At 41.1% G+C, this 118,204-nt stretch overlaps 1 protein-coding gene and 2 pseudogenes across 3 annotated transcripts; 2 read left to right on the forward strand and 1 right to left on the reverse strand.

Moving 5' to 3' along the window:
* Positions 1–52,788: 52,788 nt before the first annotated feature.
* FEM1C (fem-1 homolog C) lies at positions 52,789–79,819 on the reverse strand. 3 transcript variants are annotated; one of them, XM_065940304.1, is made up of 3 exons: positions 79,594–79,819; positions 78,003–78,735; positions 52,789–57,407 (listed from the first exon to the last, which is right to left on the reverse strand). In XM_065940304.1, exons 2-3 carry the CDS (start codon positions 78,544–78,546, stop codon positions 56,098–56,100), a joined length of 1,854 nt encoding a protein of 617 aa, XP_065796376.1. In that variant the 5' UTR covers positions 78,547–78,735; positions 79,594–79,819; the 3' UTR covers positions 52,789–56,097. The 3 variants fall into 3 exon arrangements, with proteins under 3 accessions (XP_065796376.1, XP_065796378.1, XP_065796377.1); XM_065940306.1 differs by lacking the exon at positions 79,594–79,819 and adding an exon at positions 79,377–79,396; XM_065940305.1 differs by lacking the exon at positions 79,594–79,819 and adding an exon at positions 78,925–79,304.
* Positions 79,820–102,560: 22,741 nt separating this feature from the next.
* LOC136172281 (sorting nexin-12-like) lies at positions 102,561–103,070 on the forward strand (annotated as a pseudogene).
* A 695-nt stretch (positions 103,071–103,765) lies between these two features.
* Positions 103,766–106,901, forward strand: LOC136172127 (exocyst complex component 6B-like; annotated as a pseudogene).
* The last annotated feature ends 11,303 nt before the right edge of the window (positions 106,902–118,204 follow it).

A 118,204-nucleotide genomic window follows, 5' to 3' on the forward strand; every position in this document is an offset into this window, starting at 1 on the left:
CTAGTATAGTAATAACCCATGAGGTAGGCAGGGGAGGCATTTTTATCCACACTTTTTGGGAGATGGTATGGCTTGTCCTGATCATTATTAGTAAATAAGGGTGGCGCCAGGACTTAAACTGAGACTCCTGACCCTAAATAATTTCAGACAATAGATTTAGGAGCTTTGTCTATGTTCCTCCCAAGCCATCTCAGACTAGAGAGGAAGGTGAATTTGAAAATGCTAAGAAGGATATATTTGGTTCCCAGTTACAGAAACCCAACCTGAACTCACTAAAGAAGAATTTATTGGCTCATAATAGAAAGCTTCTCCCTCCCCGCTGCAACCCAGCCTTCAGTTGCCTCTCGTCTGGGCTCCATTCCCAGGCACCACCACCCTCATGGAGGTGAGCTGGCCATGGGAAAGTCTTTGTTTACATTCATCCAGGTTAGCAATCTCAAAAGAAAAAAGAGAATCTTCTTTTGCAATGTTGAGCAAAACTACAAGGATTGAGTTTACCAAACTAACTTGTTTCATGTGTCCATTTTTGAAACAATTGTTATTATTTAAAAGGACGGACTCTGTTGACCGGCCACCATGGGCTGTGAACTACTCCTATACTGGGGATAGGGAGGGTCGACTCCTCCCATGACCTGAAAGAGCCGGAGGATGTGTTCTCCAGCAAAATGAATATCCTGTTGTCAGAGGAAAGGGGAAATGGATGAAGGAAGTTGGCAGCTAGTCAACAAACATATGTTTAACAAAACTACTGGGTCACCTGGATCAACTTATATTGTTGGAAGTGGGTCTGTCAGCACTTTGCTGGAACTCTCCAAGCCCAGGCTTTAGAGGTTTTCACGGAGGTTTCACTACATAGGCACAACTGGTCAAACCACAGGCCGTTGGTGACTGAACTCAATTTCTAACTCCTCTCTCTCTGCCCTGAAGACTGTGGGGGCAGGGGCTTAAAGTTCCAACCCGCGACTCACCTGTTCAGTCTTTCAGGTCACTGGCTCCATCCTGAAGCTGCCCAGGACCCCATCAACACTCCAGAGTCGCTGTCAGCATAAACTGGGGTAAGGCGGAAAGGGGCTTGTTGTGAATAGCAAGACAGTCCTGACACAAGGTCCAGCTGAAGCTCTGTCCCTAAGAAAATGCTCAACACCTTCCCACTCCATAATTTAATTCCATAGAGTTTACAGTCAAAAGGTCAATTCATTCGTGCACTGTCTTTTCTAGGAAATTCACCTAACTTCTCAGAGGAGTCTGCAGGTTAAGCCCAGGGCTCCAGCCTGTATGAGATCTACTCTAAACACTTCCCGGGAAGGTTCCCAAGCACCTGCGGTCCATCCCTCCTTCCCCGATTGTGTCCGCATCCACTGCAGCACTTCCCCACTTCCCTCAGGCATTTTCAGGCATCGGTGAAATTATTAAAAAAAAAAAAAAAAAGAAAAACTTTTCCCCTGGGAGGGGGAGAGGTTGGAGGGTATCTCCTCTTCCAAAGGAATCAGTACAATTGTAGCCACTTTGGCTGCCAAGCTTCAAAGGCAGTACTTCTGCTCACACAGCCTTCTCAGCATTGTCTTGCCTACCATGAGGCGACAGGAGAGGTAGGATGTGAAAAGTGACCTGCCCGCAGCAGCTCTCTTTCCAAGTGCAAATGGCAGTAAAAAATAAAAGTTGTGGCAAAAACTGGAAGAGGTCAGCAAAGCTCCTCTGGGCCCCAGCCTTCATTTGGCTCCCTCCCCTCCAGGCTTTCCTTTCTCCTTCACAGGTTTCCATCATCTTCCTCCTTCCTGCCCTGCAGGAAGGGGGCAGGGAAGATCCCCGCCGTGGAGGTGAGGAGTGAGAACCAGGACCGGAGACTTCTGAGTGAGCTGATGTTGATACTGATCAAACATGAAAATGGGGGAATTCCCTTGTGGTCCAGGGATGAGGACTTGGTGCTTTCACTGTGGTGGCCCAGGTTCAAACCCTGGCGAGGGAACTAAGATCCTGCAAGTCACACAGTGTGGCAAAACTGGAAAAACAAACATAAACATCATGACAATGGGATCAGAGACAATTTACTGAAAAGCAAATTACAGATTCTCCAAAACTAAGTGGGAAGAGAAGAACCCAAAATGCAGTTGGGCCAGATACGATTAATACTAATTAGAAAGTTATTCCATTCTCTAATCCCAGCATAGACTCAAACTGGCCTTGACGTCACTGTACCATCCCAACCACCATCACCTGGACACCTCACACCCTCTCTTCTTCCAACTCATTCAGTCTTTCTAGGACAGCCAGAGGGCACTTCTTAAAACACAAACTGAGTCATGTCATTCCCTTGCTTAAAGGTTTTACCTATTTCCAAGTCCACTCAGAATCAAATCCAAAATCCTTATCATGACTCCAAAAGCTCCACACATCTAGTCTCCATCAACTCTTGTGTCTTATCGCTCTCCCTCCTTCCACTGAGCACAAACCACAAAACTTAGTTTCTCAAGAAAACAGGAAACCACCCCAAGACCTGGACTCGGGGATTACTGCTTCCTAGAAAACTTTCTTGCTCTCCCCATATCACCTCCCATTCACAAATGAGACTTCAGATTTTTCTATTAATTGCACTCCTCTCAACCTCAATTAGGTTCCCCATGTTGTAGTGGCTATCAAATAAAGTCATAGTGTAAGCAGAGAATAGCTCTGTTAGTATATTCTGAAAAGATAAACCAGTTTGTAGGTGTGAAAGATTCAATGTGTAGATTCAACTGGTTGGCAGGAAAGACTAGTCCTAGGATAAGTAGTTTAGCTTGGACAGCATTAACTTACTTAAATTCTCCAAGTTCCACCAGACTTTTTTCCATTTTCCTATTCATTCACCTGGTCCCCCTGGGGGAGCTACAGCCTTAAAGAAGTGGAGAGTGGGAAGAATGGTATGTAACAAGAAGCATACTGAAGTGAAAGTTGCTCAGTTGTATCCGACTCTTTGCGACCCCAAGGACTATAGCCTGCCAGGCTCCTCTGTCCATGGGGTTTCCCAGGCAAGAATAAGGGAATGGGTTGCCATATCTTCTCCAGTGGAACTTTCCAATGCAGGGATCAAACCCATGCCTCCTGCATTGCAGGTGGATTCCTTACTGTCTGAGCCACTAGGGGAGCCCAAAGTATACTGAGATAGTGATTAGAAATTTGGACAGAAATTAGTGTGAACTGGGGCAAGTCAAACCTGCATTTTGGGTCTTAGTCTCCTAAACTTTGACAATAATCTCTAACATTCCTTCTAACTTTTACTTTTCAAGATACTAGACTATGGATTAAATCCCTCCTAATTCAGTAATTTTTCCTAAAGTGCTCTAATGTAAACTACTCCTCTTATTTTAGACACATGAGTGATACAGAACTCTACTTCCCAAGGCATTCACTTCTCCCCAGTCGACTTATGGTCTTAGGATCTGCCTCTCCATAATTTCCTCTCATTATCTCTGTGCATTAAAGATTATTTATAAATTCTCATAAGAGACTCTATCTAGCCACATGCCAGCTATTTACAATTTAAAGACATTACCCTGACCTCCATTTTCTAAGTTAAACATCTCTACTTCCTTTCACTCTGTATATAAATGCTTTCCAGACACCTCAGCAACCTTCTTGCCTACACTGGCCCTCTCCAGTTTATGAATGTCCATCTTAACATTTAGCTCCTGAAACTACATTGTATATCCTCTCTGTGGTCTCAGCAGATCAAAGAGAATCTTCAGTGATCCAGTAAGGATGCTGCTCTAAATATTTTGGTTTGCTTAGCAACAAAACAAAAGCAAGCACTGGCTATTGATATGGCTGTTGTCTTATCGTTTAAACCATCTACATTATACTGATGCTTTTCATAGGAGCGGTTCCAGCTGAGCCTGAACTGGGAGGATTCAGAGCCTGAGATTATCTGATGAATTGGTACTAATGGTAACCCATAGTCTCTGCATGAGATGATTTTCATAGAGGAAATAGTTTGTGGGGAGGACTTGGTGCCAGAGGGCCTGGATGAACTTGGGAAGTAAGGATACCAGGTGTCTATCTAAGGCCTCCCAGAGGTCTTAGATCTCTGGAGAGTCAGGCTGGCAATAATATTAGGGTATATACAAGATAGTGTCAGAGACTGGGCGAGGGGGCACTCCCCATTTCTGGTCATGACCTAGAGGAATCTGATGTGGTGAGTACTGAAGGAAACATGGTCTTTGCATGTGCCTGTCTCTGGGAGGGGACCCCTGGAACACCAGAGCAGGCAGTAAGCCACAGCCAACAGTGTGGAGTGGGGTGGGAGGGAAATCTGTTCCCCAGAAAGCAGGTGGTGACCTTCTAAGGGCTCCAAGAAAAGCTTAAGGACACTTTGAAGATGAACTGAAATCCTGTCTCAGGCACTGCCAGGAAAATCTGAGCTAGGACAGTTGAATTATTTCTAGTAATTAGAGCTCATTGGGACCAGTGAGTTGAAGCAAAGGAAATTTGGGTTTTCTATTAACAGCTGATGCAATCTACTTCATATTCATGTAAATCTAGAGCATCCAAATCTTTTCTGAAAAGTTCCCAAATAATGTCAGATCTGCTGGTTTACATACTGCACTTTAAGTAACAAAATAATTAGAATATATGACCACAGATCCTCTAAAAAAACAGTATGGGACAAAGAAGTCTCCTCAACTTGTAGTATAATAAGTTGGCTTTACTGCTCTTAGCTAGCATCTTAGTGTCCATCTTTCTAAAACTTCTGACACTTCTTCCTAGTTTCTAAAAACGAACTTCTACTCCCAACATTTTTGCTATCTTTGTGTGGTCCTTGAAAATAGAGAAAACACTTTTGCAAAGGAAATGGCTGGAAAGCGAAGCTCTCTGCTTTGGAGAAGGAAAAAAAATTAGCTATTTAAAAGGATATATTAAAATTAATCCTAGGAAACATACTTTGAACTTTTGTTATTTTTGAAGTGATACGCGATATTCCAGAAGGACTAGTAAATGAGAGAAAGGCGAAAAATAAGTTATTTTGATATGATTTCCTTACTTTGTAAATCCTAACATAAACTGCTTAGAGTTCTGTAGAGACTTTATCCCTGTAAAATCAGTAAAATCAAAGCATAAGCTTACAGGAGGCTCCCCAGTGATCTTGAGACCCTTTTGGCCCGAGGGTGGTGCAGAAGCTGGGGCGGGGGGAGGGAACAGGAAGTGACATCACCCTGAATGACAGGTCCTGCTCTCAGCCCTCAGCCCATCTCTCTTCCTTTAAATAGGGTCAGAGGACCTTTGCTATTGTCCTCAAGCATCACACTCCAAATCCCACACAGAAAACCCTTTGGAGCAACCAACCTAACACACAAGGCAGCCCCTCGGGGATGAGAACCCTGGAGGAAACTCGACGTTCCGCTGGGGTATGGAGGGATCTGCTGACACACCTGTTGCCCCTGGAAGATGGCGTCTCAGAGCCGCACAGCCCAGGCCAGGGTCGACCTCCAGGGCCGGCTTCTTGGACGCGCTCCTCCTCCCTGCTCCCGGCTGGAACGTCCTGGGGCCTCAGCTCTCCAGCAGCGGTAGTGGGTGACCCTGCCCGCTCAGGCTCGAGGAACCTTTCTGTTGACAGTGTGTGAGCAGCAGATGTACTTAGTACTTCTCCAACAGAGGCTCTCTGAGCAGAATAACAACTTCAGAAGCCAGCGTGGCGACCAGCTGGCTTCTTTCCATGGGTCAGGCCCAAGGAAGTCACAGATGAGGGAACAGACACCTTGCATGCCGCCGGCAGGAAGGCAGCTGCCTCAGGTAAGCAGGCAGGGGTCTAAACTTGGAAGGGTGACACATAAAGAAACTGACTCTGTCCTGTGATTTCAGCCTGCGAGGCAACTGGTGCTTTCACATCGCCTTCCGTTGTATTGATCTCTTAGTCCTCACCTACATTTTTTTACATGAGAAAGCTTACGACAAAAGCCAAAAGTCCAACAGATCCCTTAAAAAAAAGCAATAAAAAGGCCTGGATTGGAAAACCAGGAAAGTCCTGAATTATAAAGTCTAAGCTAATTTTTAAATTTTTTGTCTAATAAGAGGAAATATATTTGTTTATTAACAGACACAAAAATTCTCCTCTAAGATGACCCTTTCACATCTTGGGTTTTCCCAATTTGATTAAATCACAATCAGGACTGTCCTATGGCTCCTGGGAACTGGTTCTGCCAACACTGGAGAGTCAGAAATGCACCGTATTATTTCGGGACTTTATGCACACCTCTACACGGGGAATATGATGGTGTTATAATTTATAAATTATACTTCTGAAATAAAGATGAATTATTGGACTTCAGTACACAAGGCTGTATATTGTTAACCTGCTTACTTAACTTATACGCAGAGTACATCATGTGAAATCCTGGGCTGGATGAATCACAAGCTGGAATCAAGATTGCCAGGAGAAATGTCAACAACCTCAGATATGCAGATGATACCACTCTAATAGCAGAAAGCAAAGAGGAACTAAAGAGCCTCTAGATGAAGGTGAAAGAGGAGAGTGAAAAAGCTGGCTTAAAACTCAGCATTCAAAAAACTAAGATCATGACATCCAGTCCCATCACTTCATGGCAAATAGGAGGGGAAACAGTGGAAATAAGTGACAGATTTTATTTTCTTGGGCTCCAAAATCACTGTCCACAGTGACTGCAGCCACAAAATTAAAAGACACTTGCTCCCTGGAAGAAAGCTATGACAAACCTAGACAGCATATTAAAATCCGAGACATCACTTTTCCAACAAAGGTCCATTCAGTTAAGGGTATGGTTTTTCCAGTAGTCATGTATGGATGTGAGAAAGAAAGAAAGAGAGGTCGTTCAGTTGTGTCCAAGTCTTTGTGACTGCATGGACTGTAGCCTACCAGGCTCCTCTGTCCATGGGATTTTCAAGGCAAGAGTACTGGATGGGTTGCCATTTTAAGTTGGACCATAAAGAAGGCTGAGCATCAAAGAACTGATGTGTTTGAACTGTGGTGCTGGAGAAGGCTCTTAAGAGTCCCTTGGACTGCAAGAAGATCAAACCAGTCAATTCTGAAAAAAAAAAAAAAAATCAACCCTGAATATTCGTTGGAAGGACTGATGCTGAAGCTAAAGCTCCAATACTTTGGTCACCTGATGTGAAGAACTGACTCACTGGAAAAGACCCTGATGCTGGGAAAGATTGAAGGCAGGAGGAGAAGGGAGCAGCAGTGGATGAGATGATTGGATAGCATCCATGACTCAATGGACATGAATCTGAGCAAACTCCAGCAGACACTGAAGGACAGGGAAGCCTGGCATTCTGCTCTCCATGGGGGTCACAAAGAGTCAGAAACAACTCAGTGATTGAACAACATTGGACTTGAACTGTCAAATAACTTTAAAAACTGACATCTCTTAAAATAGAAATTATTTCAATATTAGAGTTCCAATAATTATGGTGAAAGTGCCCATGTATGCTAAATATGTAGTAGGCAATGCTCATATCCTGAAATGCTACCCTCCTGTTTGTTTTTTTAAACCCAACAGATGACAGCATCTGCTTCTCTATTTATTTGTTTATGGTGATTTTCAAAATTGGGTGTGACCACATATACATATATATACCTAACATTAAAATTACCATTTTTAAGTGTACAATTTAGCAGCATCGAATAGATTCATCTTCTTTGGAATTTCTGCAACTCAACCTCCACTCTTAGACATTCCCATCAAGAGAAACCTACAGACATTGCTGTTTTTCTTGGGGCTTTATGTCTATTTACCTCTTAACAAAAAGTACAGCTCAGGAGATAAGGTTTACCATAAAGAAGTTGCTCGAAGGATCTTCAGAGAAGAAAGACAATGAGACAAAGCACTCTGTGTTAGCAGGCCTTCCTACTTTCCATAAAATAATCCCTTCTTTCCCCTCTGCTCTCTTAGGGGTAGAACAGAAGGAGCATGAGATGCAGAGTAACTACTCTGTGTTGGTTCAGCTGGTTCAGCTGGTATCTTTTTGCCTTGATGTCTTCATCCATAAAATGGGGATAGTAATACTGGTATGAGTATTGCTATACGATCTAAAAGAGCCACTACCTATCAAGAGGAAATTTTAAGAATTACTGTGCACAAACTGGTTATTACTCATGTGAGATTCTGGTCCCAGCTACCACTATTAGGCTGCAAGTCCCGGGAGAGTAGCACCTGGGTCCTGCGTGCAGCTCTGCTGAGCCCCCAGCCTGAGCTCATAACTGGCACCTAGCAGATATTCCTTACACATATGGAGGGGCAAGATGTCTCCATTTTTCTGGAAGGTCTTACTGTATCCAGGACCATTACAAAGAAGAAATCACAAAGAAGATGGAAATACATGGGGAAAGAAAGGCATTCTGTATGGTTGGTGGCCCTTGGGGTGCAACCTGAGCAGAATTACCATCAATACCTGAAAACTGGTGTTCAAGTAATAGCACTTATAACCGGCCCAACTGGACAAAGGGCATAAAAACCTTAAAACAAGCATGATTTCACTCAAAATTCTGAGTCAAGGAAGTTATGTGAAAAATTCACATTAGTGCACAAATACAATACACACCTATAAGGATGTTACATACAAAAAAAAAAAAAAAAAAAACCAAACCAGAAACCACCTTCTTATCCAACAACAGGGACATGCAAATAAATATGTAAATCCAGACAATGTCACAGTGTTTGGGCTCAGAGAAGGTTGCCCTGAGATATGCCACAATGGCCTATTGATTATTTTGAATTAAAGTTACTTCAGAAACAGCCATTGGTGGGTGGAGGGGATGAATAAAAAAGATATTCTGACGCCTCTCCTTACCCCACCCCCAGAAAGGGGAAAATAAATCTCCCCTGTGAAAGTAACTTACCTGTACCAGGAGTATAGAAAGCATCCTTGTCACCAGAGTTGGGGAATTTAAGGCTAAGAACACTGTATAAACAAACTGTGTTGCTGTTCCATTAGTCTGGTACCCCAAGCACAAGCCTCTTGGTTAACTCTTCACAAATGATTTTTTCTTTGTCTGAAAGTGATATATAAACAGCTTGATTTCATCACTTTGTGGGGGGCATTTCTATAAGGGGCTTTCCAGGTCACTTGTGCATGCATGCCAAGTCGCTTCAGTTGTGTCTGACTCTTTGCAACCTTATGGACTATATCCCACCTGGCTCCTCTGTCCATGGTGGCTCAGTGGTAAAGAATTTGCCTACCAAGGCAAGAGACACAGGAGACGTGGGTTCGATCCTTGGGTCAGGCAGATACCCTGGAGTAGGAAATAGCAACACACTCCAGTATTCTTGCCTGGAAAATTCCATAGACAGAGAAGCCTGGTGGAATACAGTTCATGGGGTTGCAAAGAATGGGACACAACTGAGCTCACACGCATTTCTATGAGACCTTTGTGTGTATGAATGAAGTTGGTTTTTTCTCCCGTTCATCGGTCTTGTGTCAATTTAATTATTAGACCAACCCAAAGAACTCAAAGAACTGGTAGGCAGGAAATTTCTACCTCCTGGACAACACAATGCAGCCAACCTTTAAAATGACTGTATCAATGTATATATATTAACAAAGAAAGATGTCTAGATTATACTCACTTAAAAGAAAAAGACTACCAAGCAACACACACAAAAAGAAAAATACATGTAACAAAATACTAACAGAGATGATCTCTGGGCTTATTATTACTTCTTCAATTTGTTTTTCTGAATTTTGTCCTGTTTCTAGAATGAGTTCTTTGTGTAATTTTAAGAATAGAGTTAACAACAGAGAAAGAAAGAAAACATGGTCTCAAACATGCTTTAAGGAGTCTGGGAGGCATAATCAAAAGCCCCAGAGAACAAAGCCCTTATATTTAAATACCAGTGAGGTGACTTGCAGGGTGAGGCGGGGCCTAAAAGATGCCAATCTAACCGGTCAGTTGACAAGTCTTTGTCCAGTGAGTCATTTGGTTGAGAAAAATGCCAGCCATCTCTGCCTGCAGCGTCCTCCGCCTTGTCCACCACGGCAGCCTCCCGCCAGCCTCACCTAGAAACCCACTGTCGGCCTCAATGCCTTTCCTTCCGGATTCAAGGTCCAGGCACCTGCATGAAGGGAGGCGACGCCCAAGCTCTGGGTCACTCATCCAAGCCTTTTTCCTTCTTCCAGAGAAGTTGAGCCCAGAGACTTCAGGCGCCTACCCACAGTCCCTCCAATACAAGAACCCAAGGCAGAGGGGTCACTGGGAATCAACGCACAAATAATTTTCCTCCTGCTTGGTAAACCCTTGGAACAATCTGATGACTTGATTTTTTTAAGTTTGTTCTACAAAAAAAAAAAAAAAAAAAAAAAAAGTGCTTCTGCAGTAAGAGCAAGCAAGGAAGTATCAGTTCTGTTTTCTTTTGTTTTTTGGGGGTTTTTATGCAGTTGCTACATTTTCCGGTTGAATATTGCTTCACTATCTACAACGTCCTCTCTGCTTTGCTTCTCCAGCTTCCTTGCTTTACTGAAAGAGCCCTGGAACTTGCCATTCCTGTAGAGGATATAAACTTGTTCAAAAATCCCTGCCACTATAGTAGTGAGACTACTGAATATTCACCGTTCTTTCTCTGAAAATGCCTTCTTGTTGCTGCACCTCCAACAGCTGCCAAGCTGAAAGCACGCCCCGATCATCTCAGTCTGTGCAGAAGGTCTGGAATGTTGGGTGATTCCAGGAAAGACCTGCCACCAGCGTCCCCTGAGAGCAGAGGCCCTTTGGCACAAGCATCTCACTGGGCCCGGAGTGGCTGTATCAAGGTCTGGAGAACCAGCCTCGGTTTCCTCTAAGCCTGGAGTCACTGGTCCGAGGACAAGTCCAAAGCCAGGGTTTTCAAGACCACATGCTGGGCCCTGCCACCCTTTTCTGGACTGTGAGGGAGAAGGGAGGGAAACAAGGAAGAACTACAGCATTTGTTTTGGGGGATGGTAGTATTTTTTTTTTTCTCAAGCAGCTGTGAACTTAGAGCACAGGTTCAATAATGGCTTTAGGAAGCCCCACATGTTGGGTGGATGAATCTGCTGGGACTCTGAGTTCCAACTGAGAAAAACCCCTTGCTCAGCATGCATGTGCTAAACATTTCAGGGGTGGGTCTGGCTGGATACCTAACTCAGATCAAACGAGGCCAGGAATCAATCTTTCTCTTGCTAATTCTTCATTCAAATTCCTCTTTGCGGCCTTCATTCTCAGCACACCCTCATGTGAAGGCTCGAAGAATCCAGGCTTCCATTCAGCTCGGCTAAGGAAAGAGTGCTTCTCTTCTTCTGAATAGCTCCATGTTAGTCCCAGGACTGCTTCATCTCACTGACCTGCATAGCGTGTCCTGTCTGCTTAAACAAACCAGAAGGTCTGAAAAATGAAATGAGCAGATTGGTTGGGTCTGGCCCGCCTCCTGCTATTCCAAGGGCTTCCAAGGTGGCAATAGTAGTAAAGAATCTGCCTGGCAATGCAGGAGACAGAAGAGATGTAGGTTCAGTCCCTGGGCCAGGAAGATCCCCTGGAGTAGGAAATGCCAACTTGCTCCAGTATTCTTGCCTGGAAAAGTCCATGGACAGAGGAGCCTGGCGGGCTACAGTCTGTGGGGTTGCAAAGACTCAGACACGAGTGAGCGACTGAACACACGTACACTGCTGCCTCAAAGGGAAACTGAGGCAATGATACCAGAAGATGGAACGAACAGAGGTCAAACAACAGCAGGACATGCCCTCAGCAGGGGCGTGTGGTGGTCTGAGTAGACAAGATTGCTGAGGGTACAGGCAGGGACAGCTCACAGGTCAGCAGTTCTGGCCATGGCTCATAAGCTCCAAGGCTCTGGAGAGAGCAGAGAACAAATTTCATAAGCAATCTACACTTAGCAGCTGAATTGCCACAACTCCTAAATGGCAACCTGAATTCAGGGAAACCTAGAGACACCGGTGAGTCACTGTGTTTCGTGGAGAACAGGACTTACCCCGAGTCTTGAAAAATGGGTAGGACTAGATAAGAGAGAGGCGGCAGGAACCACGAAGTTCTGCAAGAGTCCTGGCTAGGAGACTGGCCACGGCTTCTGAGGGCCCTCAGCCTCTAGGAGAGGGGGTGACACATGGGCAAAAGTGGAAAGGAATTTGAGGGACCACACGAAGGCTCCATCACTAAGAGTAATGACTAACTCTTGTCTGCCCTCTTCCTTTTCTGATCTTCCTCTGATGTTTTAACTCTGTCCATATTTTCACTCTGCTTTGGGCTAAATACAGGTTTTTGTGTCTTGTGTTCTCATTGCTTGAGGAGCAGGGTTTAAGCCTCACACAGGAGAGCATTCTCAACGGGATGCCAGCACACAGTGCTCTGAAGCAGGCGGGGCCCTCACGCTTCACCCCGTCATGGGCCTGCCACACTCGGCATCCTTACAGTGAGATTTCAGGGCGGCCAAGAGACAGGTGCATGTTAGCAGATGTAAGTCATCCTGTTGCTAGGAAAGGCAGCAGATTAGGTAGATCACTTGTAAGCAGAGATTAGTGCCTATTCGCACCTGGGAGAAAGCAAGGGCAGACTGGGGCACAAGACGGGTAGGAGGTGGTGGAGGTGGGGTGGGAGGGGTGCTGAAGGGGGAGGGGACGTGTGTACACATGTAGCTGGTCCAGTTCTTCACACAGCAAACACGTGTTAACACAACACGGTGGAGCAATTATGCTCCAGTAAAAGTGTTAACTGGAAAAAATAAACAAAACACTCACAGCATGGTGCTCTTCAGTTTGGAAAGGGCAGTAAAAACACGCGTTTGCAGTCACAAAGACCTCACTTTAGTCACAGGGCACAGACTTTCAGCTATAAGATGAATACATTCTGGGGATCTAATGTACAGTGTGCTGAATATGGCTACTAATACTGTACCATATTTGCTGAAATTTGCGAAGGGAATAGATTGTAAGAGCTCTCACCACACACAAAAAGCAGCAACTATATGAAGTGATGGATTTATTAGTTAATTTGATTATGGTAATCATTTCGCTATGTACATGTATTAAATCATCAAATTATACATCATTTAAAATAATCAGGTTATACAACCTTAAGAAAAAAAAAAAGGACCTCAGTTTGAATCTGTGCTTAAAAGCTGGGAGGCAGAACTTAATCTCTTTAAACTGCAAGTTCCTTATCAATAAAACATGGACCATAAAACCTGTTTTTATTGCAAAGATTAATAAAGAAGAAGGAAGTAAACTCCGAGTTCTACACATTATTTATTTATTTTTTGTGCACTTCCTCACCAAGGTCTTGGGACAGATTAACCTCTTTAAGCTACTACTTCCTCATCTGTAAAAATAAAATGATAGAAGCATCTAGCTCCTAGGGTTGTAGTTCAGATTAGATAACACACCCACAAATTCAACAGCTTCTAACAACAGTAAGCAGTCAACATGTGTTAAAGATGATGGTGGTGATGCTGAGGATATTAACTGTACAGTGTGGATGCCTGCAACTGTACGTGACAGAAAACCCAAACAGAAGTGACTTTACCTGTAAGGAAATGCTATTACTCACATGACGAGAAGTTCCAAGGTCAAGAAGCTCCAGAATGAGTAATTCATTGACTCAAAAATGTCATCAAGGAGTCACACTCTTTCCTGCCTTCACTGTGAGTTTCTCAACACGTAGGCTGTGACCTACCCTGGGTTAAAGTTCGCCGGGGCAAGATGGTGGACAACACTCCAAATACCACATCCTCTTCTAACACTCTCCAAAGGTGGAAGAGATCACATCTTTCTTTTTTTTTTATTTTTCAGTGGGTTTTGTCATACATTGATATGAATCAGCCATAGAGTTACACGTATTCCCCATTCCGGTCCCCCATCCCACCTCCCTCTCCACCCGATTCCTCTGGGTCTTCCCAGCCCACCAGACCCGAGCACTTGACTCATGCATCCCACCTGGGCTGGTGGTCTGTTTCACCACAGATAATATACATGCTGTTCTTTCGAAACATCCCACCCTCACCTTCTCCCACAGAGTTCAAAAGTCTGTTCTGTACTTCGTCTCTTCTTCTGCCCTGCATATAGGGCCATCGTTAGCATCTTTCTAAATTCCGTATATATGTGTTAGTATACTGTAATGGTCTTTATCTTTCTGGCTTACTTCACTCTGTATAATGGGCTCCAGTTTCATCCATCTCATTAGAACTGATTCAAATGAATTCTTTTTAACGGCTGAGTAATATTCCATTGTGTATATGTACCACAGCTTCCTTATCCATTTGTCTGCTGATGGGCATCTAGGTTGCTTCCGTGTCCTGGCTATTATAAACAGTGCTGCGATGAACATTGGGGTGCACGTGTCTCTTTCAGATCTAGATTCCTCAGTGTGTATGCCCAGAAGTGGTATTGCTGGGTCATATGGCAGTTCTATTTCCAGTTTTTTAAGAAATCTCCACACTGTTTTCCATAGTGGCTGTACTAGTTTGCATTCCCACCAACAGTGTAAGAGGGTTCCCTTTTCTCCACACCCTCTCCAGCATTTATTGCTTGTAGACTTTTGGATAGCATCCATCCTGACTGGCGTGTAATGGTACCTCATTGTGGTTTTGATTTGCATTTCTCTGATAATGAGTGATGTTGAGCATCTTTTCATGTGTTTGTTAGCCATCTGTATGTCTTCTTTGGAGAAATGTCTGTTTAGTTCTTTGGCCCATTTTTTGATTGGGTCATTTATTTTTCTGGTATTGAGCTTCAGGAGTTGCTTGTATATTTTTGAGATTAATCCTTTGTCTGTTTCCTCATTTGCTATTATTTTCTCCCAATCTGAGGGCTGTCTTTTCACCTTACTTATAGTTTCCTTTGTTGTGCAAAAGCTTTTAAGTTTCATTAGGTCCCATTTGTTTATTTTTGCTTTTATTTCCAATATTCTGGGAGGTGGGTCATAGAAGATCTTGCTGTGATTTATGTCAGAGAGTGTTTTGCCTATGTTCTCCTCTAGGAGTTTTATAGTTTCTGGTCTTACATTTAGATCTTTAATCCATTTTGAGTTTATTTTTGTGTATGGTGTTAGAAGGTGTTCTAGTTTCATTCTTTTACAAATGGTTGACCAGTTTTCCCAGCACCACTTGTTAAAGAGATTGTCTTTTTTCCACTGTATATCCTTGCCTCCTTTGTCAAAGATAAGGTGTCCATAGGTTCATGGATTTATCTCTGGGCTTTCTATTCTGTTCCATTGATCTATATTTCTGTCTTTGTGCCAGTACCATACTGTCTTGATGACTGTGGCTTTTTGGTAGAGTCTGAAGTCAGGCAGGTTGATTCCTCCAGTTCCATTCTTCTTTCTCAAGATTACTTTGGCTATTCGAGGTTTTTTGTATTTCCATACAAATTGTGAAATTATTTGTTCTAGTTCTGTGAAAAATACCGTTGGTAACTTGATAGGGATTGCATTGAATCTATAGATTGCTTTGGGTAGAATAGCCATTTTGACAATATTGATTCTTCCAATCCATGAACACGGTATGTTTCTCCATCTGTTTGTGTCCTCTTTGATTTCTTTCATCAATGTTTTATAGTTTTCTATGTATAGGTCTTTTGTTTCTTTAGGTAGATATACTCCTAAGTATTTTATTCTTTTTGTTGCAATGGTGAATGGTATTGTTTCCTTAATTTCTCTTTCTGTTTTTTCATTGTTAGTATATAGGAATGCAAGGGATTTCTGTGTGTTAATTTTATATCCTGCAACTTTACTATATTCATTGATTAGCTCTAGTAATTTTCTGGAAGAGTCTTTAGGGTTTTCTATGTAGAGGACCATGTCATCTGCAAACAGCGAGAGTTTCACTTCTTCTTTTCCTATCTGGATTCCTTTTACGTCTTTTTCTGCTCTGATTGCTGTGGCCAAAACTTCCAACACTATGTTGAATAGCAGTGGTGAGAGTGGGCATCCTTGTCTTGTTCCTGATTTCAGAGGAAATGCTTTCAATTTTTCACCATTGAGGGTGATGCTTGCTGTGGGTTTTCATATATAGCTTTTATTATGTTGAGGTATGTTCCTTCTATTCCTGCTTTCTGGAGAGTTTTAATCGTAAATGAGTGTTGAATTTTGTCAAAGGCTTTCTCTGCATCTATTGAGATAATCATATGGTTTTTATCTTCCAATTTGTTAATGTGGTGTATTATGTTGATTGATTTGTGGTATTAAAGAATCCTTGCATTCCTGGGATAAAGCCCACTTGGTCATGGTGTATGATTTTTTTAATATGTTGTTGGATTCTGTTTGCTAGAATTTTGTTAAGGATTTTTGCATCTATGTTCATCAGTGATATTGGCCTGTAGTTTTCTTTTTTTGTGGCATCTTTATCTGGTTTTGGAATTAGGGTGATGGTGGCCTCATAGAATGAGTTTGGAAGTTTACCTTCATCTGCAGTTTTCTGGAAGAGTTTGAGTAAGATAGGTGTTAGCTCTTCTCTAAATTTGTGGTAAAATTCAGCTGTGAAGCCACCTCGTCCTGGGCTTTTGTTCACATCTTTCTTTTCCAAGGAAACAGAAACATTTTCTGGAAACTACCCTCTATCAGCAGACTTTCCCTCATAGTGTAACAAGGAAAAAGCTTTGTATTCTATTATAAATTAATCGGTATGCTTTGGACCTAACAGAAGCAGAAGAGATTAAGAAGAGGTGTCACGAATACACAGAAGAACTATACAAAAAAGATCTTCATGACCCAGATAACCACAATGGTGTGATCACTCACCTAGAGCCAGACATTCTAGAGTGTGAAGTCAAGCAGGCCTTAGGAAGCATCACTATGAACAAAACTAGTGGAGGTGATGGAATTCCAGTTGAGCTATTTCAAATCCTAAGAGATGATGCTGTGAAAGTGCTGCACTCAGTATGCCAGCAAATTTGGAAGCCTTAGCAGTGGCCACAAGACTGAAGAAGGTCAGTTTTCATTCGAAGCCCAAAGAAAGGCAATGCCAAAGAACATTCAAAGTACTACACAATTGCACTCATCTCACAAACTAGTAAAGTAATGCTCAAAATTCTCCAAGCCAGGCTTCAATAGTACATTAACCAAGAACTTCCAGATGTTCAAGCTGGATTGAGAAAAGGCAGAGGAACCAGAGATCAAATTGCCAACATCTGCTAGATCATAGAAAATGCAAGAGACTTCTAGAAAAACATCTATTTCTGCTTTATTAACTATACTAAAGCCTTTGACTGTGTAGATCACAATAAACTGTGGAAAATTCTGAAAGAGATGGGAATACCAGACCACCTTACCTGTCTCTTGAGAAACCTTTATGCAGGTCAGGAAGCAACAGTTAGAACTGGACATGGAACAAAGGACTGGTTCCAAATTCGGAAAGGAGTACATAAAGGCTGTATATTGTCACCCTGCTTATTTAACTTATATGCAGAGTACATCATGAGAAACACTGGGTTGGATGAAGTACAAGCTGGAATCAAGATTGCCGGGAGAAACATCAATAACCTCAGATATGCAGATGACACCATCCTTAGGCAAAAAGAGAAGAGGAACTAAAGAGCCTCTTGATGACGGTGAAAGAGGACAGTGAAAAAGCTGGCTTGAAACTTGACATTCAAAAAACTAAGATCATGGCATCTGGTCCCATCACTTCATGCCAAATAGATGAGGAAACAATGGAAACAGTGACAGACTTTATTTTCTTGGGCTCCAAAATCACTGCAGATGGTGACTGCGGCCATGAAATTAAAAGATGCTTGCTCCTTGGAAGAAAAGCTATGACCAACCTAGATAGCATATGAAAAAGCAGAGACATTACTTTGCCAACAAAGTTCAGTGTTGTCAAAGCTATGGTTTTTCCACTAGTCATGTGTGGATGTGAGAGTTGGACCTTAAAAAAGGCTGAGAACCTTCTCAGAATTGAAGCTTTTGAACTGTGGAGTTGGAGAAGACTCTTGAGAGTCCCTTGGGCTGCAAGGAGATCCAATCAGTCCATCCTAAAGGAAATCAGTCCTGATTATTCACTGGAAGGACCGATGCTGAAACTGAAACTCTGATACTGTGATCACCTGATGCAAACAGCTGTCTCATTAGAAAAGACCCTGATGCTGGGGAAAATTAAAGGCAGGAGGAGAAGGGGACAACAGAGTATGAGATGGTTGGATGGCATCAGCAACTTGATGGTCATGGGTTTGAGCAAGCTCTGGAAGATAGTGAAGGAAAGGGAAGCCTGGCGTGCTACAGTCCATGGGGTCGCAGAGTCGGACAGGACTGAGAGACTGAACAACAAAAATTGATCACTACAAGGATGTTGCCTATAAGCTCACATTATGTATATAGCCTATCTCTCAGAACCCTGCCTCCCAGGTAATGAGCTAAAATACCTTTGTTTAGCTCACAGGAAACATCCTGGCCAGGCCAAGCTGTGAATGACTGCAGGAAGGAAGAAATGAACACATCCCCTCCAGAGGCTGACCCTAACAGGAAATGTTTGGCTTTACTCTCCCTCTTTTAGGTATTGAAGAAGCCTGAATTCTAACTCAGGCAAGATGGTTCTTTGGGACATAAGTCCACCATCTTGATCTGCTCGCTTTCCAAAGAAGGTTGCTATTCCTTGCCCCAACAACTCACCTCTCAATTTACTGGCTGAAGGACACTGGACTCACTAGCCAGAACTGCATATGCATGCTAATGCCTAAAGCCATCACTGGCCTCTCGAGAGATAAACAACATCATGGTTCTGCTAGCAAGGAAGAAGCTGGGCACGACTGCTGAGAAGGCAACCATCAGTCACCACAGTAATGGTGATGAAAACTCCGGGCAGGGACTACAGAGAGGAGAGCTGTGTGTGGGAGAGAGTAGAGAGGCACCTCAGTTGTTTCCTGTAAATTTTAAGAGAGGAATCCTTGGGGTCACAAAGTTCTACCCCAAATCTTGGCTCTGCCACTTTCTCATTGTGTGAACCTGTACAATTATTCACCATTTATGCCTTTGTTTCTACAGCTTAGGTCAATATCTAAAGGATGTTTGAGATTAAAATTAAGCCACACAGAGTAATTAATAAATAAGTGAAACTATCCTTAGCACTTCTGGCCTAGCAATCAGCACAGAAGTCAGATCAGTGGCTATGCCCACAGGGACAGGAACGGTGGCGTCCGTGTCTGTATGTGCTACCACGGTGGACAACTCCTTCTCTGGGGCTGCAGAAGCACGTTCAGACTGAGGGAAGAGACTAGGAATGTGGCTATAGAACCAAACAGGATTCAATCTGCTTCCACTGCTACCATTTAGGAGCTATGTCACCTTGGAGAAGTTATTGAATCACCTCTTGCTTCAGTTTTTTCATAGGCATTAAGTCGTGGGATTAAACAAGTTAATACAAATGCCTGCCATGTAAACTGTCAACAAAGATCAGCTATCATTAGCGGGTTTTCTCCTTTTGAAATAAAGATGCCCTTAATCTAGTCTGTCTCTCACTCACTTGGCAAATTGTCACTATAAGAGCAGCAGAGGAAAAACCTGGCTTTCAATTCTTGTTCCTTTTCTTAAAAAACTTCATGGTGTCAGGACATCATCAGATGCTTCATCAGATATATGGTCAGCCCATCTACCTCTCTAGAGATGAAAGCCTCCAAATACAAAGTTCTGAAGACCGAAACTCAACATATAATGTCACCTTATTTATACTTCTGATAATTCTGATGCTTGTCTTTCTCTTCATCACCCATGCTCTTCTCTGGCTTCCTGCCTGGAACTTTCTTTCCTACTATGTCGTGACTTATCATCATCTTCAATCATTCCACTTTCCCTTCTACTCAAATCTTCACACATCACTACTAATAACCTTTCAAATGTGCCTTGAACTTGTTACTCTGGGATGGTGGTAAATACCTGTATATGTATTCTTTTTAATTTTTTAAAAATTCAATCTACTTCCCCCAGCCCACAGGAACTAGTGCTGAATCAGCATATGCAAAATGTTATTAATAGTAGGCACGTGGTAGCCCTTATTATAAATGCTAAGTAAAATATATGATGTCAATATATATATTGTTGAAGTCCTACTGTGTGCAGGGGACTAAGCTCCTGAGATCACTCAGAAACAGCTCCTGCCCTCAAAGAGATATGCTACTCCAGTCTGGGAGTAAAGACTTGTCACTAAGGAAAAGGTGGAAGTTGTGACAAATTTCCTTCTCCTGGGTTCCAAAATCACTGCGGATGGTGATTGCATCCATGAAATCAAAAGACGATTGATTCTCAACAGGAAAACAATGACAAACCTAGACACTGTGTTGAAAAGCAGACATTACTCTGTCAACAAAGGTCTGTATAGTCAAGGCTATGGTCTTCCCAGGGGTCACATACAGTTGTGAGACCTGGACCATAAAGAAGGCAGAATGCCTTTGAACTGTGGTGCTGGAGAAGACTCCTGAAAGTCCCTAGGACAGCTGCTGCTGCTGCTGCTGCTGCTGCTAAGTCGCTTCAGTCATGTCCAATTCTGTGCGACCCCATAGATGGCAGCCCACCAGACTCTGCCATCCCTGGGATTCTCCAGGCAAGAACACTGGAGTGGGTTGCCACTTCCTTCTCCAATGCATGAAAGTGAAAAGTGAAAGTGAAGTCTTTCAGTTGTGTCCGACTCTTCGCAACCCCATGGACTGCAGCCTACAAGGCTCCTCCGTCCATGGGAGTTTCCAGGCAAGAGTATTGGAGTGGGGTGCCATTGCCTTCTCTGCCCTTGGACAGCAAGGAGATCAAACCAGTCAATCTTAAGGGAGATCAACCCTGAATAGTCACTGGAAGGTGAAGCTCCAGTATTTTGCTTGTCTGATGCAAAGAGACAACTCATTGGAAAAGTCCCTGGTGCTGGGAAAGACTGAGGGCAGAAGGAAAAGAGGGCAACAGAGGATGAGATGGCTGGACAGCATCACCAATGCAATGAACATGAACTTGGGCAAACTCCGGGAGATGGTGAGGTACAGGGAAGCCTGGCTTGCTGCAGTCCATGGGGTCGCAAAGAGTCGGACACGACTGGGCGACTGAACAACAACAAACATTACCCATGAGCTACCCAGGTGGTGCTAGTAGTAGAGAATCCTCTGGCCAATGCAGGAGACACAGGAGACATCGGTTTGATCCTGGAGCAGGAAGATCCCCTGGAGGAGGAAATGGCAACCCACTTCAGTATGCCTGCCTGGAAAATTTCAGGGACAGAGGAGCCTGGTGGGCTGAGTACACACACACACACACAAATATTACACATATAACTACTCAAGTAAATACCTAAAGTAATAAAGGCCTTTTAGAAAGAATGATGAATTTCAATGGTTTTGAAATGAAAGTCATTGAAAATGCATGAGAAGGCAAATTTTCTCTAACAACCTTTAATATTCAACCTTTAATATTTCAAATGTTTGAGACTGTGTCATTTTTTTTCCAGAACAGTGAAACCCAGGTGATAACTTGTTACAAGTATAAATACTTACAGGTTTCATTTGTTTATCCTTTTCTGATCTGGCTTGAAGGTGAAGCAGAGGCTGGGTATGAGCATGGCAATGGTGACTTTGGCCTCTAACCCAGGTGTTCAGCCCCAGAAAAAAGGATGCTCCCCAGGGTGATGGGGAGAAAAAGTGTTTACTGGATGGAAAGTGGAATGAAATTCCCTTTCAGATTTCAGTTTCAGTCTGTGTTCTTTGTGGCTTTTGACATAGCAGAAACCAACTCAGACTGTCTCAAGCAAAACCATTCAAAAGGTTACGAGGAACTCACAGAATTCACAGGAGGCTGAAGTTCAGGCTCTGAAAACAGGCTGGAATCAAGGCTGCTCCAGAGAGTCTAAGGCATCAGGGTGTAGCCAGGCTCACTCTTAACATTCACGGGACCCATGACAAGCCTACAAATGGGGCCCAGGGCCTGTGCTCATGACCCTGTCTCATTCTAGTTCAGTTTACTCATTGTGTCTGACTCTTTGTGACCCCAAGGACTGCAGCACGCCAGGCTTCCCCATCCATCACCAACTCCGGGAGCTTACTCAAACTCATGTCCATCCAGTTGGTGATGCCATCCAACCATCTCATCCTTTGTTGTCCCCTTCTCCTCCTGCCTTCAATCTTTCCCAGCATCAGGGTCTTTTCCAATGAGTCAGTTCTTCACATCAGGTGGCCAAAGTATTGGAGTTTTAGCTTCAGCATCAGTCCTTCCAATGAATGTTCAGGACTGATTTTCTTTAGGATTGACCAGTTGGATATCACTGCAGTCCAAGGGACTCTCAAGAGTCTTCTCCAACACCACAGTTCAAAAGCATCAATTCTTCAGCGCTCAGCTTCCTTTATAGTCCAACTCTCACATCTATATATGGCTACTGGAAAAACCACAGCCTTGACTGGATGGACCTTTGTGGCCAGCTGCACCGCATTTCACTCCACAAGGGGCCTTTACACACTGGTGAGAAGCTCTCATCCAAGCTCCTTCTATACACCACTCCCCTTCCAAAACATGCTCTCAGCTACCCTTTGGACCTGGGAGTGTAAACACTGTGGCCTGATTTGACCTCACAGCTTGGGGCATGGTATACCCAGATAATGATCTAGAAAAGAGGATATGGGATCCCGGTGGACAGAGGGGAAGCCAGAGGAATAACAGTGGCGTCCTCTTGCCTAGGCCTAGGAAAGGGAGATACCAGCCAATGGCCAAACCTGCCACCTGTCCCCACCAAGGCTACTCCAAGGAAGAGGCATCACCTGCGTCCTTGGGCTTCCTCCCAAGACAATCAACAAAAGAAGAAAATCAGGGCACTGTGGGCACAGGCGATTGGCCAAACAGTCCTAAAGGAACAAAAACTTATGGCAGCACTTAAGACTTGTTTTCAATTTTTCACTCATTTTCACTCGTAAGCACTTCTCAATTCATAATAGCTGTGCACTCTGTGTTCTTGGAGCACGCCTATCACCAATCCCACACAAAAGAAAACAGATCTGTAGTCAATACTAAAAATTTTTAGTACACCCCAAGGTCAGAGGCCAAAGAGTGTTTATTTAATCACTGCTGACATCACATCAACCTACCTTTCTACTTCTTTCCACGTAACCCCAACTCCCCACCCCCAAAGTCTCCACTCCCTTGGAACTAATGTAAATAAACAAGAGAATGAGGAAAGGTATCCTAGACTATCAGTTTAAAAATCCCTCAGAGAGGCACAAGAATCCTTTGAATATGGCAACAAGGAGAAACACAGTTCTGGGACAAGACCGGGCTAGAATGGGGTCTACAACAGAAACATCCGCCGTGGCTCCCTCCTGACCAATATACTGTCCTGCACGTATACCCAAGACCCAAGGCAGGGAGGGAAACAGCATGCAGTAGGGAAAAACAAGTCTGACGTCATATTAGACCTGTTCCTTTTACTTCAACCTTTGCACTCTGTTGCCTGGGCTTAGTCATGCTGGCTCTGCATCTTTTGTAAAAAGAATGTTGCCTATAGCCTGAATTATGCAGTTAAGGCTATTCTTAAGGCTCTGACCTTTAAGAGTCCATTCACATGGCTGCTATCAACAATCACATGGCTGCTATCAAAAAGTCTACAAACAATAAATGCTGGAGAGGGTGCGGAGAAAAGGGAACCCTCTTACACTGTTGGTGGGAATGCAAACTAGTACAGCCACTATGGAGAACAATGTGGAGATTCCTTAAAAAACTAGAAATAGAACTGCCATAAGACCCAGCAATCCCACTGCTGGACATACACACCAAGGAAACCAGAATTGAAAGAGACACGTGTAGCCCAATGTTCATCGCAGCACTGTTTACAACAGTCAGGACATGGAAGCAACCTTGATGTCCATCGGCAGACGAATGGATAAGAAAGCTGTGGTACATATACACAATGGAATATTACTCAGCCATTAAAAAGAATGTATTTGAATCAGTTCTAATGAGGTGGATGTAACTGGAGCCTATTATAGAGAGTGAAGTAAGTCAGAAGGAAAAACACCAATACAGTATACTAACGCATATATAATAATGGTGATTGCAGCCATGAAATTAAAAGAGGCTTACTCCTTGGAAGGAAAGTTATGACCAACCTAGACAAAATATTAAAAAGCAGAGACATCACTTTGCCAACAAAGGTCTGTCTAGTCAAGGCTATGGTTTTTCCAGTGGTCATGTATGAATGTGAGAGTTGGACTGTGAAGAAAGCTGAGCCCCGAAGAATTGATGCTTTTGAACTGTGGTGTTGGAGAAGACTCCTGAGAGTCCCTTGGACTGCAAGGAGATCCAACCAGTCCATCCTAAAGGAGATCATTCCTGGTGTTCAGTGGAAGGACTGATGCTGAAGCTGAAACTCCAATACTTTGGCCACCTCATGCAAAGAGTTGACTCATTGGAAAAAACCCTGATGCTGGGAGGGATTGGGGGCAGGAGGAGAAGGGGACGACAGAGGATGAGATGGCTAGATGGCATCACTGACTCGATGGGCATGAGTTAGAGTAACCTCCAGGAGTTGGTGATGGACAGGGAAGCCTGGCATGGTGCGATTCATGGGGTCGCAAAGAGTCGGACATGACTGAGCGACTGAACTGAACTGAAAGCATATATATGGAATTTAGAAAGATGGTAATGATTACCCTATATGTGAGACAGCAAAAGAGATAAGATGTAAAGAACAGTCTTTTGGACTCTGTGGGAGAAGGCGAGGGTGGGATAATTTGAAAGAATAGCACTGAAACATGTATATTATCTTGTGAAATAGATCACCAGTCTAGGTTCAATGCATTTGACAGGGTGCTCAGGGCTGGTGCACTGGGATGACCCTGAGGGATGGGATGGGGAAGGAGGTGGGAGGGGGGTTCAGGACGGGGACACATGTACACCCATGGGTGATACATGTCAATGTATGGCAAAAACTACTACAATATTGTAAAGTAATTAGCCTCCAATTAAAATTTTTTTTTTTTTTTAAAGAGTCCATTCACATAGAGGCAAAAAGTTGCATAAGAGAGAATAACAGATTTTATTGGAGTTTTACAGGAACATCATGACCTGACCTCTGTGGACAACTGCAACAACAAAGGATTCCTACACCAAGAATTTTGCAGCAACCAACCATGTTCCTCCCTCACCTCGCCTTTGAAAATTCCTTGCTAAAACCCTTCTGGGAGGTTGAGGTTTTGGGGTCATGAGCCACCCACCTCCTTGCATGGCCCTGCAATAAACCAGCCTCTGCTCCAAACTCTGGAATTTCAGTCTGTCAGGCCTCACTGTGCATCATTGGGCATGCTAATTCACATACCACAACAAGCAGAGAAAGAGCTTAGAGCATCAGAGGATTCTCACTAAACAGTCAGACGCCTTAAGTTCCTATGTCCAGTCACCTACTTATAAAACAGAGAGACCTAGGTACTGAACGTGCAAAATAAACTATTCAATGAAAGCTTCACATGTATGCAGGTAACAAGGAGGGAAGGAAGTCATCTTCAGAAACACAGAAGCCTATGTGTACTGATTCGTTACACATATTGTTACCTGGAAAAGGCAAGCTGCCGAACACTGTGACAAGTATGGTGAGAACTATGTGGAAATAAGGAAGAATTACAAGTACATTCATACCTGCATGTGTTTAAAGTATCCTGGAAGGTATATAAGTAAATTAATGAAAGTGGTAGCAGGGACTGGTGGTGGGGGAACTGGGAATGGAGGGAAAGTGATGTGAATGCAAAGGAAACAAAAGCTGAGATGCCCTTGTCCATACTATTACCTCAGAGATTCATAAAAGAACAGAACATGTATATATATTATCTGTTCAAAACTATACAAGGAAAGTCAGCTGCATGACTGGACGTTAACAAGGATGCCCCAACCCCTGTCAGAGAATACATCCTCCAAGAAGCAAAGTCAAGCAAATGGAGTATTTTAAAAGAAACTGCTACCAAGTCCAAGCTCATTCTGCATGATAAGCCAATATATCCAACATGAGCTGTTGAGGCAAGGAATATGACTTTATTTTGAAAACTGGCAGACTGAAAAGATGGCAGACTAATGTCTCAAAATAATCATCTTATTGGGTCTGGATGCCAGGTTCTCTTAAAAAAACAGAGAAGGGTGGAAATGAGGAATTAAAGTTTAAAAGACCACTAATCTTACAAATACCTCCTGGAATGGCTAGCCCTCTGACCTACGGATCAAACCCATGTTTCTTACGGGTTGGCAGGCAGGCAGGTTCTTTACCACTAGGCCACCCTGGAAGCCCAAAGTTCTGAGCAAAGGCACTTTGGTTTAACATTCAAGCAGAGGGGCAGGGTTCTCTGAGGCATGCCATTATGTATAAACAGTATTCTTTTAGCAAAAAGCAATGGGAAGCAAAGATTAAAGAAACAGATCCAACATGGAGTCAAAATTGGCTCTTCCCTGCAGACAAAATCATTGGGAAATCCTGAGTTCCTTGACTGATGTATGATTAATTGAGACCTGGAATTTGCTTCCAGAATTTATTTCCTTTGTTTCTCTTGCTTCCTGTTTATTCCTTTTGTAGAGGAAGCAAAAAAAAAAAAAAAAAATCAGCAACATTATTTTCTAATATTTGGAGAAATAATTAAACACGGACAAAGGAAATTCTAAGAAGCCAAGAGGCACAAGAAAAAAGAAGAATTCAAATGCTTTAACCAATTACTCGGAAATTTCTTAAATGCGCTCAGAAATGTGGAAGGGCAGATCTGCCAAAGAGAAAGGAAATTTGAAGGCATGGCAAAGGTGAACAAAGAAATCATGAAAAAGAAATCAAAACCTACACTCTTTCCAAAGAGGAAAGAAACGAGGAATTCAAATTATTGATCTATTAACAGAATACTTATCCTACACTTGTAAAAAACAAAAAGAAGAGTTGCAGGTATGTTAAAGTTCTGAATATTCCTAAGTAAATAGAGTTTCAATTAGTAAAAGGGCAAGAAAGATGATACTGTTTGAAAGAACACGGCTTCAAAATTGTTTTAAAAGATTTATTCTTGTCTGTTAAAAATGTGAACTGAGGAGTAAGAGGACACTTGGTACTTCACTCCAAAATAAGTCCAGGGGTTAAGGAAACTTCCAGAATGCCACAGTGGTAGCAGAGAAGAATGTCCTGATTGCCATCACTGCAATGATCCTGAGGCACCCCCAGGATCCTTGATCGGCTCCAACTAGGATTTCTATCAACTGGTGCATTAAATAAGAACTACAGGGCTTTGCACCCAGTATTGGTACACAATCCCCTTCTCTCAAAAGAAACTTACCTAGCGCATCTGTCCTCATCATTGCACAGAAGGAAAATGTGGGTGTAGAGGAAGGTGGGAAGCAAAGGAAGAACAGGGCTAGGAGGTAACTCACTACAGAAGAAAGGCGAGAAGCCAGCAGTAACTTCTAATGACCCTCGTGGGAGCGGGGTGACTTTACAAACAGCATCTGATTTAATCCTTACAACCACTCAGGGAAGCAGGCACTGTTCCATTCAGTCCAGTTCAGTCGCTCAGTTGTGTCTGACTCTTTGCGACCCCATGGACTGCAGCACGCCAGGCCTCCCTGTCCATCACCACATCCCAGAGTTTACTCAAACTCATATCCGTTGAGTAGGTGATGCCATCTAACCATCTCATCCTCGGGTGCCCCCTTCTCATTTTGCCTTCAATCTTTCCCAGCATCAGGGTCTTTTCTAATGAGTCAGCTCTTTACGTCACGTGGCCAAAGTATTGGAGTTTCAGCTTCAGCATCAGTCCTTCCAATGAATATTCAGGACTGATTTCCTTTAGGATGGGCTGGTTGATCTCCTTGCAGTCCAAGGGACTGTTATTCTCTCTGTTTTTCAACTGAAGAAACAGGTGTCAGGAGGTTAGGTACTTGCCTGAAGTCACTCAGCTCCTGCAAGCTGCGACGCTTGGAGGGGACTGGGAAGGGGGGACGGATGGGGGTGGGGTAGCTCAGAATCTCCCCCCAAGTGCCTTAACCTCACTTCTATCAGGGTCAACCTAATTTCACACATGGCCTATATTCCCTTGTGCCCAAGTTAATTTGTAAGATTGTCCTACATTTCCCCTTAGAGAGTGATGCTATTTGAAGGCTCTTCGTCACCAGGGCACAAACATCTTTTCTAATGGGTACTGTTTCTGCTAATGAAAGCAGACTGAGAGCTGGACAGGGCAGGAGGGCAGTTTCTGACTCACCCTCTTTGGCTTCCTCTATGAAAATGGACCCTGGGGATTCAAAAGAAGCAAGATGATCAAACGCATGGCTAGAATACCACTCTTCAAATGGCTGAAAAACATTTGAACATGGCTTCTGTCTAACCCAGAAATCAGGTTTCTACAACTGAAATCTGTTCAGACATTCACCCAAAATATCTCTGCCTCTCCTTTCTCCCAAAGTGCCTCTGGAACCATAGAACATCTCCACTCAAGTATTCCGGAACACCTCCTCCCATTGGCAAAGGAGGACCAAAGTGATCTAATTTTAGGGTCTAACAGTTGGCATGCAATTAAGACTATATTTATTATGGGCTTCAGAGGAGAATAATTTATTTATGGGTAAATTAGGATCACTGTAATACAAACATGCTCCCACGGATTGGGAATTAGCTATGCTCAACCAGGGACTGTAAGAACTCTGCCATTTTTACAATATGGGGCTCTCTGTTTCAAAACAAGCAAGAGATCAGATGCTTCAAGTCCACTCTATACCATCACTTCCAAGCCCTGTGGCAGGGTGCTAGTCAAGACTGTATTTTAGCATTGGTTATGATCTGAGGAATTTGATCAAAGGAAACTATAAACAAGATGTGTTCCCCTTCCTGAAAAGGTATTATAGGTGTTAAAGTTCAGAAAAGCAGACTCAGACTATTTTGGTTTTGTTTTTTGCTTTCCAAAGTTGACCAACCAGAAATTCAGGCTGGAATAGATGAGTCTAATTAAGCTGATTTATTTTGTGTCATTGAATTAGGTAGAAGAGCATGCCTTATTATTTAAATAATGAGAAATACCAGCAGAATAAGTGAAATCACTTATAGTGTGCAACCACAGTTCTCCCGAGAACAAGGTTTCTATAATACTCCTGTCTGCCAGCTTAGTATCACCTTTTATTTTCTGTTTAGGAGATTCTCAACCTGGTCATAGAATGTCCCCACTTTCACCAGTGGCTTTACAAAAATACATAAAGTATAGAAAAATACCAGAAATTATGTGTCCCTCTCAACTCAAAAACTATACCACAATATTCTGTGCAGAGTAAAACATTTGGATTTTAAACTTGTTTTGTGTCCTGATACAGGAAAAAATCTAAAAAATAGAGCTAGGATCTAGTTGTATAGCTCCCTGTCATCTGATCTTTTTTCCCCAGGTTGAGGAACTTATATTATTGGTAACCAGTGTCTACATTCTCTGGATTACATGTTTCTGCATCTCCTTTTTCTGCCCCACTCACAAGTATGTACTGGCCCAGGCAGAAGTGCTTCTACATGATTTACAACTAGGACCTTTATGGTTTAACCCATTCAGCATAAGGAGACATGAGAGTTGATAATTACCCCCTCATTTCCCACCCAAACTGAATACACAGGCATCCTCCTCTTGGGTCAGTCGTCATCATCACTGAACCTATTTTATTTTCATGGAAACATTTATTACTAAATGAAATAGTCTTGTTCATTTTTTCATGTAATTGTTTAGCATCCATCTTTTCTTAGAACATGATTTCCATGACGTTAGAGAACTTGTCTTTGCAATTCATTCTCATGTCCCAGCATCTAGAAGACAGCCTGGCACATACAGATATTCAATCAAAGTTTGCTGAAGGAGTGAATTCCCCAATGATTCTGGGGAGTACAAAGGATTTGCTCTGAAAGAGAGTACTCAAGCTTCTGAGACTCTTCCAAATAGAAGGAGTCTTATAAGTCACTCAGAGTTGGCAAATTTTTACTAAAGGACTGGATAGTTGTATTTCAGACTTTGTAGGCCTTACAGTCACGGCCATGACTATTCACGTCTGCTGCCACCCATGAAAACAGCCCTAGGGAAGAAACATTTGTGAATGAGCCTGGTTGGGTTCCAAGAAATCTTCATGCACCAAAACAAACAAACAAAAAAAAAATCAGTGGTGCGACCTCCCTGGTGGTTCAGGGGCTAAGACTCCAGGAGCTCCCAATGCAGAAGGTCCTGGGTTTGATCCTTCGGCAGGGAACTAAGTAAAACCCATATGCTGCAACTGAGTTTGCATGCTACAAATAAAGATCCTGCAAGCCAGAGACAGAAGATGCCACGTGCTGCAAGTAAGACCTAGTGCAGCAAATAAATACTAAAAACCGAAACAGTCAGTGGTGGGGTTGACACGTGCTAACTCCTTCTAGACCACTGGTCTCCTGCCCAGTGACTTCCTAAGAATACCTTTCACCAAGGGCAATAAAAGAAAATATAAGGATGTTTCTGTGAGGCTTTTCATAATGCTAATTTTTTTCATCTTACAAGCTGTTCTTTCTTCTGCATCTATGTCCTTCCTTACTTTTACAGTCTTCAAAAGTATTTCTTCAGGTAAAATATGGTTTATAGCAAATTATTCACTTTGTATTGTCAATATCCCTTCTAGGAAAAAGAAAAGTTGGGCACACTAATGGAATTCCAAAATACTTCTTGGAAAATTTTTTCTATCCAAGAAATTCAAACAGCGGAGAACTACTACGGTTCAAGCCCAGAGATGTCATTCTACAACCCGATTCTTATTTAAGGTCAAGAGAGTCCTTTCTATTTAGGGTGAACAGAAGGGATTACTGAAAAGCTCCTATTCGTGGAATCTGGGAGTACAGAGAAGTAAGCGCTAGAAGAAAGCCACCCCGCGCCCTGACTGTGCTGGCAGAATACAGGCCTCTCTACCGCCTGAATCCACACCAGCAGGGGCTGGACGCTAGAAACACCGCCTCAGCTGCCCCAGAACAGCGGACGCCTCCAGCACCACACCGTTGAAAGGACCGCGCTCCAGCCCACTCCCAGGCTGAGCCGCAGCCTGCAGCTTGCACGCACTCCTCGGGTCACAGATCCCCGGATTGAGCTGAAGCAGCATCACATGCAGACAGCCCTCGGGGCCAGGCAGGTGGGAAAGAAATGCTCTGCGCTGCAGCCTCTCTGATCAGGAGTCAAGAGAAAAGGGCGGAATTGAGCTTCAGGAGTTGCTTGTATATTTTTGAGATTAATCCTTTGTCTATTGCTTCATTTGCTATTATTTTCTCCCAATCTGAGGCCTGTCTTTTCACCTTACTTATAGTTTCCTTTGTTGTGCAAAAGCTTTTAAGTTTCATTAGGTCCCATTTGTTTATTTTTCCTTTTATCTCCAATATTCTGGGAGGTGGATCATAGATCTTGCTGTGATTTATGTTGGAGAGTGTTTTGCCTATGTTCTCCTCTAGGAGTTTTATAGTTTTTGGTCTTACATTTAGATCTTTAATCCATTTTGAGTTTATTTTTGTGTATGGTGTTAGAAAGTGTTCTAGTTTCATTCTTTTACAAGTGGTTGACCAGTTTTCCCAGCACCACTTGTTAAAGAGGTTGTCTTTTTTCCACTGTATATCCTTGCCTCCTTTGTCAAAGATAAGGTGTCCATAGGTTCGTGGATTTATCTCTGGGCTTTCTATTCTGTTCCATTGATCTATATTTCTGTCTTTGTGCCAGTACTGTCTTGATGACTGTGGCTTTGTAGTAGAGTCTGAAGTCAGGCAGGTTGATTCCTCCAGTTCCATTCTTCTTTCTCAAGATTACTTTGGCTATTCGAGGTTTTTTGTATTTCCATACAAATTGTGAAACTATTTGTTCTAGTTCTGTGACAAATACCATTGATAGCTTGATAGGGATTGCATTGAATCTATAGATTGCTTTGGGTAGAATAGCCATTTTGACAATATTGATTCTTCCAATCCATGAACATGGTATGTTTCTCCATCTGTTTGTGTCCTCTTTGATTTCTTTCATCAGTGTTTTATAGTTTTCTATGTATAGGTCTTTTGTTTCTTTAGGTAGATATACTCCTAAGTATTTTATTCTTTTTGTTGCAATGGTGAAGAGAAAAATAAATGACCCAATCAAAAAATGGGCCAAAGAACTAAACAGACATTTCTCCAAAGAAGACATACAGATGGCTAACAAACACATGAAAAGATGCTCAACATCACTCATTATCAGAGAAATGCAAATCAAAACCACAATGAGGTACCATTACACGCCAGTCAGGATGGATGCTATCCAAAAGTCTACAAGCAATAAATGCTGGAGAGGGTGTGGAGAAAAGGGAACCCTCTTACACTGTTGGTGGGAATGTAAACTAATACAGCCACTATGGAGAACAGTGTGGAGATTTCTTTAAAAACTGGAAATAGAACTGCCATAAGACCCAGCAATCCCACTTCCGGGCATACCCACTGAGGAAACCAGATCTGAAAGGGACACGTGCACCCCAATGTTCATCGCAGCACTGTTTATAATAGCCAGGACATGGAAGCAACCTAGATGCCCATCAGCAGTTGAATGGATAAGGAAGCTGTGGTACATATACACCATGGAATATTACTCAGCTGTTAAAAAGAATTAATTTGAATCAGTTCTAATGAGATGGATGAAACTGGAGCCCATTATATAGAGTGAAGTAAGCCAGAAAGATAAAGACCATTACAGTATACTAACACATATATATGGAATTTAGAAAGATGGTAACGATAACCCTATATGCAAAACAGAAAAAGAGACACAGAAGTACAGAACAGACTCTTGAACTCTGTGGGAGAAGGTGAGGGTGGGATGTTTCAAAAGAACAGCATGTGTATTATCTATAGTGAAACAGATCACCAGCCCAGGTAGGATGCATGAGACAAGTGCTCGGGCCTGGTGCACTGGGAGGACCCAGAGGAGTCAGGTGGAGAGGGAGGTGGGAGGGGGGATCAGGATGGGGAATACGTGTAACTCTATGGCTGATTCATATCAATGTATGACAAAACCCACTGAAATGTTGTGAAGTAATTAGCCTCCAACTAATAAAAAAAATTAAAAAAAAAAAAAAAGAGAGAGAGAAAAGGGCATTGGAGTGTGTGCTGAGTAAACCAGTTTCCAGCACCTTCCCTGAGAATCGGGAGGCCCAGAGCTCTTCCCCTTTATCTATACACCTGTTACGACTGTTCCAGAGGACAAGGAAGCATTGGCCTCAGGATCTGTAGCATAACCACATTTGAAAAGTAGCATAAAAAAAAAAAAAAGAAGAAGAAGAAAAGTAGCATATCCAAGGGGTGCCTGGAGGGTTGACACCACCGGAACATTTCAACTGAATACTGAAGAACTTTTTACTCAGATAATTCAGACCTCAAAAAGTTCTACCTGATCATTAAGGCAAAAGGTAAGAAACAAATTAACAACCCCTACCCCCCACCCCAAAAAAACCCTTAAAATCTGAATAATCACCTCAGTCATTTTCTGTACATATCCTGAAACCCTGCAGTTCAATAGGGTGTGGTGAGGAGCTGCTTTTTCTAAACAATGCACATACCTCTCAGACCTGAAGGGCCATGTCAGTAAAGCTACCTGCCCCTGAACACAGAAGATTCTCTTAAACAAAGCAAACCAATGAAATCACATTAGCTTCTTTCCAACTATTAATAGTTCATTACTGTGAACTAAGAGCTGGAAACAGCACAATTACACAAGCAAAGTTTGACATATAATGAAAGTTGTTTGATGCGGTATTAATAATTCCACTAATCCGGGACTAAAGTAAACACAACAAAGTTTCAGTAATTGTTACACTTGGACAGTGGAACTATAATGACAGTCATTTTTTTTTTAATTTCATAAATATACATAGCTGTCCCTCAGTATCTTCAGATAAGTGGGTTCAGGACCCCTGAAGTGCAAAATCCACAGATACTCAGGTCCCTTATACTGTATTAAATGGCATACATAGCATTTGCCTATAACCTACGCACATCCCCTGTGTATCCTTTAAATCATCCCTAGGTTATTTACAATATGTAACACAATGTAAATGCCATGGAAGTAGTTACCAGGGCACAAGAAGCTCAAGTGCTGCTTTTTGATCCTTTCTGGAATTATTATTCTGAATACTTTCTATTCACAATTGGTTGGGTCTGTGAATGTGAACCTGTGAATACAGAAGGCCAACTGTATATACTATGTATATATCATCCTTTTTTAAACAAAGTGCAATTTACTACCAAGAGATATCAGTACATAGGAATCTCTTTATAATGCATTTATTATTTTTACCCCTTCACTAAATATGTATAGTTCATTAAGTTCAGGACTGTATTTAAAATACGTGAAAATGTTAGTCTGATGCTTTGCGAATATATGCACCTAAAAAGATATTTGAGATATCATCCTCTTCTCAAGGTTACAGCTGAATCAACAAAACCGAATAGCCAATGATGTCACTACAGACTCTACAAAAGGCATAAGTGTTCTTAGAGTATCTGTGTTAAGAGAAACTGTTTTTCAGGAAAGAGGTGTGAATGCTGATGTGCGCCTGTAATTACTGGGTGGACAGTTTATTATCCCGTGAGGGGAGGTGGGGCTGGGGAGGATTCGAACCGTGAACACTGCCTCGTAGTGAAGAAAATAAAAGACTCACACCCAGAGTGGTTCCTGTTTACCAGACCTCAGTTCAGCAGTGTCCTCAATTTACAGAACTCAATAATCAAACATATCATTGGTGATTATTTGTGTACCAAGCCCTCTTTTGACGTGTTACCCTTTTTTGACAACATGTCGAAAAAGTTATGGCCACTGCATTTTCCAAAAAAACAAAAGACAAAAGATGTTATATGCGTCGGTCTGTTTAGGTTGTTATAATAAAATACCAGAGACTGAGTGCTTATCAGCAACAGAAATTACCTCTCACAGTTCTGGAGGCTGGACGTCTGAGATCAAGGTCCTGGGAGACTCAGTGTTTAGGGCCTGTTTCCTGTACGAAGACTGGAGGTGGTCTTCTCACTGTGTCCTCCCGGGCTGGAGGGGGTGGAGAGCTCTCTGAGGTCTCTTTTCTGGGGACACCAATCCCATTTATGAGGGTTCTGCCTTACCACCTAACTGCCTCCCAAAAGTCTCACCTCCTGATACCATCACACTGGGGATAGGGTTTCAGTGGATGCATGTGGGGGTGGAAGACACAAACGTTCCTCCTGAGCATCACACCCAAGCGTTTGCAAAGAGCAGGCTGAAAAGACTGCCCAGCAGGGTTCCGAACACCAGAACCAGGCCCCTCCCGCGCTGCTTTTTTCTAAGAGCTTTCATTTACTCAGGTAGAAAGCAAGACTTTAAAGCAGTGGGACCTAATCCTGTCCTAATCCTCTTCCTTTGGCTTATGTGACAATTCTCTCCTGGGCTTGTGGTCAATTTTCCAATCCACGAGTCTTACTGGAGTGGCACCCTCACAGTTCCGAGGCCTGTGTCTCCACCAGCACTGGAAATCTGGCAGCCTCTGGAATGTGTTTACATTCCCGGGCTTCACTCACAAAGAAGCCGTCTTGTTTCATTGATGTCTAGGTTGCAACTTGCTCGCGTTTTTATAAAAATGGAGCTGGTATTAGGGCAAAGCTGAGTCTACTGGCTATAAAAAGGGTTGTGTCACCAAGGAACAAAACCAGAAGCAATGTGTGGTCCTCCCAACTACAGCATCTCCAGGGAGAATGGAGCTAATGTCTGCACAGGGATTTGGAAACCTGTGTCACCTAAACCACGTGTCTTCTTCTTCCAATCTATTCACTTCTACTGACCTAAACAGAGGCTGAGAAATTAAAAAAAAAAAAAAAAAAGCAGCATGTCCATAGTTGGCTCAGACTTATGCTTTGACAGATGTCAGCTGCTGGGGTCAGAGAGGCATCTGGAAACATGCTCACCGTTTGAAGCAGCCGGCAGATTTAGCAGTAAGGCCTGAGTGTCTGGTAAGTGGTTTCAGATAAACAATACTTTTATTGTATTGTTTATCCTGTATCCATTCTCTCCCCAGTCCCCCTCCCGTCCAGGCTGGCACATAACAATGAGTAGAGTTCCTTGTGCTGTGTGATAGGTCCTTGTTGGTGATCCATGGCCTTCCCAAACTCCCTAAGTATCCCATCACCACCCCCTACCACCCCACCAGCTACCTGGGTGGCATGTCGGTGTCCTGGGGAGAAAGAGCCTTGTGTTCCAGCACTGATAAAGCTCTCCAAACTCCACAAAGCTCCAGAACTGACACAAGCCTTGGCAGCGGTGATCTGGCAGCTTCGCATCCGTACTACCTGCCTGGAAGCTGACAGCTATGCAGGCTTCGTAAGGAAGACTTGTGCTCAACATGAGGATAACTTTTTTTTCCCTTAAGAAACAGAGAGTCAAATTAACAGAATTTTTAATCTTAGAAAGTAGTTAGCACCTTAACACTGCAAATGTTTTAGCGGAGATTAAAAAACTGGATGGAAAGTTGACCTTTATGGTCTCTTCCAGGGTCTTATGCTTCTTGCTGAAAAGTAGACTCAAACGTGCCATTTTCCTCTGCCATTTCTGTTCAGCTCATTTACATATGCATGAGAAACTGTTACGTATCAAGAGTCAAGAAACCCACTTTCTTACCTGACTGTACCACTGTGATGGTTAATTTCATGCATCAACTTGACTAGGCCACAGGATGCCTAGATATTTGGTCTGTGTATTTCTATATATTTTGGGGTGGAATTAACAATTATATCAACAGGTTTAACATTAGACTAACGTTTTAATCAGTAAGGAGAATTGCTCTCCCTAATGTGGGTGGGCCTCATGACCCTCCCTCAAGTGAAAGAGAATTCTCCAGCAGACAGCCTTGGGACTTGATCTGCACCAATAGCTGGCCCCAGTCTTGACCAGCCGGCCCCTCCTGCACACTTGGACCTGCCAACCTTTACAACTGTGTGAGCCAATTCCTTATAACAAATCTCTTTCTCCAGAGACTCACAGGCTTAGAAAGTGAACTTATGGTTGCTGGTGGGGTGGTAGGGGGTGGTGATGGGATACTTAGGGAGTTTGGGAAGGCCATGGATCACCAACAAGGACCTATCACACAGCACAAGGAACTCTACTCATTGTTATGTGCCAGCCTGGACGGGAGGGGGACTGGGGAGAGAATGGATACAGGTATCTGTATGGCTGAGTCCCTTCACTCTTCAACTGAAGATCACAACATGGCTAATTGGCTCAGTCGTGTCCAACTCTTGCAATTCCATGGACTGTAGCCCACCAGGCTCCTCTGTCCATGGAATTCTCTAGGCAAGAATACTGGAGTGGGTAGCCATTACCTTCTCCACTAGATCTTCCCGACCCAGGAATCAAACCTGGGTCTCCAGCACTGCTGGCAGATTCTTTACTGTCTGAACCACCAAGGAAGCCTAGTGAATTGGCTATACCCCAATACAAGATAAAAAGTTTACATTTTGAAATAAACAAATAAATATCTTTCTCTATACATTCATATCCTATCAATTCTATTTCTCTGGAAGATCCTAACAACTTACTCAGTCTCCTTTTCAGCCTCCATTTTCCAATCTAAATGCGGGCAGCATTCTAATGCTGAGTTCTCAAAAATCTTGCCTGTGTAAATCTCCCCATAGGTGAGATCAGCCAGACCCATGGCTTGAAATATCATCATCCCAACACTGATGGCTATATTCCAGCCCCAGTCTCTCCTCAGAGTTACAGACTGGACTATACTTCACATTTCTTCTTGGATGTCCAATAAGATCCCAAGTGTAACATCCCAGACAGAACTCTGCCCTCCACTCCCACCCTCTCCCCACTCCACTCACCCATCTTAATTAATGGTACCACCATATACCTAGTTGCTCAGGCTCAATACTTAGAAGGCATCCTTGATTCCCTCTTATTCCTTCGTATCTAGTATTCAAAACTTTAACAAGATGTATCAGTCATATCCAAAACATATGCCAGCTCTGCCCACTTATCACTTCCACCACCTTGTCTCCCTCTATCCTAGCTCCTCTCCATCTCTTCTCCCTAGAGCTGTCACTGGCACTTTCAAACATGAATCTGACTGCATCGCTCTGTACTCGACACCCTCCTGTGGTTTTCATCATGCTCAGAATATAATCCAAACTCCTAATCAGGGCCTAATTCATGGCAAATAGATGGGGAAACAATGGAAACAGTGACAAACTTTATTTTTTGGGGCTCCAAAATCACTGCAGATGGTGACTGCCACCATGAAATTAAAGGACGGTTGCTCCCTGGAAGGAAAGTTATGATTAACCTAGACAGCATATTAAAAAGCAGAGACATTACTTTGCCAGCAAAGGTCCATCTAGTCAAAGCTATGGTTTTCCCAGTGGTCATGTATGGATGTGAGAGTTGGACTATAAAGAAAGCTGAGCACTGAAGAACTGATGCTTTTGAACTGTGGTGTTGGAGAAGACTCTTGAGAGTCCCTTGGATTGCAACAAGATCCAACAAGTCCATCCTAAAGGAAATCAGTCCTGAGTGTTCATTGGAAGGACTGATGCTGAAGCTGAAACTCCAATACTTTTGCCACCTGATGCGAAGAACCAACTCGTTGGAAAAGACCCTGATGCTGGGAGGGATTGGGGGCAGGAGGAGAAGGGGACGACAGAGGATGGGATGGCTGGATGGCATTACTGACATGATGAACATAAATTTGAGTAGGCTCTGGCAGTTGGTGATGGACAGGGAAGCCTGGCGTGCTGCAGTCCATGGAGTCACAATGTGTCAGACACGACTGAGCAGCTGACCTGAAGTGACTGAACCAGGGCCTCAGAGGCATGAAACGCCCCCCTGCTCCTCTTTCTGAACTTCTGTCCTACCACTCACCTCCCCTGGTCTTCCTGCTACTTCTGGAACATTGGAGCTGATTTCCCATCAAGGACTTTACTTTTGCTGAGTCCTCTGCCCCAAAAATTCTGTCCACAAATCTTCACAATAGCTTCCTCCTTTCCCATATTCACGTGTCACCTTAAACCTCACGTCCTAAGAGGGGTCTCCCCTAACTACCCTATCTCCTTTACCCCCTGCCCTCTCACCCCTAGGACTGCTGGGATTTCTTCACAGCACGTGTGCTTGCCTTGAATCAGGGTGACCTCGAGACAGAATTTATACCACTTGCTTTCTGGGTCTGGATCTTAGGACCCACTTGCAGAAGAGGCTGGGCTTCCAGACTACTCCAAACTTACCAGTCAGTACCCCCAAACTTACCAGTCAGTACCAAAGGAAATTCCCGCCTTAGAACCAGTTAAATCCCGACAGCAAGGACAAAGAGACAAAGGTCTCCAGAAGTGCATGTAGAAGGTACATTCTGGGCCTGATCTGGGTGTACAGACCGCATGAGGGCAGGAATGAAAGAAAAGGCACTTAAAGCTTCAATTTAGAAAATCTCATCATCACTCACAAGTAGAGTCACTGCTGCTGGGTTTCAGAGAGTGGCAGAAAAGACTGAGTGTTCTGTTTTACAACTGTTAAGAAAGTGACAAGTTGCCAAGCACTTGTTTATAGAGTCCCTGACTCCTTGCCCTCATAATCATGACTCAGTCCATAAGCAGTCCTTCAAGAACTACCTCTAAGCGTTAGCCTGCGTCCTTCCATTTCCAGGCCCATTACCGGCAGCACCATCTTTCATCCAGACTAGAGTAAGAGCCTTCTACAGGTTTCCCAGTTTCCACTCAAACAACTGATTCTCACAACAGCGGCCAGACTTATTCAATAACAGGTCAGAAACCTCTAGTGACTTCCCGTCCATCAGACCCCAAAGAAGACCCAGATTCCTCCATGGGCCCATGCAGGCAGGCACCACGCACCTGCCAGCCCCTCCCACCTGGGTGCTATGTCCTTGCCACCCCTTATATAACCAGGCTGGAGCACCCATCTCAGGACCTTAAGCTGCTATTATCTCTGTCTCAAACACTCTGTCTCCTGAGGGTGGTACTACTCCCTCCCTCCTACCCCTCAGGTCTCAGCACAAACAGTGGACCCACCTGCAGACCAATCTTCTAAACCCGCTCCACATTCCCGTCCCTACTCACTGTCCATCCCTCCACATTGCCCTTATTTTTTTCCTGCAGAGCACATAAGAATATCTGAAATTATATGTGTATGTCTCTCTTCTATTGGAAGATAAGCCCTCTGAGAACAGGAAGTTTGTCTTTCCTGCTGATTCCCAGTTCCTACAACACTGCCGTTCACATGGCATGCTCTCCATCAATACCAGCTGGATGAATGAATTCTCCTACCATGTTTATTTCCATGAATGATTTATGACCCCAGGTATCATAACAGAGAAAGCTTGCCTGAGTGCCATAAAGGCGAGAACAGGTGCCTGAAAATGTGGTGGTATGTGAGACACAGAAGTGGGTGGGCCCTGAGAGGCCCCAGTCATTTCAGAGAGCCTCCTACATGGCACCAGATCACACGGCCACTGGTAGGCTGGCAGTACTTCCCTGACTTCTGTACCTTATTAAAGATCTTTGCCAAGAATTCCTATTCACTTGAGGGTACAGTAAGTCAGAGGATGAAATATGAGGAAGCACCTGTCCTTTAGCAGCCAAGGGAACCAGAAATGGAGGCCATCCGGAATATTCAGGCCTGTGTCCTGACATCACAGACGCTGTCTAATTTCTCCTGCAGTTGTGACCCTAGTTTAGCCTCTGAAAACGGAAGTCAGTAGATGGTAAGTGTAGTGGCAAGAACTCCGCACTTGGAGTGAGAAAACGTAAGTCTGAAGTTATAAGTAATGACACTCAGTGGCCTTGTGACTGGTCATTTCAGATGAACTCATCCCCTTATGTGTAAAGTGGAGACTATGGCCCCGACCTGACAGGTTACCATGGAGCGTCAGCAAGGTGTGACTGTGACCGAGTCCAGCCCAGTGCTTACACGGAAGTCCTCGGTGCATGCTTGCTTCCTTCAGCCTTCAAGCTGGAGGTCACTGTCTTTCGTCCTTCAGACACTCATACAAGAATGACTTGGCAGGCCATTTTCTGAGCCTTGTCTGGTCAGATGAGCTACATCTAACTGTCTAGAGATACAGTCTCCTCTGGATAGTAACAGCTTTAGATTTTGAATTTACATTGTCTTCAGTCTGTTTTACTCTCAGTGCATCACTGAAATGACAAACTGCCTTCCTCAGAATGTATCAGGAATTCTGTTTCTTAGCAACACCCCTCCCACAGGCAATAAAAGACAGAACATAATTCCCTTTGGACATTAGGAATCTGCTACAAAGTGAAGTCGCTCAGTCGTGTTCGACTCTTTGCAACCCCATGGACTTTAGCCTACCATGCTCCTCTGTCCATGGGGTTCTCCAGGCAAGAACACTGGAGTGGGTTGCCATTTCCTTCTCCACATAATACTGAAAATATGGCCAATTTCCTCTTATACGCAGAGTAGAAATCAGGCCTCCCTGTCTGAAAGACAATACAATTGGGATCCTTTGAAGCAAAGTTTTGAAAATTTAGGCACATTTCTCATTCCAGGACCTCCTACTGCAGGGTTCGATCTTACAGATATTACAGAATTTTGATGTATTAGGTCTCACAGCCTGGCCCTTCGTGATTCAAAATTAAGAAAGAAGCCTCTTTAATTCTAAGCTCTCTCCTCCTACTATACGTTCCAAGTTCATCTCTCAAGAAAGTACAACTTACTAGTCTCGAAAACCAGCTGCACGCTTCAGTTTTATATTCTGGATTTCAGAAAATAAAAAATTCACATTTTTGATCAAGTATAAAATAACCTCACTGTACTATTAAGTTTGTTTGAGGATTAAAATACAAAAAAATTCAGCATTTGTTATCTACTGTTCCACCAAAAAATAGTAACAGCTACTTGCATTTATTAAAAAAATTATTACGTGCCAGGTGTTCTACTTAGCACTTGAAATACTTTATTTACTCCTCAGAAAAACCTTGTGAGGCTGGCATCAACTCTCATGAACTATGGAATTGAAGCTCAAGGTCACAGAGCTAGTAACAGAGACCCATGTGTCAAGTAATATATTAATCTTTACACTCCAATAAATTATTTGTTTTAAATTTTGTGTTCTGCTCATCACCGCCATTGACCTGACTTGTTGAGTCTAACTGAATGAATAAATAAAATCACATGGAATTTTACATTTCTTGAGAAAGCAGTATTCAGTAGCTACCTAAGAAAACTGAACATCCATAATTAACACTTAATCCTTTAACACTGTAATGGTATGTTACAAAGAAGGTAGCTGAATGAATTCACTGCAGTGAAAAATCTCCAATGAGCTTTGATTTATTTTCTAAACCTAAGTTTCTCACTCACTACCAGAGCCAAACTATTTTCTCAGCTGTTTGATAGCCAGGTGATTTACCACCTCCTCCCTGTGGCTGCACGGCTGTCCTGGGCTTGTGTGACAGGAGACAAGCAAGCAACACAAACGTGGTCACAAGGATTTAAAGTGTGTTCCCATCCGATGGACCCAGTTTGGTCTGAGACACCTGACCTTTGAATGGCTCTCATTTTCTAGGGCTACAGACAGTGTTGCCATTATAACTAAATAAGTCACTCCTTGACTTGAGCACAAGCACTCTAACAAATACACTATCTGTGATGCTGTTGGTACAGTTCAACAAAGTGCATTACTTCTTAGTCATATATTTAATCATGTTTTGGGAAGGATCTTTCTCTCTTCTCTCTCTCTATATATACACATACACACACAAACACATATACACATTTATGTACAGTATGTGTGTATATATATATTTATATTTTTATATGTGCATATTAAATGGAGTGTCTTATGGGTCAACATATAACACACATGTAATGGAATGTTTATGATGAAAGGATGCGTTAAATACACATTTCTTCTTTCAGGTATCTTGAGATATTAGTTCATCGCTAGAGGCATACAATCATGAAACACTAAGTGCTTCGGATACATGTAAAGAGAAAGAAAAGATGTATTTTCTACTCTTAAATAACCCATGAGTGAATTTTTCTAGTAAATCAGAGAAAACACATTATACAAACTCTCATCTTCCTTCTTGCCCTGGAAATGGCAGCAGGGTTTAGTAGCTAAGCCCGCAGTCTCTGACTATGAAATGAAGACTGCTCTGTGGCTCAAAGGTTTTCAGCCCCAAGTCGTGGCCTGAGCACAGGCTGCTCTAAGCAACTTCGGTTTCTTCTGGCAGAGGAAAAACACCGTTCACATTCAGAGCAGAACTCTGTGGGCATACCCAGGGTCGCGATTCTAATCCTACGCTTCCCTGGTCCATTGACAAAGTGCAGCTGACTTCTAAGGAGAATGTCAACATAAAAATAACCTTGATTCAACCGTAATTTCTAAACCTGAAAATCCCTGAGTCGCCTCTGGCACTGGTGACCCAGCATAGTGCCAGAGACCAGGAGACAGGACGGCCGGGTGCGCGCAGGCAGGCCGCTCTCACCCTAACGCGCGCGGGCCGGGCGCTCTCACCCCGAGGAGCGCGCAGGCAGGCCGCTCTCACCCCAACGTGCGGTCAGGCAGGCCGCTCTCACCCCAACGCTCTCACCCCGAGGTGCCCACAGGCAGGCCGCTCTCACCCCGAGGGGCGCACGGGCCGGGCCGCTCTCACCCCAACGCTCTCACCCCGAGGAGCGCGCAGGCAGGCCGCTCTCACCCCGAGGTGCGCACGGGCCGGGCCGCTCTCACCCCAACGCTCTCACCCCGAGGAGCGCGCAGGCAGGCCGCTCTCACCCCGAGGTGCCCACAGGCAGGCCGCTCTCACCCCAACGTGCGCGCAGGCAGGCCGCTCTCACCCCGAGGGGCGCGCAGGCTGGGCCGCTCTCGCTCCCAACGCGTAAGCGCCAACAGAGAAACCTCCCCCGCTTCTAATGCAGAGTTGAGCTGAGAAGGGAGAGCGGTTCCATTTCAGAAGGAAGAGGGCAATTCACGGCCTAAGTGCATGAGCTGGTGCGACACTGATGGGGCAGGGATGTCTAACAACGAGGGGGTGAGGGCTTCGCACCCACAGAGGCATCTGCTTGAGTCCCAGTTAGACAGGGAGCTGGAACTGAACTCCACACGGAATGTAAGGAACCCAGGAGATACGCCCGCTGAGGAGACGGGCCCTTCCTCTAGGATGCCCAGGTTGAAGGTTTACTATAAAAACTTGTTCTGGAACCCCTGGGGCCCTGTTTCTCTATGGGCTACTCGCAAAACCCTGGACACACAGGCCTTCCTCCTGAAGAAACACTGCATGCTGAAGACCACAAAAACCACGTTACAACCTCCAGGAGGAGAGGAGCCATCCCGAAGAGAGCAGCACTGGAAACAGGGGAGCGGGCAGGCGTAACTGCAGGGGATGGTAAAGTGAAAACGTGCAAGATGACGAGGAGGTGGAAACTGAAAAAGGAATAGGAAATCATGAACGAAACAGAACTTCTAAAAATAAAAATACAAGCATTGAAATTTTAAAACTTCATTGTTGTGTTAGCAGATTAGACAGAAATGACAGGGTAAGTGAAGGGAAGAAAGGTTTCAGAAAACCAGAGTCTGGTACAGAGAGACTGAAGATTTGAGAAAAAGTAAAAGACAGGCCATCAGATAAGTCTAAGAATATGTCTGATAAGAGGTCCAGAAGGAAAGAAAAGAGAGACTGAGGAAGAGTCAATACACATAGATACATGTGTGTGTTAGTCATTTAGCTGTGTCAGACCCTTTGCGACCCCAGGGACTGTAGCCCACCAGGCTCCTCTGTCCATGGGATTCTCCGGGCAAGAATACTGGAGTGGGTTGCCATTCCCTTCTCCAGGGGATCTTCCTGACCCAGGATCGAACCCAGGTCTCCAGCATTGCAAGTGGATTCTTTACCAGCTGAGCCACCGGGGAAGCCCACTCATGGATAATTTTCCAGAACTGAAGTAAGACGCCAGCCCACAGCCTGAAGACTCATGCTGAGTCACAAGCAAGCTAAGCAAATAAATCCCAACCTAGTCGCTTAAGAAGGAAACAGCAAAATGCTGAACACAGAGACAATCTCAATGTAAATGAGATTTTTAAAAATAATTACCACAATGGAACAGAGAAGGACAGAACTTTGCAGCAACATTAGAGGCCAAAAGATAATGTAAGAGTATCTTCAAAATGCTGAGGGACAAGGTGTCAGAGTGAGACATAACACACAATACCCACTCCCACTAACAAAAGAATAAAATTAAAGGTATTTTAATATACATTTTTTAAATATCGGAAGTGCTTTACAAAGACAAATTTTCCCAAAAAGAAGAAACGGGGCTCAAGTAATGAGTAGTAGTATTTATAAAACTGGTATCCGGCTCTGCAACCCCGTGGACTATAGCCCACCAGGCTCCCCCATCCATGGTATTCTCCAGGTAGGAATACTGGAGTGGGTTTCCATTTAAAAAAAAAAGAGAAAAAAAAAAACCTGGTAAATAAGTATACATGAGTACAAACTAAAACAACACAATGATTCATTTGGATGGGAGGGAGGTTAAACCAAGGTGGACCATTATCTTAGATTTGTAACAACCTAGGAGGTATGAGATGGCTGGATGGCGTCACCAACGCAGTGGACAGGAGTTTGAGCAAACTTCAGGAGCTGGTGAAGGACAGGGCAGGCTGATGTGACGCAGTCCATGGGTTCACAAAGAGTCAGACACAACTCAGCAACTGGACAAGCAAAAAGAAGACGAGAGCGGCTTTTCAGGAGGTTCAGCACTGAACACCCTGCCTGCCTATGCAGGAGCTGTGGGTTCGATCCCAGGTCAGGAAGATCCCCTGGAGAGGGCAATGGCACCCCACTCCAGCTCCTGCCTGGAAAATCCCATGGATGGAGGAGCCTGGAAGGCTACAGTCCATGGGGTTGCAGAGAGTCCGACACGACTTAGAAACTAAGCAACAACAAGAAGAGAAAGGTGACAGGAGTTAAAACATCCGAAGGCCCTTACAGTATGCACAGCTCTGTGAGGCCAGGGCTCATGCTGGACTAGTTTTCTAGGACTGTCGTAACAGTTTACCACAAATGTAATTAAAACAACAGTAATACATTCTCTTTCAGTCGTGGAAGCCAAAGTGCTAAATCAAAGTGTCGAGTGGCCTAGCCCCTTCTGGGGTCTCAGAGAACCTGGCCCCAGCTTTCGAGGGCTGCCAACAACCCTTGGCGTGCCTTAACCTGGGGCCGCGCCACCCCATTCCCTGCCCCAGCCTCACACAGCCTTCCATCCCGTGCCCCTCTGACACTGCCTTCTCCACACTCCCCTGGATTTAGAGCGCAGTCTAATCCAGGATGATCTCATCTCAAGATCCTTAGTCGTATCTGCAACCCGTAAGCCAAAAAAGGTCACATTCCCAGGTACTGGGCGGACGTATCTTTAGAGACCACAATTTAACCCAGTGCACATGTTAAAAAGGTAGCCATTTAAAATGTGTTTTCCTAATGGAATGCAAAACTTCCAAACAGAGGGAAAAAGAAATATAGAAAACAATCTCCCTGAAGTAGGAAATGAGAAATAAAAGCTAAATAAAAGCATGGTAAAATAAGATGCTAGAAATTAAGTCCAAAGGAATTAGAAAGTAAGTGTAAATAAGTTAAACTGCAATTGTTAAAAGACAACTTCAGATTAAATTAAAAATAAAATAAAACCCACATGTTCTACTGTTGATCAGAATATTCACACTTGGGTCCCATTCTCTTTGATACCTTCCTCAGCAACTTAGTTTACCAAGGCAGACATTCTCATTTGATTAATATGCTGAAATCATTTTCACCTGCGATAACACTAAGACCAGACTATAAGCAAAGGCTACAAAATAGAAAAAAGGAAAAAAAAATTGTTTTCAAACCAAATTTCCCCCATTCTAGTGGTAATTGAGGAAGGAGTTAAGTTTTCTGGATCAGTTTTAAGATTAAAACATAGTTTCAGATGGCTTAAAAGATTAGCAAAAGGTTAAAACTGTGAGGTTTATTTTTGACCCCTCAAATTTTTTTCTTCTGCCAATTCTATGTCTTAATAAAATAAAATTTCTTTGAAATTCCAGACTTCAGAGAACAGATCTTGCTAAAGAAACTAGTAGGCTCTGACTGATTTTCAATCCTGGTGAGCACAAATTCTGAATGCACAGCACAGGCCAGACTTAACAAGTTCAGAATACAAAAGACGTTACTTGGAAACCCACACACACACTCTCTCACTCAGTCAAAGGACAGCTCCTACAACGTTATGTAAGGAAAAGGACAAACTTCAAAATAAAATACAAAGTACAAATTTTAACACAACAGTGATGTCAAAATGATGAGGAAAATTCAAGTCAGTGGACTATGCACTTTTCCTCTAAACCTCATTTTGATAAAAAGATGAAATAGCCAGTCTTAAAAATATGGATGGTTTTTTTTTAAAGTGTACAATGTAACGTATAAGAAATTTTAATTCAAGATCTTTCTCAATTCTTTTCTCACCTAAAGTCAGAAAAACCACCCTTCAGAATACAGTTGAAAGAGCTTCATTTGCTTCCCTAAAAATACTGCTCTTTTCAGTGGCAGACTTGTATCATTAGTCTTTATACTTAAAACTCACTGCATACACTCACTATACGGCCAACACATTTACTGAATGTGTGAATTTACATGATAAACTCCTCCCAAATTTATTTCCCTTGGGTCATAAGGACTCTTTTCCCTAAACTTTCAGTACGCTGGTAGGCTAGAGAAGTTTAAACTTGGCCTCATGTTGCTGCATGCAGATTAAGTAGATGGGGTCTAAGAAAAGCCAGTGCCTTCACTACAGATCCTATAAATTGTTATAGTGGTTACCAGCAACTCCCTTATTTTGGCTCTTAGCACAAATAATTAAAGTGTTTCAGTATTTAAACACAGAGAATAATTTCCTTTAATCTTTCTTAAAAAGATAAACGACTTTTCTCTAACCTTGCTCCCATCTACTTCAAACAATACTCAAACATCACTTCATTTTTTAAGGCCTATTCAAAATATCAGACAATGAATTTCACCAACTGACATTTTGATTCTATTTTAGTAATCACAATTTCTAAATTTAACATTTAAAAAAACTAGCAAATCGGCAAAAGTAGTGAAAAGATACTGGATTGAGCTTGGTTGAGCAATCAGCTGAGACAGGAAAAAGGGGACAATTTTAGTTAGAGGTTGAATATATATATTTTTACTTTAACATTTTATACATTATGTCCTTTATACACTTCCTTGTTTTACAGAGCTATAACTTGCAGTTAGAACATTAAAGTTACTCTCCTTGATTTCTGTTACAAAATAGGCATTAAAAAAGTCGTGGGGATAAAAGATGCTGCCTTAAGGTATCTTGGGATACGGAGTTTTGACTAAATACTATAAAGATAACAACAAAAGTAGAAAACAAAATGTACATGAGCACTGTACTCTAACAGGTAAATTTCTCACAAGGATACTGGGTTAGCCATTTTAAAAGTACTTCATGTGTGTACTGGAGCTGAAAAAAATAAGTAAACAAAGTGTAGATAATGGGACTTAGGTTTATCACTGACAGAAAAGAAGTTCAAAGCAGAGAAAGAAGGAAGCGGTAACAAACCCTGTGCTGTCAGACCAGGTGCAGGAGACGTCAGCCTGAACTCAGATTTATTTTACACACACACAGATGCAGAAACAACTAAAGATACGTGTGTTTACACGTGTTAATACACATTCAACAAGTACACCCAACAATCAAGGCTTCGGCTGTAAATACCATTCTCCAGTTAAGGCAACAGGGCTCTAGAGAAATGGATGATTCTAGGGCTAGGGCAGAAAAAATACATGAGTCTGGAGTATGCTTACAGAAAGGAAGAAAGGCTAAGGAGGAAAAGGGGGGTCATGTCAAAATGGCATGGCTCCCAATGGTCAAATCTGAGGAACAAAACAATCACAGCATTTAATTATAACACACAAAAGTAAAATATATACCCATGAGCCTATAACTGAAAAATGACTGAACGAGGGAAAAGAGACAAACTTCCTTTCCATTAGAATTAGAAATAACACACACACACAACCTCCGTCAAGAAAGAGGAGCTTCATTCCTCTCCTTCTCGAACAAGGGATGGATTTAGCAACTCAGTTCCAAAGAATAGCCTATGGAATAGAAAAATGCACCTCTCAAATAAAGAAAGGAACCCACCAGATACTATCTTAACCAAGTGATCAAGGTCAGTGTCATCAGTCTTGTCCTGTTGGTACCACATACTCCTGATGTGATGTAAGGATAGGGCACCTCATCTCTGGTCGTATTCCTCCCCAGAAAATCACAATCCCACTAACATCATGAGAAAATATCAGACAGATCCAATTTGAGGGGCATTCTACAAAATACCTGACCAGTAGTCCTCAAAAACTTCAAGGTCTAAACTGTTAACAGGCTAAGGAAACACAATGACTAAATCCAACTGTGGTGGCTTAAATTTCATCCAGGAACAGAAAAAGGACATGAGTGGAAAACTGGGAATTCCAAGTAAAGTCTATAGTTTGGTATAACATTAATTTAGTATACCGTTAGACCAATGTTAATTTCTTGGTTTTCACAAACAAAATTTTGCTGAACAGGTACCATGTATGTAGCATGTTAACAGTAGGCAAAGCTAGATGAAGGATATATACGAGCTCTTGGTACTATCTTTGCAACTTTTCTCTAAGTCTACTCCAAAACTGTTAAAAGCTTCGGTGTATTCATAGAAATAAAAATATTCTACAACTCTTACTAGTTTGTGTAATTCATCTGTAAAATAAAATTTTTGTAGTTCAAATATATCCTGTTCAAAGTCAGTCTGTGTAGGAAAAGAACTAAATACTAGAAATATCTTATTTTTAAAGATTATAGAAAAATCAGAAAGAATTAAATGAATTTTATAAGCTGTTTATGTAACTAAAGTTTCCATGTTTTCTTTAATAAGTTATATTTAGGTGTCTAGAAGCTGTCCTAACATCAGCTATTTCAGAGATAAACAGGAATGAATTGTTACCGACTGACAAAGAACGTATTCTCATTTTGCTAATTGATTTTTTTGTGATTAAGCTGAAAGGGCAAGGAGAATATGCCTACATTTCCCTTAACACTTGATTATAAACAGGTCACACTCATCCAAATTCATTGTGACCTAACTATTTTCAGAATTTTCCGAGTTTTAGCTACAATCCACTATTTTAAGAATTTGTCTTTAAAGAACTTAAGATTGAAAACAGAAAAATAAAAATACTTAAGCATTAACTGTATGTAACTGGGAGGTATGGGTTAATTGGTTTCTTTTTGATCATCTTTGAAAATCTTCCATAGTGAGTAAAACAATCATTTGACAACGTCTGTTACTGCAGGAATTCAATATTATTGACTGGGTACTGAACTGGTATTACTTTTGCTATTAAAGAATCAAGGTGACCGACGGGATCCAAGACCCCGCAGCCACTCCTTTAAAGGAATGGGACGTCCTCCAGCGGAGGCGGCGACGGCCCGTGGACAAGACGCCTCCAGTAGGAGCTGGTGACCCCCAGGAAGTCTGGAGACAAGGAAATTTTTGCCTACCCTGCATCAGAGCTTTCCAAATGGGTGGGGGACCATCCACAGCGCAGCGGGAACGGTCCGCAAAGACCCCAGGTCTGTCCCTGGGGTTCCCGGGCAGCTTCCATCGCAGCGCGTGCGCAGTGAAGCTCCTCAGCCCTGCCCCGGCGCCACGTGGACGCCAGGCTCACGTCGGGCTCAAGTGCTTGGAGGCCAAGTGGGTCCACCTGCGTGACGTCAGGTTCACCTGCTCTCCACGGAGAACCTGGTAGAACCCAACATCGACAGGCCTCAGAACACACACGCTGCTAAATTCTAGAAACACCCACCACCCTTAAGTACCTGCCGAGAAATTGCGGTTAGAGCAGGTCTCCCTCCACTTAAGAACCCCGGTTCCAGCTGTCCAGCCTCTTTCACTGTGTTGCCTTGGTTATTCCTTAGATGGTCTGTCCTTTCTTTGATTTGTTAAGCTGTGTGTCATTTTAGCTTTTTCAGTTGTCTTCAGCTGAGTCCTTGTAATAAGTATGTTAGATATTTTGTGTTTTAAAAGAAATATATAAAACAAACAGGTACCTTCTTTTATTTTTTTTCCTTCTAACTTTTAGAACCAAGTATTATCACAAGTATCCCTATAAAGCTATATAATCTACAAACCCATTCATTTATATGGATGAATGTACTTTAGAAGTATCAATCCTAGGATCAATTAATATGGCTATTATGTAAACAAAAAGGGAGACTGCTATTAACAAAATCTTCTTCTGGAAAAGGAAAAAAATAAATTAATAATAAGGCTCAAATGTCTAAAATAAATCAAGTAGACCTCACTTTAGAAAGACATTACTGGGAAGTTCTGTTAAGTAATTTTTCAGCGATAGACCATAACAACTTTTATTCATATTTTTGGCAATGTCAAATATCTTATACCATTCCATTCCTTGACTTACAACAAAATACATTCAAATTGTTTTACTGGGGCTTTGTTTTTAAGTCCCTCAGTCATGTCTGACTCTGCAACCCTGTGGACTGTAGCCCACCAGGCTACTCTGTTCATAGGATTCTCCAGGCAAGAAGACTGGAGTGAGTGTCATTCCATTCTCCAGGGGATCTTCCTGACCCAGGGATTGAACCCAGGTCTGCATTGCAGGCACATTCTTTACCATCTGAGCCACCAGGGAAATTACCTTTTCTTCTTATTTTTGGCGATGTCAAGTACTTTATACCACTCCACTTCTTGACTTACACCAAAATATAATGATTGATAAGCACACAAATTCTTTTAGCAGGACTAAGTTAAATCCTTTAATGTAAACATATGTCTGAAGTGTATTTCTTTTTAAAGTTTAAATTTTCAATTTTTTAAAGGCATGGAACCATATTTTTATTTTTTAAATCAGACATATTAAGAAACTAAATTGAGATAAGTATTTAAAAACTGAATTAATTTTAGGAAAAAATATTATTTAACAGAGTCTTATAATAGAATGTAAGATGACATGGCACACAGAAACTTCACAGTTCTCCCACAATCCCAATATTACTCAACAAAGAATTTTCTGACAAAGTGCAGAGATGGAGGGAAAAAAAGGATATAATAACTTTTCTTTGGCTCAAATCCTTAAAAATATGCTTATCCTTATAAGTTTGGTAAGACTTCCTTATAAGTGTCTCTGGCTGTAGTTGAGAACGACCATGTGACCAAGGGTAAAGAGTACTAACTCTGAAGAGTCCTGTCACAATGATGACAAAGACATATCCACATCTGTTATGGATAAATTCAAATTTTCAATAATATATTCAAAATATAACAAATTCAAATTTTCAAGAGGAAAGCCCATACAACTGAAGATTATAATTTATGCCTGGAGTTTAGAAAGTATGCATTTTCTGGATCTATGGAAACTTCTTATATGGGGGAACTTACACCTAAGGAAAAGATAATGACTATTTAAGATTTTTATAGAAGTGATGCAAATAAGTTTATAAAACTTAAATTTATAGTAATATATTTATGACATACTTCTGATACTTAATCTTAAACTCAGTTAAAAAATTGAGTTTAGTTAAAAAACAGGAGGAAAAAGCAGTCCCTCTCCCATTCATCTCACAAAAAAAATCTTACTGTATCTTTAGTTTCTGTGGTTACAAATGGAAAAAAAAAATTAGAAAAATCATCCCTGTTTTTCAAACAGAAGTATAATAATAAATGCTATCTCCTGAGTTCTAACTATACATTACCAGTGGGTGTTTTTGAGACAGGAGTTCACTAAGATAATATCAATCAAGTATTGAGTTAATAATAATACACTAGTATTTGGTGCAAATTTAATTTTATTAAACCTTACAATGAATATCATTTTCCATTGTGTGACAATTTATTGGCTGGCACCAGAATACAGTACTTTTTGGAAAAACACACAATGGGAATTGACAAAAGGGTAGGGGAACTAGTTGTTTAGTGATATGGGGTGGGGGGAACCATGACAACAATTTTACTTTCCTTAGTATCTAACTCTAAAATGGTTAAAGGTCCAAGTAGTAAAACTGCTGTTACAATGCACAAGAATATGGTTATTATTTCATCCAGGTCCCACAATTCTGGGAAAATTACAAGGATTATTATACCTGTAAAATTCAACCTAAGGTTTCTGCTGGGCTATATGATTTTAAAAAGCTACTTTTTCAAATATAACCTAAACAGTTTTCCCAAGTCACAGTAGATAGGGGTCTTGAAAACATTATACCTTAAGGTAGTCACTTTACAAATGAGCAATCACTTAACTGCAAAATCATCCTGGGCACCAAATTACCTTTTGCTGATATAGGCTTATGTCCCTGTCCAATTAATGGGAAAAAAAGGACTGTTTTTAAAATCTATAACCCGCTTGTCTTTACAAAGCAGACTGGTATCTAATCTGAGTAAAATTACCATTTCTTTTCTTTTACAGAAACGATCAAGAGTGGAACATCTAAAATTCATCAGGCCTTAACTGAGAACTTTCATGGAAATATAATCAATTTATACATTAGCTCCAGTCAACATTACCATGCTACAGTGTACAGTAGAGAATATAATTAGCTCATTAAGTATTAAGTTACTCATCTGAGGGTTTAAAAAATAACACAAATGTAAGTTTTTAAAAAATTCAGCCTCATAATTTTGAGATTACTTTCTGACAAAGGCCTTAAACAGTGTCTGAGGTCACATTTATGAAACAACTTTCTTTAAAATAAAATGGATAATTTTGACCTTTTAAACTAACTGATTTTTCAAGAGCTCCTAACAGCATTTGGGGAGATGGCAAACAGAACTGTATCCTAATTGAAATAATGCATTTCAGTTATCAAGATTGAGGAATAATTCTAAGTTATCTATAGTCAGTGGTGGGAAAATGCTATGTAAAGAAATCCTTGTTTTATACTCAAGTTGCACAATTCAAATTCACCTATAAAGGAGTGTGAGATGTGCCTTACTATAAGAGCATGTAAAGTCCTCCTACCCCATCCCCCAAAAGACTAATAAGTCACTTAAAATCCAATTGCTCACTTTTCATCCGTAAATTACTGAGATTAACTAATGCAAATTTATTATACTTACAAAGTTTTCATTTTTTTAAAAAAAGTAGTTTATGCATATATAATTCTTATACCACAGGGTTAGAGGAAAATGACTTCAAAAATTGATGTCTGATATTTCTAGAATATTTCTCTAAATCACAAATTAGTCATAACATATGGTGGCAGTTCAAATATTTCATCAAATTTGCCCACAGTAAACATGATATGCAAATCTCCTCATCAAAAGTTTGGAGAGTAACCATTTATATCCAAACCACTTTTTTCAATGGTGAAATGAAATGTACAACCTAGTAAAATGAGTAAGGGTTATCTCTTTTAAAAAATTAAACTTCAATTTTTTAACCAGAAAGTGAGTCTAAAGCTTTATTTATTTACGATTCTTCATTACAAGTTTTTTACTGAGTAAAGATGAAATAAACCTAACATGACTGTTTGCAATGACAACTCTTAATACCACTACATCCACCCTCAGAATAAAATGTCAACACAAAAACCCAAGTGATCCAGCTCATTAAACTCACAGGTAAACTGAGTTTTTCTCAAACCAATAAGGAGCTTTTTATTCAGAACAATTTCATTAAGACATTGGCAAGGCAAATATGCCATCATAAATTTTATTCTGAGTAACAATAAAGTGCTGAATGATAATTACCTGAACTTTTTTAGTACTTTTCACTTATTTTTTCTTAAGTTAAAAGAGCCCTTTCTGTGGCATTAGCAAAGCTGTTAAAAAAACAAAAGAAAGAAAGAAGGGAGGAAGCAAGGGGAAGAAAGGAAGAAAAAAAAGAAAGAAAAAAGTTAATTTTCAGCAAAGGAACAGGAAGCACTTCAACCTTGTGTTTAATTATGGTGACGAATATTGAGACCGAAGTAATCCATGCAGGTCATTGTCAAAGGCATACTTAAGCTTGAAGAAAGAAAGAGCACTGTTACTGACCTTTGATACTATGGCAGTAAATTGCATACTAAAATACCTTAATTATCCTAGATGCCTAGGTCTGGCTTGGCAAGCATCATGCCACTGACATGCTTCAGCTCTTTTAGTAACTAAAAGTGATTTGCAGTTCAATTATTGAGTATTTCAGTGTGACTCATTAAGCTGTGTGATAAACTCTGAGGTTAAATGTAAGCAAACTCTCTACACTTAATCACACCATCAGCACAAGCAGGACGATGCTGGCGTGAAAGGTGGGTTTCTTTATGAAGAGTCCTCTTACCGCATGATACATTAAGATGACAGACCTAGATCTCAACCAGGTTAATGAGTTAGAATAGATTTGCTCCCCAAATTTAGCACACAATAATTTCAGTGGATTAGAAAAAGAAATCTCAGATGTAAAGAAAAAAACAACAAAAAAGCTCAAGCTCTGGTAGCTAACCTGTAGCTCTACAAATTGTCATGCTACAAGAGTACTTTCATAAAATGAACTTTGTAACATATCTAACAGTGTTTCAGAGTTGAAGCTGACCAACTGCTGCATAGAAATATGCTAACATACAACAGTCAAGTTGAAGCCCGTGCATAGAGAAGATAAAGCACTTATGGTAAACTGCAAATGGTAACAAGTTCATAAAGTTTGTACAATTCAACATGGGTCCATGAGGGGAGAAAAATTGCTAAGTAGAAATGGTTAAGTTAAAAATAAAGTGGAAACAGGAGAGAAGTTTGGAGAAAAGAGGGAAGAAGCAAGAAAAAAGACCTTCAATTGTATAAAATTCACAAATCAGAAAAGTATAAAGACACCACTGAAAAATGGTTAATTCTGTCCCAAACATCCAACGCAAACAAAATCAGAATGGATAAGCCTTTGGCAGACAATTTTAGAAGTTGAATATGACATTTCATTTCTCAGTAATTCACAAACAATATATTATATGGTATATTTATATTAAATACTGGGAAACCAATCCTGTAAATTTGATGCTTACAACGCTTTAGCCAATGAGAGCACAATGGAATCAAGCTAAATGAATGCTGGTGTTATCACAAGAGTGCTCATTTATGCAACAACTGTGACCAATTCGTGCCTTAACAGTCAAACATCATCTGTGAAGTGAAACGAAGGCCTCTAGCTTTTCTGGGATGTGCCCTTTATAGTGCACTCTATGAGTCACTATAACACGGGCAGCAAGACACTGCAGCGTGGTGTGGTTTATAGGCTGGATCAAACTCTTGGCTATTTCCTTCTCGTCCAGCAAGTCACTAGCAGTTTGTTTGTGCAAGTTTGTGGCGTCAAAATGTGCACCTGATTTAATAAGGAGATTCATGATGTCTGGATGGTTGTTCAGAGCAGCGATGTGGAGGGGACTGTTGTCATCGGAGTCTCTGACATTCACATCAGCACCACACTCTATCAGTATTGCAGTAACTTGCAGAGATGGAAATTTACAAACAGGGTACCGCCCTACACAGGTAGTATTCTTGTCCACAGCCAGATGAAGAGGGCTGAAGTTATTCTTTCCCCTTGGATGCAGCTTAAGAAACCTGTATATAGTCTGCTTTTTGAAATGGTCCTGTTCTAGAGTACAAGGAACTTTTTCTAATAAGCAAATCAAGTGCAAAATGATGGAAAGAGCCTTATTTAACTGTAATGGGTCAGCTGGACACTGAGTTTGTTTGATAGCTCGCTCTATTTCAAGGACACTTTTGCACAGTATGCCCATAAGATCATCAAAGGTAACAGTGGTGCCCAGCAGGCCTTTAGCCCTATCCTGCAGCATGAAAGAGAACAGTTCTGCAAAAGATAATAGGCTGCTGGCGGTCATTGGGCTGAGAGGGTCCAAATTGTTCTGCTGCATATCCAAAGCATACTTCCATAGGTTGATGCATCGTTTGAAATTTCCGGAGTCTGCATAGACAGCACCTCTATATCTAATATAGTAAGAGGTGTCAGGATGAGAAGGACCAAGAATACGTTCTCTAATTAATAGTGCCTGCATTCTCATCTCATCAGGATCAGCAATAAGACCTTCTAGCTCTTCTGCACTGTTTACCTCCTTGGCATAATCATAAGCCATTATTAGTGTCTGCGGTACTGGTTTGCTAATGATATTAGTCCTATCACTGTACCTCATGTTCATTGCCTTTTTCCAGTATTTCAAAGCCCCAAGGAGGTCTCTTTTTTTGTCTACAAATGTAGCTCCCAGGAGCTCTAGTGCATTGATCCGTTCTGTCTTGCTGGTCTGTGCATGGTGAGTCAGAAAATCCACAATATTTGTGTGACCAGTCACACTTGCAGAGAGAAGTGGAGTCATTCCATAACCATCCTTTTCCATCTTGGCACAATACATAAGAAGCATCTTCATAATGTCCAAACTTCCAGACTCTGCACAATCATGCAATGCAGTATTACCTTAAGGAGAAGGAAAAAAGAAATAACATATTTTGAGGAACCAGGATACAATGTAATATATAAATGTATTTTAAAATCTAAAGAAAAGTAGGCAGCTCCAAGCCACCCTCAATGGGACATACTTTAATTTGCTTTCAAATAAGGAAAAAAGAGCCCCAGCACCTAAAATTAATGTCTGACACACAGCAAGGGAAAAATAATATTGGTTAAGTTCTTTCAATAAATGAAATGACCAAATTAGGCATGAAAAGATATTCAAAGTCACTAAATCAAATTCAAAATTAGTCCATGGCCCATTTGGTATTTTTTGATAATGATTTCAAGTGTATTCTACAACTAAAAACTAATGAAATTAACCAGCTGTGCAGTTTTGCTGACAGTCATGTAACTTTCTGAGTCAGATTCCACATTTATAAACAAGAAATCTAGTCTATTATAAGTATCTAAGATTCTTCAATTTGATTCTAAGAGTGAGAAGTTATTTCTTCAGTATTTCCAGATTGCCAAGTGAACTTCAGCTTTAGTCAAAAATACTGGTAACAAAGTACTTTCTTCAAAAAAACTCCCATAAGAAAAACAAATCCACTGAAATCTAAAGAACATGTGGGTGGTTGAATATGAACTTTAAAAGGAGACATCTGAAGTGTCCTTTCATAATGAATTACTTCCCACTGTAATTTAATTTTTTAAACATTCTTTTTAGATGTACTAAATGTTCTAATACTGTCCGCTTCTTCCCACACATGGATTAAAACTGACAACAGGCACTGGCACATTAATAAAAAGCCCTGTATGGATGGAACACACTAAGACATAATAACCACTCAAGCTATTTTTAGCTACCTAAGTTAAATGATAAACATTCTACTTATGGTCAAAACAGAAATTATCATGCAGATCTTTGGTATATACATAGTGTTTACACAAAATTTCAACAGTGAGTCATTTTAGGCATGTGTGTGGAAAAGAGCTAACCTAGATGGCTGAGACAGCTATTCTTAGAAAGACCTGCTTGCAAGGATGGCCCCTGGCTGGCATCTGGAATGCTGTTTGGTAATCAGTTCCAAGATATAAGTTTCCCTAAATGATAAGGGTGAGTTCATGCAGACTACCTGCTTTCCTTCTGGGAGTCTGGAATTTTGAATATGTGCTCAGCAGAGGATGCCTATGTAACAAGCACCCAAAAAAAACTTGGGCACTGAGTGTCTAATCAATCCGATGGGATTCCCTGGGCAGGAACATGACACGTATACATTTACCTTGCTAGGAGAACCTCTCACAAGGACAGAGCATAAACAAGCCTGCACAAGAGTCCCCTAGACCCCCCTGTACCTTTTCTCTTATGATCCAGATTTATGTCCTTATTATATCACTGTAATAAATCTTAGCCATGAGTACGACTGTGTGTTAACTCCAAACGTGGGGGTGGCCATGGGAACCCCAGGTGCAGGATATGTTCTAGAAAGTGGTTTAAACCTGAATCCTTCACATAACAAATCTACAACTAAAATTCAAAAAAGCACAAGTTATAATAGGACTTTAATCTCTTCACAAATGTATCCTGCTTCTTTGTCTTCTGTATCTACAGGGATTACATTGACAACATCTGTGTATTTTTTCTAACTCAGCATTTCACAGTGTCTGATGGAAGGTTTTAGCAACGTGTACAGTAACCAAGCACTCGAGAGCCCAGAACTTCTGACTACTCCTGTTTATTTGCTCAAAATAGTTTCAGTTAAACATGACTACTACTAAGTATATTGTTTAAAAATCTTTTGAATTAGATCTATAATACTTCCTTTTTCTCTAAGAAATAGAGTGTAATAAAGCGACAGCTTAGATGGCATTCTTCTCCATTCATAGTAATGAAATCAAGAATAAAAATGCAGCAAAAGCCAGTCTTTTAATTAACTGAATTGCTGTATTGGAAAAATGCAGAATATACATATATTTTGAATACACCATATGCTGAAAAAAATGTTTTTTGCTTTCTTTTTTAAAGGACTACGAGACTCACATCTAGTAACGGCAGAGGTAATAGGATCCCCTCCCACTAAGAAGCAGAAAAGCTGAGAAGTGCATTTTAAAAAATCCGTATGACAGCAGGTAAGGGCTCACATGGAGACAACACCCAGGAGAATAAAAAAAATTAGTTAAGTCCAGAATTTGGGGAAATGTCCCCCAACGACCTCTACTGATTGTGGAAGAGGCAGCTGGAAAACTGAGCAGAGCTTTTGATTTGTTGGGTTAGAGGAGGAAACTAAAGTCCAGAGCCCATTAAGAAATCCCTCTACACTTCAGGGTACAGCTCTGTGGGGCTGCTCTCTAGGAGTTAGGATGAAGCGCAAATAAACCCGTCATCACAGGAACTGAAATGGAAGTTAAAATCATCTTGATATGGAATTAAAGTAATCCAGGACTGCTGGCATATGTAATCAAAAGCCAGAAGCAAATACAAATACTATTTAGATGAAGCAATTATCACACTAGGTTCAAATTATTTATATACATATTCTTCATCTATAAGGCCTGGTATCTAATCAAACATAATGGACAGAAAAGAAAACCAGGAGCCACAACACAAAAACCGAGAGAAGTAAGAGCTAAGAGAGAAGCCCAACAGAGGACCTAGATAATGAACATTCTAGAACTGAAAAATTCAATGGGTGGATTTAAGAGTAGACGACACACACCTGACTAGAGAATCAGTGAACTAGAAAATAAGTCAGATGAAAACACACAGAAAGACGTGTGAAAGTAAAAGGATGAAAAAGCAGGAGACTGTCGACAGACAAAATAATGTCAGAAGGATTAATATACTTAAAACCAGAATTCTAGAGGAAGAAAAAAGGGCCCAAGGCAAGGCAATATTTACAGAGATAAACTCTGAGAATTTTCTGAAGCTGAACAACCATCAAGCCACAAATTTATAGAGTTTTACAAACAAGAAGGCTAGAGAAAAAAGAAACTTACACCAGGTCACTACAGCAAAACTGCTGAACACTAAAGACAAAGAGAAAATTCTTAAAACAAAAGAATAGGTAGAAATGACCAGCAAAAGAACAACAATTAGACTGATAGCAAAGTTCTAATTAGAAACAAAAGAAGCCTTAAAGCAGTAAAGGAAAATAAATGCCAACTTATTTCTGAGATATCTAAATAAATATTTACTTTAAACATTATAACAGGGTTTGAGACCTGTATAGAAGAGAAATGCTTGATAGAAATAGCATACAAGTAATGATGGTAACAAGCTAAAGTATTCTAAGATTTCTCCAATGCTTAGAAAAAGGTAAAATTAGTAATTTATGTTAGCCTTTAGTAAGTCAAAGTAGTACTATCTAGAAGAACCACTAAAATAATAGAGGGCATACATGCAGATAATTACTACATATCCTACAATACAGAAAAAAAAAATGAAAAAATGAAAATGAATCCAAATGATGACAGAAACAAAGACTACAAAACAGGTAGGACAAATAAAAATTAGTTCTAAGTAGCTAGGAGATTAAAACTCAAATACATGAGTAGTTATATTAAATACAACAAATGAAATATGCCATTAAAATACAAAAACTATCAGGCTAAAAATACAAACACATAAAACTCAACTACATGCTGCTTACATGAGAAATATCTTAAATGTAAGAAGAGAAAAAGTCTGATGTAAAATGATGAAAAAAAATATATATCTTATGCAAAAACTAACCATGAGAAAGCTGTCTGATATTAAAATATCAGATTAAGTAGACTTTAAAACAAAATGCATGTTTAGAGATAAAGAAACATTTTATAATAATATAAAATTCAAAACAACATAAAGATATAATTCCAAGTTTGTTTTCATTTAAAACACAGAAAAATAAAGCAAAAATCAACATAACTACATAATACATTTCAACACACCTTTCTCAGTATAGAAGACCAAAACCAGTAAGGATACAGAAAATTAAATGAACACTATCAGTTCAGTTTAGTCGCTCAGTCGTATCCGACTCTTTGCAACCCCATGGACGGCAGCACTCCAGGCCTGCCTGTCCATCACCAACTCCCAGAGTTTACTCAAACTCATGTCCATTGAGTTGGTGATGCCATCCAGCCATCTCATCCTCTGTCATCCCCTTCTCCTCCCACCTTCAATCTTTCCCAGCATCAGGGTCTTTTCCAATGAGTTAGTTCTTTGCGTCAGGTGGCCAAAGTATTGGAGTTTCAGCTTCAGCATCAGTCCTCCCAATGAATGTTCAGGACTGATTTCCCTTAGTTAGATCTCCCTGCTGTCCAAGGGACTCTCAAGTCACAGTTCAAAAGCATCAATTCTTCAGTGCTCAGCTTTCTTTATAGTCGAACTCTCACATCCATACATGACTACTGGAAAAAACATAACTTTGCCTAGACAGACCTTTGTTGGCCAAGTAATGTCTCTGCTTTTTAATATGCTGTCTAGGTTGGTCATAACTTTTCTTCCAAGGAGCAAACATCTTTTAATTTCATGGCTGCAGTCACCATCTGCAGTGATGGAGCCTAAAAAAATAAAGTCTCTCGCTGTTTCCCCATTTGCTTGCCATGATGTGATGGGACCAGATGCCATAATCTTAGTTTCCTGAATGTTGAGTTGTAAGCCATCTTTGTCACTCTCCTCTTTCACTTTCATCCAGAGGCTCTTTAGTTCTTCACTTTCTGCCATAAGGGTGGTGTCATCTGCATATCTGAGATTATTGACATTTCTCCCGGCAATCTTGATTCCAGCTTGTTCTTCTTCCAGCCCAGCGTTTCTCATGATGTACTCTGCATATAAGTTAAATAAGCAGGTGACAATATACAGCCTTGACGTACTCCTTTTCCTATTTGGAACCAGTGTATTGTTCCATGTCCAGTTCTAACTGTTGCTTCTGACCTGCATACAGATTTCGTAGGAGGAAGGTCAGGTGGCCTGGTATTCCCATCTCTTCCAGAATTTTCCACAATTTGTTGTGATCCACACAGTCAAAGGCTTTGGCACAGTCAATAAAGCAGAAATAGGTGTTTTTCTGGAACTCTCTTGCTTTTTCGATGATTCAGCAGATGTTGGCAATTTGATCTCTGGTTCCTCTGCCTTTTCTAAATCCAGCTTGAACATCTGGAAGTTCATAGTTCACATACTGTTGAAGCTTGGCTTGCAGAATTTTGAGCATTACTTTGCTTGCGTGTGAGATGACTGCAATTGTGCAGTAGTTTGAGCATTCTTTGATATTGCCTTTCTTTGGGACTGGAATGAAAACTGACCTTCTCCAGTCCTGTGGCTACTGCTGAGTTTTCCATATTTGCTGGCATATTGAGTGCAGCACTTTCACAGCATCATCTTTTAGGATTTGAAATAGCTCAACTGGAATTCCATCACCTCCACTAGCTTTGTTTGTAGTGATGTTTCCTAAGGCACACTTGACTTCGCATAATGAACATGACAGTTTCTTTTTTTTTTTTTTTGGAAAGGATACTTGGAGCATATATAAATATTGACCACATTCTAGGCCATAAAATCAGACTCACATAAATGTCAAGGGACTGAAACACTGAATATGTTGTAAGTTCACACTACAAGTCAGATTAAAAACAAACGGAACTTCCCTGGTGATCCAGTGGTTAAGAATCCACCTGCCAACGCAGGGGGACACAGGTTCAACCCCTGGTCCAGGAGATTCCACATGCCACAAGCCTATTAAGCCTGTGCACCACCCCTACAGAGCCTTTGCTCTAGAGCCCGGGAGCCGCAACAGAAGAAGCTGATGCGGTGAGAAGCCCATGCACTAGAGTAGCGCCGGCTTGCCTCAACTAGAGAAAGCCCGTGTGCAGCAGCAAAGACCCAGTACAGCCAAAAAAGAAAAAAAAAAACCCTAGAAAAATCTCCACATACTTGAAGTTTAAAAATATACTTCTAAATAGCACATGGGTCAAAGGAGGAATCCCAAAGGATAGTAGAAAATATTTTTAGCTGGATGATATAAAAAAGAAAGACTTTCTGAAAAAACAGCTAAGTTTCCATCTCAAGAAGTTATAGGGGAAAAAGTAAAGTAAGCCTAGACAAACTCGAAGTGAATAATAAAAAACAGATATAAATGAAGGAAAAAGGTACCAGTAATTTTATTAACTATTGCCCTCCTGTAATCTTATACTAGTAACTGTGCAAACTAGAGAAGATAAATTTGTTCTACAAATAGAAACCAGAGGAATTAGTATTAAAATCAAAATCCATGCCTCCCATTTGCCATTTCAATGTACTGCACATACCTAAGGTGGTATTTTAAATGCTAGTCATACTATACTCCTGTGAATAAGTTATTTCTAATAAAAACAAACCTCATAACAAAACTTCTACCAATCGCATTACTTTCCAGCTCAAAAGCTTTTATGCTTCCTCTAAGGAAACAGCTGAAAACCTTTAAGATTTAAAAATTCTACAGCACTGATTCTCAAATCATTATCTGTGAGAGGGTAAGAAAGCAACAAAGCAGAATTCTAGTTTTAGAAGGCATGTTATGTGAAGTAAAGCTTAATCCTGGTAGTGGAAACACACATCAGAACAAACACTAAGGGAAACAGATTCTGAAAAGAGAAGTGTTTCCCTACCCTACCAGCTTCACACTTCTCGTCACATCCAGTATGAACACTGCTCTGTGTATCTAGCCCAGGAGCCACAAACTTGATCTGTAAAGGACTAGAGAGTATTCAAGGTTCTGCAGGCCATACGGTCTTTGTTGTAATCGGTCATCTCTACCATATAACAAAAAGTATCCACAGGCAATTGGTTAAATTAACAGAATGGCCGTTAATCCAACAAAACTTTATTTATGGACGCCAAAATACAGCTTTTGGGTCCTGAAATATTATTTTGATTTTTTTCAACCACTAAAAATTTACAAAAACCTTATCTTAGTTCTCAGGCAGTACAAAAACAGGTGGTGGGCAGAATTTGACCTCTGGGGCACAGTTTGCCAACACCTACTCTGACCCAAAAGCCATTATCAATGCCTGCTATACACAAGGCAGAGAAGCTGCTTAGCCTTCCCGTCACTCTATCCTAAGTTACCTCTTCCAGCCCCACAAACAGTCGTGCTTACTTCCACCTCCATGCCTCTTAATTTTGCTGTGTTATACTCCTGCTTCTTTACTTTTCTAACTTCTCTTCTGCCATGTTTCAACAGATTTTAGCTGTTCAAAGAGGCTTTCTCGGTTACATTATATTAGTTTATCATCTTGAGAATGTCTGGTGAACGAGTGTTTCACTCCTCCTGATCAGCACTCATGTAACACCTCACGTAATACATTGCACAGTATGTTGCTGTTGCTGCTGTTGTTGAGGCACCAAGTCGTCTTCGCCTCTCTGTGACCCCAGCGACTGCAGCACCCCAGGCGCCTCTGTCCGTGGGATTTCCCAGGCCAAGAATGCTGGTGTGGGTTGACATTTCCTTCTCCAGGGGATCTTCCCAGTCCCAGGATCAAACACACATCTCCTGCGCTGGCAGGTGGGCTCTTCACCACTGGCCGCTGGAGAAGCCCACGTAACATGCTGTTGCTGTACTAGTTGCTCAGTTGTGTTCGCCTTTGAGTTCTCCAGGCAAGGATACTGGAGTGGGCAGGCATTCCCTTCTCCCAGGGGATCTTCCTGACCCAGGGATAGAACCCAAGTCTCCTATATTGCAACCAGATTGTTTCTTTTCTGAGCCACAAGGGAAGTAACATAATATGTTCTGGACTCACAAATAGGTTTTCTTACCTAAATGGCCTATTCCTAAAAGTACACAGAGCCTGTATTTCCTTTATGTCCCAGATAGCAGTTAGCACAATATCAAAGCTAAGGTAGATTCTTTTTTTTTTTTAAAGGTAGATTCTTAAATTTTTAACACTTGATATCACAAAACATGATTTCAAATAAGGACAAAATAACTTTAAAAAGTAAAATCTTAGCAGGAGGATATGGTCTTTATTCTAACAAGTATATAACCACCATACTTTCATGCCCCTGCCCTGGAAGCCCTAAAAAATTTTTCAAATTATAGCCTAGTCCATTACTTAAAAGTTTAGAAAACAGGTAAAAAAAAAAAAAATCCCACCAAAATCCAAAACAAAACAAAAGCCTAGTTTTATTTATTCATTTGTGGCTTCACAGGGTCTTCGTTGCTTTGCATGGGTTTTCTCCAGCTGCCACAAGCCAAGGCTGCTCTTCGCTGCAGTGTGGCCGCTCTTCGCTGCAGTGTGCGGGCTTCTCCCTGCCGCTGCTTCTCATTGCAGAGTACAGGCTCGCAGACTTCGGGAGCTGCAGCACACAGCGGGGGCAGCTGCAGCAGGCGGGCTCTGCAGCAGATTCAGAAGTTGCGGTCCACAGGATTAAATGCTCTGCCTGTGAAACCTTCCTGGACCATGGATTGAACCCATGTCCCCTGCACTGGCAAGCAGATTCTAATCCAATGTGCCACCAGGGAAGTCCGAAAAGCGTAATTTTAAAGCAACTATGTCATGTCTCCAAGTCTTTTTACATAGTATATTTTTATAAAGCTGTAATCAGAAAATATACAACTGTTTCCTGCTTTTCACCTACATCTGAGTCATTCTGTCATGTCCCATGTACGCAGTCTACATGAACTACATAGAAACTATCTAACTGATCACTCTTACAGGCTTTTTGGTTACAATTCAAGAAGTAGGCATGTCACAATTTGCATAAACACTTTGCTGATGGACATTTGCACTGCTTTAGAATTTTCACTATTAAAACTAATGCCTAAAAAACTGTAAGGACAGATAAGGGACCAGTGATTGCCAGAGGGTGGGCGCTGAGAGAATGCAAAGGGGCAATACAGGGATTTTTCATTCCATCTATACTGTAGTGATGGTTAAATTACTGCTTATGTTCATCAAAACTTAGAGAACTATATATTGAAAAGGATGGATTTTATTGTACATGAAGTGTAATTCAATAAACAAATGATATAAAAATTAATTCCTACCTTAGAACCAGAAATGTGTGACAGCTTGAGACATTTTTAATTCACTTCCAAAGGAGTCATAAAATCTTTCAAAAGATTCTTTTGAATCTTTATAATTCAAAAGAATTATAAATTCCTTCAAAAGCATGCTTCTACAGTATTCCTTCTAGCACTGGAATTAACTGTAATTATACTACCTCTATACCTAGGTATACAGAATATTTTCCCATGTCTGTTCACAAACTTTATTTTCTTTCAGGACATGTATATTTATGTTCCCGTTTCTGGGGTAAGTCTGATTTTCAACATATAAGTACTTTATAAAATGATATATGTATATAATAGTCTGTTATATTTACTGCATATATTTTCCTTTGTTCTTTCATTCAAGAATTAGATACACTATAAATGGAAGGTCCCATGAAAAAATATAACAATTTAAAAATCAAGTTACCATGGCCTTGTGAGTAGTCTGTGCTAATATATATGCCAAAGATCCAGTAAGATCACATCTAACTCTTGCTAGGAAACTTCACTGATTTCAACTTTTAATGCATAATATTATTTGCCAGGTACTACTGAAGATTCAACTCAGGCATTCTCCCTGGGTTACGTGCCTCTTAGAATCTACCTATCAATGCAGGGGACATGGGTTGGATCCCTGGTCTGGAAACTAAGATCCCTCATGACACGCCACAGGGCAACTAACCCCATGAGCCACAACTACTGAGCCCGTGCACCACAGCTACGGAAACTTGCAAACCCCAGAGCCCCTGCTCTGCAACGAGAGAAGCCTGTGCGCCACAACTAGGGAGGAGCCTCCACCCGCCACAGCCAGAGAACGCTCGTGGGCAGCAATGAGACCCAGCACAGCCAAAAGTTAATTAAAAATACCTATCTTTTCTAAAAAGTGAAATAAAGGATATTTAGCATTAAAATTTAATGAATTTACATTCAGTTAAACAAAAAAGATTAGGAGCAGCTCACCCTTAAATAACTGGGGGATTAGGGACACCAACACTCCATGCATTGGAAAATTCAAGTATAGACAACTTACAGTCAGCCCTTGGTATCCATGGTTCCTCATCCTCAGACAGTGTGTATTATAGCTATTATTGAAAATAATTCATAAATAAATGGGCCCCTGCAGCTCGAACCCATGTTGTTCAAGGGTCACCAGTACCTTATTATACAATTCTCAATGCCTGATTAAGAAAAAATAAATTTCTGGAGAAAAATAAAATTTCTGGTACTGAATTCATAATGGCAAATTTTTTATGATTTCTCAAAAGATGTGTCTATTATATGGACATTTCTATAAAATCAAACTGGTGATACATTAAGTGTTAAAAGTTATTTCCAAAGAAAGTTAACATAGTAATCATCCAAATACACTAGTTTTCAACTGTATAATAACACAGAAACAGTGCTTTAAAAAACATGAAGGAAAAAAAATAGCCATGTTCACTGGGCTATTTTGGAGATGGCTACTATGGAAGGAGATTGGGGTAAGTGGTCACGCATTAAAGTATGATCGTATTCCTCAAGAAGACTGGTGTGAAGTGTCAGTCCTAAATGCTGATAACTTAAAAGAGACTTGTAATTTTTGATAGCAGGCTCAAAAAAGATAGGAATTTATGCTCAATTGTGAAAGGTACCTAACGGTGGAGTCAAGATTTTTCTAAAATTAATAATCCAAAAACATACTAGTATTCTGCATAAGGATTAGTCTGAGTTCCCTTGCTCCAAACCAGATGTTTAGGGATTGACTAAACAATAAATAAGTGATTGTCACCAACCACTTAAATTATACAATAACTTCAATACAGCATTATAAATAACTCAATTTGGGTAAAACTACTTAAGATTCACTAGGATCAGAATTGCCAGTTTTTAAAGTACTCCCAAGTAGCAAACAGAATTTATCTTTTTAATGAAATGAAAAAGTCTTCATAAAAGCTGTAAAATATTTAACAAATGCAAAATGTCCATTATAATTTAAACCGCTTTTTCTAACAATATCAATTCAACAGATTCCACTTTTCTTCAAGTCTTCACAGAGTTCAAACTTTGTGTATGTTTTTCGTATATGTCAAATAATGTTGTGCTTCTCAAACTTTAAAGTAAAAAACACCAGAGGATCATAGCAAAATACAGATTCTGATTCAGGTGAGCCAAGATGGGTCCAAGTGATGACTATACTCCTGGTCTTCGCTACTTAGAGCAGGAAGGAAATAGAAAAAGAATCTTATTTTCTTGTTTGCTATATAGATATTTGCCATATAGCTAACATGTCCAGTAACTATATCAAGTGTTAAGAATAGAAGTTTAAAACAGACCTGTTTTATATCATACAGAAATGACAATTCCCCATCCCTCTTTATTCTAAATTTAAACATTATATGCCATAGCAGGAATAGGGTGGGTCTACTAGATTATAGCTTGATCCACAGAAAGTTCTTGGCCATGTAGTAAAAGGTATTAGTAAACCCTGCAGACTATTTTAGACTATCTTTAACAATTTTAAGTCAAATCAAAGTGATCCAAAGTCAGATTTTTTAAAAAATTAATTTGTAAAAGAAAATCCAAGTTGCTCTAGACAATACCATCAAAAGAGTGAAAATCCACAGGATAGAAGAAAGTATTTGTAAATCATATATCTGGTAAAGACTTGTATTCAGAATATATAAATTACTCTTCAGTTGCTCAGTCATGTCCGACTCTTTGTGACCCCACGGGCTGCAGCATGCCAGGCTTCCCTGTCCATCACCAATCCCCAAGCTTACTCAAACTCACGTCCATCAAGTTGGTGATGCCAACTCCAATTGATGATGCCAACTCACATCCATCGAGTCGGTGATGTTACAACTCCAACAAGAGTTGTAAATTACTCTTACAACTCAGTAATAAAAAGATAAATTACCCAGTTTTAAAGCATGCAAACGATAAGAAGACATTTCTCTAAAGAAGATATACAAATGGCCAGTAAGCACGTGAGAAGACGCTCAACATCATTAACCACTGGAGAAAAAGAAATCAAAACCGCAATGAGACACCATTTCACAGCCACTAAGAAAACTATGTTAAAAAAGAAGGTGAACTTCCCTGGTGGTCCAGTGGTTAAGAATCTGCCTGCCAACACAGGGGACATGGGTTCGATCCCTGCTTCAGGAAGATTCCATATGCAGCAGAGCAACTAATCCCACGAGCTGCAACTACTGAAGCCCGTGCACCCAAGAGCCTGAGCTCCGCAATGAGAGAAGCCGCTGAAATGAAAAGGTCTCGCACTGCAACTACAGAGTAGCCCCTACTTGCCAAAACGAAAGCAAGCTCATGAGCAACAACAAAGACCCAGTGCAACCAAAAATAAATAAAAACTTATTATTTTAAAAAAGAGTAATAACATGTTCGTAAAGGTGTGGAACAATCAGAACCCTTCTTCAGTGTTGATAGGAATGCAGTCACTTTGAAAGGCCCAGTTTGGCAGCTCATTAAAAAAGTAGTTACCATATGACCCCAAAATTCTATTCCTACACATATGCCTGAGGGAAATGAAAAATATATATCCACACAAGAATTTGTGCACAAATATTCATAGCAGCATTATACATAATAGCCGAAAAGTAGAAACAACCCAAATGCCCATTAAGTGATGAAGATAAATGCAGTGTATGTATAGAATGGATTATTCAGCAATAAAAAGCACTGAAGCTGCAAAATGGGTGTCTTGAAAACACTACGCTAAGTGAAAGCTGCAAAAGACTACATAGTATGATTCCACTTACCACAAGCGTGCAGAGCAGGCAAATTTACAAAGACAGAAATGTTAGTGGTTGCCTAAGACTAGTGCACCTGGGGGTGAGAATGGAGTGAAGGGGAGAATGGGAGTGATTATTAATGGGTAAGGGGTCTTTGGGGGGAGGGGGGATGAAAAGCTAATTGTGGTGATGGCTGCACAAATCTATCACCATACTAAAAATCAGCAATTGTGCACCCTTTAAATGGGTGAATGGTATGTGAGTTATGTGTCAAAGCGGTTTTAAAACCAAAGTGTGTCTCTAGTAAAGTATAAGTTTTGACTGATAAAAGCAGCAATTAAAAGGTCTATTGTAATAGATTCATCTGGAAATGCACAAAAACAGTTCTCATCCCTCCTCTTTAGCCTACTGTGCTTTTGGCATCCATTTTTCAGCCCTGCAGCTGGGACCAAGCTGAGTCTTTAAAGGAGGTCTACCTATGAAGACTGGCAGGGAGGTGTATAGTTCAATTACATAAAAATACTGATTTCAAGCATTTTATTCCTGTATTTATTCCTGGTATTAGCTATTTATACCAATAGCTAATTGGTAAGGAGACATGAATTTGATCCCTGGGTTGGGAAAATCCCCTGGAGGAGGAAATGGCAACCCACTTCAGTATTCTTGCCTGGGAAATTCCATGGACAGAGGAGCCTGGCGGGCTACATTTCATGGGGTCACAAATCAGACATGACTGAGCAACTAATCAACAGCAGCAACATGTGTTAAGGGAGCAGGTGGGAAGGGGTAGAGAGGAACCCTTTAGGATATTAAAGGAGCACAGCTCCCAACCTCATCTCCAGGGACAGAGGAACACGATGGATAGTTTCCTACTGCACTCAACTGACACACCATCTACAGCTTAGCCTCCCCGACTAGGATGCCAAGTCTCCCTGAGGACACAGAAAAAGTGTGCCAGGGGATTCAGGAAGGAAAGGAGTGAACAAGGAACAGCTTGCGGGAGTAGCCTGATCTGTGATTAAAACGCTAAATGAATTTGGGACGTCCCTGGTGGTCCGATGGTTAAGACCCCTTAGGTCCAATCCTTGGTTGGGGAACTAAGATCTCACATGCCGTGTGATATGGCCAAAAGAAAAAAAGAAAAAAATTAACAAATTCAACTATTAAATGTTATTATTAAATCAAAATAAATGCAGAATGCTACAAGTAGAAAATTTTAAATCCCTCTCTTTTACTCTTCTCTGCTAACAGGTGTATTCTGAGGAAACCAAAACCTGAGCTAGAGTTCTCAAAGAGAAAGAGAATTTCAGCTTCCAACACTCTTAAGTCCTGAGTGGAGTAGAGTGAAAGTCGCTTAGTCATGTCTGACTCCTTGGGACCCCATGGACTATATAGTCCATGGAATTCTCCAGGCCAGAATAGTGGAGTGGGTAGCCTTTCCCTTCTCCAGGGGATCTTCCCAAACCAGGAATCGAACCCAGGTCTTCCACATTGCAGGCAGACTCTACCAGCTGAGCCACAAGGGAAGCCCAAGAAAACTGGAGTGGGTAGCCTATCCCTTCTCCAGGGGATCTTCCCAACCCAGGAAACGAACTGGGGTCTCCGGCATTGCAGGTAGATTCTTTACCAACTGAGCTATCAGGACTTAAGTCCTGAAGTATACAAATAACCTATTTACATGGCAAGTCATTATCTTTGTCCGTTACCTTATTTCCAACCATTCTTAATTTACAGTGGAGATTTTCTTTTATGTATTCTTTTTGGATTTACAGTGGGTAACAAAAAAAAAAAGATCTTTAAAAAAAAAAATTCATCTTGATTGAAATACATCTATACCGAAAACTGCCTATACTGTGGGAGAGAAATAATGCCTGGGGTTTGCTTTAAACTACTGTAGATAACAAAATAAGTGGATGAAGGAAATGTATTTTTTAACGTACACTGGCAAATGTGGATAAATGTTGAAGCAAGATGGTAGTACACAGCAGTTTAAAGTATTCTTCTGCTTTCTCCACTTGCACCTAAGTTAGAAAATGTCCATAATAAAAAGGCAAATAAACTGTCTGAACCAGCTCTCTCTCAAACCCTTTTAAAGCTATTCAGGTTGGTGCAAAAATAACTGCAGTTGAACTTTGCCATTTGATACTGGAATACATTCTTAAATAAACGTGGTTATGTTATACATCATTTTAATGTGCCTTTCTCACTTTATGTTTTTGGCTAATGACTTATTACTTGCTGCTTATTTTAGAGTTAGGGAAGTGATGTTAGACAAAAAGCAATTTCAAGCGATCTTCTTATTTGAGTCCAATATGGGTCATAAAGCTGTGGAGACAACTCGCAACATCAACAATGCATCTGGCCCAGGAACTGTTATTGAACATACAGTGCAGTGGTAGTTCAAGAAATTTTGCAAAGGAGACGAAAGCCTTGAAGATGAGGAGCGTAGTTGTTGGCCACTGGAAGTTGACAATGACCAACTGACAGGATCATCAAAGCTGATCCTCTTAAAACTACACGAGAAGTTACCAAAGAACTCAACGTTGGCCCTTCTATGGTCATTCGGCATTAGAAGCAAATTGGAAAGGTGAAAAAGCTTGATAAGTAGATACCTTATAAGCTGACCAAAAATCACAAATGCTGCATTTTCAAGTGTTGTCTTCTCTTAATCTATGCAACAACAATGAACCATTTCTCGATTGAACTGTGACATGCAGTGAAAAGTGGATATTGTAAGAAACTAGTGACGGCCAGACTCGTGGCTGGACGAAGAAGCCCCAAAGCACTTTCCAAATCCAAACCTGCACCCCAAAGTCATGGTCACTGTTTGCTGGCTTGCTGCCCGTCTGATCCCTACAGCTTTCTGAACCCTGGCAAAACCATTACATCTGTGAGGTATGCTCAGCAGATAGAGGAGATGCATAGAAAACTGTGATGCCTGCAGCTGGCACTGGTCAACAGAATGGGCCCAATTCTTCCCCACAACAATCCCCAACAGCACGTCACACAACCACGCTTCAAAAGTTGAACAAACTGGGCTGCAAAGTTTTGTCTCATCTGCCATATTCACCTGACCAATTGACTACCATGTCTTCAAGCATCACCACAACTTTTTGCAGGAAAAATGCTTCCACAACAAGGAGGCAGAAAATGCTTTCCAAGAGTTCACTGAATCCTGAAGCACAAATGTTTATGCTACAGGAATAAACAAACTTGTTGGCAAAAATGTGTTGACTGTAATGGTTCCTATTTTGATTAATAAGGATGTGTTTGAACCTAGTCATAATGATTTAAAATTCATGGTCTGAAACCAAAATTACTTTTTCACCAACCTAGTCTATACTTACGAGCCTACATGAATTTCTGTTTTCTAAACTGCTATAGAGTTCCACCTGTACCACTTATTTTTCACAATCACTGTCCCAATGTCTTCATGTGTATATTTCTGTACTAAAATGACTAGAAAACACAGTCCTTGCCATCAAAGAGCTTTCCTCTTTTAAATGCAACACATTCAGTCAACAAGCTTATTAACCAAATGCCCATGGTGGTTGGGATTTCTCTTTCTAACACATGGATACAAACACCAGGTCTCTAACCTCAAAGAGCTCACAATGTAATAGAATTAGAATGTTGTAAGATAGGGTTCTCTTGGGAAAAAAAACTCAGTCATTCCTTACTGGAAACATTCACTGGCTTACCACTGCATAAAAAATAAAATCAAAGTCCTTTACCTGGAAGTCAATGTCCTATAAAGTTTAGCCCCGAGTGCCCACTGGTCCAAATATGCCTACTTTCCAATTTCTGTACCCTCCAAGCATATTTCTCAATGCGCCTTTCCTTATGTCATTCCTTAAGGCTTAAAAACTGAATCAAATCCCTTCTGCAGATCTGAACTCCAGCAATCCTTTTAAAGCCCAGGTAACTTCTCCATGAAGCCTTTCCAGTCAGTTTACTCTTCCAAAATCCTATAGAATGAATTTACACTATTCCTTTAACAGGGAACATATGTGATGTGCTCTATCTTTTCAAAACTTCCATAATGTCTTGACACAATACCTTGCTGACAGAAAATACACAGGAATTATCTGATTACCAATTTATTTAATTACCCTGGATAGTTAAAAGTGATTGACCTATGCCTAAGAATAGTGTGTCCTCTGGGGCCAGTCTCCCCAATTCCAACTCAGAGCCATTCTATAGGTCTCTAGCACTCAATCACTTTCAGCTGCTCAATTTCCAGCTGAATTAAGGACTTAAGTTTTCCATAGATCTGCAAAGTCCTACTCTAAGCCTTTTGTTTGTTTTTGGCATTTGAAAACAAACCAAAAAAAAACCTCAAATAAAAACAGAACAAAAAAATAAAACAAAAAACTCAAATAAAAAAGGACCAATTAAAGTCAAAAATGACTATAAAGTACTGAGATAAATGTGGATGGCTCTAAGATGGGCTTGTCTAATCATTTCTCATTTAGGGACTCTGTTTAAATAGCAACCAACTTTCCTGTCTCAAAAATGAACTGCTGTGTTAAACTGGAGAAGCACTTAAAATATCTCAGCTTTTCTCCTCTTTTTGAACGCCATGGGAACCCACTGTCCCCTCAGATAATGAGTTAGCTGGGGATAAAGTATTTCCAAAAATCTAAGACAAAAAAAAAACACTACTGTTGCACTTACCATATTGTGGTTTAAGTATCTGCTTATGAACCTGTCTTTCCAATCAAACCATGAGCTCCTCAAGAGCAGGGAATCAAGGACTGAATCTTGTCTTACTCATCTTTGTAAGCTGGTGGTTTAGTCGCTAAGTCATGTCCGACTCTTGCGACCCTACGGACTGTAGCCCACCAGGCTCCTCTGTCCATGGGATTTTCCAGGTAAGAATACTGAAGTGTGTTGCCATTTCCTTCCTAACAGCCTGGCACACTCAAGGAACTCAATAAATACTCTCAATTAATGAACCAATTCCACCTTAGGTTAAAACATGTTCAAAACGTCAACAGCCTGTTAAAAAGTAACAGAAAGAGGTTAACTAATATATTCAAATACCAACTGCCTGTTAAAAAGTAATGGAAGGTAGAAGTCACATGAATTTTACATTTTAGCAGACCAAGCATAATCTACTGGCATTTTCTTTCTCCAGAACCATTTCCAACAGCTGAAATATAAAATAAAATTTCCTAAGAAATTATTTTACCCCTAGTCTTATCAGTTTTCCCCATTTTTTGGATGAGGATAAAAACCGTGGGAAAAATCCTTTCTTGATGCTCTACCAGATCCTTGTATAGTGTTTCTGCCTCAGTTTCAACTGGTTCCTGTTTTTCTATTACCCCAAACCCATAAAATTAAAAAATGAAAAAATCTGAATAGCAGATGAGAGAGTAATTATCAAAGAATGGAAACTTCAGGATCAGAATGGGGGAGGTACAAATGTACTTTAATCTGCGCCCAAAATTCATTAATTAAGACTCACTGTCAAATTTAAAGGCACCATACAAAAATTCAAATATTGCACACAAAATGATATATTATATATATGTATCATATATGTGTATATATAATTAAAACTAAAACAATTTTTGGTATTAAAAAATTACATGTACTTTTAAAAAAAGTATATTAAAAAAAAAAAACTCTAGAATTAGCCAAGAGGGAGCATATACATCCTCAAGTACAAAACTGTATGATGATTGTGTTTAAAGGAACAGTCTTCTTAAATACCAAAGGTAATCAAGTTAAATGTTGTTCAGTTTACTAAGGAGAAATGCTCACTAAAATATGGGCTATTTACAGTAGAGTTCTCCCAAACATTGTATCTTTAAAAGTATAAAAAATTTCGAAAAACAGAAGGGAAATAGTACCAGTATTCATCCCTCCAGTGACATGAGTTTAAAATATGCTCCAAATTTATTTAAATACATGCGTTTACCAACAATCTGTACATCATTAGGTTGATGAATAAAAAGTCAAAACAAACTAAAAACTCAACAAGCCTAACAGGCAGCCATATCTTTTAACCCATTCTCTTCTGGGTATGATTTCAAAGCATTCCCAATACTAACATGGCCAATTAAGCGTAATTTGTTTTTTCAAAACAATCATTCTTTAAAAGAATGGTGACTGTTTCAGAAAAAAAAAAGTCATGCTGTCCTTTGACTCAATACCTACCTCAAAGATAATCAGGAACAATGAATTTACAAGAAAGAATGTTTACAGAAACATTTCTTATAGTGAGAAGCCAGAAGCAAAGCAATGTAAAACTCCATCAGCAGAAGAGTAAGCAGCTATTGAAATTAAAGAGCTATAATTAATGACATTAAGGATAACATTTATTAAGCTAAAAAATAGGTACAGAAGAGCATATAAAATTGCATACATATATCTAAATGCAAAATTCAGTATCTTTGGGAGGATTATCTCTAAGTGCTGGAATTCTGTGAGATTTTTACACTTGCTTGGGGAAAAAAATTATTAAAAAATCACAATGAGGCTGTATCATTTTTATGACATATCTTTTTAAGAAAGATTATACTGACTTCAGTAAATATCTCCAGTAACTTTGTAGAGCCCCGTAATTTTGAGGTTTAGCTGCTAACACAATGACAAGTGAGCATTCACTTTAATTTTGCAAATCCACTGATAGGTATTTACAATAGAGCTGTTTTCACAGAAGTGTGCAAAGACACACATTTGTTCAAGAATATTCATAGCAGCACTGTTTATTCTGGATGTGACCTAACTGCCCATCAACAGGGACTAGATAAATTATGCACACTCATACAATGAAACACTGTGTAGCCATGAAACAGAGTGAGGTAGTTATGTGTGTGGAGTTGAATGATATCCAAGATAAATTTTAAAAAGAAAAGAAAGAACAGTATATATCAAGTAACAAAGAAGGAAGAGAGAGAGATATACAGACAAATATACTTTTATTTGCATAGACTATCTTGAGGACACACGAAACACTGTAAATAATGGTTGGAGGTCTAGAAAGGAAAAGTAGTAAGACTTATTTTTCATAGCAAACACTACAAACCCATTTGTATTGTATGATTCTTTCTTATCATGTATGTATGCTCCTTTAAATTTTATGGTTTTTTAATATTAGACAGTGAATTACTTTCCTTTGTATAAACAAACATGTGTAAGGAAAATAATGTTAAGTATCAATATTATACTATCATAGCAGTTGTTTTTAACAGTTAAATAAATATCCTAAAAAAGTATATACAACCATAAACCTGAGCTCCTCTTCTGGACAAAGATATTTACACTGTTGCTAGTCAACAAATCCACATCTGCTTAAGCTAGTCCTTGTTTTGCTCTCAGCACTGTAGCAGTTTAAAAAAATCTGCCTTCCCTCTTGCTATATTTAATGAAAGGATTTTCTATTGGCCACACAATAAGTAGGGAATAAGGAAACAGATTTTCTCCTTTTCAATGATATTAATCCTTCCAAGTAGTATGGCCTGGTCTTCTCTGATGGAATAACAAATGAAATGCCTACCTAAAATAAACAAAACAATGACTCACTAAATATAGTAGTTTCTACTCCAAGGGTGTTCTAAAAAAATAAAACCTAGAATAATGCATCACATCAAAGTATATTCTTAAGGAAACACAAGTCTAATGGCTCAGATCAACTACCACTAACATGCTCTAAACTTTGGGGAACCCACTTTTCAAGAATTGGAAGTCACTCCAAATAAATAGAGAAAATGCTGCTTAACACAGTGATAGAGGTCTTTTTTAGGAAGGGACACCTAATCAAAACAGGTCTGTCAATGTTGGCTTACTCAACACCACTGCTTAAAATTATGGATCACACTTCCTGAAAATAAGTGGCAAACACTTAAAAAAAATGAAGATGAACTCACCTTTAACACTTTTCCTATTGACATCGGCCCCCTTTTCAAGTAAATACTGAGCAATCTCTTTGTGTCCTTTGTAACATGAGATCATCAAGCACGTATGCCCATGTCGGTTTGACACTTCCAAATCAGCTTTGTGTTCTACCAGGTACTTGACTATTTCCAAATGGCCATCGAAACAGGCAGCTCGAAGAGGCGTTGAATTGGTTAAAGTCGTATTGTTGACAGACGCTCCGTGATTTAACAAAGACTGAACCACCTTCAGATGTCCTGCTGCAGAAGCGGCCCACAAAGGCGGAGCCCCCTCAATGGTTTCCCCATCAAAATTGACAGAGCCCCCGACTTCTATGGAGGCACTGCACTGCTCTAGGAGGAATTCCACCATGTCAAGATGCCCATACCTGGCGGCCATCAAGAGTGGCGTGGCCCCATTTGTTTTTTCAGAGATCAAGGAGGAAACCTCCTCTTTGGATTTGCTTGCCAACAATTTGGTGAGAAGCCGGAGTTTGCCATCTCGAGCTGCGTTAAATACTGCTGTCTTTAGATCCATTTATGTCCAGTTGAGAGGCTGTGCTTTATTTATTCTTCGAAGCAAAGCTGCAGCTTAACTCTATCGACCCAGGCAAGAGTTAGAGGAACCAAAGTTCAGTGTTAATCACTGCATCCCAGAATGGATATAAAACCACGGAGAGTATGTTCTGTCTACTGCCTTCCAACATCCGACAACCAGAGCACCAAACTAGAAAAAGAAGAAAAAAAAAAAAGTTGCAGTTTTGAATTTTCCACAGGTAAAGGCGGAAACAGTGGGTTTTCTTAATTTCTACTTCTGGGAAAGGGAGCCATACTTTCTTTAGGGACTACTCCGCACCCCTCCGCCCCCGGCCACGAACAAGGTGGGAAAGGAGAATACAAAAAGATACACAGAGACCCAAATGTTTTGGTGGGAGGCAGTCTCTATATACGGTAAATCTAAACACGACAGGCAACCGGTTTTCTCGCCTCCTAAGCAGCCAAGCTTTGTTCTAGTTTTTGCTCTGCACACGCCCAGGGAGAGTACAACCGACAGAGGCAGGAGGCGCGGGTGCAGAAATGTTTCCCTTTCTCACATCTGCAGAGCAGAGCGGGCCAAGTGCGCGCGGCTGGAAGGCCCTGTTGTCGCCTGGAGGGTTTTCGAGAAGGAACAAAAAAAAGGTCGGACCCAACAAACTGCGGCCAGCTAACGCCAAAACCCTCACCCGAAAGGTTCTCCTCCCTTTAAAACTACTCGAGACTCAGGAAATCCGGCTGCCTTTGAGCTAACTTCATCCGCCCCGTTTTGATCCTCCCCGCCAAGGGATCCTTAAGTTCCCCAAACCATGATCGCCCCTACATAACCTTCACCTGTACCATTTCCAGACACAGGCAGTCTTCCCTCACCCGCCAAGCTCCTCGACCCGCCGCGACACGCTCCCGGCGGGCCGCCCAGCCCAGGGCCTCCAGCCCGCCTCCCGCATTCCGCAGCTGGGGGCGCCCTCCTTCCCCTTCCCGCCCAGGCCTCCCCCAGGCCCCTCAGGCCACAGCCTGGGCTCCGCCAGGCCACCACCGCCTTCGCCACTACCTGCCCGGGGTCTAGTCTTCCCCGCCGCCACCGGCCGTCCCTTCAAAGTGAAACCGTTGTCCGCGCCGCCGTCCGGGCCGCCCCGCTCCGCCTGTGGCCGCTCCGCTCCGCCATGCCCCGCGCCCCACAGGAATGAATCCGGCCGCGCCGCTCGCCCCGCCCCGCCACGCCGAGCCGCCTCCCGCCCTCCCAGGCTGCGCGGGTGGCAGAGGCTGCAGCGGCTACCGCGGCGGATGGTGTAATGGGGCTGAGGGCCGGGGGCCGGACAAGCCAGAGCACGGCTTCACATCACTGACGCGGCAGCCTAGCCATTGGGCCGGGGGAAGGCGGCGGCCGCCGCGAGCAACTGCCTAGGGGCGGGGCGGGGCGGGGCGGGGCCGTCCGGAAGGGGGCGTGGCCACGTAGGCGGAGGCGGCCGGAGGTTGGCGGACACGCCGCTGAGATCTCGCGGGCTTCTCCGCGCTCCGCTTCTGGGTGCTAGTTTCGGGGGTCTTGGAGTCCCACGGCCATAACCCCCGGAGGGGTGGTAGTCGTTAAATTCTTTTTTCGCAGACATAAACTGTCTCAAACTAGCCTCTTCTAAGGCTTATTCCTTTGGTGGGCCCTGGAATATACAGAGCTCGTTGGGAAGGTTCGAAAAAGCCAAACAAGTTTGAACAACGCAGGATACAAACTTGAGAAAAAGATTCTTTTTAGCGGGTGTCAAACTTATTTTTTAAAAATACAAACCCTTAAAACTATAAAGATTCAAGGAATGATAAAATGAGACTAGTGTAAGTCAACATGGTCGAATTCTTGACTCTAAGCAATAAAACCAGGAAATGAGAGGAGGCTAAAAAGTTAATGTGAATGAGAAGAATTGCTACTTCGATTCGTGACGTTAACACGCGGGATGTATTAAACTCGATTGAGGAAGAGTTTAAGTGTGTTTGGAGAATAACATGCATAGTGAATCATGATGAGAAAATAGTTTTGAAAAAAACAATAGTTTTCAGTCTCCTGGGGAACTTAAACTCAGTTTCTTGATACCGCTGAGAAAAAGAGAGTATTAGATTATCTAACCCCCTCAGTATCATATATGTTATCAGCATTATCACTTTAAAAGTAATGTAACACTAAAGACATTTTATTTTAAAAAATCACAACTTCGTTTTTGCATATTGATTTATTATTCAGAAGTTTGTGTAGCTTCGTAGAACTGAAATAATAATTTTCATACAACTACAAATTTTGCTTTTTCCCTTTTAATACACTGTAAATATTTAGTTTTTATGATCTTAATAATCATTTTTAAGTGGAGCATTATATTTGCCTCAGGCCGTCAGCATGTAAACTTAACATCACTACCCCACAATTGAAGTTAAAAAGTTATTACCACTGAGAAAAAAATACAGGACAGAGGAGAAAGGATGAGAGCAGCTATCAATAAAAATTCAAACAATCAAGAGGGATTGGCTGTTTTATCCCTAGTGTTACAGGTCACAGTTCTATGCTCCCAAAGAGTAAACACCAGAGTACAGTTTCCCAGTCAAGGCCTAACCTGAGCTGACATATCTTATCAAATTCAATAAGATGATGTAAAAATTGACATCAGTGGTCTTCAGTCTCACATGTGCATCCCCCAGGAGATGTTCAAGGGATAGGTGTACACTTAGTTTTAAGGCCACCAGTTTCTGAAATCTTCAGTTTGCATCTATAGGATTTCCTAGAATTGATCTGCTGGCAAAGGAATGCAGTAAGGTGTCTCCCGGTTTCCTTTCCCAACTCTTCCACAATAGCCCTATATTTCCCAAATTTCAAAAATAAAGGACATAGCTTTCACTCACTGAGAATCTTAAAGTGGTGCGTTGTTCCAAAATGTAAAAACCTCAGGCAACCTCTGTCAGTTCTTAATCAATTTAAAATATTGGACTGTACTAAGAGTATACTTCTAATGACTGGATAACAAATTTTTTTGCAAGCCAGGTGATTGATTTGCAGAGCAAGTAATTGCTTACAGCAAAGTATGACCTTAAGATCACTATGTGAGTTTATAAATTAGAAGTAGTTCAAAGAATTGAGTGAGATTGATAGGATAACATATCAGCACTTGTAAAAACATTTTCTTAGGACTTGTAAAAATTAAAAATTGAGAAAAACATTTGATGCTAAACTCTTATCTCATTCTTATAAGATGCAGTATTTAACAACAATTGTGTGTACTAATTGTAAAAAGTTACATGTTTAGTAATCATAAACATTCACAATATATTTTGTATTATTGAAATACCTCATCATTACTAGTAAATATAATAATTCTCAATCTAGAAAATGGAAATTTAAAATTAAAATATATTTTCAATGAAGAGAAATATAATAGGATGATCAATAAAATACAAACATAAAAATACATAAAATTAGGATAAACTCTTGAGGGATGGGGATGTGGAATGGAGTTATAAGTGTGAAAAGAAAAATAAATTACATAAAATGTACTGAAGGTAAAGAAGAGTTCGTATGTTTTGTAAATGGCTGATAACAGGCATAATTGCTATGATAACTAGATTTCATTGGATTCATTTGAAAGAGTTACTTGATGTGTTGTTTAGTCACTAAGTTGTGTCTACGTGTATTCACCCCTGTGCACTGTAGCCTGCCAGGGTCCTCTGTCCACAGGATTTTCCAGGCAAGAACACAGGAGTAGGTTGCCAGGATCCAGGGGATCTTTCTGACACAGGGATGGAACCATGAGGTCTGCATGACTGGGCGGGTTCTTTACCAGAGAGCACCAGGGAAGCCTGCAATTTCCTCCATATTGAAAAAATGACATTTTAAAGTACAAAAGAGTGACTTTAAAATGTCATTTTTACAATATGCAGGAAATTTCATCCTTTGGAACTGCTTAACATAAGACAAAAAAATTTAAATGTTAACCTAGAAATATGCAAGAGGGTAAATAATATTTCATATATGTGAACAAAAACATCTGATTTAATTCATCAACCTCCTACTGGAGGTTTTCTCCCTTTCTAAAGATTTTGGCTGTATTGTTCTTCCAATCTTTGTTTTTAGTTTTTTGTTTTCTTACATAGAGATAACTAAAATTCCTTTTTCTTTTTTGTGGAACGATCTTACATTGTGCTCCTGAACACCTATCTCCTAGGGCACCTTCTATGACTGGAAAGAAAAACTGTTCTGTTGGTTTGCTTGGTTTGGTTTGGACTGCTTTGGTTGCTAAGGTTTTGGACTCTGGTTTAATCAGCAATTACTGTCTTCCTGAAAACTGCAGAATGCTTGTAGGGATTTAACAAGGAGAACCATGGACTCATGGTCAAGGAGCCTGCAGGTGGTACAGGTGAGAACTAGAGTGGAAGAAGGGCAAGGACCAGATGGAGCCTCTGAATAAACCCATTCTGGTAAGTGCCCGGGAGAGGACAGTCAGAAGAGGAAGCACTTGGAGGAGCAGAGTCGAACACCCAGTTTGTCTCTGAGGGGAAGCCTTGTGTCCCTGCGTCCACAGCTCTGACTCACTCGTCTTGCCTGAGACCCAGGACATTACAAGTGCCTCTGAAGGCAACTCCTGGCAAAGCCCCCAAGACACCGTAAGCCTAGAGGGGACACCATCCCATCCTGAAAGGGTGATGGAAAGGAACTGGACTAGCAGAGAAGGGGTATTCTTACTACTAGAACAACAAAGATGCTCAAGTTGTCTAAGCTGTGTTCTTCTTTTCATATATTGCTTTGGGATAAATTTCCAAGAGTTGGATTATGGAACATCTTTCTGGTTTCTCGTACATATTGTATCATTTTCCCAAAGAGTTAGGGCAATCTGCTATATTAGTGGCAGGAGAGTATGCTAAATTCTTAAAGTTCTTGCTAGCTTGGTATGTGTAAAATAGTTCAAAATTTCCCAAATTTGCCTGGACACCTTGTGATTTTGCGGGAGGGGCTCCATATAATCTCCTATAATTAGTAAAATATTCCTTCCAAAGTTTTCCTTTGAAGATTTTTCAAATATTTCCTTCTTGCCGCTCTCTGCTTAAATCAGAAGCCTCAAAGAAAGAGTCAGCTTGCACGGTTTTGGTAAACTTTGTTAACTTGGTCTAATTTAGGGAAAAGATAGGATGAATGACAAAATACTTCTTATTTTTAGTAACTAACTGAACAGTTAATTCAGAAAAGTATGAAAGCAACCTATTTAAGTGAATATAAAAGTTACACAAGAATAGTATAGTAATGTATATGCTCCCCAAACTATTTAGAAATGCCTGTCTTATAAAAGAAATCTATTTTATTAACAATGATAATTTGTTTTACCAGAGTATTTTGTGGTTAATTCATTCACCATGTCACTTGTTACTGAATCTTATTGTATAGTGTGTTAGATGCTAAAGAGTATGATCCCTGCTTTCAAGGAATTCATGGTGGGAGAAATGTGGCAATAAACAGACCAGAGTAAAATATATGTATACAACTGTGAGAGCTCAAAGGACAGAGCCACTAATTCTCCTTGGGCAAACCTGAAAGGAGGCGATGATTAAACAGGATCTTCAAGGATTAGTGGGAGGAAGCCCAGTCAAAAGGCAATGGGAAAGACCAGAAACCCCATTGAGAAACAGGGAGCTGAAAAAACACAAGAGATGGCCCTTTCTTTCTTTCTTTCTTCCCACTTCCTGCCCAGGTAGAGAGTGGAAAACTAGACAACCTTCTGAATGTACAAAGTCTCTACTCCCCACCATGAAGTACATTATAATCCAGGTTCCTGTTTCTGCAGCTTAACTAGGATTTACTTCCCCCCAGTGCAGTTGTCCTCCTAGAGGTTTTAGGAGATGTGCGACCTGGTGAAAGTGACCTGCTTCAAGCAAGAAGACATCCTTGGGGTACTAGCATTTTAAAAAGGAAACTTGTAAGCTCAGATGAATCTTAAAACTGTAGAAGTGTACAGGGCAGGATTCTTTTAGCTGAGAAATTTCCAGACCCCCGCCTAGTGTATTTCAGTTGAGCTTCTCTTTACTTCCTTGAATAGTGTAAGAAGAGAAGGCAGCAACTAGGTCACCATATTCTGACAGTTTTCTCTGGGTCAAATTATCTCGAGCTAGAAATCTCACGTTGTTGTAAAAGTGTCTGTTTCTCTGTCATTTCTCTTCCTGAAATTGTCAGGGCTCTAGCCTTCCAGGAGCAATGGATGAGAAAGATTCCAAAGATTCTTAAGAATCAGCTTCCAGTCCCTGGTAGTCTCCCCACTCACATCCCAACCCATCCCACCTGAGTATTGTTTAGCAGTTTTGGCATAGAAGCTCAAGTTTCTTGAAGAGATGAGGATTCAGTTGATAACTCAGAGCTGGGAATCTGTTCCGGAGATTTGGGTTTTTTTTTTTTAATAGCTTAAAAGAGACTCCCAGGTGTGGGACAGATGAAGGAAGTCAGAGCCATCCCAGATACGAGGCCCATGTCAGCTGCACACTCCTGTCAGCACATTAAGAGCAGCCGGAAAAGAGCCCCATGTGTTGAGGACCTTGGCTGCAGCTTCAGTCTGAGTCCTTCCTGAGTCCATTCCCCTGACTAGCTGCCCCTGCCCGTGTGGATGTCTATCCATTTAACCAGAAGTAGCTCCACCTCGCCAGTAATTCCTCGGCCTCGTCCCCAGTTGGCCTGATGAGTCCAGAAATTTTACCATCAACATTTATTCATTTTACCTCATCTTTATCAGTTATGGCAAAGTCTGATGACCACACCTCCTCCAAACTCCTTACAACCACATCTAAGCCATCATAGATGAACAGAATCGGGCCAGGTTTCATTCAGTCTTCATAAAATGGAAAATTCGTCTCCACTGGCTGTAGCAAAATGAGCCTCTACATCATTGTTTCTTAGAATGTGGCCCACAGACCTCAGGAATAAGAATCACCAAGGAAAGTTGATTAAAATGAGGCTTCCTGGGCCACACTCTCAGATATTCAGATTCACTAAGAGTTAAAGTGAAGCACAAGAGTCTGGATTGTAAACAAATCTTAGAAACCACGCTTCCTCTAATCACATCGGTGTCTTCTCAGAAGGACTCACTGGGCAGAAAACCTAAAACCGCTATAGAATTCTTTAGCTCAGGCCCAAGCATGCATCTTTCTGGCTGATGGATCACCCCAGTAATGTCTCAAGAACAGCTTACTGGAGAATCAGCCCAGTGAGTCCCACCCTAAGTGAGGAACCCTGGTGTTGATTCTGTCACCACCCATACTGATATCAGACAGGCCAGGATCTTGTCAGGTTCAAGCACATGACACCCCACCCAAGTCTTAGGAGCTACACTTCACTGAAGAGGGAGGAATCCGATGGCTTCTAAGCAGCAGTCCATCTAGGTCCCCTACCGCCCCACAGCCTGGGTCGGGGGCACTCCTGCCCTCTGACCCAGCCCTGCGGACAGAGCCTCAGACACCACTCCTAGGTTCCTGTTTGCCGCACCCTGAACACCATATGATCCACTAGTGCCTTACTTCTCACAGGGCCCAGGAGGTGAATTTTACTTTCGCAGCCTTCACTCCTTTGGCGTGTTCACATCCTGCATCAGTTCCAGACTATTACTTCAAAGCTGTCTTCTCTCAAGCTCTCCATCACCACTCAGGAGACTCTGACCTGGGGAAGGCACGCGGAGCACTGTGTGCAAAGCGTGAGCACTGAGGGCTCCAGTGCTGACCACGGGTTTCCAATTTGTTCGTAAGTTTCCTTTGTTGCTAATTGTGCACATGCACATGTGTGTGTGTGTTTGCTGTGTGCTCAGTTGCTCATTCGTGTCCAACTCTGCAACCCCATGGGCTGTAGCCCACCAAGATCCTCTGTCCACGGGATATTTTTTTGTTGCTAATTAGTACTGTAATTCGGAGAAGGCAATGGCACCCCACTCCGGTACTCTTGCCTGGAAAATCCCATGGACAGAGGAGCCTGGTAGGCTGCAGTCCATGGGGTCGCTAAGAGTCAGATATGACTGCATGACTTCACTTTCACTTTTCACTTGCATGCATTGGAGAAGGAAATGGCAACCCACTCCAGTGTTCTTGCTTGGAGAATCCCAGGGATGGTGGAGCCTGGTGGGCGGCCGTCTGTGGGGTCGCACAGAGTCGGACACAACTGAAGTGACTTAGCAGCAGCAGCAGCAGTACTGTAATTTGCTGCTACTTACAATACACTATAAAAACTTCCTTGATAGCTACACATGTAGTGTAGATGATACACTAAGCATGTATTTAGTACTTCAGTGTGCAAGGGGTTCTGCAAAAAAGCTTTAGGATTGCTGCTTTATTGTTTTTATAATGAATGCTGTGAGTACTGTTACACAGCTGGAGAAAGACAGGGATTGAGAGATTGAATAAGTCAAGAAAAATCACATAGTCAGTTGTGGCAGGTGGATTTGGTATCCAGATAATTTGACTCCAGAACTCAAGTTCTGAATCATGGTGCTACTGCTTTGGCCAAAATGTTCATTTGTTAAGATATTATGGAAACACCCAGAACTTCCCTGGTGGCCCAGTGGTTAAGACTTTGCCTTCCAATGCAGGGAGTATGTGTTCCATCCCTGGTCAAGGAGATAAGATCCCGCATGTCTTGGGGCCAAAAAAACCAAAACACAAAAAACATAAGCAGTCACTACCAGTGAGATGGATGAAATTATAGCCTGTTATACAGAGTTAAGTAAGTCAGAAAGAGAAAAATGTATTATACATTAATATTGGACATTAACACATCTACAGAGATTCTAGAAAAATGGTACTGATGAACCTATATGCAGGGTAAGAACAGAGACGCAGACAAAGAGGACACAACCAGGGGAGGAGAGGGTGAAGAAGAATGCAGAGAATAGCACTGAAACATATACATTACCGTGCGCAAACCAGCTAGTGGGAAGCCACTGTGTAACACAGGGAGCTCACCCCATGCTCTGTGATCACTTGGAGGGGTGGGATGGGAAGGAGGATGGCAGGGAGGTTCAGGAAGGGGACACGTGTAGACCTCGGGCTGATTCATGTTGTACGGCAGAAACCAACAAAACACTGTAAAGCAATTATCCTCCAATTAAAAAAAATATAAGCAGTGTTGTAACAAATTCAATGAAAACTTAAAAAAATCAATCCTATGGAAAAACTCCAGTGAACTTTTTGGCCAGCTCAATACATGCCTCTCCCAGGTACTTTCTCAGTAATGCATGTCTTCTTTTCAAGTTGCCACATGCCCAGCCCCCTGGTTCTCTGGGTCCTGAGACTGAGCTTCTGAACAGAGTTGGTTCCTTCAAGGACTCTGCCTCTCTGGGCCTGCCCCTCTACCACTGCAGAAACACCCATGAGAACAGGCCTCCACCTGGGTCCTGCCCATGGGTTGTATCCCTTAACTGCTTCCCACCTGCCTTTTCAGGCCTGCCCCCAGAACTGGATTTACTGTCCGTTTGCAGATAGATTTGCCTTCAGACCTGACATGTGACAGTGTCCCACTGGAACACAAGTGGATGGCTGATATGAATTATGGTTTGCATTGATCCCTTTTATTTTGCTGTTTCTGGCTTTTTGAGTAAATACCACACCCAGGAAACTCCACTCTCTGAAACATGCCCCCTGTTATAAGCTTCCATGGGGTGTCCATACTAGCTTATGGCCTGGATGTCAGGCCTCAGACAGTGGTTAGTGTATATCCAGAACATTTTTGTGCCCAGATCATTTCATCCTCAAGGTAAAAAGGGCCTAGGGGTGGCTACAGCCCCAGGGTCCAGAGGGCAGAGGACCCATGGTAGAGGCACTTGACCTATTCTGTGTCTTGTTACCCATTTACCAAATCTCTCTTGAGCAGCATTGACAGGAACATAGCAAAAATGCAAAAAATAGCTTGTCCAATTTCTATTGTTTTCCATGTGCTCTGGGCGGGGGAGGAAATTAGAGGAAGAGAGAATTTCTACAACAGTTCTCTATGTATTGTTCATGGAGATGGTTTCTCATCAACAAGAATTTGCATGAATGAAGACTTTCAAGAATGAATTCTTCTGAAGAGACAGATGTAGGTCATTTCTAGAAGGTCTTCTAACACCAAAACTCTGCACCCTCCTTGTCTCCAAGCCCTGGTTATCTCTCTGCCACATTTTTATCACGTTAGAAACTTAGCACATCCTGACAGATGATAAGAGCATGGGCTTTAGGGGCTGACAGTTAAGTTCAACACACATATATTGCCTGCACTAGGTTTCAAATAAGACAGAATCCATCTCCTTGTGACCTTATAGTCTGGTGTGGACAACACTTGAACAGGTAATTTCAACATAATGGGCAAGCTATGGTGAAACTATGCAGAGTGCTCCAGAGGCAACCATCACCTACTAACTGTGTGTCCTTGGGCAAATGGCAACCTCTCTCAGAGCCCCAGTGTCTACAAAAATGAAACTGAATCAAAGTTCCTACTGCCTAAGGATGGCTCTAAGAACTAAATGTGATAACGTTTGTAAAATACATGACAGTGTTTTACACACAGAGGGCATGCCGTAAATGGTGTCCATTAGGCTATCGAACAAGGCCAGAACCCAGAGTTCTTGTTCTTCCTGTGCCTGGCTGAGTGTGTCTTGTTCTCCCACTACAAACTGAATTTTCACACGACCCTATCACGGTAGTAATTTTAACAGTAACCCACTGTAATACTTGCCCTTGTTCACAGGAGAGACTGGACAAGAAATGACGACTATATTAGCACAAACCCACAATTGCAACTTGAAAAACATCTCAAAGAACGTTCTGTGCTCACAGTGGGTCTGGGCCACTGTGACATGTCTACATTTTTCTACATGATGAAATGTCTACATTATCACTGTGACTTTTTCCTCAGCTTTCCCCTGTCTGCTGCAAATCATTAGACTAAAGATCTTCTCTCTGTTTTGTCTGTAGCAGGCTTCTTGTGGCTTTGTCACACTCAGGACAGCCTCGTGTAGAAGAGGTCTCCACGGTTGTATGCTTTAGAGGCCACTGCCAAAATAACTTCAGAGAGTCATCCATGTACTGGACACTGGTCCTTGATTAGGTCTTAGGGGTCTCTTTTTTGATGTTAACAAGTACACAAATGTATGACCTTAGGTTGGTTTTTTCCTCCTGACGACATTTGACTATGTTAGAGAAAAGTTGGCTTAAGAACATGCTAGTAGGCTTTATTTATTTATTTTAATTTTATTTATTTTTTTTAATTTTATTTTTTTCCCATTTATTTTTATTAGTTGGAGGCTAATTACTTTACAATATTGTAGTGGTTTTTGCCATATATTGACATGAATCAGCCATGGATTTACATGTGTTCCCCATCCCGATCCCCCCTCCCACCTCCCTCTCTACCCGATCCCTCTGGGTCCTCCCAGTGCACCAGGCCCAAGCACTTGTCTCATGCATCCCACCTGGGCTGGTGATCTGTTTCACCCTTGATAATATACATGTTTTGATGCTGTTCTCTCGAAACATCCCACCCTCGCCTTCTCCCACAGAGTCCAAAAGTCTGTTCTGTACATCTGTGTCTCTTTTTCTGTTTTGCATATAGGGTTATCGTTATCATCTTTCTAAATTCCATATATATGTGTTAGTATACTGTAATGGTCTTTATCTTTCTAGCTTATTTCACTCTGTATAATGGGCTCCAGTTTCATCCATCTCATTAGAACTGATTCAGATGGATTCTTTTTAATGGCTGAGTAATATTCCATGGTGTATATGTACCACAGCTTCCTTATCCATTCAACTGCTGATGGGCATCTAGGTTGCTTCCATGTCCTGGCTATTATAAACAGTGCTGTGATGAACACTGGGGTGCATGTGTCTCTTTCAGATCTGGTTTCCTCAGAGTGTATGCCCAGAAGTGGGATTGCTGGGTCATATGGTAGTTCTAGTTCCAGTTTTTTAAGAAATCTCCACACTGTTCTCCATAGTGGCTGTACTAGTTTGCATTCCCACCAACAGTGTAAGAGGGTTCCCTTTTCTCCACACCCTCTCCAGCATTTATTGCTTATAGACTTTTGGATAGCAGCCATCCTGACTGGTGTGTAATGGTACCTCATTGTGGTTTTGATTTGCATTTCTCTGATAATGAGTGATGTTGAGCATCATGTCATGTGTTTGTTAGCCATCTGTATGTCTTCTTTGGAGAAATGTCTGTTTAGTTCTTTGGTCCATTTTTTTGATTGGGTCATTTATTTTTCTGGAATTGAGCTGCAGGAGTTGCTTGTATATTTTTGCAGTATATAAAATTAACACACAGAAATCCCTTGCATTCCTATACACTAACAATGAGAAAACAGAAAGAGGAATTAAGGAAACAATACCATTCACCACTGCAACAAAAAGAATGAAATACTTAGGAGTATATCTACCTAAAGAAACAAAAGACCTATACATAGAAAACTATAAAACACTGATTAAAGAAATCAAAGAGGACACAAACAGATGGAGAAATATACCATGTTCATGGATTGGAAGAATCAATATTGTCAAAATGGCTATTCTACCCAAAGCAATCTATAGATTTAATGCAATCCCTATAAAGCTACCAATGGTATTTGTCACAGAACTAGAACAAATAGTTTCACAATTTGTATGGAAATACAAAAAACCTCGAATAGCCAAAGTAATCTTGAGAAAGAAGAATGGAACTGGAGGAATCAACCTGCCTGACTTCAGACTCTACTACAAAGCCACAGTCATCAAGACAGTATGGTACTGGCACAAAGACAGAAATATAGATCCATGGAACAGAATAGAAAGCCCAGAGATAAATCCATGAACCTATGGACACCTTATCTTCGACAAAGGAGGCAAGGATATACAATGGAAAAAAGATGACCTCTTTAACAAGTGGTGCTGGGAAAACTGGTCAACCACTTGTAAAAGAATGAAACTAGAACACCTTCTAACACCATACACAAAAATAAACTCAAAATGGATTAAAGATCTAAATGTAAGACCAGAAACTATAAAACTCCTAGAGGAGAACATAGGCAAAACACTCTCTGACATAAATCACAGCAGGATCCTCTATGACCCACCTCCCAGAATATTGGAAATAAAAGCAAAAATAAACAAATGGGACCTAATGAAACTTAAAAGCTTTTGCACAACAAAGGAAACTATAAGTAAGGTGAAAAGACAGCCCTCAGATTGGGAGAAAATAACAGCAAACGAAGCAATAGACAAAGGGTTAATATAAAAAATAGTAGGCTTTATTTAAAGTATTACTGTAAACTTGTTTTCTCAGTTCTTTGATTTCCTCCTATTTCTTCACTGAGATAGTCATCTATCAGATGACCTTTCCTAATGGATGCTCTTTACTCCTAGAAGTCATCATCTTATGAGCTCATGGCTTGGGGGAATGACTGACATAGGTGGTTAATACCATTGTGGTTAAAAATTGGGGTGCCATTTTGTTAGCTTTATAAATGTTTGAATTATGCTTACTAATATAAATATCATGCATTCCTATGTATCTGCCATGAATTCCTCAAGATACCTAAAATGCAGTCTACACCAAAAATCAAATCATTACTATAGTAACATTAGTCTAATAATGACCCCTAGTAACCCTTACTCAGAGGGCAGAACCAAGAACCAAGAGAGTAAAACAAAAAGTCAAAGAGAATTATTCTCTGGCTTTCAAGCTTAATGAGTCAGTCAAGCTGGATGTCAAAACTGCTTTGGAATGATAACTCCTTTGTGTTTTCCATTTTCACCCCATTTGAGCCGAAATGCCTGAACTGTTGTCTCGTTCCTGTCCCACTATTGTATCTTAAGAGTGTGGGGGCAAACTATTTGTCTCTATAGTTCCACAGGGCCACCGTTAGAGAGGGAGTGTGCCCTAGAAGCCTCATCAGAACCTGATTTAGATGATTTTTTTTTTTTTTTGGACTTTTGAATTGATACTTAAAAGGGATAGGACCCTTGGGAAACTTTGGAGCAGGTACAGGTATTTTGGATGTGAAACATGTAGATTGTTGTGGGGGAGAGGGTGGACTGCAGTAGTCAGAACTCTACCCCAGTGTCTTTCAATCTTGTATAATCAAATAATCTACCCCTTTAAGTGCTGGTGGAAACTAAGAATGTGATTATATCCCCTTGATTATGTTAAATGTCAAAGCAGAGATTGTTCAGCTGGGCCTAATCAAGGAATTACATGAGCTGTGTACAAGCAGAGAGTGGTCCCTGGCTGACTGTCCTCTGTCTGACCTCTGTCCTACCTCTGTCCTATAACCAGAAGGAACTGCCTTCTGCTAATAACATAAATGAGCTTGGAAGCAGATTCTTCCTTGGTCAGGCCTCCAGAAGAGCTTGCCACCAGTCAACATTTTGATTTCACCTCTGTGTGGTTCCCAGGAGTGGACCAGCTCTGCTTTCCAGACTTCTGACAAACAAAACTGTGAGCTAATAAATGGGTGTTACTTGAAGATACCAAGTTGATGGTGATTTATCACAGAGCAGATGGAAAAGACTCTTGAGAGTCCCTTGGATTGCAAGGAGATCCAACCAGTCCATCCTAAAGGAAATCAGTCCTGAATATTCATTGGAAGGACTGATGCTGAAGCTCCAACACTTTGGCCATGTGACGTAAAGAGCTGACTCATTAGAAAAGACCCTGATGCTGGGAAAGATTGAAGGCAGGAGGAGAAGGGGACAACAGAAGATGAGATGGTTGGATGGCATCACTGACTCAATGGACATGAGTTTGAGTAAGCTCCGGGAGTTGGTGATGGACAGGGAAGCCTAGCTTCTGTGGTTCATGGGGTTGCAAAGAGTCAGACACAACTGAGCGACTGAACTGAACTGATCACAGAGCATGAGAAAACAAATACAGTCTCTAAGTATGTGTTGACCATGTACAATATTAAATATGCCTTTCTGTAACTGAAGTCAATTATTATTCATATTAATTTCTCATTGTCTTATTAGCTCTGATGACAACAACTAACAACCATATATTGCTTCTTTCAGACTCAATCAGATCACATGTTTCTGTGTCCTTTGAGTTCCCAAGGAACTCTAATTCATTATATTTATCATGGTAATGAAACTGAGTGAAATCAGAATTCTGAAGGTGGTAAGTTTCACAAGAGACGTAGATGATAACAGAACATGCATGCACATGCTCAGTTGTGTCTAACTCTTTGCCACCCATGGACTCTAGCCAGCCAGGCTTCCCTGTCCATGGAATTTTCCAGGCAAGAATACTGAAGTGGGTTGCCATTTACATGGCAGGCCAAGAATGATTGATGCAGACAGACAGACAGGTTGACAGGCACTGTAAGTCACATGGGTATGGGAGACAGGCTAGAGGTTAAGGCCAAGAGAAGATGCTTCAGTGATTCAGCATCCAGTCTAAGATATTAGAGAAATGAAGACTCAGGGACATGAGCAAAGAGCCTGCAAAACTAGGACCCAATCTAAGAAGACACCAAGCTTCAGGCCCTAGACCAGAGGTCCAAGAAGCAAGCTAGCAGAGGAGACATGAGATTAGTCCACTCCCAACTTATCTCAGCATGGTAAGAAGTTATACGGGAAACGAGGAACCTATAACCCACATAGCTGGGGGATCAACAGACAGACATTTATCAACAAGGGTAAAGGTTTTTAAAATGTGGTTCTTCCCTCCTACACTATTGGTGGGAAAGTAGATTAGTGCAGCCACTATGGAAAACAGTATGGAGGTTCCTCAAAAAACTAAAAATAGAATTGCCATATGATCCAGCAATCCCACTCCTGGGCATATATCTAGACAAAACGGCAATTTAAAATCATACATGCACCCCATGTTCATAAAAGTACTATTTACAATAACCAAGCCATGGAAACATCCATCAACAGATGAATAAAGAAGATGTGGTATACATATATATATATGTATATATATACAAATATATATATGTATACATATATACATATATATACATGTATACATATATATAAACACAATGGAATACTACTCAGTCATAAGAAAGAATGAAATAATGCCATTTGCAGCAACATGGATGGACCTAGAAATGACTGTACTAAGTGAAGTCAGAAAGAGGACAAGTACTTTATGATATCACTTACATGTAGAATTCAAAGTATGACACAAAGTAACTTATCTATGAAACAGAAAGAGACTCACAGACATAGAGAATAAACGTGGGGTTGCCCAAGGATAAGGAGTGATAAATTGGGAGTTTGGGATTAGCAGATGCAAACTACTATATATAGGATGGATTAAACAATAAGGTCCTACTATATAGCATAGGGAACTATATTTAGTATTCTGTAATAACTTATATGGGAGAATAATTTGAAAAGGAATGGATATATGTATATCTGAATTTCTTTGCTGTGCAAGAGAAACTAATACAATATTGCAAATCAACTATACGTTGATAAAGTAAATTTTATTTACTTTATTTACCTGCATTAGTAGTAACAGCATCACCTGGGAATTCATTGGAATTACAAATTCTCCAGCCCGGAGACCTAAGGAAACAGAAACTCTTGGAGGTAAGGCTCAGCATCTGATGTGTTAACACAGCCTCTGTTCATTTCGATGCACAAAGAAGTATGAGAAGCAGCAGCGGTGCCCTCGGCCTCCCCTTCCACTAGCGAGCATCCTGAAAGCCACAGAACCAAGCCGCCAGCCTAGCTTCCTCTTTCCCCACGAGCCAGCTTCCGCTGTTCTCACACGAGAGCCTCTGTCAGCACACGTGGGAAGGCAGCAACAGTCAAATGCTGTTCATTTTGCTCTGCAACTTGGATATATCATAAAGCAGATTACAGTTGAGCTGCATATATACCTACTAATTCAAGACAAGTTTGCAATAGATTATAAATTATTATTGTGGGAATAAATCTAAGTTAAATATGTTACAGAAGAGAAGGGAAAAACAAACAGTAACTTAATATAGCCAGGCACAAAAAATGGAAAACCAAGCAATGAGAATGACTTTGGGTAATCCTCACCCTTGAGGATGGGATATCTCACATGAAAAAGATTTTAAAATATAAGTGTTTCAATAGTTCTTCTGAATGAAGAAAATTGTTTTTGATATATAGATGAAATAAGAAAATCTTGAGTTAAAATCACATATTAGGAGTGAGAGGGAGTGTGACAGACTTTTGTGCTTATTTAGGGGCAGTAACTGAACATCTATTCCCTTTATCATCCAAGCACTATTCATTTTTATTTCTTTCAGAAATGACAGTTACTAACATGCTTTCATTAAGTGTCTCCTTGATTTTTCCGTGTGAAAATGTATTTTCCAACTTGTAATCCAGAACTTTTTGTCATTATTCCTACCCCTAAGTCTTCATGGTTTATTGTCAGTTTGCAGCTGGCCACATGTTATGAAAATTTTTCTAGAACTGAAACACATCAACTGCAGCTCATCTTAACTTATAATACCATTTCCTGAACAACACTTAAGTTGTTCTCATTATCATGGTCTTTTGGAATCATTCGTTAAATATATGAACAAGAACAGATAGAAAGGGAGAAACCAAGGACAGGTGAAGGTCTTTTTAAAAATAAACACCAGATTAAAAAAAACAAAACAAAACCAACAACTTAGAATGATAGCTGGGATTTGACTGTCAAAAAATAAATGTGAATTAATCAAACAAAGTAGAATATTCCTTCTTTATTTTTTGTCCAGGGATGAAGGAGTATGTGGCTAGCTGGAGACTACACCCTTTCTGAGGAAGTATTTTTCTGCTATTGTTGGGGTACTCCTTCTATAACTTCCTTACATCAGCGAAAAAGAAGTACAGAATCTTCCCAACTTGAACCATTTATAGAAACAACAGGATTTTGCTCTTGTTCCCTTTACATTAAAGTACCATCCCAAGTGGAAGCTTCCCAGGTAGCTCAGTGGTAAAGAATTCACCTGCCAATGCAGGAGATGCAAGAGACGTGGGTTTGATCCCTGGGTCGGGAAGATCCCCTGGAGAAGGGAATGGCAACCCACTCCAGTATTCTTGCCTGGAAAACTCCATAAGCAGAGTAGCCTGGCGGGCTACAGTCCATGGGGCTGCAAAGAGTAGGACAAAGCTGAGCACGCACACACACACACACACACACACACACACACATACCATCCCCATACTAATTTTAATTCTGGATTTCAAAATACAGCATTACATATAGTGAAGCACGTGTGCATCTAAGATCATTGCATTTTGCATCGAGATAAAAACAAAAATGACAGCCCCTGACATCCAAAAGTTTACCTTTTCCTCACAGTGAGGCCATGTTATTCTATTAGATGTGAATCTCTCTCACAGAACATCAACCTTAGGCAAGGTTACGCCAAGATCATAATAAAATGAGACCAAATAAGGTCTCTACATAAATTTTTCTAAGCACAAACAGAAATAAAGGCACTGTATTACCTGAAAATGCCAAACATCTCTTTGCTTGGCCAAGATGACTGATTGCTATTTATTAGGCCAGTGACAACTCTATCCTCAGTCTAAACTCCCCTCTCTATAGGTAAGATTTGTTGATGCCCAATCATAGAATTGCTCTTGCTTTCTTACATCATCTGACCTGGAACAAACCCCCATCTCCTTAGAGTCTGCAAATTACCTAACCCACGTCCCAATCCTGTAATACCATCCTAACACCCATTCACTGAGGTGCTCCATCATTCCCCATGATGTATGCTCTCCCTCTCTGCACCGAGTAATAAACCCACCTTGTCTAACTAAAGGTGCATTCTTATTTTTGTTCACAAACAACAGAAATGCATTTCTCACCATTTTGGAGGCCGGAGGTCTGAGACCTCGGGGCCAGCATGGTCAGGTTCAGGTGAGGGCCCTCTTCCAGGTTGCAGACTGATGACTTCTACAGTGCTCACCTGGTGGAAAGTGGAGTTCCAGGTGCATTCTTGTATGTTATTTTAATTTAAAAAGACAAAAGCCTCTTTATGAGTATGCCTGGGCTTCCCAGGTGGCACTAGTGGTAAAGAACACACTAGCCAATGCAGGAGACATTAGAAACGCAGGTTCGATCCCTGGGTCGGGAAGATCCCTGGAGGAGGTCATGGCAGCCCACTCCAGTGTTCCTGCCTGGAGAATCCCCATAGATAGGGGAGCCTGGCAGGCTATAGTCCATAGGGTCACACAGAGTCAGACATGACTGAAGTGACTTAGCATGCATGCACAAGGATGCCTATAATCCTTTAATACAAGTTCTGGAGTGGATCTGGATTTAATGATTGATCCAGCAGCGTATCTGATAGCTCACTGCTCTGGGCCAACTCAGTTGTTAATTTCTGCCTGTGTGCTCAGTCCTGTCCGATTCTTTGTGACCCCACGGACTATAGCCCACCAGGTTCCTCTGTCCATGGGATTTTCCAGGCAAGAACACTAGAACGGGTTGCCGTTTCCTACTCCAGAGGATCTTCCCAACCCAGGGATAGAATACGAGTCTCCTGAGTCTCCTGTATTGGTAGGCGGATTCTTTACCACTGCACCACCTGCGAAGCCCCCGGTTGTTACTTTCACTGCGTTTAATCCCTTGAGAAGTCAAAGAGTATCAGTGATTTGGTCTACATATTATTTATAAGTCTAGATTTGGTCAATTTAGAAATGGTTATTTAAAAAGAGAAAAGAAAACTCTGTATTTTACTAATGATCAAAAGCTAACAAAAATCATACTTAGATAACTTTGACCAAGCAAATGATAAGACCCTCTATTAAAAAAAAAGACCCTCTATTCTTGAGCACTTATTGTATGCAAGTATTATACTAAGTGCTTTGTACACTCTTTAGCTCATCTAAAACTCAATAAATTTGGAATACCTTTGAGTCACAGAATATCCAAATAAAGTGATTTAAATAAGGAAGAAAATGTACTGTCCACATCACTCCATGATGTTAACACGGACTTCTCTGCTCACCGCCTTGCCTTCTGGGAGCTCTCCTCAGCCTGTCCATGGCGGCTCTTTAGGATTGCAGGTTGGCTACAGTGGTATCAGGCTTCACCGCAGGAAGTGAAAGTAGATTCCTAGCATTAATTTTTAATAGAGATGAACTGTTCCTCCCCTTGATTTCCCTCTCAGGTTCCATGGGCCAGAACTTGGTCATGCGTCCAGGCCCTTGCTATAAGGGCAGCTGAGAACATGAGCATCTGGAATGTTCAGCTTTAGTGATTGGAGGTGAGCTCTATTGGCATGGAAGAAGGAAGGGGAGGTGGCTATCAGGTAGGAAGCAGACAGCGTTCTCAGGTGTTATTAATATCACCATTTTACAAAGCAGGAAACCAAAGCTTAAACAGGGGAAGTAACTTACCAGTAGGTATGCAGCGAGAAGACTTAGTGTATTGAATTTCAAAGCATGAACTTTTTAAGGGTTTGGACTCCAAATAAAATGGACCCAGGTTTGCATCTTAGCTATGCCTCTTGTTTCATCATTTGTAAAAAGAAATTACTGTACCACCTACTTCACTGAACTATGGCAAAGCCTAAACAGGTAATGTATTAATATGTGTAAAGTATTGAGCACAATGTCTGGCCCTGTTATCACTGTTGTCTTCACTGTCAATCATTATTAGCATTATTACTCCATTCCACTGAGGCTGCTACCCACTGGATGAAATTTCTATATCGGGTCAGAGTCGAAGTGCTCCTCTTTCATCTTTCACAATACCAGGTAAATGGAGTTTATACTATGACTATATTCTTACCTGGTTTGTGCCTTTCACTCATCTTAACCCTTCTTGGGAGCATCAACCATGTCTTATTTATCTTTACATCTTCAGGCTCTTGCATATAGTATGTGTTCAATAACAGATTTTGAATGAAGCTGTAGGTGAGGATAGAAATAATTCTATACTGCAACAATTTGAGAACTCCGAGTCCTATTTCTCAACCTGAGAAAAATCACCATTTCCTAGAAAAACATTTGATTATAAATATCTCATGTTGGAAGATCAAGGATCAGCAGTGAATAAAAAGCACACATTTTTAAGGAAAAATTTTATTCTTCCCATCTGTCCCCCTACCCCCGCAAACAAAGGGTTGCCATTGTAAATCTTTCATTTTAAACCCTGATGCTCTTCCATTGATTAAAAGTTACACTCATGTGTCAACAAAATTTCAGTCCACAGTAGTTAGTTATTGAAGTCTCAAGAAAAAAATCCATGTGTCTTATAAATTTAATTTCTTACAGAATTCAGGAAAAAACATTAAAAAACTCAGCAATAAAAGAATTTGGGGATAAAAGTAAAATGCATTTCCATAAATATTTCAAATAGAACCTAACAAAAGAGAAATCTTCACTTCTTAAGACTGAGTTCAAGTAAGTTTTCACGTTGTTCTCTTGTGTCTGAGGGCAGTAAACAGCACAAGAATAGCAACAGAGAGTTGACAACATTCATCCTGAGAGCACAGAGACACACGATGGGAAGCAGGCATTTTGGCGGCAGTAAAGACAGAGCAGACATATTGTCGTCCCTGTCTGCTCTTGATCCACATCACAATCATGTAATTAGCCTCTTTCTTTTTGCTAATTTACAGATGGTTAAGACTGTTTTTTTGGACAGTAAAATTGTAACAGTGGTTGGTTTCTCTATTATTGTTATATTTTACAAAATGTATGCAGTCGAGCCACTGGCAAATAATAAAATTAGCCAGTGATTCTTTTTTTTCTAATTTTGCACATCTAACTTTACTATTGTGTTTCTTTCATGTTTTTTCCTACAAGCCACCATTTTTGAAGCTATGTTTTTATATATCAACTATTCAATAAAGGAACCATGATTCCAAGACTTTGCAAACTCGCAGTGCCCTTCAGAAAGGCAAATATGTCATAAATAAAGTGGAGGATCACTCAGCACTTATACATTGTTCTGGATTTCAGAAAATATTTTTCAACTACTCATACACCTCCTATGCCTGCTTTTCCACCACAACCTTGTTATGAAAGCTCATTGTTAAGGATTTCATTAAGAATTAATTACTATAAAATAATATTGCTTCTTACAGAAAATGAGAAGTACAACAAAACACAAAGAAAAAATAAAATTAAGTACAATCCAACTCTGTAGATGGTGAATGCTAACATTTTGGTTTACTGACTTTTTGTCTTTTTTCAAAGAATACATAATACATACACATTCAACTTTTAAAAACATATTAGAAACATACTAACTAAACATTTGCTTTTACATTAAAATTATAACTAGAATATTTATGGTAATAAATATTTATGAAAAGAAAAATTTTGACTCACTGAATAGTATTTTAAGATAAAGGTTACCACAATTTAATCAATCCTCCACCAGTATGCATTTACATTATTTCCAATTTTTGTTGTTATGAAAAATACTATACTAAGCATTCTTATATATAATAAATACTTCTACATATTTTTAATTTTATTCTTGTTTTCAAACATTACTAGAATATGAATTTCTAAGTTTCTTTATATGTATTTAAATTTAAAATGCTTAGTATTAATTTTAGAGACATAACCATAACACAGAGAATCAAGATGCCTGTCCAAGTCCTAAAGTAGAAATTATTGGTGCACTTATACAAGGCCCACTTTAAATCCTTGGCACATAATGCATCCAAAAGCTTGACATTTTTTGTTAAAAGCTCCCAGAATGGTACCCATGTTACTCTTTGGCATAAGATATTGCTAGACAGGAAGACACATGTCTGAGATCTTTATCTTCAAGATACCATAACTTTTTATCATACTAAGTGAAATAGAGAAAGACAAGTATCATGTTATATCACGGAATCTAAAAAAAAAAGATACAAATAAACTTATTTACAAAATGGAAACAGATGCACAAAGAAAACAAACTTATGGTTGCCAGAGGAGGGGGAATGGAGGCACGAATTGCGAGTTTGGGGCTGACAGACACACACGACTGTGCCTAAAGCAGGGAAGCAGCGAGGGCGCCTGTGTAGCACGAGAGAATACATTTAATATCTCAATATATTACACAAGCACTAGATAGTTGTTATATATAACTATATGCAATTATTAACAATTATTAATTCTATAATAGTCATATATAACATTTACTATAATTCAATTATATTTCATTATATAATTTAATAATATATATTTTAATTATAATTATTAGTTATATAGTAATTATGTAATTCTTACATAGTTGTACTATTATATATAGATTATATATATATAGATATATATAGATTATATATATAATATATATACTACTATATAACAATTATACTATAATTAATTAGTAATTATAGTAATTATGTTTATTATATAACTATATACTATACCTTAAGATATTAAATATACTTCTCAGAGGTTATTATAAGATATTAAATATACTATCCCATGCTATACAGTAGTCTTTTGTTGCTTATCTATTTTATATATAGTAGTATTGTGTACTTACTAACCCGAAACTCTCAATGGAAAAGAGTCTGAAAAGGAATATACATATGTATCTAAATCACTTTGCTGCAGTATGCAAGAAACTAACCATTGTAAACCAGCAATACTTCAAAAAAAGATATCAAATCTTTGTAAACTAAGCCATATTGTAAGGCAGTCCTAATAAAAGTAATAAAAGGATTTTTGAAGTAATATACACATGTTTTCATAATATGGTAAAAATTAGTATTTCATACTCATATGAAATATGATAGTATGGGAAAAGAAAATACTTAAAACGAAGAGCGACAAGGGTGACTAGCCTGTTTAGATACTAAAGCATACTGTAAGGTGACAATAATTAAAACCGCATGAAAGTCGTCCTGCAGGCGGCCGGAGGCTGAGGAGCCTCTGGAACCTGGAGGGAGAGAGGAGACTGAGGGAGTGAAAACCGAGCAGAGCAGGAGGGGACGCGCTACGGGGCTCCCCCGATCTGTGGAGCGGGGTAAGATGGCGGAGCTCAAAGGGGTTCTTCAAGAGATCCAGAGCTGGCGCCTGCCTTCGGCCTCTGTCTCCGCCCCCTTCCCCGGTCCCGGTCTCTCCTTCGGAAAGATGTCGGACAAGGCAGTAGCTGACATTCCGCGCCTTAACTCGAAGCCGCAGGACCTGACCGACGCCTCCGAGTAACTGCCTGGAGGCCGCCATCTTTATCCACAGACGGTGGGCCTAGGCCGCGCGCGCCTCACCGCCTGTGAGGTTCGCTTGCGGACAAACGGCAGGACTTCTTCAGACTGAAGCAATCCCGTGTACGACGACGCTACAGTGACTCTGAGTGGCTAAAAAATGAGCTGAGCGAGATAGTAGGATTGTAGTACCACCACTACCTGGGAAAGCCTCGAAGCGGCAGCTCCCTTTCCGAGGAGATGAAGGGATCTTTGAGGAGTCCTTTATTGAAGAAAGGAGGCAGGGCCTGCAGTACTTTATTAACAAAACTGCTGGGCACCCACTGGCTCAGAAGGAACGCTGCCTACACATGTTCCTGCAGGAGAAGGCGATTGACAGGAACTACGTCTCCAGGAAGGTGCGCCAGTAGGAGCCCCTCTCACCACTTTCCCTCTACTTTCCTGCTGAACTGACATTGGTTTTTGCGCGAAGCCTCTCTCTCTGTGTCTGATCTGAAGTTGTCTGCCCATCCCCTGGCCTGATAGACTGTCTGGCCCTGTTTCTCTTGGTACCTGACTATACCGCGGGTGCTCTACTAGGATCCTTTTCTCTGAGGAGAGGTGGGAAACCACAGGCAGATGCCCTCTGCTTGGGGTTGGGTAGTGGATGGGGGTATTGGACTGGAAGGCAGTTTCTTGGGCATTTACCCATACCAGAAGGCTAACCTGGGGGTGGGGTTCTTGTGCTGGTGGGACATTTGGGTACACCCTGATCCTGCAAGTCCAGGGGCGTTTTCTTACTCTTAGGTTTAACCAGGAACGCTGAGCAGGGAAAGACCCTGCCTTTCCTACCTGCATGAACTTTTTCCTTTAGGGAAGGTGGAAGAGATCCCTGAAACTCTCATTTTCTCTAGGCGTTTTCCCAGTTTTCTTTTGCTATTCTTTCTCCCTTGTTGCTTTTCAGGGCAGAAATTTTAGAGTGTAAGCAGTTTGTTGTATGGAACAAGGTGTGTGGATTTTTTGAGTCCATCATCTTGGCTGCTTCAGAATCAGAAGAAAGCCATAGGGAAGTCGGGGAGATCCTGTTGCCTAGCCCCTCCTTTGTAGCGCCCCACTCTGGTTGCCTGTTTCTTGCTCACCAGCAGATGAGTCAGTATGGGCTGTGCCAGAAGCTCTCACTCCCCAACCCCTTGCTACTTTTATGGGTTAGCTTTGCAGGTTTGGTGGCGGAAACTCAGCACTGTCAGATTAACTCCCTGAAGGATGGGAGTGGATCATTTTCTAGGTACCTCCCAGTGGTAGGGAAGGACATCACCACTCTCTTCCTTCCATTGTCCCTACCCCCTCATCGTATTGAGTGCTGTCACAAGGTAGAAACACATGAACAGACCCACTCAGTCTGACTTCTGAGTACTTTGAGCTGTTGAATGGGGCTTAGGGGCAAGAGGTGTGGCTGCCCTCCCCAGCTTGGTCACAGAGTTATTGAACTGCCTATACTTGTTTCCCACGGAACCCCAGCATTCTCCCCAGAAGCTGAGCTAGGGTTAGCTGCTGGGTAGATTTCCTATATCTTAGAGTCTGAAGCAGCTTCTTGAGGCTGGCAGCTTTCTTGGGCTTCTCTCTAGGAGGTGGTCATTGGTTTGCTGAGGCCCGATGTCTATCCCAAGTTGTGGGATAGGAGCAGGTTAACTCTGGTGTCAAGTCAAAAGTGGGGGTTCTTTGCTTATTAGACTTCCTATCATGAAAGGATTGGAGTTCTTTATATAGTCTTGGGGAAAAGGATTACTGATTCTGACAAGACCCTGAACAGAGAGATTAAGGATTGGATTTTAATATGGGGTTTAAGTCCATCTAAATGTTGAAGTTCCCTGAGACAAACCAGCTCTCTGGCTGCTGGGCCTGAGCAGCCCCTAGAGAGAGGCTCTGCTCCCTTTCCCACCTTTCCAGTATTGGTGGTGGTGCTGCCTTTTTCATCTGTATCCTCTGTTATTGACTGTTTGTTTTTAAAGATTCCTTCTTTCATTGTGCACAAGTGCTGAGAGCCTTGAGGCCCCATTTCTGCTGTGTATATATCCTGACTCGGGGCTTTTATTCAGCAAAATGTTCATTCTTCTGTCAGACAATGTCATATTCAACTCTGTTCATGTTAAACCACTGTGAAGCCAAAAATAAAAACAGAGAGAGAGAGAGATCCAGAGCACCCACACGGCCTGCATCCGGCCCACACTCAGGTCTGTCAATGATGGTAAAGAACATGGACCATTCATGGAGAAGCTTGAAACTTGCATCCACAATCATGACCGAGAAATTGTGCAACTTTCATTTTTTAGGGCTTTGTGGACTCCAAAATAGAATTGCTGAAAGTGAAAGAAGCAGCCCAGGAACTCAAACATCAAGTGATGGATACTAATAGAAAACTACAACATGAGGGAAAGGAACTGGTAATAGCAATGGAAGAGCTGAAGCAGTGTCAACTACAACAGAGAAATATTTCTGCCACTGTTGATAAATTAATTTTGTGTCTTCTAGTCCTGGAGATGTATAGTAAACTGAGGGACCAGATGAAAACTAAAAGGCATTATCCTGAACTGAAAACTCTGGAACATAGGTAGAACATACCTGTCTGCCTCAAGTAAGCCACTGTCGATTCTGCAAGGTGAGGGTAGACAATATCCCCAAGCCTCGAGAAGAAATTAAGGATGTGTCTATGTTTGATCTCAAAGACTTTCTGGAGAGCATTTGCAACATTCAGACAAAATTTGAGAGACTGCCATGAAGCAAGCTCAACAAAAAAGAAACCTGGATAACATTATCTTGCAACAACTCAGAATAGGAAAATCTAAGAAAGAAGCATCTACAGTTTTTTGATACAGAGATAGAAAGCACTAGCCCCAAGTCTGAACAGGATTCAGGAATTCTGGATGTTGAAGATGAGGAAGATGATGAAGAGGTACCTGGGACCCAAGATTTGGCTGATTTCTCTCCTGTTTATCAGAGTCTACACATATTCTGTCCTGGGGGCCTGGGAAACATTTGAGAACTACTACCGAAAACAGAGGCGAAAACAGACTTGTTTGGTGCTCCAGCCTCTGTCTAACATGCATGAAACTTTAGATGGCTACAGGAAGTATTCTAATCAAATTGTCGGCTTTTTTTTCTTTTGTGAAAATCGCATTTTACATACAATGCAGGACTTAGTAAATAGAGCCCACATCGGTGAACTGTGGGAAATGGCACTTTCAAAAACCACTGCAGCACTCCGTACTCACTTGTCTTACTGCTCTGATCCAAACCTCATGTTAGATTTGAAGAACCTCACTATGCTTTTTGTTGACACTTAAGCTGTATGGTTTTCCTGTAAGTTAGTTTTTTGACACGTTGCCAGAAATCACAGACCAGTCTAGTTAAACTTTGCTAAAGAAGTGGTCGGGTATTTTCAGAAACATACTTGATTCTGACAACTACAGTCCTGAGATGTATAAAAAGATGGTAGGACAATTCCCATTCCAAGATACAGAGCTGGAAAAGCAACCATTTCCAAAAGTTTCCATTTTGTGAATTTGTGCCAAGAGTGTACAATCAAATTAAAGAATTTATCTACACCTGTCTGAAGTTTTCAGATCTTCATCTGAGCTCAGCTGAAGCTGATGATATGATTCGTAAATCTACAGACCTGTAGCTGACTAGGACTCTTAACAGCTCTCTGCAGAATATCATTACAAGGAAGAATATTGAACTTACTGAGCTTGTCCAGATTATTATCAATACAACACACCTGGAGAAATCCTGTAAGTACTTTGAAGAATTTATCACCAGTATCACTAATGTGCTTCCAGGGACAGTCCATGCTACCAAGCTGTATGGCACCATGTCTTTTAAGGTTGCCAGACATGCAACTGAAGAAGAGATTTATACCAACTTAAACCAGGAAATTGACCAGTTTCTACAGCTGGCTGGCTATGACTGGATGACAGGAGATTTGGGCAGCAAAACAAGTGATTACCTAGTAGACGTCATTGCCTTGCTACATAGCACCTTTGCTGTGTTCACACACCTTCCTGGAAAGGTGACCCAGACTGCATGTATGTCAGCTTGCAAGCATTTAGCCACTTCTTTGATGCAACTTTTGCTGGAAGCTGAAGTAAGACAGCTCACCTTGGAAGCATTACAGCAGTTCAACTTGGATGTCAGAGAATGTGGACAGTTGACCAGATCTGACCGAGTGTCTGGGTTCCAGGAGGACACGCTGCAGCTGGCCTTCATTGACTTGAGACAAGATCCTGGAGAATGACACCCAATTCTCCAACAAGGAGGCTTCTTTCTTCTCTTCCTGATTTCTCCTTCCCACCAAGTCAGGCACTAGCTAATGAGCATTTAGGTGCTTCAAGTTCAAGGAGGCAGAGGATAATGGCTACAGAAGCGGACTTTGCTATCCTCTGCCATCCCAGGTTAACTTCAGATATCTTTGAAAATATTGTAGAAACTTTCTGATCCATTTCTAGAGGCTCAGAAATGAGAATGCAACTTCCTGACATTACTATTCAGAGGAGAATTATTTTGTGTTGAATCTTCATTCTAGTCAGAGTGGGCGTGCTTCTTTCTTTATTCCTCTGTATGTTCTTTCTCAAAGAGAGATGGCAATCCTTTCAGTTACCGCTTTAGGAGTCTTAGCCTAGACAAAGTTTCCTCTGTGCCACTTACTGTGATGTCAGATTCAGAAGGTATTTAACTTGACCCATTAAGTGACCGGACACTTTGCTATCATGTTAGATATGGATGGTGGTAAGGACAAACTGACACTTCTTTCTCATTATACTCACCTAGAATGCTGCCTATTCCCTGAGTACAGGCAAGCACTGCAGAGATTCCCTATCAGCCAGAAACTCAACCGTCCAAATTCCCATCAACTAATGCATTTGATAAATACAGTATAGTATAAGTATGCTTACAACATCTGCTGGATCATCAAAAGAGCAAGAGAGTTCCAGAAAAACATCTATTTCTGCTTTATTGACTATGCCAAACCCTTTGACTGTGTGGATCACAATAAACTGTGGAAAATTCTGAAAGGGATGGGCATACCAGATCACCTGACCTGCCTCTTGAGAAACCTATATGCAGGTCAGGAAGCAACAGTTAGAACTGGACATGGAACAACAGACTGGTCCCAAATAGGAAAAGGAGTATGCCAAGGCTGTATATTGTCACCCTGCTTATTTAACTTATATGCAGAGTACATCATGAGAAATCCTGGGCTGGAAGAAGCACAAGCTGGAATCAAGATTGCCAGGAGAAATATCAATAACCTCAGATATGCAGATGACACCACCCTTATGGAAGAAAGTGAGGAGGAACTAAAGAGCCTCTTGATGAAAGTGAAAGAGGAGGGTGAAAAAGTTGGCTTAAAGCTCAACATTCAGAAAACTAAGATCATGGCATCTGGTCCCATCACTTCATGGGAAATAGATGGGGAAACAGTGGAAACAGTGTCAGACTTTATTTTGGGGGGCTCCAAAATCACTGCAGATGGTGATTGCAGCCATGAAATTAAAAGACGCTTACTCCTTGGAAGGAAAGTTATGACCAAACCTAGATAGCATATTAAAAAGCAGAGACATTACTTTGCCAACAAAGGTCTGCCTAGTCAAGGCTATGGTTTTTCCAGTGGTCATGTATGGATGTGAGAGTGGGACTGTGAAGAAAGCTGAGAGCGAAAAAATTGATGCTTTTGAACTGTGGTGTTGGAGAAGACTCTTGAGAGTCCCTTGGACTGCAAGGAGATCCAACCAGTCCATCCTAAAGGAGATCAGTCCTGGGTGTTCATTGGAAGGACTGATGCTGAAGCTGAAACTCCAGTATTTAGGCCATCTCATGCGAAGAGTTGACTCACTGGAAAAGACCCTGATGCTGGCAGGGATTGGGGGCAGAAGGAGAAGGGGACAACAGAGGATGAGATGGCTGGATGGCATCACTGACTCGATGGGTATGAGTTTGAGTAAACTCCGGGAGTTTGTGATGGACAGGGAGGCCTGGCGTGCTGTGATTCATGGGGTCGCAAAGAGTCGGACACAGCTGAGTGACTGAACTGACTGAACTGATACAGTGAAGAATACTGTTTACCAGTGAAAAATCAATGAACTAGGTTTACATGGATCAACATGAATAGATCTTGGAACCATGTACTTTTTTAGTTGGGGTATAATTGCTTTACAATTGTGTGTTAATTTCCGCTGTACAACGAAGTGAATCTGCTATATGTTTGCACATGTCCCCTCCCTTTCGGACTTCCCTCCTGCCGCCACCTCCATCCCATCCATCTAGGTCTGAGCTCGAGCTGAGCTCCCTGTGCTATACAGCAGGTTCCCACTAGCTATCTGTGAAAGCAACATGTTGAATGGAAAAAGTAAGCTACAGAATGTTGTATACAATGTCATATATGTAAAATAAAACACAAAACATTACCATTAAAAGTATGATAAGTATGCATGAACAGAGTCACAGATTAATAGGAAATAGTATTAAGTCCAGGGATAGACCCAAAATACATACATGAACACTTAATATATGATAAAGGTGAATTTAAAACTATTGGGGAAAGGTAGATTATCACAAAAACGTGCTAGAGCAGCTAGAAAAAAAAGGTAATTACACCAACATCTCATACTTTACACCAAAATAAATTTTGTAGTGGTCAAAGACTGTAATGTAAACAACAAAACCACAGAAGTATTAGAAGAAACCAGAGTATAATCTTTAATAATCTTCACATGGGGAATCCATCCTAAGCATAAAAAAAGAGAAAAAAGACCAGATAAAAGATAATGATAAATTCTATTATTTTCAAATAAAAAATATATCCATGGGAAAAAACAATCAAAGTAAAAACCAACATTCAGAAAAATATTTGCAGCTTAAGTCACAGACAATGGCTAATGTATCCCACAGATGAAGATCTCCTATTAAATCCATGTGAAAAGACCAATAACTCAATAGAAACTTGAGGAAAGGTGTACACAGATAGTCCACAGAGAAGGGAACACCAAAGGCTCTTCAGTTTAGTTCAGTTCAGTCACTCAGTCGTGTCTGACCCTGTGACCCCCGAGGATTGCAGCTCGCCAGGTCTCCCTGTCCATCACCAACTCCCAGAGTTTAGCCAAATTCATGTCCATTGAGTTGGTGATGCCATCCAACCATCTCATCCTCTGTCTTAGACCTATGAAAAGATGTTCATCCTCACTTTTTGAAAAGTGCCAATTTGTACCTGGATAAGATACTATTTTTTTTAGATGCTATTTTTTACTTATTAGATTGGCAAAGATGAATGCATTTAGTGACATTTTCTTAGTAAAGTCTGGGAAAACAGTGGTAGTATAAATTGATGCAACCTTTGTGAAAAGCACTTTGACAGTACAAAATCTACCAAAGTCCATATGCGTATTTTTATTAACTCAGCAAGTCTACTAGTCTTTTACCTTACTGATATAGTCATTCACACTTGTACAAAATTTCATACACATAGAAGTTTGTTTATATAGGAACACTGTAATGCAAAGATTGAAAACAACATAAAAGTCCATCAATAGGGGCTGGTTAAAATACATGATACATTGAAGCAATGAAATATTAAGACAGTCAAAAAGAAGAATAAAAGGAGAAAGCTTCCCTTTCTCCATCCCATTGAAATGGGATGACTGCTGAGATAGATCGATTACTGGGTATGGATAGCTAGACATAAAATCATTTACATATGCACGTGTGTTATTGATTGCATATGTATCAAGTATCTCTAGAAGAGAACACAGTGAGCTGGTAATATTGACTCTGAAAATGGAAACTGGACTGCTTCATGGAAACTTCTGAATTTTTAAGCATTTGAACATACTATCCTAAAAATTAAATAGAACTACATTAAATTTCTAAATTTGAGTAGGTTGTTATAATCACAGAAAACAGCTTGGGTCCTAATGAGTTAGTCCCAAGAAAAATAAAGGAAACATCTTAGCAAAAGGTCAGTAACCAGGACCTGTTGTTCCCCAAAGACCTCAATTGTCAGGCAGTCTGAATTATCTACTCCCCACACCAACCATAGGGCTTCATATATAATATAAAGCAGTGTTAATTATATTATCATATTATACATTATGGCTTCCCCGATAGCTCAGACAGTAAAGAATCCACCTGCAATGCAGGAGACCTGAGTTGATCCCTGGTTTGGGAAGATCTCCTAGAGAAGGAAATGGCAACCCACTCCAGTATTCCTTCCTGGAAAACCCCATGGGCAGAGGAGCCTGGTGGGCTATAGCCATGATGTCTCAAAGAGTCGGACACGACTGAGCGACTGTCACGCCAACCATGTCGCAGAACACTAACCAACGCCGGAACTTCCCCAATGGCTCAAATTGCCACAGTTAGGCCTCAAACTGCCCTCACTTTCGTCTCCTTGCTTGAAGAGAGAAATGAAAAAGCTACTGCAATGCACACCGAGACTGACCAATGAAGGAATGGCTGGGAAGCTTCCGGTTCTCCAGGTAACATAAGACAGTGAAACAGAGTAATGGAGTTCCCAGGGTCATTAACTACTGGTCCTCACGTCACCTCCCCTTCAGAGCACAGCCTCTGAGTTCTCTCCTTTGGCTTCCCTCTAGCGACTGGACGTCTGACAGCCATCAAGGTAGGGCTGGAGGAGGCAAGGAGATGAGGCCCACAAAGATGGAGTTCCGCTTTACAGATGTCTTTTTTTAAGTTGAAAGCAATAAATCTGTTCTTGTTTAAGTGGCAGATGGATTGTTCCTTACAGAGGAAAGTGAACCCATATGTCTGGAAGGGAAAAAACAGAGCAACAGTCAAGATCTGGGTCTATGCGCTTAATTGAATAGCTTAGCCATCAGCCATGAATAGTGGGCTAAGTCAGGATGAAAGTGTTATCCTCCTCTCTGAAGCACCTTACCTGTATTTAACCCATTTATTACCTTTTACAACGAATCTAAGATGTAGTCATTACTGTGATTTTCATTTTACAAAAATAAGGCAACCGTGATTTTCCTGGTGGTGGAATCGACTAAGAATCCACCTGTTAATGCACATGGTTTGATCCCTGGAGGATAACATGGGTTTGATCCCTGGTCTGATAAGATCCCACGTGCTACAAGGCAACTAAGCCCAGGCACTCTAGAGCCCATGTGCTGCAACAGGAGAAGCCACTGCAATGAGAAGCCTGCACCACAACTAGAGAGTAGTCCTGCGCATCACAACTAGAGAAAGCCTGCACACAGCAGTGGAGACCAAGCACAGCCGAAAAATAAAAACAAAGAAATGAGGCAACTGGACAGTTTAATTTGCCCAGTCACCCAAGGACTAAATAGTAGAACCAGTATTGAGCACAGATAATGTGACTCCATTTACAAAGAGATCAAACCTGTCAATCCTAAGGGAAATCAACCCTGTATGTTCATTGGAAGGACTGAAGCTGAAGCTGAGGCTCCAATACTTTGGCCACCTGATTCAAGGAGCCGACCATTGAATTCTAATGCCGGAAAGACTGAAGGCAAAAGAAGAGGGCAGCGGAGACTGAGATGGTTAGATAGGATCATTGACTCAATGGACATGAATTTGAGCAAACTCTGGGGGACAGTTAAGCAGAGAGGAGCCTGCTATAGATCATGGTGTTGCAGAGTCAGACAGAACTTAATAACTGAACACCACCAATTTGTCTCTATAGGCCATGATCTCAAAAAAAAAAAAATGTATGGCATTCTATTTCATGGTATTAATAATTTTCCTGGGTCCAGAAGATCCGCTGGAGAAGGGATAGGCTACCCACTCCAGGATTCTTATACTTCCCTGGTGGTTCAGATGGTGAAGAATCTGCCTGCAATATGGGAGACCTGGGTTTGATTCCTGAATTGGGAAGATCTCCTGGAGAAGGGAACAGCTACACACTTCAGTATTCTGGCAGGGGGAATTCCATGGACGATATAGTCCATGGGGTTGCAAAGAGTCTGACATGACTTTGCGATTTTCACTTTTATAGTATGATCTAAGCATTGCAAAAATAATTTTTGTTAGAACTAGGCCTTTATGAAACTCATATGTGAATGTCCTATATTTGTCTCCTTTAGTCAATGTTTCATACACTGCTGAACAACCTTTTTGTTCTAAAGAACACACAAAAAGACATAGCTACATGTGTCCAAGAGCTTTGCGACACTAATTTTCCTAAAACAAATATGATTCCCACTTACAGGGTCCTTCTCTTTTTTCTTTTTGGAAATTTATTTATTTTTTATTGGCCACATAGCAAGGTTTTCAGGATCTTAGTTCACTGACCAGAAATCAAACCTGTGCCCCTTGCAGTGGAAGTACAGAGTCCTAACCATTGGAGTGCCTTGGAAGTCCCTCTCATGTTTTTTCTTCCCTCTAAATCAAAGCAGTGCTTCAATTAACATATATAACATCTAGCACAAGCAAAGAAAACAAATAAATCAAAGCAAAACAAAAGTCCAAAGCAAACCTTAGGACAAAATTTCTGTCCTAAAGACTGAAGACTGGAAACATGAGCTAGACAGCAGCAAAGTGGAGTTAGGACATGGATTCCCCAACTCCCAGTCAGGAGTTACTCATACCAGGCAAAGAAGACTAAAAATAGGGCCATTTCACCATGTCATTTCTTGTTTTTACTTAGAAACTGTCATGATTTTCTCTTTCCACTAAAGACCTCTCCTAAGATTCTCCACCTTGAGAAAACAGACAGATCCATTAAGAAGTCACATTATGGAGCCTAAAAATGACCAAAACTTGAAGCCAGATGGTGTGATAGTCTGAAGACTCCATTAACTACCAGCCCCTTATCTTGGCTAATGACTTATGTCTCCAGCTTCAGTTTCCCAGAACTTGTATTGCACACAGTAAGACCAACCATTTAGAAACAGGGGACCACTGGAGATAATGAAGGAAGTGCCTGACACAGTAGGTGATAAAAAACGAAACCTACTAGTACCAGCATATGATTGATTTCACTGATTTCCCTGTAGAGTCTTTCCCTTTCTTCATTCCTCAAATCATTGCAGGTGGAAGGAAATTCTCTAGCATTTAACATGACTATAAGTATATGCTAACTTAAAAAATGATTATCAATTGATTCAAACACACACAAGACCATAGAAAATAAAATAACCATCATCCATGTGTATCCCCATTACATTTAGTGTCATCTCATACTTCATAACTATATAAATGGTATTAGACTGTCCATATTATTCTAGTTTACTCTACCTCCTCAACATTAGGTTTCTGGGAGTTACCTATGTTGATATTTGTAGCTTTCTTATTTTAAATATAAAATATAGTATTCAATTGTATGAACCTCCCACCACATATTTCTGTGTTCTACTGAGGGACATTTAGATTATTTCCAATATGTATATATTTTTTACTATTCAAAGGATATTGCAACAGACACCTTTCTCACATGTGCATCTTTGGGTACCTGTGGGAGCTTCTCTAGGGTACAAATATAGAAGAGGGATTGCTCGGTTCACAAGACATGCGCACTTACAACAACACTATCAACTGCCAAACAGTATTCCAAACCATCATAGAATTTTGTTATTGCAGCTTATGGGGTTTTGCTTGTTCATTCTTTATTGAGCTATATTTTATATATCATAACATTTACCCATTTAAGGTGTACAATTCAACAGTTTTTAGTATAGTTGCAAAATTGTACAACCATCACCCCAACATAACTCTAGATTCGTGTGACAGTGTTTTTATTTATAAATATACTTAGAACAACTGTGAAGTTGGTAATGTGTCTCAGCCAGTGTAACCGCGGAAATCCCCTGGGAGAAGCTCGTTTGTAGATTTCCTTGTCGAAGCTTGTTTTTTTGAGGAGGTGACTGGAAAGCTGGAAGGAGTATTTTCAATTAGATTACGAAACTGCTTAAAGGCAGGTTCTTGTTATTTGTTAAAAAAAAAAAAAAAAAAGCATTCCTATTTATTCACCTCAGAATAAAATGACTCAGAACTGACTCTATTTGGAGAAATGGGAGGCATGATCTACCAAATAAAGGAACTCTTTTCCCCCAGAACTATTCTCACTCCTGCCAGAAAGGGAGGGAGGTGTGAACCAGGGCAGAAGATGGAGTAAACCATGTGGAAGCTGGGACACTGGCAAAGAGGAGGGGGAACCGGTGTCTTTTATTTTTCTCCACAGGTTAACTTAGCTTTTCATCAAGTCATTTTTAGACTCTTAAGTTATTAATTAATGGCACTTCCAAGTATTGTTTACTCCAACTCATACTTAATGTGCTAATTGACAATGTGGGTTGCCAAATATGACTTGGAATACAAATTTACATAATATTGTCTTCATCCAGCCACTAAACGTTCTAAATCTGACACATTTCTTTTTCCTTGGAATCTCCTGAGAAACATCAGTTCCACAGACAAAAACATTGGTTCTCCTGTATTCATTCCTTTTGGTCATTGCTTTAAAGATGTCAATAGTCATTTTTACGGCATGGCAGCTCTCTGAACTTTCCTCCTCCCCTTCAGACCTTCCCACGAGTACAGAGGGCACAGTCGTGTTCAGTGACAGCCCATCAGGTGACAGGAGACCAGGTAACCTAAGACTGATGAGGCGGAAAGGCCCAGACTCAGGGCTGACACCCAGGGCAGACACGCTAAAGCTCACCTCACTAGCTGCACAGGCCTGCGGTTTAGAAATGAGTGCACAGGATGAGAGGACCCAGGGAAGTTGTCTCTGTAACTAGCTCCCTCCATCCTTACACGAGGAGGTCCTGGCAGGAGGTTTGGGTCCACACCAAGGCTCCACTAAGGCTTTAAATTTGGGATCTGCAGAAGCAAAGGACGTGGGACTGAAGTGGAAAACAGCCCTGACCTGCACTGGAAGGGATTAAGTCCTGCAAGCAACCCTGAACTCAGAGCAAAAAGCCAGTCAGGACAGGAAGCTGAATAGCCGATGAGCACTCTCAGGGGAAACGGTCTAAGCAGCTTCAAGCAGCCTATATTCCCAAACTAGGCAAAATGATCCCGCCAATCCTGAAAGAGGGCTGAGTTAAAGGGGTTACCTTGCTCCAGTGCAAATATATGCAACATTTACCTACCTCTTCTGAGCCTCAGGAGCAAGAAAACACAGCTGAAGTCCTCCCCTCCAGGGCCATTCCCCTGAACTGGCTTCAGAGCTGGCACATCAAGACTCCACTTTCCCAGTCTATGGTCCAGCCTCCTTAGCTTGTTAGTCATGGGCCCTGCCCCCAGCCTCCTCCACACCCACACCTGTAATCGACACATCTGCTGATCAGGGCAGGCTTCTCAAAGCTCAGAGCCTGGAAGGGAACACAACTGCACACGGAAATAAGGCCCGGCATCTTGCTTCCTCTCTGTTTAAAATCTATTCCTTTCAAGTTGCAAGGGTTCCAAGAACGAGGTTGTGGGTAATAATATTTGCCCTCTGCCCCATCCCATGTTGCAGAGTAAATGTGTAGAGGCCACAGTAGTTCTAGTAGGACAGAAGTGGTATGGTAAGTCATATATTGCTCACTATTTGAGTACCTCACAGGTATTGTTTCATTTAACCCCCAAAATAACCCTACCAGGGAGGCATTACTGTCTTCATTTTTGGATGCGAACACCAAGACCCAGGAAGATCACAGCTTGTAGAGGACATAGGTCTGATTCAACCCCAAAGTTCACTGCAGCACTGTGTACAATAGCCAAGACACGGAAGCAACCTAGCTGTCCATTGACAGATGAACAGATAAAGTTGTGGTACATTTATACAATGGAATATTAGCCATTAAAAAGAATGACAAAATACCATTTGTAGCAACATGAACAGGTCTAGATATTATCATACTAAATGAAGTAAGCCAGACAAAGATAAGTATCATATAATATTGCTTATCTGTAGAATCTAAGGGCTTCCCCAGTGGCTCAGCTGGTAAAGAATCTACCTGCAATGCAGGAGACCTGGGTTTGATCCCTGGGTTGGGAAGATTCCCCTGGAGAAGGTAACGGTACCCACTCCAGCATTCTGGCCTGGAAAAATAAATACAAGTGAACTCATTTCCAAAACAAAGACTCACTAGCCATAGAAAACAAATGTGGTCTGTTTTCAAATAGGAAAGGGGGATGGGGGAGAGAACTAGGAGGCAGGGATTAATATATACACACTATGCATAAATCAGATTATCCACAAGGACCTATTAGATGTAGCACAGGGAAGTATACTCATATTTTCTAACAACCTATATGGGAAAAGAATCTGAAAAAGAATGAATTTATGTATATGGATAACTGAATCACTTTGCTATATACCCGAAACTAACACAACGTTGTAAATCAACTATACTTCAATATAAAATTTTAAAAAATTGTAAAAGGTATATGTAAATGTAATTTGTAAAAGGTATCTGTAAATGTAAAATGGTATCTGTAAATATAAATACTCAAATACCACAGAACTGAGAATAAAGATACATGGTAAACATTGATGGTTCACTTTGCAATGCAGGGTACACCGGTTCAGTCCCTAGTCCAGGAAGGTCCCACATGCTGCAGGGCAGCTAAGCCCACGTGCAACTACCGAGCCTGTCCTCTGGCGCCCACACGCAGCCAGCGCTGAGCCCACACGGAGCAGTTACCGAGGCCTGTGGGCAGTGCCCGTGCTCTGTGAGACGCCACAGCACTGAAGCCCACAGCGACCAGGCAGTAGCCCCTGCTCCCTGCAACGAGAGAAATCCGGTGTAAGACAGTGAAGACCCAGCACAGCCGAAAATAAAGAAATTAACTAACTAAAAATGTACACAGTAAACAAACAAAACCCCAGGCAGTCTCGCTCCACAGCAGTGTGGTGGCGGGAGGAGGTGATGGGCAGGGTCCACCTGGATGCAGGTGGAGAAAATGTAAAAATAATAATAAAACCAGTTAGAAGTCAGGCGACTTTTTATTATCACCATGTATAAACTATTTTCAACAGTGCAATGAAGAAATATTTTTCCTCACTTGGGTGAAACCACTCCCACCACCTGATTCAGCTGGATGCCCCAATGTCTGTGCCTGATAAGCGGTAATGGTATGACTCTTAAGGAAAACTCAGCTGGGACGCTGAGGATAGCAGAGCAGAAAGATCCTGGTTTTTAAAAAATTATTGCAGTACAACGCATATATAATTTACCACTTTAAGCATACAAATCAGTGGCATTAAATACACTCGCAATGTTGGGCAACCATCACCACTATCCATTTCCAGAACTTCATCATCCCAAACATAAAACTTTATACCCACAAAACCTGATTCCTGTTTTTTCCCTCTCCCCAGCCCCTAGTCACCTCTATTTTTCTCTATGAATTTACTACTCTAGGCACCTCACAAAGCACAAACTTGTCCTTTTGTGTCTTTCTTCCTGTAGCACCATGTTTTCAAGGTTCCATGTTATAGCATGTATCAGAATTTATTTCTTTTTAAGGTGGCATAATACTCCACTGTATCTAAGAACTGGGTTTTTAATGACATCTTTGAAGCACATACCTTAGGGGTCCCCTTGCTAAGTTAGTAAGTTTACCTTATAG

The sequence above is a fragment of the Muntiacus reevesi genome, chromosome 7 (assembly GCF_963930625.1).
Source record: "Muntiacus reevesi chromosome 7, mMunRee1.1, whole genome shotgun sequence".
NCBI classification, from domain to species: domain Eukaryota; kingdom Metazoa; phylum Chordata; class Mammalia; order Artiodactyla; family Cervidae; genus Muntiacus; species Muntiacus reevesi.

Bases quoted from the DNA above. Each gene is read 5' to 3' on its own strand.
- FEM1C (XM_065940304.1), bottom strand. From the start codon at position 78,546: ATGGATCTAAAGACAGCAGTATTTAACGCAGCTCGAGATGGCAAACTC. The intron at 57,408-78,002 runs GTGAGTTCATCT...CTTCTCCTTAAG, and splicing joins CAATAGGAAAAGTGTTAAAG to GTAATACTGCATTGCATGAT.